We start from the raw sequence: 121896 nt of genomic DNA, 5'->3' as shown, positions 1-121896 counted from the left end.
TATCTATCTATCTATCTATCTATCTATCTATCTATCTATCATATATCTATCGTATATCCAATCTGTCTGTCTATCTATCTCTGTCTGTCTGTCTGTCTATCTATCTATCTATCTATCTATCTATCTATCTATCTATCTATCTATCTACTATCATATATCTATCTGTCTGTCTGTCTATCTATCTCTCTCTGTCTATCTATCTATCTATCTATCTATCTATCTATCTATCTATCTATCTATCTATCTATCATATCTATCATATATCTATCTGTCTGCCTCTCTGTCTATCATCTATCTATCTATCTATCTATCTATCTATCTATCTATCTATCTATCTATCTATCTATCTATCTATCTGAATTGCATCTTGTGCTGAGGATGCTCCCCCCCTCCCCTTCCACCTCCGGTACAGTGAAAGCTGCCCCCTTGGCTAAAAGTCACATTTTGGATGGCTACTAGTTTCGTGTATTTATGGTGCGTGAGTCATCAGGCTCCCTTCCGATTGGCTGCCGACTTAAACACCCCTGGGACTGCCAGTCCGTTACAGCCATTCTCAGCTTCATTCACAGGTTTATTTAGCTTGCACACAGTGAGATCCATTCAGAAAACTTCATTCATAAAAAAGAAGAAGAAGAAGAAGACGAGAAGGAGGAGGAGGAGGAGAATAGGCGACGTTCTTTCTGTAACATTTCAAAGGAATCGTTCAGCCTAATCTGGAGATGGGAAAAAGAGAGAAGAGACGGCTCCAGAGAATGATGGAGAGACCGACTTTTCTGTAATGTTTCCATTGATGATTGTTCTGAAGATCCGAAGTCCTCCTGTGCCAGAATATCAATCTCTGCGGAGTATTTGAGGGTGACTATGCTACTGAGGGGGTCTTTAAGGGCGAGCAACGCTTTACTTTTGCAGACAGAAACTGAGTTGTGTTCGTAGAACACATTAATCTTGACGTTTTCTTCTCCTTCAAGCTGCCTTTGTCGGATTTTATTTTTAATTTCAGAGAAGTGCTTCCCCCCCCACCTCAACTGATCGAGTCCTTGTTAATCAACCCACTTAGGCTACTTACTTTAAAAAATATATCTTGCTGTTGTTTTTCCAAGAAAGAGATTTCTTGTTGGGTCTTTGTCCTAAATACTTAATTTTTTTTTAAAAAGGTAATCGGGTCTTTAACAATTAATCCTACACAGAATCATGGCACGGAGTGTTGGAAAACTAAGAAGAATTTGGAATTTGCCTTGCTTGAAGTTATTCTAGCTGTTGAGATTAAACAGAGGGAATCTGGGCTTCGTATGTGTTTCACTCTGATTTAATTTCAAACAACCGAATGACCGGACAAACTGAAACAGGGTTTATGAAGAGGAAGAAGCATTCCGGAGACGTTTTACGAGCACCCACAGTCACCAGGAATCCTGTTTTCTTATTTTTTCTATTCAAAATTATTTTGATCTGTCTGGTTCCGTATTTTTTTTGGTCATTCATAAAAAGGCAGCTAGGTTAAGGGTGGGGGGACGGACAGACGGACGGACGAGGAGATTGAGTTACAAAACTTTGCAGGCTATGAGAGAACCCGTTCTCTCTTGCTTGAGTGCACAACTACTGGATGTAGAATCCTTAAGACGACCAGGAATGCTCCACAGGACTAAATATAGTCGTTTCAGAAATGAGTCCCTCACCTCGCTGGAGGAAGACACGTCGTCGAGCGATCTCCTTCGCCTGAAGGCCTCGTCCGCTTCTCCTTCCCCTACGTCGAACACGCTCACTGAAGATGTCCCAGTTGGTACCTCGGACAGCTCCATTTCTTTGTGCACCTTGGTACCTCGCATGGCCAACGTCAAACTGGCCAACCCTTCCACCTTACCAAACCTGAAGAACTTCTGCTTACGGGCGAAAGAGGTGCCAAGGTTGAAACTCACAGAATGCGTCCCTGTTCAAAGCGGCCCAACCGTGCCAGAAACCAGCTTCAGCAGCTCCGTGTCTTCTGGTTATTCCCAGGGAGACCCAGGCAAGGTATTCAGGTCCAAGCCAAACGCCCAAGAGAACTGTGTCTTGTTAGCTGTGGGGGACTCTGCCTTCTTGTCTAAACCGAGCAAAGATCTTGGACAAAAGGGTGAATCCAGCTTGGAGACTGGAATATCCTACGCTGCCCGAGTAAGTAGTTTTCCTTAATCTTTTTTTTTTTTAAAACTCATTCAGATTCGATCATCTGAATGAATACATTTCACAAGATTTGTATAAGAAGTTCCTTTGGAATGAATGCAATGTATTACCATGCAGTCCTTAATGCCATCTTAACAGTGGATCAGCTATGCAATACGTACCTCTCCCTCGTCAATGGGAGGAGCTGGTTTTGCTTCACCACCCTGGAGATTTGCTTATAAAAGGGTCATAAAATTGGGCGCAGCTCACTTAGCAACTGTGTCACTTAGTGACCAAAGTTCCGGTCTCGGTTGCGGTCGTAAGTCGAGGACCAACTGTATCTCTGTCTTACAGTTCAGCTCCTAGCCTTCTAAGTAAACAGATATTTAGCCCACTTCATTTTATATGCTGAAGTCTGGTTCCAAAATGAGAATTGGGGGAGGGGGGCTCAAATGACTCTTGTTTCGTTATTTCCCCCACATTTGGCTAAAAATGCCTTCAAATCCTCCCTTCCTTTAAGCTCTGTCAATAAATAGGAGAGCGCTTTCCTTTGTACAGGGCAAAAATTTGACTACACTTGCAGAGTAATTACAGATGTAAATAGAATAGAATAGAATAGAATAGAATTCTTTATTGCCCAAGTGTGATTGGACACACAAGGAATTTCTCTTTGGTGCAGATGCTCTCCATGTACATAAAGAAAATTAAAATAGAATGCATTCATTAAGAATCATAAGGATAGGATAGGATAGAGTAGAGTAGAATTCTTTATTAGCTGAGTGTGATTAGAATAGAATAGAATAAAATAGAATAGAATAGAATTCTTTATTAGCCAAGTGTGATTAGAATAGAATAGAATAGAATTCTTTATTAGCCAAGTGTGATGGGACACACAAGGAATTTGTCTTTGGTGCAGATGCTCTCAGTGTACATAAAGAAAAATAAAATAGAATGCATTTATCAAGAATCATAAGAATAGGATGGGATGGGATAGAATAGAATAGAATAGAAATTCAGAATGAAGTGGAGTGGAATGGAATAGAATAGAATTCTTTATTAGCCAAGTGTGATGGGACACACAAGGAATTTGTCTTTGGTGCATATGCTGTCAGTGTACATAAAAGAAAAGATACATTCGTCACGAATCATAAGGTACAACATTTAATAGTACAAATAAGCAATAATTTAGATGTTCTTTTATTTGGTGTGATACCCTATCTGAACTACCTTGTAAGAAAATTGGCACATGATGTGTGGAAACAGCATGAAGGAAGTACGGTATCTAGCTAATTCTTTAACTATGTTGAGGAAATGATTCTTTTAAAAAAAGCACACCCAAAGACACAGGAAGACTTCTGCAGCCCACCGAATGCAAACCAGTGAATATTAGGTTAGCCTAACTATTATTCAAACGCAGGCCATGTGCTTTCAGTTCATTGAGCAGGGCATAATGCAAACCCGTTAAATTGGGTCAATGAGGAAAAACAATGGTTCGGTTAATCATGGGTAGTAAGCCTTTCATAAAACCTACAGCCCTACCCCTGGCCTATGCAAATCCTGTCAAAAGAAGAAAGCTCTCGCAGCAGCACTGGCTACTGCCCAAGAGTATTCAGAAATTAGCATGGAGCAGAGAAAGCTTCAGGTCTGTTTTAATGGTGTAATGGAAATGCATTCTGGCTTTCAATCCAGGTGGGCAGATTGCAGTGTTTGATGTTGGAAAGGGTTGGATGGGGTGAAGAGAAGGACCAGGGGAGACAGGATAGCAGGGCTGCCACAGAGAGGAGGGGATCAAGCTATTCTCCAAAGCCCCCCAAAAGCCAAACAAGGAATAATGGATGGAAACTGACCAAGAAGAGGTTTAACCTAGAAACAAGGAGGAACTTTCTGACAGTGAGAACAATCAACCAACGGAACAGAAGTTGCCTTTGGAAGTTGTGGGAGCTTCACCACTTGAGATTTTCAAGAAGAGACTGGACTGCCATTTGTCAGAAATGGTGTAGGGTCTCCTGCTTGAGCAGGCGGTTGGACTAGATGACCAACAGGTCCCTTCCAACACTGTTAATCTGCCACTCACAGGTTAAAAAAAAACCATCAAGAAGATTCATTCCAGGATTCAAAAGGGCAACCCGAATGACTAGGATAATATAGAAAGCAAGGCTAAATTTGTATAAACGAGGACACTTTTTTTTTTCCAAAGGGACCCTACATTTCATTTTATTAAAATTATTTTCCGAATGAGAGCCATAGGGTAGGGGAAAGAGAGCCATCCAGATGGGGATGTCACTAGGGTGAATGAAACTGAATGTTTGGGCCTTTTCTTTATTTTTAGCTGTCTATGCAGAAGTTGTAGAAAATAGGTATATGAAAGAAGCTTAACATGCCTATTTTGTTGCTTCTATTGAAAGTAAGTAAGTAAGTAAGTAAGTAAGTAAGTAAGAAAGAAAGAAAGAAAGAAAGAGAGAGAGAGAGAAAAAGAAAGAAAGAGAAAAAAGACAGACAGAAAGAAAGAGAAAAAGAGACAGAAAGAAAGAGAAAAAAGAAAGACAGAAAGAAAGAGAAAAAAGAAAGAAGGAAAAAAGAAAGACAGAAAGAAAGAAAGAGAAAAAAGACAGACAGAAAGAAAAGAAAGACAGAAAGAAAAGAAAGAAAGAAAGAAAGAAAAAGAGTAAAAAGAAAGAAAGAGAAAAAGAAAGAGAAAAAAGAAAGACAGAAAGAAAGAAAGAGAAAAAGAGACAGAAAGAAAGAGAAAAAAGAAAGACAGAAAGAAAGAGAAAAAAGAAAGAAGGAAAAAAGAAAGACAGAAAGAAAGAAAGAAAGAGAAAAAAGACAGACAGAAAGAAAAGAAAGACAGAAAGAAAAGAAAGAAAGAAAGAAAAAGAAAGAAAAGAAAGAAAGAAAGAAAGAAAGAAAAAGAAAGAAAAGAAAGAAAGAAAACCTTACATCTCCCAAGATTACAATGTTGTCCTTAAATGTCAACATTCTCCTTGAGATTCAGTACCGAAGCATAAAAAATGGGCTGGATGTTAAACTGAAGCTAAATTGGTGCTTGCAGGCAGGCTATTAAAAATGCATGTAAAAAGAATTGACAGATAAACAGAGAGCGAAACCCTACTCCCTTCTGGGCAACTGATGATATTACCTAGTTGGGTAATGAAAGGTCTACAAGAAAACAACCCAGCTCAGAGATCACCGAGGACCCCACAGTCCTTCTACATCCTCCTCTACTCTGGAAACCCCACTCCCTTCTGGCACTGATGATGTTACCTAGTTGGGTAATGAAAGGTCTGCAAGAAAAGCTTAGAAATCACCAAGGACCGTAACAGTTCAACACGGAGCTGCAAATATTATCTTCTGCTGTGACTTTGATTGCATCGTTGTGGCTGCTTATCTTGCTATATTTTTTAGTCCCCTGTCAGCAGGATAAAACTGGCTAGTTTTCCTTGAGAGAGAAGCCTTGGAATAATGTGAGTTTATCACTGAACCTTGAACAGTTAAAAGACCTCGGGTAAAAAAAAGCTAACAGTTGTCCCAGCAACCCTGCAGGAGATAGAGCACCAAAGGACGCCTCATATGGAAGAATATCACAGTTAAGCAGATAAATAATGGCTTTGCATTAAAGATGAGGGCATTGCCACCTTGGCAGAGCATAGCCCTATATTTAAAAAAAAAAACCAACAAACTGTTCAGCCAAGTTCAAGAGGCAAAAAGGAACAAGTTGTCCCATAGAAACCTACCCCTGTGTTATAGCCTAACAGCAGGGACATAAACACATCATGATGCTTCTTTGATGCATTCGAATTGCGGTATTGCAAGCTAATTCTGCCCCCTGCCAGCAGTTCAATCCTGACCTGCTCAAGGTTGACTCAACCTTCCATCCTTCCGAGGTCGGTAAAATAAGGACCCAGATTGTTGGGGGCCAATAAGCTGACTCCGTAAACTGCTTAGGGAGGGCTGTAAAGCACTGTGAAGCGGTATATAAGTCTTAAGTGCTATTGCTATTCCTGCTGCAGGGAGATGGTTTGGGATTCGGTGACTTATTTTCTTTGCCTAAATTGGTGTTTGCAATTCTTCCTAAGTTTAAATTAGTTAAATTAGTTAATTTTAACTAATTAAATTAGTTAAAAATGTTTACCCTCTGCCCCCAGAAGCGTAATTTCTAATGTTGGATTTCCCCCTTACCAGAGGGAGCCGCCTTGTCGAGTACTGTGAAGCTGTTACCATGGCAACTCCACTGCACTGTACAGTAGAAGCCATTTTAAGGCACAGCAGGCTGTATCTTAACAGAACACACACCCTGTGGGGTGTTAGGGGTGTCTTACCCCCACAGTATTTACCATGGAAACTCCACTGCACTGTACAGTAGAAGCCATTTTAAGGCACAGCAGGCTGTACCTTAACAGAACACACACCCTGTGGGGTGTTAGGGGTGTCTTACCCCCACAGTATTTTTTTTTCTAGAGTGTAAGTCATCTATTTCCATTTCCATTTATTGAATTTATAGGCCGTCCAATCCCGGAGGACTCCGGGCGGCTTACAGAAATAAGAAATATTAAAAAGGATTAAAACAAATAAGACACAACAAATAAAAAGAAACACAACATGCACCCAGTCTAAGCGGGGCTGGACCTCAATCAAGAGGTCGACAGCCCCAGGCCTGCCAGAAAAGCCAGGTTTTGATAGCTTTACAGAAGGCCATGAGAGTGGGTAGGGTCTGGATCTCTGTGGGTAGCTCATTCCATAGGGCCGGAGCGGCAACAGAGAAGGCCCTACTCCAAGGCGTCGCCAGCCGGCATTGTCCAGCTGATGGCACCTGGAGAAGGCCCGTCCTGTGCGATCTTATCGGTCTTAGGGAGGTATACGGCAGAAGACGGTCTCGTAGATATCCGGGTCCTAGGCCATGTAGGGCTATGTGCCAAGTTTGGTTGAAATTGCTCACGGAGTTCCAGAGTTATGCTGGAACGAACACACACACACACACACACACACACACACACACACACACACACACAGCCATTTTTATGTATATAGATTGCTGGTCCAAAATAGCCTGGATTAGGTAGGAGGTGAGACAGCTTCTTCTAGGCTACATCTGCACAAAACATAAGCCAAAGCTGACCCCATTGTGTTTAATGTGTTGTGAAGCCAACAACTGTCAGCTATTCAGCAAAACCAGTTTTAAGCAAACATGGACTTCTTGCCTGTGCAATGCCATCTCAAGTGTGCAATGTAAAAGATTCCAGATTAGATTTTAATGTGCAGAAGGTGGATTCATGTGGAAATGCAGGATTCCATTCTTACAGCCATTCAGCCTCTGTTTAAACACACAATAATATCCTTTTTTGTACCAAAAAGACCACAGGCTAAGACTTTTTACCTTATTTTATTTTGATTGTGGTAGGTCGTTCAGGGTTATTGGGAATTGGGCAACATACAGGTTTAATAAAGGAAGCTATTACAGGCTTAAAAATTGCAAACCCAATCTATAATTCACCAACCAATTTCGTTGTATGTAAGTACAATGACAATAAAGATTATACTTATACTTATTTCAGCTGATTTTTCTCGGCAAAAAAGTATAATAATATAACCCGCCTTGAATTTCTTATGGTTCTGATCTCTAAATATAAAATATTTTTTTAGCCCGGGGGCAAAATGTTAATTAAATATCATTTCGTTTAATTAAAAGCAAATAGGGAATACGATGGGTTTTTTTTAATGGACATTATTAATACTTTCTTCTTTTTATCATATTACAAAAAGAATTGTGATTTTAAAAACCCCACATACTGTATATAAACAGTGAGAAATTGCTAGTGGAATTCCCCCTTTAAAAAAAAAGAACCACCAGCACCAGGTGAGTTGGCCAAATTTATTTATATGCAAACACTGACTTTCACTTCCTGGTAAAAGAAAGATCTTTGTTGCATGTGGTTTTTATCTCCTTCTCTTGAAAACCACATTTTCCATCCCTTACTGGCGTATTTTACCACTTCCTACTTACTTTGAGCTTTTTCTGTCCTGACCTCCAAAGTCATCCTTCAAGGCTTTTAAAATGGTGTGGATAGTGGTTGATGAAAACATTCAATTATGTGTATTTTTAAAAAAAATAGCAATCTTTTTAGGAATGGAAGAAAAGGGGGACAAAGGCTAAAATCTAACCAGGAACCAGCTCATAATGACTGCATTCCCAAATTATTTACTGCTGCATTCTATGCTAATGTAGTTTTTTCTCTATTGTTTTTCTATAGCAATAGCAATTAGATTTATATACCGCTTCATAGTGCTCTACAGCCCTTTCTAAGTGGTTTACAGAGTCAGCCTCTTGCCCCCAACAAGCCTGGAGTCTCATTTTACCAACCTCGGAAGGATGGGAGGCTGAGTCAACCTTGAGCCAGTCATGGTTGAACTGCTGGCACTGGGCAGAATTAGCTTCTAATTCTGCAGAATGCAGAATACTGCATTCTAACCACTGCTTCATCATGGCTCTTATCGGCTTCATCCTTTGAAGTTGGTGGCTCATCCTAAAACAGCGTGAAAACTCTTAGCATTGCTTGGATAAAAAGCATCAATTCATCCCATCATTTTACAGATTAAGTGACTATAGCAATAGCAATAGCAATAGCAGTTAGACTTATATACCGCTTCATAGGGCTTTCAGCTCTCTCTAAGCGGTTTACAGAGTCAGCATATCGCCCCCACAGTCTGGGTCCTCATTTCACCCACCTCGGAAGGATGGAAGGCTGAGTCAACCTTGAGCCGGTGAGATTAGAACCGCTGAACTGCAGATAACAGTCAGCTGAAGTGGCCTGCAGTACTGCACCCTAACCACTGCGCCACCTCGGCTCTTGACTGACCCTCAAGTTGTTTTTAATTACCCATGTAGATAGATTTTGCTCCATGATGGTGTTTCCCTGATCTGGTCTTTTGGGTTTTCCAACATTGCCATTGTCAACTGAGTCCACCTTCCTTGCATCATGGGTCTCAAGTAGGATAGTTTAGACCTGGTTATTTGTGCTTCAATTGAGAATTCTGGGCTGATTTATTTGATGACTTCTTGGTTTGTTTTGTTAGTTGTCCATATTATTCTCAGGATCTTCTCCAACATCAATGGCAGAAAGCATCAGTCTTCCTATCCTGCTCTTTCAATCTTTCATTCTAGCAGAGCCTCAACTTTGTAAACATACATCATAGATTTTACTATGTACATTTAGGCAAGAAAAACAAAATGCACAGGTACAATATATGTGGTACCTTGCTCAATAGTAGTAACTGTGAGAGGGATCTTGGAGTCCTAGTGGACAACCATTTAAATAGGAGCCAGCCGTGTGCAGCAGCTGCCAAAAAAGCCAACACAGTTCTAGGCTGCATCAACAGAGGGATAGACTCAAGATCATGTGAAGGATTAATACCCCTTTATAATGCCTTGGTAAGGCCACACTTGGAATACTGCATCCAATTTTGGTCACCACAATGTAAAAAAGATGTGGAGACTCTAGAAAGAGTGCAGAGAAGAGCAACAAAGATGATTAGGGGTCTGGAGGCTAAAACATATGAAGAACAGTTGCAGGAACTGGGTAGGTCTAGTTTAATGAAAATAAGGACTAGGGAAGACATGATAGCAATGTTCCGATATCTCAGGGGCTGCAACAAAGAAGAGGGAGTCAAGCTATTCTCCAAAGCACCTGAGGGCAGGACAAGAAGCAATGAGTGGAAACTAATCAAGGAGAGAAGCAACTTAGAACTAAGGAGAAATTTCCTGACAGAACAAATAATCAATGGAACAGCTTCCCTTCAGAAGTTGTGAATACTTCAACAGTGAACATTTTTAAGAAGATGTTGGATAACCATTTGTCTGAAGTGGTGAAGGGTTTCCTGCCTAAGCAGGGGGTTGGACTAGAAGACCTCCAAGGTCCCTTCCAACTCTGCTATTCCAAACTTCTAGAATCTTTTGTGAGGCATTAATGGCTGCCAAGTGCAACTCTTGAGGTGAACTTCTTGATGGCCTCTTCTATAAAATCCCAGATCATTGACTTCCGCTGTCTTCACTCTTGCCCACCCAAATGCCAACACGTGTACAAAATAGGTCCTAATCCAGAGTATCAAGTTGGGCACAACTGCTCTGAAGAATTGTTCCGCGAGCGAATGAGTCAATATGCAAAACTTCCTACAACTGTTTTCCACAACCTTCCCACAAACTTCTAAAAATAAAGGTCAACAACATGTTTCAGCCTCACAAATTTCTGGTGATATCATCACCTCCGTGGGTCTCCTTTTACTCCAGTTCGTGATTCTCGGACTGAAAACAATGTTTTAAAAGGAAAAGTTGGGATCTTGTGGGGGGGGAAAAGGGAGGGGGGGAAAGGTTATTTTAGCATTTTTCAAAAGTCGCAGCTGGAGAATCCTGGTTTGAGGTATCTCGCTCTGTTTGTTTTTTAAAATCTCTATTGTTTCGTTTAGCTCAGCTGGAAAATAGGGTTGGGGAAGGAAAATGTGGATGAGCAAAAGAGTGCATGGACCATTTGGGATTTTGGGGGAAATCTCACAAAACACTCTTGGACCGGAAGACAAAATAATAAGGCTACTGACTGTACCTCCTCTCCCATAAAGATTTCATTCATTATAATAGCAATAGCACTTAGACTTATATACCGCTTCCCAGTGCTTTCCAGCCCTCTCTAAGTGCTTTACAAAGTCAGCATATTGTCCCCCAATCTGGGTCCTCATTTTACTGACCTCGGAAGGATGGAAGGCTGAGGCAACCTTGAGCCGGTGAGATTTGAACCGCCAAACTGCTGGTAGTGGATGAGCAGCAGCCTGCAGTAATGCACTCTAACCACTATTTGCCTAGATGAGGCATATGGGAGGAATATGGGAGGAGGCATACTGCTTCCTTTCTCTGTCTATTGGCTCATCACAAGAGACCATCCAGACAGAAAGCCATTATTTTTACTGTTGCCTTTGTTACATTTGTGTTGCATTTGTGCTGATAAATAAATAAAGGGAGACTAGTATAGATCTATTTCAAGCTATTTAGCTCTCATCAGCTAGCCATACCCTTACTGGGATTTCAACCTGTGCTGTATTACATATTAGGCAGTTGTGTTAGCCACTAAGCCACAGGATCTCCTTCTTATCAGCTAGGCCAGGGAAATAGCTATCCTAGCTGATAAAGGAGGAGAGCCTGTGGCTTAGTGGCTAACACAACTGCCTAATATGTAATACAGCACAGGTTCAAATCCCAGTAAGGGTATGGCTAGCTGATGAGAGCTAAATAGCTTGAAATAGATCTATACTAGTCTCCCTTTATTTATTTATCAGCACAAATGCAACACACACACACACATACACACACACCTCCATGTTTCATATATTTTAACCCCTCTTCCATGGGTTCTTCTGTGCTGTCTTGGCATCTGTTAATAGAGTCAATGGAATTCAAGGTGGGCTGTACTTAACTCTCTTGTAGGCTTGAAGGTACTCAAGACTGCTAATGCATTTGACCCCCCCCCCCTCAGGCTCATTTCGGTCATCTCATACATTTCCACAGAGATACTATTGGCTTGTACTTCCCGCCTCCTGCCCCCTGCCCATTTTACTTCGCTCTAAGAAACAGCATTTCTAAACCCCTGCCCTGGCCGTGTAGAGACGACTGGAGTGCATAAATGCAAAAGTGTTCCTGTCCCATTGATGATCTCTCTTGGGCATCCAGTGAACTCCTATGACTCAGAGCTTCTTGGACTCATCTGCAGGAAGCCAGAAGATGGCTTTTTAGCTTCTCCCCTGTTGTTTTGCTCGCCTGTGCTGGATGCCAACGTTTAATTATAGCAGTGGAGCTGGAGAATTGGGGAGGCATAAGGACCGGACACTAGTGTTTTCCTTGGAGACCTTGGCAGCTCTGAGTCTTATCGGAGGGGAAGAAGGAGGGAGGTTAGCTGCTCCATCCACTTCCTTTGTAATTACTCTCCGTGAGTCATGAGGATTGACCTCTATGCAAAAGGGCTGGCAGTTGTGTTGAGATCCCAGCTCTCTGACTAAGCAACCAGCCTGCTGAACAACTGTGGGAGTTGTGAATAGTTCCCCCGGAGAGATTTTATGGCCCGCAGAAACTCCACATCCTGTGTCGCTCGCAGTGAATCTAGGGATGCGTTTCTCTTTCTCGAAATCTCGTTTTAGGGAGCAGAATAGAAGTCCCGAGGACTCCTCCAAAAAAGAGTTTAATCCCCTACTGGCCTCTCCCAATTATGAGTCCCATGAAGTTGCAGTTAAAATGCAGGCAGTCCTTGACTTAAAACAGTTCATTGAGTGACCGTTCAAAGTTACAACAGCACTGAAAAGAATGACGTATGATCGTTTTTTTCATACCCTCCTAGGTTGGATCTCTTTTTAATCGTCTTCCACACATTAGTTCTTGCTCTGCCCATCTTTTCTGTGGCAGGCCCTCAAGTGCTGGAAAACAGCTCTCATATCACCCCCTACGTCTTCTTTTGGTTAAACTAGATGTTAATTAATTCCTTAGACTTGAAAGTCATTAGACTAGATGCTCCTTTTTTTTTAGAGGGATGTGTGATGGCTCAGTGGTTAAAAGACACCCAGCTTGTCGGCTGGAGAACTTGACAGCTCAGTTTCAAGAGCCACACAATGGGGTGAGCTCTTGTTTCTTGCTCCTGCCCACCTAGAAAGCCTGAAACCAGAGGTGGCATTCAGCCAGTTCTGGCAAACCAGTAGTGGAAATTTTGAGTAGTTCAGAGAACTGGCAAATAACACTTCTGGCTGGCCCCGCCCCCACCTGTTCACTGCCTCCAGAGTCCCAGCTGATTGTCTGGGTCTTCTGTTGCCCCGCACAGGAGAATGGAGCTGGAAAGCAAACTAGTGGGGTGAGGAGGGAATGGGGATTTTACAGTATCCTTCCCCTGGAGTGGAGAGGGAATGGAGATTTTGCAGTATCCTTCCCCTGGAGTGGGGAGGGAATGGAGATTTTGCAGTATCCTTCCCCTGGAGTGGAGAGGGAATGGAGATTTTGCAGTATCCTTCCCCTGGAGTGGGGAGGGAATGGAGATTTTGCAGTATCCTTCCCCTGGAGTGGGGAGGGAATGGAGATTTTGCAGTATCCTTCCCCTGGAGTGGGAAGGGAATGGAGATTTTGCAGTATCCTTCCCCTGGAGTGGGGAGGGAATGGAGATTTTGCAGTATTCTTCCCCTGGAGTGGGGAGGGAATGGAGATTTTGCAGTATTCTTCCCCTGGAGTGGGGAGGGAATGGAGATTTTGCAGTATCCTTCCCTGGAGTGGGGAGGGAATGGAGATTTTGCAGTATCCTTCCCCTGGAGTGGGGAGGGAATGGAGATTTTGCAGTATCCTTCCCCTAGAGTGGGGAGGGAATGGAGATTTTGCAGTATCCTTCCCCTGGAGTGGGGAGGGAATGGAGATTTTGTAGTATCCTTCCCCTGGAGTGGGGAGGGAATGGAGATTTTGCAGTATCCTTCCCCTAGAGTGCGGAGGGAATGGAGATTTTGCAGTATCCTTCCCCTGGAGTGGGGAGGGAATGGAGATTTTGCAGTATCCTTCCCCTGGAGTGGGGAGGGAATGGAGATTTTGCAGTATCCTTCCCCTGGAGTGGGGAGGGAATGGAGATTTTGCAGTATCCTTGCCCTGGAGTGGGGAGGGAATGGAGATTTTGCAGTATCCTTCCCCTGGAGTGGGGAGGGAATGGAGAGTTTGCAGTATCCTTGCCCTGGAGTGGGGAGAGAAAGGGGATTTTGCAGCATCCTTCCCCTATCACACCCACCAAGCCAAGCCACGCCCACAGAACGGGTAGTAAAAAAATTTTAATCCCACCACTGCGTGAAAGATGAGTAGATTCATAGATACCACTTTGGTGGGAAGGTAACAACATTCCGTGCAATTTTGGTATATAGACATGCTGACGGCATAACCCCAGAGAACATCTTCGGACAATGCTGGCTTCCTCGTTCAAGAAATGAAGATCAGCACCGTGCCCTAGAGTTGAGCAGGGGAAACCTTTATTTTATCTTTATCTTTTCATTTCCTAAACCTAGACACTGGTGGCCTTCCCTATACAATTAGGAGTAAACCATGCATGAATAATCAAAGATGCTAATTTTAATCCCTTGACTATCTCTTTCAAAACACCTTGTTCCTACCTTTTCCTTACGCCAGCTTTTATGGCCTTTAAGGAGCGTCTGATAAGATGAACTCCAGTCAGGACCATTGATGGCAATATTGATTTCTCTCCTCTCTCTCTACTTTTCCTCCCCCACCCCCCACAAGGCTTTGCTCAATTGAGCCTCCCACGCATATGTTGAGGGGAGCTTACTCACAGTCATATGATCTCAGCCTGTGACTCACCTACTCCTCCGAATCTTTGCCTTCATCAAGGGTGGCAAAACCGCAGCCAGCCGGTTTGCAAGATTACTGTTCTTGTGAGGGGAAGGGAAGAGGGGGGGGGAAGAAGGCCTGGAAGCCCACAGGCGTTGAAAAAAATACCGCTGCACACCCTCTCTTTTCAGAGCCGTAACTGCTGATTAATGGATATCTAACCTTGAAGGGGATTTTTCAAAGACTTGATTTGCAGCATACATAAACCTTCAGGCCATTATCTTTTCCCCCTCTTGTAATTGACTACTAATGCTTGGACGAGAGACTTACGGTAACTACAGTGTCGATTCATTAAATAATATATATGATCATCTTTCATAGCTTCCCACCCCGCCTCCTCAAATCATTCCTATGCAATTGTCTGCCAAAAATTAGATCTGATTATTCTTATCCCCTCATGCTACCGGAAGTACCAATTACTATTATATGGTAGCCTTTACATTATTATTAGGAAAGAGCTACCACTATCATAATTCCTCAGAGTGGTTACTCAAAGTCCTTCACCCGCAGCCTTGCAGGAGAGAGAGGGTGAAAAGAACCTTAAATGTAATCGCCTAGGACAGACGAAAATATATATTTTTCAATTTGTGTTTTGGTATGTCATGTGGATCTAGTTAGTTCGCAATTTATGACTTATGTGTCAACTCTTTTACCCCAGAAAAAATGCACAGTAGTCGTTCTCAGTAATTCATTTTAGGGGTGTGTGAGGACTTTATGGCACAGTATCGCAACCCGAACAACTAGACACACGAACAGTTTCCCCCCGAAAGCCATCACTCTGCTAAACAAATAATTTCCTCACCACTGTCAAACTATTCACTAAGTCTGCAGTACTGTTAATCTTCTCATCATTCCTACCACCCATCTCCTCCCACTTATGACTGTATGACTGTAACTTGGTGCTTGTATCCTTACGATTTACATTGATTGTTTCTTAATATGATTTGATTGCATATTTCTACCCCATGACTATCATTAAGTGTTGCACCTTATGATTCTTGACGAATGTATCTTTTCTTTTATGTACACTGAGAGCATATGCGCCAAAGACAAATTCCTTCTGTGTCCAATCACACTTGGCCAATAAAGAATTCTACGTTCTATGTTCTAATACGTGTGGACTTCAACTCCCAGCATTCCCCATCTTAAAACTCTCAAAGTTGACAATCGCTTCCCTATGGTTTAAATGAGCACTCGGAGGCAGATTTTTTTTAGATTCATTGGACAAGATTTTATGGGCTGGATCCGCCATCTTTAAATGAAGCTCATTCATTTCTCCTTTTCTATTTTCATTTCGATTTGTATGGTGGAAGTATGCTTTTATTTATGTTACTGTAAGTCACATGGAATCTCAGGTGGTACATTAGTTTGAGTAAGTGAATCGTGTCCAAATTAAACAGCTGGGAGATTGTTTCCGTATTCTATGAATAGTTTAGAGTTTGGACATTCCATCTTAAGAAGAGGTGATACAAATCTTCCCAGTTTCATGATGGAATCAAAATGTGAACTCCAGTTTTCTCAATCTAGGTTGAATCTTATACCCTGTTTCCCCCAAAATAAGACCTCCCTGGATAATAAGCTCAATCGGGCTTTTGAGCGCATGCACTAAAATAAGCCCTACCCTGAAAATAAGCCCTCCCTGAAAATATTGCAACACAGCAGCAGCCATGAGGTGACCACGCTCACAATCTCCTGCACCTCAAAAATAATAAGACCTCCCCGAAAATAAGGCCAAGCACTTATTTCAAGAGTCAAAAGGGTGTTATTTTGGGGGAAACACAGTAAAAAATCAGGAAGTCCTGAAATGCTTGAAGTATCAACTACCATTTTCAACAGTGAGGTCTTCCGATCATTCTCTTTGTTTTTCTACTTTTTCAGCACCTGTGATTCTTTCTGTCTCTCTCGCTCTCTTTCCATATTTAGTATATGGGCTGCATTGAAGTCCTGCAATCAATGAGATCTTTGGATTTTGGCACTCGGACTCAAGTAACCAGGTAAGTTACAACATCTTATTCCAACCTCCTATATTTCTGTATAGGCAGAAATACAGTTTATTTCCTTCTTCTTCTCCCGATTTAAAACATCACATCTTTCTGGCAGCAGGTATATTTTCTTTTTTCTTTTTGTAAAATTATATTCATTATACATATGCTTTTAATTGTTATATCCCTTCTTGAGGATAGAATTGTTAATGAAAAGTTAGGAGTTCTACATGGGGCTGCCCTTGAAGAGTGTTCGAAGACTCCAATTAGTCCAGAATGCAGCCGCGCGAGCGATTGTGGGTGCACCAAGGTACACCCACGTTACACCTATCCTCCGCGAGCTGCACTGGCTGCCTATTGGTCTCCGGATACGCTTCAAGGCGCTAGTCGTCACTTATAAAGCCCTTCATGGTATCGGACCTGGGTACCTGAGAGACCGCCTCCTGCCGATTACCTCTCTCAGACCAATTAGATCGCACAGGTTGGGTCTCCTCCGGATTCCATCTGCCAGCCAATGCCGGCTGGTGACTCCCCGGGGGAGGGCCTTCTCTGTTGCAGCTCCGGCCCTCTGGAACGAGCTCCCTGTTGAGATCCGGACCCTTACTACCCTCCCAGCCTTCCGCAAAGCCACCAAGTCCTGGCTGTTCCAGCAGGCTGGGGGGAGCTGAGAAGCATCTAGCTCCATAGAAATTGTGAATGTTGGTTTTGTTTTTAATATGTTGTCTTTGTCTTGTTCCCCCCTTTCCCTTGTCTTTTGTAAGCCGCCCGGAGTCCTCCGGGAGTGGGCGGCATACAAGACAAATAAATAATAAAATAATAATAATAAAAAAGTTATATGTAGGTACATAAGTAAATAAATATAAATACTTATATGCAGGAATAAAAAATTTTCTTCCAGCTTTCCGCTAAGGAGTATTTTATTTTCTCCCCGGATAACCACATACTGTATTGTAATGCATTTCTGTATTATGAATGAGTCTTACCTTTTTTCAATGTTTTTGTCATTTAAAGATTTCCTTTTTCTTAGGACATTCACAAATTTAGCCCCTGTGTTAGACTAACACATCATAAAAAAAAATTCCCTGTTAAGAATGTAATCCGTTGCTTTCATTTTACATAAAACATGTTGGTTTAATTATAACTGCAGCTCATGTTTTATTAAACTGCTCTTGGGCTGAAAAAGCAGCTTTCGGGAACTAATTTTCAATTTATCAATAGCACGACAGATAATATAAATAAAACAGCATCCCTGTCCTTATCTCAGTTCAGGCTAATAAATAGCCAATAGTTAGCAAAATAAATGATGCATTACCCAGTTATCTGAAGCAGGACTCGAACTGTATATAAAATCCCTACTGAAGGCAGAAGCTCCAATGAACAGCATGTTACACGGGGCAGATTTTAACTGCAGATGTATCCACCTGCCAAAAAAAAATCTAGCTTTAAAGTTGCCCAACAAATTACAAGCAGTTAGTGAAACAGTACTAACAATAGTATTGTTCTAACCTAGGCTTCCCAGGAGCATGAATTTACTGTGAATTCTGCTCATTCACATCCAGCAAAATCTTTCAAGGGAGGATTTATAGTCACAGACCTTATCTGGCTTGGAGAGCTGCCAGGCCGATCTCTGCAAAACTTGGCCAGGAGTCTTGGAGAGTCACGACCCAATTAAGCGAACTAATTGTCTCCTGCAAACTCCACTCCCCTTTCGCTCCTCTTTTATTTCCTCTGGGAGGGGCTATTCATCGCCCACCTGTGGCCTTACTCCCAAGTCGACCCCTGTTCTTTAGTTGTCTCCTTTGTCTGGCCACTCTGTGCATGCACACACTGGGAACAGGCTCCAGCTGTTCATCTGCCTCGCTGATGTCTGACTCTGAAGGCAGCTGATAACTGGCATACAGCTGTGGCCCCCTCTCTGCCTCTGACACAGAGCCCTCAACAGAGCCTTCCCTAGACTCCATCCTGGCCCATGTTCCTCCCCAACCTCCTCACTGTCCGAATCTGCTGCCAGCCCTGCTGGCCACTGATGGCAACAAGTATTCATTCCAGTAGTTGTAAGCCAAGCTCCACATTCTCATCCATAGGATGATGCAGAACCAACATTAGTCTCGATGACAGTTGTAAATCAAGGATTATCTCTCTGTCGCTGGAGCTACTTCAAAGTTTTGAGGAACACCAGGCCACTTGGCTTTTAATGCAAAGAATTCGAAAAATTCTTTGCGTGAGAATTTGAAAATCAGCCTAGCCTGTTCATTTTATCATTCTGGCATGTCCCCTGCTTCATCTCCACACCAGTGTCTGAATTGCTATCACATGGAGACTGGGATTTGATAGTTGGCATTAAGTAAATGTCACATTCTGGTGCCTCCCGGTTTCAGACTTTAACTCAGCAGCCAGCAAAGAGCCCGAGGCTGGAAATTATTTCACTAATATACTGGTCATTGTTAATATCGTGTCTGCCGCATGAATATTTCAAAACCACAGCAGGAAGCACTCAAGACAACTCATAGTTGCCCAAGGCCATTTAAGCAAAAACTATATTGTGTTGAGACCTCATCTGGAGAACTTTCTGAATTTCCTTGAATTATGTACTGGCAAAAGGGGACATTTGACATTTTAGGCTTTACAGAAAGCTGGGTGACTAAGTTGTTTCCTTATTACACTCAGCGTTGCTTGAAGTTGCTCTTGTTTTTCATGGCATGTCTTTAGGGAAGAATCTTCTGCATGATTCAATTGGCTGAGATGCTTCCTCGCTCAACCATAGTGTGTCTTGACCATGATTTGCTGAATAAACCAAGATAGTTAAAACTGTGCGACATTAAACCAGAAAACAGATGTGCAGTGGTCTACCCTTAAAGCTTGAGGGAGTAAGAAAGTAAACAAGACAGAAACTAGCTTGAATAAAAAGGTAAAGGTTGCCCTTGCAGGTATGTGCTAGTCATTCCCGACTCTAGGGGGCAGTGCTCATCTCCGTTTCAAAGCTGAAGAGCCAGCACTGTCTGAAGATGTCTCCGTGGTCATGTGGCCGGCATGACTCAATGCCGAAGGTGCATGGAATGCTGTTATCTTCCCACCAAAGGTGGTTCTATTTTTCTACTTGCATTTTTACATGCTTTCGAACTGCTAGATTAGCAGAAGCTGGGACAAGTAACGGGCACTCACTCCGTTACACGGCGCTAGGGATTCGAATGGCCAAACTGCCAACCTTTCTGATCGACAAGCACAGCATCTTAGCCACTGAGCCACCCTACAGGACATAGATAGGATAGAATAGGATCCTGTATGGATAGGATAGAAACAATAAAAAATAATTAAAGGTGGATTCCTTTCATTTGATTCCGTTAGAGTTCAATACGGTTAGCAGAAGTCATTCTTTGGCTGAATCTTCATTTTCTCCCCTTTGGTCAAGATAATAACAGCTACAATTTGCTAACAGGGCGTTTTATAGAGAACATAGAATAACAGAGTTTCTTGAACCCTACCCATCTTATGGCTTTCAACTGATGGTTTGTGTAGTCCTCATCAAAGGAATATTTCCATCTGTGCTAAATTGCACCATGCATGCGGAATATATACAGCGTTAGAAGCGTTCTAAATTATGGGGAATTAAATCTTAATGCACCAGCAGCAAATTTGTTTTCCCTTCCCAGAATTGCTGGCAGATTTTTAATGCTGCGCAGAAGAATGTGCCGTGTTTATTTAAGAGTTTGATATTTCACTGTTTAAACCAACTTAATGATATGCCCAAGTGAATTGTAGCCACCGAAGGCTTCTATCTCTGAGGCAGATCATTCCATTAAGGGTGAATTAAAAGGTTCCACCACAAATGCGCGAACGGCAAAAGCGCGCCTGACTAAACCACGCCGACAAAACCGCGCCGACAAAACCGCGCCGACGAATGAGCGCTGAAGCGCGCCGACAACAGCGCGCCGACAGAAGCGCGCTGTAACCCTAACTCTAAACCAAACCCTAAACCTAACCCTAAACCTAACCCTAAACCTAACCCTAAACCTTACCTTAACTTAAATCGCGCTTCTGTCGGCGCGCTTTTGTCGGCGCGCTTTTGACATCGCGGTTTTAGCCCCGCGGTTTTGTCGGCGTGCTTTTGATGTTCGCGCATTTGTCGGGTCACCGAATTAAAATGGTGAAAGCAGGAGCTTTAAACAGCACAAGCTTTTAACAATTCCTTTTTAAATATTTTGCTCGAGTTTTCCTACATGTACCCCTTGTTTAACAGGCTATCATAATGTACACTGAGATATATTCTGTCTGGATCTTGGGAAGTGCAGTGGAATAGCTCTTTCATCCAGGCGTCTGAAGACATTGGATCAGATAGAATATTTCATGGGATGGGAGCAGTGGTGGGATTCAAATAATGTAACAACCGGTTCTCTGTCCTAATGACCAGCTGGGTAGGCGTGGCTCGGTAGTCACGTGACTGTGGGCGTGGCCAACTCAACGTCACTCAGGTCGATGGGCGCTTCGCCTGAGCTCTTACAATGTCATAAGGGTTAATCGGAGAGGCAGTTTCTGTAAGCAGGGCAACAAACCAGAATGTTTCCTTCCTGCCTTCCTTACAGGATTAGCCCTGTAAAGTGGGGAAAAACAAAACAAAAGGAGATTTCTTCCAACAACCGGTTCTCTGAACTGCTTAGAAAGTTAACAACCGGTTCTCCCGGATAGGTGCGGACCGGCTGAATCCCACCACTGGATGGTAGGCATTTTAGAGTCTCTAACCTATGCTTGGAACCCATATCCCATTGTCCATCACATAGCCATGCAGGGCAGGCAGAGGCTGCGTTTGTAGCCATCATTCAACTGCATTACAGACAAACCATTTCGTGAATGAATTGGAGGGTTTCACTTATCAGACTCTATCATGTGATTTATGGGCCTAGGATTGGCTGTGTTTGTGTAACCTGTTAGGCTCTAACAGTTATTATAAATCATAGTGGCTAGGTACATGCCGTCTGTTAAAGCATAAGCCACAGTTCCCAATGAATAATGGTTGGGTAGCCAAGCATGATGTATGGAATAAGTTATTATGTGATTGCTGCAGGCCAGTTCACTCCCAGGTATCTAAGGGAGCGACTCTCCCGTCAAGAGTTTTTATAAAAGGAGAAGAAGAATGGAGGACTCACTGCATGTTCCTCAGAGGAACGTGGACTTGTCTTCGTGGAATGAACACCCAAAGGTTCCATATTTCTTAGGAGACATTGATTAAAAGCATCTACAACAGGGGTGTCAAGCTCAAGGCCCAGGGGCCGGACCCGGACTCCGGGGTACTTAGCTGCCCACAGCCCTCCCGAGCTCGGTTTTCGCTGGCAGAAGCATCACGGGCCAATCCTTTGCTGTTCCCAGGGCAGCCTTCCGGGCCAGATCTAAGCATCCCACGGGCTGGATCTGGCTTCCAGGCCTTGAGATTGACATCCCTGCCCTAAACCATGAAGCATAGCTTTCGCACCAAGTGGTGGTGATTCAAATAATTCCAGTGGTGGAATTCCAGTGGTGGAATCCAAGTTCCAGTGGTGAGATTCAAATAATTTAACAACCGCTTCTCTGCCCTAATGACCAGCTGGGTAGGCGTGGCTCGGTGGTTATGTGACCGTGTGGGCGTGACCAACTCAACGTCACTCAGGTTGATGTAACGGCCTTAGCTGTTGCAATGTAATAAGGGTTAACTGGAGAAGCAGTTTCTGTAAGCAGGGCAATCAAGGTTAGGCTAGAAACAACAACAGAATGTTCCCTTCCTGCCTTCCTTACAGGATTAGCCCTGTGAAGTGGGAAAAAAAATCAAAATGAGATTTCTTCCCACAACCGGTCCTCCGAACTGCTTAGAAAGTTAACAACCGGTTCTCCTGAATAGGTGCGAACCGGCTGAATCCCATCACTGCTGCGTTCCGAACACCTGCTAAAACTAGACACATAGGTTGGGTTTACAGATTGCACGTAGAAGATGTTTTAACAAACAGTTGTTGATTAAACCTTTGGTTGTGTTCAAGCCACAGTGCCCAGGTTCGCACAAGCCGAAAACAATCCCTGTGGCAAAAAAAAATATTGCTTGATGAGTGAGACCGAGGTGGCGCAGTGGTTAGGGTGCAGTACTGCAGGCCACTTCAGCTGACTGTTATCTGCAGTTCAGCGGTTCTAATCTCATCGGCTCAAGGTTGACTCAGCCTTCCATTCTTCCGAGGTGGGTGAAATGAGGACCCGGATTGTTGGGGGCGATATGCTGACTCTGTAAACCGCTTAGAGAGGGTTGAAAGCCCTATGAAGCGGTATATAAGTCTAACTGCTATTGCTATTGCTAGACCCCCAATCTTGGCTTAATGTGATGTGTGAACCCAGGTCTAAATCTTGGAAATGGCCCGAGAAGATCCCTTTGAGATAGGAGGAGGCTTCTGAAATGGCACAACCGAGTCGGTCAGAGAGTTTTGTCTCAACGGCTAAACATTCAACTTTGTTATTGCGTACAATCCCTTTCTGTTCTGTGGGTAGAAAGGCAGGACTTCTGAGGCTTAAACGCCCAACTTCAAGGAGATTCTTCTTCCTTGACATCAGCCCACGTTCTTTGCTCTCAAATGAACTTGGCAAAACAATAAACAAAGTAAAGCAGTGTTGTTGCCGCATTGCTTCTCCTCCAGGGAACAACGCTGGACTCTCCCACTGTCTAGAGACACACACAACCGTGGAAGGAAAGGGGTGGGGGGAGAGAGGCAGTGTGGGAACAGAAATTCCTTGACTTCCAAGAGGTAGCCAGTGACTTTTTGGTGTTTTGGGACAACAAGAGAGCCAGTTCCTCAAATGCAGACCAGAATTCTTTTTCCCTGGCTGGTATTGTTCTAAAGCAGGGTCCTTTAAGGCTTGTGGTCTTCAGCTCCCAGAATTCCTCCGGCAGCTATGCTGACTGAGGAATTCTGGGAGCTTGTGGGAAGAAATGTCCTTCTGAGTTCAGTTCCAAGTGGGGAAAAAGACACTGGAAACATGGAGGCTGCTCGGAAAGATGGTTTTAGTGGTGGACAGGATCACAGGGCACGAGGTCCTGAACAGAAAAAGGGGGGATCACATGGTTCCAGGTGTTGGGTGAAGAAGAAAAAAGAAAACAAGATGCGGAAAGTCTCTGGTTTTACACCCTCTCTGGCCTTTGATCTTGATCTTGTATTCTGATTGGTTGTCAGGTTCCCATGGGGTCATGCAGGGTGCGACTCTGTACACTGTCTTGAGCCCAAGTTTGGTTGAGCGTCGCTTCTTCCCAGGTGCCCTGTGGTGAGATGGGTAAAGGGCTAATACTATCGTGCCTTAATCCCATCACCCTGAAGCCGAAGGGGAAACTCTTTGTTATGTAGAATAGACTGGATCAGGCATTTTAATGGCCCATCGACAAAGGTGGGGGCTATTAAGAGTGAGTCTGTTTCCTACCTAAAAAACACGTCTCTCCATTTCTGATCCATGGAAATATAATATTCTGCCTTTTCAATATTTTCCAGGATATTTCATTTTTCTAGGAGGGTGTGTATCTGTAATTTCCTACAAGCTGAAGTCCACAATTATTACAGTTGCCAAGTTTGGAAAACCCTTTTCTAGAGCAGGGTTCTCCAACCTGGGCAATTTTAAGCCTGGTGGAACTTCAACTCCCAGAATTCCCCAGCCAGTTTTGCTCCTTGGACTCCACGGAGATCGAATCAATCAACTCTGAAGGAAATCAACCTTGATTGTTCCTTGGAAGGACAGATCCTGAAGCTGAAGCGCAAATAACTTTGGTCACAAAATGAGAAGGGAGGACTCCCTGGGAAAAGGCACCGACGTTGGGGAAGTTATAAGGCGAAAGGAGAAGGGGACAACAGAAGATGGGATGGTTAGATAATGTTATTGATGCAATTTGGACAAACTCCATGTTGTGACTCAGCAGAAGTTTGCTGTGAGTTGAGTCAAGATGCAAGATTAACAATGTAGCTCGGGCTCGTTAGTGGCGTCTTCTGGTGATAAAAGGACGGATGGTGCCACGCCCTGGTTGCAGGAGTCAACGTTCATCATTCATTGTTCATCGGTCGTAGTTTGTTTGTGAGAGACACTTGGAGAAGTGATTTGCTTTCTGTAACCCGGATTCAAAGAGACACTTGGAGAAGTGCTTTGCTTTCTTTTTGGACACCTGGTTTTGCCGTAAGAGATTTTGTTTTGCATTCTGTTATCTTCTTGTCAGAGACTTTATTTATGTTTATTTTTGGGCTCGCAGCCAGTCTGAGCCGAGGACTGATAAAGTTCTTTCCTTTTTAGTTTGTCTGTCTGCCTGTCGTCTGTTACCAAGCGGAGAAGGGGGGACAGAACACTCCAGGAAACATCGGAGAACAGGGTGACCCACTATGCTCTGGTCCATGGGGGTCACAGAGAGTTGGGCACGGCTTAGCAACTGGACAACATCACAACAGCAACAAAGATCCTTTAGTGTTTAGCAAGCAATGTTCTTATGGAAAAGCAATGTTCTGTTGGCGAGTAGCAAGAACCATTTGGGACCCATGTTTCTTCTTTTAAAACCCTCCACAGAGTGGAAAATTACTATGCGGGATAGATAAATTCTGATATTTTTCTCCCCTCAAGAATGAGAATCCTTGTTATGGAGTTGCTTGGGCCTTACTCATTCTACCCAGTGGGTTTTGGAGGAAGCAACTGAATATCATTCACCCTTTGCCAAATGTTAGTTGGCTCTCCACATTCCTCCTTATTTCATTCAGCCTCTCTGTTCCATTCACTCCTGGGGCTCCTGGATGGGTTTCATGAAGGTTTTTTGCTTTTTTTAAAAAAATCTTAATAAAGGCCAACTTAATGGCTGTGGAATCTGGCGAGGCTTTTCTCTCTCATTAGCTGTTTATGGGATGGATGCGAAGCTGAGCTCCGTTGCAATGAATGCATTTATTTACATCCTGCTATTTTCCTAAGAGCACCCGAGAGATCCGGCAGTGTAATAATAAAATCCATATAATTGCATCAGTTTAAGAAAGAAAAAAAAAAGCAAGGATATAATCCTGTTTTCAAAGCAGTAGGAAAATATATTCAGTGTTTAAACCTATTAGCCTGGTGAGGTCATCCAGATAAGGAGCGCTGGAGTGCTAGCTGTACCCTTATTCGGAGGTTTACATTAATACAATCTTACATTTCTGAAAGCCTCCCTCCTTTCCTTCACTTTTATGTTGCCCAGAAGGAAGGAAGGATCCCTTCGGAGACACTTTTGTCACCTCTTCTCCTTCAGACTCAAATTTCTTTGGTCAGACCATTGTCCATTCTTAGGCCCTTCCTCCTATCTCCCAAGGGCATCCCACATACCATTACAAAGCCAAAGATGGATAGATGGATGGGAATGGGTGGGTGGGTGAGTTGATGGGATTGGATGGATGGATGGATAAGGTAGAGGGATAAAGATGGTTGGATGGGGATGGGAGGGTTGATGGGATTGAATGGATGGATGATGGGTGTGTATGGATAGATGGATGGATGGATGGATGGATGGATGGATGGATGGATGGATGGATAAGGTAGAGGGATAAAGATGGTTGGATGGGGATGGGAGGGTTGATGGGATTGAATGGATGGATGATGGGTGTGTATGGATAGATGGATGGATGGATGGATGGGATAGATGGGTAGAGATGGATGGATGGGGATGGATGGATGAATAGGATAGATGGGTAGAGATGGATGGATGGGATAGATGGGTAGAGATGGATGGATGGGGATGGGTGGATAGGATAGATGGGTAGAGATGGATGGGTGGGTGGAAGGGTTGATGGGATTGGATGGATGGATGGATGGATGGATAAGGTAGAGGGGTAGAGATGGTTGAATGGGGATGGATGGGTGAGTGGGTTGATGGGATTGGATGGATGGATGGATAAGGTAGAGGGGTAGAGATGGTTGAATGGGGATGGATGGGTGAGTGGGTTGATGGGATTGGATGGATGGATGGATGGATGGATAAGGTAGAGGGGTAGAGATGGATGGATGGGGATGGGAGGGTTGGTGGGATTGAATGGATGGATGATGGGTGTGTATGGATGGATGGGATAGATGGGTAGAGATGGATGAATGGGGATGGATAGGATAGATGGGTAGAGATGGATGGATGGGTGGGTGGGTTGATGGGATTGGATGGATGATGGGTGTGTATGTATGTATGGGGATGGATGGATGGATAGGGTAGATGGGTGGATGGATGGATATGGATGGATGAGGCAAATGGGTAAATATGGTTGAATGGGGATGGATGGGTGGGTGGGTTGATGGGATTGAATGGATGGATGGGAATGAATGGATAGATTGCAGATAAATAGATGGCAGATAGATAGTTGATAACTTACCCTGGGCCAGTTACTCTTTCTTTCTCATCCAAACCTACCTTCCAGATGATCCCGAGGGAGGGAGGGGCAGGCAGCAAAACTGGAAGAACGTGTTGTCTCTATTGCTTTCAGCTCTTGGGGAAAAAGATTGTCCAGAGCATCTGGCAGCACCAGCCTGGGGAAGTCCATGCAACATCAATAGTGGACGAAAGGAAACCCCGAATGAAGCAAAACAAGGCACTTGATTAGTGATGGCCTTGTGCCCCCACTGGCTTCAAACCTACAAAGCATTATCCCAAGACCACAAATCATTGAAATCTCAGAAAGAAAGCCGACTCTGAAGTTCTATTCAATGCTGCATGGATCCTTAATTGATAGTTTCTCTCTCTCCCCCGTTTTTGATGTTAATCCTTTTCCATATTTTTTTTTTCCAGGGAAGCAATAAGTCGCCTGTGTGAAGCTGTGCCAGGAATACACGGGATCACAAAGAAACGGAAGGTAAATCTATCTTGGGCCCCCGACTAGCTTCTTTGAAGGAAAAACCTCCCTCTGGGCCTTAAGAGGTTTACCTTCTATTTGAACCATCAACACCAGAGGTGGGTTCCTACCAGTTCGCACCTATTCGGTAGAACCGGTTCGTCAAATCTACCGAACCGGTTAGAAGAGGTTCCACCAGTGGACCCGGAAAGCAGGCCACACTTACAGAAGAGGTTCCAAAATTTTTTGAAACCCACCACTGGTCCTTGGATATGATTATTCTACACTATCATGCTCATATTTGTAAAACTCAGGGCCTCTGTGAAAGGTAAGGATGACTACTGCGTTTGTGGTGCAATCAGAACATTGCGTGTGTTAAAGTTGTTTTAACGCAAATCAAAGATGCCTTTTAAAAAACACAAGTTTACATCACATTCTTATGCATGCCAGTGCTGTGTGAGAGGTAATTTAAGGTGGTTCTGACAAGTGTCGTCGGCATCTTCATATCCGGTCACATGGGGGCAAGCCACACCCACAAAGGAGGCCACACCCACAGAGTAGGTTCAAACAATTTTTGAAACCCACCACTGATCAACACGTATAAAATATATCTGCATGCCTTAGGGACACCTCGTATAATGAATTAATGGAAATTAACGAATATTGTCCCATTAGCATGGAGTAATTTAAACCTTTCCTTCTTGTGCTCCCAGCAGCAAGGTTGCTACCATTGTCAAGCTAATGAAGCACCTTGAAAATAGGAAGGAACCTTCAATCAGAATAGAGCTGGAAGGGACCTTGGAGGTCTTCTAGTCCAACCCCCTGCTCAAGCAGGAGACCCTGTCTCAGACAGGTGGCTGTCTAGTCTTTTCTTAAAAACATCCAGTGATGAAGTACCTACAACTCCTTGACTTCCACTGGTTAATTATCCTCACTGTTTCTCCTTAATTCCAAGTTGCTTCTCTTCTTGATTAGTTTCCACCCGTTGTTTCTTGTCTTGTCTTATGGTGCTTTGGAAAATAAATTGACCCCCTCTTCTTAGTGGCAGCCCCTCCAATACTGAAATACTGCTTTCATGTGCCTCCCCCACCCCCCAGATCTTCTTTTCTCCAGACTGGCCATACCTAATTCCTTCATGTTTTAGTCTCCAGGCCCTTAATCATCTTAGTTGCTCTTCTCTGTGCTTTTCTGCAAAGTCTCAACACCTTTTTCCTAAGCTAAAATGAGGAAAGTGACCGAATGAATTAAGAGGGGGAGCTGCATTGGAAAGCCTCTATGTCTGAATTCTCTAGCATTGTCCACTTAGGGTGTCCCACGGCACTTCTGGCAGAAACCAGAGAGCCGAGGTGGTGCAGTGGTTAGAGTGCAGTACTGCAGGCTACTTTAGCTGACTGCTAGTTCGGCAGTTCGGCGGTTCAAATCTCACCGGCTCAGGGTTGACTCAGCCTTCCATCCTTCCGAGGTGGGTGAAATGAGGACCCGGATTGTTGTTGGGGGCAATATGCTGACTCTGTAAACTGCTTAGAGAGGGCTGAAAGCCCTATGAAGCGGTATATAAGTCTAACTGCTATTGCTATTGCTATTGCTACCTTGAAACAAACCCCTTCAAATGAAACCATTGACTGCTGTTAGGTGAAATATGAAATCAATATTCTGCTTGTCTTTTACAGCCTCCGGCTAAATTTCTTTCTCCTGTGCTTGGCAAAAGCAATCTTCAGTTTTCTGGCACGCATATAAACTTGACCATTTCAACAACCAGTCTTACTTTATTGAACACTGATAGCCAGCAGGTAAGTTGGTCCTTGAGGTTCTGATCCAAGCGGCATCGGCTGCGGATCTAATGTTTTACTATACCTTGTGATGAATTATTTTGCTTTTGAATGCACTCTGTTGCAATACCCTTACAAAGTTAATTTGTTCTTTTCCCCCTATCTTTGAGTCAGTGCTGGCTCCTGGCAACTATCTGCATGGCCCCCTGTAGTTTTGGGACAAGGCTTTTTGGAAGTGATTTGCCATTGTCTGCTTCCCAGGGCTGACAGAAAGTGACTGGCCCAAGGTCAGCCACCTGGCATTGTGCCTCAGGTGGCACTAAAACTCACTTCTCTCAGTTTCTAGTCCGGTGTCTTAACCCAGGGGTCTCCAACCTTGGCAACTTTAAGACTTGTGGCCTTCAACTCCCAGAATTCTCCTCAGCCAGCCATTGTGAAGTTTTCAAAGGATGACCTAATTAATTTACGAGCCTCGAGACAAAGTTCAAAAGAAATCCATTCATTTATTAGGATCAACATTTTGGCACGTTCTTCTGTGGAGCTGAAACTGATTCCCGCTTAATTGCATTTGAACTTTACACCCTGTATCCCCTCCCTTCTGTCTGTGTCATAAATCACATCCACCAACAAGGTGCTAGGCAGGCTATGAACATGTGCATTTCACACAGCAGCTGTAGGAATATGAGACCTGACTCTGGCCAAAGTATGCATGGAATTCTACTCCCTTTCCTCCCCTCTTTTCCTATGTCGACTTGACAGTAGTCATGGAAACACTTTACAAGTTGACATCCATGTTGGCTGGGGAATTCTGGGAACTGGAGGCCACAAGTCTTCAACTTTCTGGCCAGGAATTAGATGCATCTCTGTTCTGACCCCCCTCATCCCACATCAACACACACTCCAAGCCAAAGATAAGTTACAGCATTTAATTAACAGACAGATAGGTCCTTGACAGCAAACCGGCACAGTCAAGCTTGGCAGCAATCCAGCCTGCCAAGCTCACCATAATGTTCTCCGACATTGATTCCTGCGTTGACTTCTGCAAGAGGGGCGTGTGCACAAGCAGTCTTTTTATAGTCTGGAGAGGACCCTAATGACCACCAGCTGAGTGCAATTACCTCCTGTAACTGCGCAACTGTTCCTGACGCCTATTAGCTCTTCGGTGCCATGCATCCAGGAACAACTCACTGCTGGCGTCCGGCTCACTCTCCCTTGTCTCCTCCCCACTGGTCCAAGACTCAGGTGCCTCCTGGTGGCCAATCAGCCTCTCTGTGCCCTGCTCGGAGCCAGAACCCTGTCCAGGGTCCTCCACATCCTCCAGAGCCGACTCATAGGGCCCCTCGCTGTCGGAATCTGGTGGCAGCTCCAACGGCTCCTGCTGGGCCACAACACATCTCTATAGGATCTTTCAGGTGGAGACTTTGGGTTCCATACAATAACCAGAAGCTGGGGATATATGGCTGTTGGAGGAATTTGTCTGTTCTGAGCATTTGGGCTTTCTTCTCTGCCTTTGAGTGCTTCTATCTGACCATCTCTGGTGGTGTGTAAGCAGAATTTATGAATTCTCAATATGGTGAGCTTTGCAGAGATAATTTTCCAATAGTTTCTGGTTAAGCTGTACATGGACTTCACAGATTGCTTCTTTTTCCTTCCCAGATTATTGCTAACCATCACATGCAGTCCATTTCATTTGCCTCTGGAGGGGATCCAGTAAGTATAAAGGTTTCAACTGAAGACTATGCTGGAATTTTTTTAAAAATGTATTTATTTTTTAAAATGTAAATAATACAAACATAGTACATATACATCTAATTACAAAAAAAAGAAAGAAAAAGGAAAAAACAAGCTAATATTACAGTGCACTCCCATCTCCCCCAGAGAGACCTTGTTTCCCACCCCCTTATATTTCTTTACTATAACAACTAAAAGATATACAACATATTCCAATTATTCCCTTTTCCCCTCCCAAACAACATAAATTCTTGAGTAGGTTAACTACCAACACTGATTTCATAAAATCCCCCCATATTTCCATTATAATGGTTTGCTTTGATCATCCCTTTTCAAAATTTAATTTCCGTTGTTCATTTATCATTTGTTGCCATACTCCAAATTTCATTATAACACTCATTTCTTTGAATATCCCCATGTTTAGCCATCCCTAATCTAGCTGCCATGATCAAATTTACAATCAATTCCTATGTTGGAAATGAAACACAATTATGAATGAGGGCTATCACAGAACCAGTGGCAGGGCGGTATCTCATCAAATTTGGAATACAGTCAATGTATTCAGAAGGCAGCATATTATATTCATATTTTCAATTGCACGTCTAGGAATTGCCCACATGGGTATCTTGTCATTTAGTTTATATTGGTATTTTTTCCAGACCCGCAGTAAAGCATTTCTTAAAATATGACTTTTAAAATTCTTATCCAATTTTTTGTTGAATAACAAGTAAGCATGCCAACCATATACCAGATCGTGTCCCTCGATATTCAGTATTCTATCGTTGGTTAAATGAGTCCAATCACTAATTGCAGATAGCGCCACTGCATCATAATATAATTTTAGGTTAGATAATTTCAAGCCTCCTCTCTCGCGTACATCTTGCATTATTTTCATCTTTACCCTCGGCTTCTTTCCTGCCCATACAAATTTGTTGATACCCTTCTGCCATTCTAAAAGATTCGCATCTTTTTTAAGTATAGGTAACATTTGGAAGAGAAATAAAAATTTTGGTAAGATGTTCATTTTCACTGCCGCTATCCTACCCAGCAAAGATAAGTGCAATTTCTCCCATTTTTTCATCTCTATCTGTATACTATGCCAAAGTGGTTCATAATTGTGCTTATATAATTTCCCGTTTGAGGTTAAAATATTAACCCCAAGATATTTGACTTTTTTGACTACCTCACATCCTAGCATCCCTCCTAGTTCTTCCTTTTGTTTAGTATTCATATTTATAGCTAATATTTTTGTTTTTCCTAAATTTATTTTAAAACCAGACACTTGACCATATTGATTAATCGTATTCATTAAAACCATACTAGATTCCTGCAGAAGGCAGCATATTGAGGGAAATGATTAAACAGTGAAAAACACCTGTCACTCGAAAGTGCAATTTGCTCAGTCTTCTTCTTGTTTTAATTTTACATTATCTTTTTTGTAACCTTCCTTTCGTTGACTGTTGAACCCTAGTAGATGCAAATTGGCCATTTAGAAATATAACATCAATCTTAAAAATACGTATTCCTTTTTTTGTTTTGTGTGCATTTTAGGATACTACAGATTACGTCGCCTACGTTGCTAAAGATCCTGTTAATCAAAGAGGTAAACCCAATAATTTCTTGAGGGGGAAAAAAAAATCTGGGGATGAGGGTATCTTTTCATTAGGAAAACATTTTTAAAAAAAATATATATTTAATTTCTTCTCTATCGTTAACTCCCAGGTATGAATTAAGTGGGAAATTTTCTTATTATATATATATGTTATATTTATGCTGATAAATAAATAAAGGGAGACTAGTATAGATCTATTTCAAGCTATTTAGCTCTCATCAGCTAGCCATACCCATGTTGGGAATCGAACCTGTGCTCTATTGCCTCTTAGGCAGATGTGTTAACCATTGAGCTACAGAGCTCGACTCCTTATCAGCCAGCCAGGGTGAGAGGTATATATTTAAAGATGGTCTGGATGATCTCTTGTGACGAGCCGAAGACAGAGAGTGGAAGTGTGACCTTCCTCCCATATTTGGGCATACCAGGGGTTGTGACTTTATATATATAAACGCCTTCGGCGTTTAGTCATGGCGGCCACATGACCACAGAGACATCTTCGGACAGTGCTGGCTCTTCGGCTTTGAAACGGAGATGAGCATCGCCCCCTAGAGTTAGGAACAACTAGCACATATGTGCGAGAGGAGCCTTTACCTTTACATTACAGTAGAAAATCAAAAGGGAAAAGCGAAAGATTTGAGACTGTTGTGTTGTGATTCTAAAAATACAGGTAGTCCCTTGTACTACCTTTATTTTTTTAAAAAAATTAATTGATCTCGGCATTATTATTGTAAGTCATTTAACAACTGTGACAAGAAAAGTGGTAAAATACAGCGAAACTCATTTTTAACAAATGTCTCGTTTAGCGGCAGAAATTTGGGGTGGGGCATTGTGTGGTCGTAAGTCGAAGACTACCTGTGTTTCTTTCACACCCCTTCTCCTTGTGGCTGTTTTTAAATAAAAATTTTTTTCCAGCGTGCCATATTTTGGAATGTCCGTCTGGAATAGCTCAAGAAGTCATCAATACCATCGGACAAGCATTTGAGCTCCGGTTCAAACAATACTTGAAAACTCCTCCTGCTTTGATTGCTTCCAAAGAAAGGTAAGCAAAGGCTTTCAGAAGGCAGCTGGAATGGCACAGAGAGTCCTTGATTTACAACCATTCTGTCCGGCTTGTAAATAAAGTAAATCAGAGTCCAAGACAAAGTATTGCTTAAAATTCCAATTTATGAAGAGAGCCATGTTGGCACATCTGGGAAAACCCGAATCTGAAAGCTTCCAGGTTTTCCCCACCCAGTTGAAAGTTCAAGATCTTGCCCGCACACCCACAAGCCCATCACATGGTCCAATCTCCCACTGCCATGCTGGCAGTTCCACCCATCCAGTTCCGGTCAGGTGCAGAGGTGCAGAGCCAAAGGATGACCTTGGCTTTCTAGAAGGAATTTTGTTTTGGCTACATATCATCTAACTCCATACAATTCCCCCTCCCATTTTCCCACAATAGAAAAAGGCACAGTAGAATAATAGAAAGTGTAGCAGGCCTGAGATCCAAGAAAAATATGGATGCAGGCCTGACACATTCATTTAGCGACCGTTCAAAATGACAATGGCCCTTTAAAAAGCAGCCCAGGATAGTTTTTCACGCTTATGACCGTGACAGCATCCCCGTGGTCATGTGATTAAAATTCAGGTGCATGTATTTATGACGGTGACAGTGGGATCACGTGATCCCTTTTTGCGACCTTCTGACAAGCAAAATCAACGGGGAACCCAGATTCACTTAACAACCATGAAACTTAAGTTAACAACCGCAGTGATTCACTTAACAATTGGGCAAGAAAGGTTGTAAAATGGGGCAAATCTCACCTAACAACTGTCTTGCTTGTAATCCTCAGTTGAGGACTATCTAATGTGGGAATGGCCTTGAAGAAAGGAGGAAGAACAGCAGGCTAGGTTAATAAATACATCAATTCACATTTATTTAACCGCGTTACACTAAATTAGGATGCGGGTGATACCTTGCGATTCGGGAAGGGAAACAAATTACAGATTTCAAATTAAAAAGAATTTCTTGCAATCATACCGTGAAAGGTTTTACATGCTGTGCAGCGTCTTGCTTAATGTTTCGCTGGCCGGATCAGATTTATTTTCCAACTTACGAGTCCAGTTGTGTTGGATTAAAGCATTCCCATGGTCTGAGCAATATAGGTCTTTGGTACATAAAACCTAAGACAATTGGAGGGCACCAGGCTGGAGAAGACAAATAAAACTCACAGTGTACATTCCGCGCTGATGAACAGATGGAAAATGTCTTCTCCAGTTCCTGTGAATCACATAATTAAATTCTTGAGTCATGTTCTCCTAATCAAACTGCACAGCCCCATGTTTCTTTCCTGTTCCTGTCTATTCATCAAATTATGCTCCTATAAATTAAAAAATCAAGACTCAACACAAGTTGTTCTTTTCAGAAGACAAACTATTAGCGGTGGGGGGGTGGGAGAGGCAATTACATCCCTACCCTTATCCTCACCCTTGTTTCCCCCCCGCATCCCCGCTCCAAATTTAACAACAGAATCGCTCCTCCAATATTCTCCCAGCAGCTTTTGAGAAGCAGCTCACAAAATGTTTGTGTCATTGAGAGAAGATGATAAGGGGCCTCCACAGGGATGGGATTAAATTTTTTTAGCAACCTGTTGTCTGCCTGGTTGCTGGGTGGGCGTAGCCATAGGGGTATGTCCTAGTCGGGCCCGTTTCCAGACTTACGGAACTTCTGGTAGGCTCATTTTTCGTGACCCGACAAAAGGGCGAATGAAAAAAACGTGCCCGACTAGGGTTAGGGTTAGGGTTAGGTTAAGGGTTAGGTTTAGGGTTACGTTAAGTGTTAGGGTTAGGTTAAGGGTTAGCGTTAGGTTTAGGGTTAGGTTTAGGGTTAGGTTTAGGGTTAGGTTAAGGGTTAGGTTTAGGGTTAGGTTTAGGGTTAGGTTTGGGGGGGTTAGGTTTAGGTTTACGTGTTAATTTTAGCTTTATCGCTCACAGCGTGCTTTTTTCGTCGTGCTGTGATGATGTCAGGTACGCGGTTTCGTCGAGCGCGCTTTAGTCGACCGCGGTTTTGTGGTGGAACCCACAGAGATAACTAATTCAGCAGGATCCATTAACTTCTTTATAAATGTACAATACCAACAACAGATTCTTCCAACATCGTAGAGAGGAGAGATTGTAAACAGGTTCAAACACAGGCAGGCTATAGAGAGAATGAGTTTCTTTCAGTTTCACTTCAGAGCTAAGCCACACCCAGACTCCAAACTGTTTCAGCACCCATTGGCTGACCTTTTTACTAAGCCTTATTTATTGGCTGACCTTGTTACCATGTCTCTGCCGGTTCATGAATATTCTGACACAGCTGTTGCTTGGGTTTTTTTGTGCAGAAAAGGGGTGAGTCTTGATGGATCCGCCTGGAATAGTCAAGAGAAGGAAGACTGCGGATACTATAATGAAATTCCTGGGAAGGAGCCTCCTGCCGGTGGACTGTCCGATGTCAGGCTGAAGATAATCCCAGAAGAAAGGACCAACCGTCCCATCCCTACTGAGCAGCAACAATGTGGAGTAAGCCTATGTGTGATCAGCTTCATTGAGCATTACACCGGGTTGACATTAGAATGGACTTTATGCCTTCTGAAATCATCACCCTGAACTCTGGGTTCCACCACAAAACCGCGGTCGACTAAAGCGCGCTCGACGAAACCGCGTACCTGACGTCATCACAGCGCGACAAAAAAGCACGCTGTGAGCGGTAAAGCTAAAATTAACGAGTAAACCTAAACCTAAACCCCCGAAACCTAACCCTTAACCTAACCCTAAACCTAACCCTAAACCTAACCCTTAACCTAACCCTAAACCTAACGCTAACCCTTAACCTAACCCTAAACCTAACGCTAACCCTTAACCTAACCCTAACCCTAACGCTTAACCTAACCCTAACCCTAACCCTAACCCTTAACCTAACCCTTACCTTAACGTGAATCGGCTTGCTTTAAAAGCGCTTTTTAAAGCGCCCTTTTTTCTCCGTGGTCGTATTTGTCGCGCTGCTGATGACGTCAGGTACGTGCTTTAATCGGGCGCGCTTTAGTGGACCGCGGTTTTGTCGTGCCACGGAACTCTGAGCTAATCTACCACCACTGTTCAGAATCGGAATCTGCTGAGAATTCCTTGTAGTAATTTTGCTTCTGTTTTTCTTTTTTCCTTTTTTTTAGGATGAAAGTCCCAGTTCTAAGCAGCTTTATGAAAACTGCCCGGATGAGCACAGAGCACTAGGTGGGTTGCCTGTATCTTAAAAGAGAGCTAGTTCTTGTCTTGGTGAAGGAAATGATCATAGAATCCAGTCTCAATCTGTTTGCAATCCAAAACTGTGTCCATCTTGCCCAATGGCTAATATAGGAGGAGACCAACTGAAATGAATTCAGGATGCCTGCTGCTAAATTACAGGCAAAGAGAGAAGTAGCAAAGATGAAGATTAGATGCTATTCTGTTCAACCGACATTATCTTGAGCTGGTTTTATACATCTTCACATTCTAGAACAGAATACCTAGAATAGGTATTGTTCTGACCCAGGATTCCTTAGAAAGAAAAAGCAAAGTCTTAGTCCAGTGGTGGGTTCCGGATCACGTTCCAACCGGTACTGTTGGAACGGGCCCAGCAGCATCCACATGGACGCACGCAGCACGCACATGCGTCTTAGTGCCTCCGTGAGCCTCCGCGATACTCCAGCTGCTCAGCGGAGTGTCGTGCAGGCGCTGTACACGCTGTGCCCATACGCAGAAGCGCCAAAATTTGTCAGTATCTGTAAGGAAGAAGGTAAAAGAGAAGAAGAAGAAATGCTTCCTTCCACCTCCAATCATTATTCTATTAGGGTTTTTGTAGATACTACTATTAGGATACTAGGAATACCAGGAAACCAGACATCCTAATCTTTTCTTGGTGGGATAACTCAAATTAATTTGGTTAACTTGGTAGTATTTTGTGCTGTTCAATAAGCTTTTGAGGGGTTTCTTTTTTTTTTTAATCTAAAGAAAGATCTCCTTGTGGTGATTAATTGCAGATATCAGCAAAGCAACTCAGGCAGCAAATCAAGATGCTCCATTGCTGAAAAGTAGCAGCAAAGTGGATCTTTTTGATGACCCTCGTTATATCAATACTCAAAACTTACAAGCTGCAGCAGGTATGGCCAGAAGAACCCTCCCTATGGAACAGAGTTCCATAAGCCCAGTTCCTCAGTCAAGGTTGCTTCTACTTCTGCAAATCTATCCCCTTGCAGCTTTGAAAAGAAGCACGAATGTTATAAAGGGATTCAGCAACGTTTGAAGCAACGCTAAGCTTTTCGCTCCTCAGGGCAGTGTCAAGATCATGGAATAAGATCATAAAGCTGGAAGAGATTTAGATCTTTGAGTCAAAACCCATGGCTTTTCCAACATTTGAAAGCTGCAGTGATGGAGCGCTCATTGACTTCCGGAGCCCAATGTCCCACTACAGAATAACAACGGATTTGTGTCTCCTTCCATAAAGCTAACAACGGTTCCACCACAAAACCGCGGACAAAATCGCGCTCGACGAAAGCGCGCATTTGATGTCATCACAGCGCGACGAAAACATTGCGCTGTGATCGAAAAATGTAAAAATAAAGCGAAAACCTTACCCTAACCCCCCCAAACCTAACCCTAAACCTAACCCTAAACCTAACCCTTAACCTAACCCTAAATCTAACCCTAAACGTAACCCTTAACCTAACGCTAAACCTAACGCTAACCCTTAACCTAACGCTAAACGTAACCCTAACGCTCTAAACCTAACCCTAACCCTTAACCTAACCCTAACCCTAACCCTAAACCTAACCCTTACCTTTATGTGAATCGGCTTGCTTTAATTTTAATTTCATTTCAATTTTTAATTTTTTTCATCGCGCTGTGATGACGTCAAATGCGCGCTTTCGTCGAGCGCGATTTTGTCCTCCGCGGTTTTGACGGGTCACGGCTAACAACATACATTGGTTCTCATCCTGTCCACAAATCCACATCCAGAAATCCACTCCTCCCTGACAGCCTGTCAAATATTGGAAGACTGCTGTCATGGCAGCTTTACAATGAATAAAAACGACAGCTGAGGGAGGATCTGTACCAATAAAAGGAGAATATTTGTAGCTCAGGGTTGAAATGAAGGGTCCTTGATGTTCTCTGAGTTTTCTTGCCGATGTTTCATGATCCAAACTAGGTAACAACTTCTACCCTCAAAGCGACGCTATAGGGCACTGCACACCAGAACAACTAGACACAAAGACAGTTTTTCCCCGAATGCCATCGCTTTCCTTAACAACGAGTTCCCACAACACTGTCAAACTGTTTAGTAAGGCTGTATTACTATTGATCTTCACATCCTTCCTATTATCTATCTCCTCCCATTCGTGACCATAACCATGTTGCTTGTAACTTTATGATTTATATTGTTTTATTTGTTTCCTGGTATGATTGGATTGCTTATGAGTAACGTACGAACTATCACTAAGGGACGTAGTGGCTCAGTGGCTAAGATGCTGAGCTTGTCGATCAGATAGGTCGGCAGTTCGGTGGTTCAAATCCCTAGTGGCGTGTAACGGAGTGAGCTCCTGTTACTTGTCCCAGCTTCTGCCAACCTAGCATTTCGAAAGCACGTAAAAATGAAAGTAGAAAAATAGGAACCCCCCTTTGGTGGGAAGGGAACAGCGTTCCGTGCTCACTTTGGCATTGAGTCATGCCGGCCACATGACCACAGGGATGTCTTCGGACAGTGCTGGCTCTTCAGCTTTGAAACGGAGATGAGCACTGCCCCCTGGAGTCAGGAATGACTAGCACATATGTGCGAGGGGAACCTTTTACCTTTTACAATGACTATCACTAAGTGTTGTATCATATGATTCTTGATGAATGTATCTTATCTTTTATGTACACTAAGAGCATCTGCACCAAACACAAATTCCTTGTGTGTCCAATCACACTTGGCCAATAAAGAATTCTACTCTATTCTATCATCAGTGTTAGTGGCTGACTGATGGCTGGCTCAGAAATTCTGGGAGCTGAAGTTTTAAAAGTTGGAGACCCCTGAGCTAAAAGATTATGATACTCTGCTCTTTTTAGGTCGGTGGGCACAATCGGTTATGTACATCATGACAGCTGTGGCTTATTCAAGACATAAACCCCACTCACTTAGGATGGGTGAACTCATACACTGGAAATAGGTGGTTTCTATATCTTCTCTTTCGTTTTCAGAAGCCTTGGAAACTGTAGAACCGAAAGGCTCCAATGACGTGGCAGGCCTCACAGATGCAAAGATACCTCTTTGGAATGAAGAATGTTATCACGGGAAGATATCCAGGAGACAAGCTGAGGATCTCTTAAGAAACAACGGAGACTTTCTGGTACGGGAGAGCACTACGTCACCTGGCCAATATGTCTTGAGTGGGCTGCAAGGAGGACAAGTGAAACATCTCTTGCTGGTGGATCCCGAAGGCAAGGTAGGAACAATTGAGACAATAACCCCAATAAAGGAGAATGTTTGTAGCTCAGGGTTGAAATGAAGGGGTCCTTGGTGCTCTCTGAGCTTGGTTGTTTTCTTGCAGATGTTTCATTACCCAAATTATGTAACATCATCAGTGCTAGATTAGACCAGCATCAAGGACTCCTCAAAACTATTATCATAAAGTAAGGTGTGTAAAGTAAAAGTACGAAGTGGTTGGGTCCTATTCAAGTTTTATTTGTTACATAAGTGTTGTGGCCCAGCAGGAGCCATTGGAGCTGCCACCAGACTCCGACACCGAGGGGCCCTCTGAGTCGGCTCTGGAGGATGTGGAGGACCCTGGACAGGGTTCCGACTCCGAGCAGGGCGCAGAGAGGCTGGTTGGCCACCAGGAGGCACCTGAGCCTTGGACCAGTGGGGAGGAGACAAGGGAGAGTGAGCCAGAGGCCAGTAGTAAGTTGTTCCTGGATGCACGCCATCAAAGAGCTACTAGGCGTCAGGAACAATTATGCAATTACAGGATGGTCATTAGGCTCCTCTCCAGACTATAAAAAGGCTACTTGTGCACATGCCCTCTTTGCAGAAGTCAACACAGAATCGAATGTCGGAGAACTTTGTATGAGCTTGGCAAGCTGGATTGCTGCCAAGCCTTATCTGTGTTTATTGCTGCCCAAGCTTGTCTGTGCCGGGTTGCTGCCAAGGACCTGTTTGTCTGTTAATTAAATGCTGTAATTTATCTCTGGCTTAGAGTGTGCTTTGGTGTGGAACGAGGGGGGGGGGTCAGAACACATAGGTATATCAAATACATATTAGTAAGTGGTATATTTGTTTCTTCCTCACCTTAACACCAATGAAATCCTTAACTTCTTTTAGGTAGGATGCACACATTCATTGTATCATTTTCAAAGTGTGTCCATACTGTCTTCTAACAGGTTATTTTTTTTAGGAACCTGATAGAATAGAATAGAATAGAATAGAATAATAGAGTTGGAAGAGACCTTGGAGGTCTTCTAGTCCAAATTTATAGGATCACACAATATTGCACAATTTGAAGACCTCGTACTTACTAAATTCTTGGATGCTCTGTTTTTCCCCCAGGTTAGAACCAAAGACCATACATTTGATAGTGTGGATCACCTTATCCGCTACCATATGGAGAACAAATTGCCAATTGTCTCTTCTGGAAGTGAATTAAGACTCTGCCAGCCTGTAAAGAAAGGTTTAGGGGCAACTGCATTCTAAGGAATAATTTTGTTGACTCACATTTCTTTTCAAGACGATTCTTTTATCCCAGTCTCCTCAACATCCCCTAGTGACTATTCTGAACTCATTTCCTGCGCACGGAATTTGACGGAGAATAGGAGACACCTCTTGATGATGAGGTTGCAGATGGATTGTTTGTGTGTTTGTATATGTCTCTCTCTGTCTAATTTGTCTAATCAGTATTTCTCAACCTCAACAACTTTTAAGTTGTGTGGACTTCAATTCCCAGAATTCCCGAGTCAACATGGCTGACTGGGGAATGCTGGGAGTTGGAGTCCAAACATTCTTGGAGTGGTTTGAGATGGAGAAACATGAACTTAATCACACCGCTATGTTGCATCTGATAAGCGACAACTATTTTACTTTTGCGGAACATATCCCTGGAGAGACCAAGAGGCTGGGGAGAAATCATGAACCAGAGGTACTCACAAAACATTGTGAAGAGATCAGAAAAAGATGTCAAAGCACAAGCTAACCTTCCCGAAGCAAAACTTACTTGAAGATGTGCCTTTTAATGTAAAAGATTTGGGGAAAAGGACTCATATTTTTACCAGAGCTGTGGTTCTTTTTTAAGCTTGATAAATTAATTCGAGTCGTTCCTGGGCTGATTTCAAGGAGCTTGAGAAAGACTGAATTTGATTTGCGTTTGGATGAGAGACCACAAGGAAATATCAGCACTGTAGCTTGGACTGGGAACTCAAAAAAAACATTCTGAAAGGGACCACGGAAAAGCCTCTCTTGCTGCCAAGGAAATGACATTTGTGTGCCCAAGACGTCAACAGGCATCAAAAGCTCAGTTCGTTTTGTAAAATACACTTTGATTAAAGATGTTAAGAATACAAGATAAAGACTAATAGAAACGAATATAGAGTGAGAAAAAGAAGAGCAATTAAAGAACCAGCTAAAAGTGCATGAAAGACAAAAGTACACAGAATAGAACAGAAAGAAAAAAATAGCTTCCGTTGTTTGAAGCGCCTATAAGTACAATTATAAATTTATCTCTTGCTCTATAGTTACGGTATAACTTTTCCTCCCCCTTATAATTTATTCTGTCTAATTATGAAAACCATAAATTGTCATTTTTTGTTTCTATTTCATGCAACAAAGTCTAAGGAATTTGCAGTCAGCAATAAACAGATTATTTTATTATTAAATATCCCCAGCAATTTACCTGATGGAATACTGATGCTAACTATTAATTGAACTAGTTATAACTAGCTATAGTTATAAGTTGCTGGTTTTTAAAATGAGGCAGCAATGCTTACTAAGTTTATATATGGTAATTAACTATCATTTTGAAGCGAACACTAACAATGTTCCAAAGTGGCGCAGTGGTTAAATGCAGCACTGCAGGCTACTTCAGCTGACTGCAGTTCTGCAGTTCGGCTGTTCAAATCTCACTGGCTCAGGGTTGACTCAGCCTTCCATCCTTCCGAGGTGGGTAAAATGAGGACCCGGATTGTTGTTGGGGGCAATATGCTGACTCTGTAAACCGCTTAGAGAGGGCTGAAAGCCCTATGAAGCGGTATATAAGTCCAACTGCTATTGCTATTGCTAATGTGGTAGATTTATCCTTCTTGTGTAATCCTTTCATATATAATGCAGTTCTACCAGGATGCCAAAAAGTTACCCCCAAAAATCTGCAAAACATTTGTCGGCTGGCCTATAAACACACTGGAAACTGAACCAGCAAAAATAAAAATGATAGATGCAAATAGTACAGGGAGTTTGAGATAAAAGAAAGCAACCGTACGTTATATTTCAGGGTTAAGCGAATACATCCTTTTGTTTAGAAGCTATTTTCTTTTTTTATTGCACGCTTTCTATTTTCCTTCATCTGTATTTTTTGGGGGGGAGGGGATTGGGTTTCATTTGTTCCTATTAGTTAAGAAAAGATTTTTTTTTAAAAAAAAATAAACATTCATGCTGCATTATTCCTGTATGTGTTTTCAACTGGAAATATTCTGTAAATCAATATGCCTGGAGTGGTTCTGTTATTTGTATATCTCACGGAGAGAAAGAGATTTCTGCAAATCTATTCCTTGCAGCTTTGAAAAGAAATATGAATGTCATCAACGAATTCAACATTGTTTGAAGCAATGCTAAGCTTTCCCTCTTAAGGGCAGATTAAAAAAAAATCACATAATACAATCAGGAAAGTTGGAAGAGATTTTAGAGTCTTCTAATCCAACCCCACATCAAGAGCAGGTATCCCAGACAAATGTTTGAATTTCTGAAGTGAATACTTAAGCAACCTCACCTTGGCTGGGTATTGCTAATCTCAAGGGCCATTTTTGCATGCCAGTTTATGCCAGGAATCCTGGCTTCATAAATCAAGATGCTAACAAGCGATGGGTTGCTGCCTAGAGCTGATTCATTCTTCGCAGTGTGTAAGCAGATAGGTGTGACGTTGAAAGTTAGAATTAGGGCCAACATCTAGATTTTAAGCCAAGCACAAGCACTTGCATGGACTGGAAAATAATCCTAAATTCAGGCATCATATAAAGATGTCCTTTCTTAGCTTATTTACCTGCTTAAAAGCAAGCAGTTAAATACTAGTACACTGTGGTTCAAGCTATAGCAGGAATGGATTTTACTTTTAAATGCACATCTTTAATATTGCATTGCACGTGATACAGACACAGATAGACACAAAATAGAGTTTTCTCAGGGTATCTTCAAACTTATATGTGTATATACACACAAACACAATGCCATCAAATTCATATTTATATATCTATACCAGTATGCACAATGCCATCAAATTCGTATTTATAAAAGTTGTCCAGGCAATAGACTTGTAACCCTCTCCTTTCAATTCTCATCCCTGGAAATTTGAATGTTATCCATACAGCAACAGTTTCATCTTTACGATCATAATGTTTGCAAATAAATTTTCTCTGTGTGGACCCATTTTCAGAGGCATGGTTTCTGTCCCACCTTCAATGCACGGCTTGCCAAACGAATAACGATCGATTTGTAATAGGTTGAGTGATCAATAATAGCAGCAATCAGGGAGATGTAATAGGGGTGTAGATTAAAAGAGGAAGGATTCAGACAAATGGATACTTTTGTATTAAGCCATCACTTTGCAATTTGGCTTAATGTGTGAGTGTAGTCAACTATTAGATTTTATGAACAATAAATTTTGACTTAAATCTTTTTTTTAACAGTTAGTAAAAAAATCCAACACAACTGCTTGCTGGGGATAATTTGCTTTCTATATCCCTGAAAAAGATCTTATATGGGTGCGAAATGTTTTTGTCATTTTTGCAGAAGAGATCCATTCTTGTTTGGATTAAACAAGGCTGTTGCAGTCTGCGAAGTTATAAGGCAATATTTAGTCCAAAATTCCAAGAAGGGCTTTATAGTTAAAATGTTATTTAGCATATGCAACATCCTTGGAGGACATGCTTTCAAAGTCCATTTAACCAGAAGCAATATTTTTCTGGTTATTTTTCATAGCTACCCTCAGAGGAAAGGGGAGAATTTGGCATATCGGCTAATTGTCAAGGTAACATCTCAAATAAGCCTTGACAGGTAGTCCAGATAGGAATTAAAGGTTTGGTTCTATTACATGCATTTTTATTTTTATGATGGTTCATGACTATAATAAAATATAATTAACTTAAACAGTCGTCCACTCATAAACTACATTCCATTTGGGGAATCTATTAGCATGTTAAAATGGGTGGGCAAGATATTTATTGATAGATGTATGAATAAATTTGCAGGCACTTTAGCAAGAATTTTTAACCCTGGTTGCTCAAAGATAACAAGAAGTTACCTTTATGTATAGTTATTGTTTAAAAATAAAATATGACTTACTGTAATTCAAATGGATTTTTTAATGTATTGAAAACAAAATCCCCCCCCCCCAAATTCTGGAGCTCAAGATAAATGAGCTTGGTATGTATGGTTTTTAAATCTATGCCAATATTTTTCAAATTTGAGGTGGACTTCAATTCCCAAAATTCTGGCTGGGGAATTCTGGGAGTTGAAGACCACTCCTCTTAAAACTGCTAAATTTGGGTGGGGGGAAACAACACTAATTTATGCCTTTAGTCTTATTTTTTTGTTTTGTTTGTGAATCTCAATTTTAAGCACTATTGGGCTCACCCTTGTTAAATAAAAGCATTTAATTTAAAGGACTTAAAGTAATTTAGCCCGCCCCTCACTCCTCCGATTGGCTAAACCTCCCAGCCAATCGCCGATCCGCTTTCTCTTCCCGCCACCGCCCGCGCCAGCTTTCAAAAGCAATAGAGCGGTGCGAGGCAACCGAACTTGCTTTAGGGAGAGGGGAGGGGAGGGGAGCAGACGATGCGAAAGTCCCGCCTTCCACGCTCTCCAACGCAAGACCCGACAGGATGACGTCTCATCTGATTGGGTGGATGCGTCGTCCATAAGCGCAAGACCCCTCCCCCCGAAGGAACAGAGGGGTTCGGTTGTCACACGGAAGGGGAGGTAAAAAACAGGGTCTTCCAGCGGGGATGCGAAGCGCCGAAGAGAAGGTGAGGTGCTCGGGCTGCTCGTCAAGGCGGGGGGCGTGTGGGACGCGGTGTGGGAGTAAGGCCCTGCTCCTGGGTAACGTGGACGGTTAGGCTCCCGTGGAAGGGCCCTCGGGTGACGGTTGCTGCTGGTTGCTATGGAAACGAGGCCTCGACCTCCCCTCTGGAGCGCTTTTCCTTCTCCCGAGGTGCTTCGGGGTTTCCTTGACGACCCATCCTCGGAGAAACTGTTAAAAAAGTTCCACGCAGGCAGTTTTTCTTAAAAAAAAGTTTCCACACACACAGAGAGGCCAGTTCCTCACTGCGGACTAGAACCTTGACTGTCGTGAGAAACAACGGCACGCGCTTTCCGAAATTTGGGGTGGGTGGGTGGGAGGGCGTGGATTCCTTGCTGTAGCTGTTCGCAGAGGTGGCCGCAGTAAAAAAAAGGGGGGGCAGTTATTGATCCAGGAGGATTAGATATTATGGATTAGGTGGTCGTTATCTGGCAGATGTTTCTGCCTGGATTTGGCCTTTTTTATTAGAATTAATTAGAATTCTTTATTGGCCAAGTGTGATTGGTATCCTATCCATTTCATGTATCCATAATCATGTTTATACTTCTATCTGGTTATTTTATACATGCTTGACAAATAATAAATAAATCAAATAAAAATAAATCAAAATCAAACATTTGTCTCAGGTGCATAAGCTACATAAAAGCTACAAAATGATAAATCATGACCCTCGTCGTCCTAAAAATGCATTCATCATAAATCGTAAGATGTTAACACTTGGTGATAGCCATAGCATACTAAATAAGCAATCAAGATAAATCATACTGAGAAATTAAATAAAACAATATAAATCGTAAAGATACAAGCAACAAACTTATTACGGTCATAAGTAGAAAAAGGAGATAGATAATAGGAAAGATGAGAAGAAGAGTAATACAGCCTTACTATACAATTTGACAGTTTGGCTGGTTCCTCACTGTGAACTAGAACCTTGATAAGTCGTGAGAAACACGTGCTTTCCTAAATTGGGGTGGGTGTGTGTTGGGAGGGCGTGGATTCTCTTTTGTAGATGCTCGCAGAGGTGGCCGTAGTTAAAAAAAAAAGCAGTGATCTGGGAGGATTAGATATTATGGGTTAGGTTGTTATCAGGCAGAGAATTAATTCAAATTCTTCATTGGCTAAGTGTGATTGGACACACAAGGAATTGGTCTCAGGCGCATAAGCTCTCATTGTACATAAAAAGCTATCAGTGATAAAACATGACCATCGTTGTCATAAAAATACATTCATTATAAATCATAAGATGTAATACTTAGTGATAGCCATAGGATACTAAATAAGCAGGTTCCACCACAAAACCGCGGTAGACTAAAGCGCGCTCGACGAAAGCGCGTACGTGACGTCATCACAGTGCGATGAAAACAGCACGTTGTGAGCGGTAAACTTAAAATTAACGCGTAAATCTAAACCTAACCCCCCCAAACCTAAACCTAACCCTAAACCTAACCCTTAACCTAACGCTAAACCTAACGCTAAACCTAACGCTAACCCTTAACCTAACCCTAAACCTAACCCTAATGCTTAACGTAACCCTAACCCTTAACCTAACCCTAACCCTAAACCTAACCCATACCTTTATGTGAATCGGCTTGCTTAAAAGCGCTTTTTAAAGCGCCCTTTTTTCTCCGCGGTCGTATTTGTCGCACTGCTGATGACGTCAGGTACGCGCTTTAATCGGGCGCGCTTTAGTGGACCGCGGTTTTGTCGTATCACGAAATAAGCAATCAACATTTAGGAAACTAAATAAAGCATTATAAATCGTAAAGATACAAGTAACAAAGTTACATACAGAAGTAGAAAAAGAAGGTAGGTAATAGGAAAGATGAGATGAGAAGAAGAATGGTAATACAGCCTTACTAAACAGCTTGACAGTTTGGCCGGTTCCTCGCTGAGGACTAGAACCTTGACAAGATTCTATTTTTTTTTAACCTGTTCTGTGCATTCTGAGTAAATCAGAAGGATTCGGTTAACCACATGTACCTTGATGCAAGGTACTTTTTATTTTATTTTTTTCTTTATTTTATTTTTTATTTTATTTTATTTCACAAGTAAGGTAATAACATATGCCACATATGTTACTTGTATCTTTACGATTTATATTGCTTTATTTAGTTTCCTAAATGTTGATTGCTTATTTAGTATCCTACGGCTATCACTGAGTGTTACATCTTATGATTTATGATTTAATCCACTAAAACTGGTTATTGATATATAGATAAGGGATACATGAATTGGGAAGGGGTCATCTTATAAATAGCTCCTATTTTTGAACCCAGGTGGCAACACCTGTATCTGCCTCCACAAATTTCCTTGAAAATCAAGAGCTCAGTGATTAAAAGTTGTAGTAAACAAAATAAGAGTTACAGAATAATTGTGTTACATTGGATTTGGCATTCTTTTACCAAAGCCTTACAGGGTTAATTAATTGCACATGGAATTTTAAAATAGCTATTTTTTCCCAGGTGGCCCAAGAAACAAGTTGGGAAGGATGTCGCTGGATTTTGACAGTGCCGCTTTACAGATGCAACATGAAGAGGACGAATATGACCAAGAGGATTATGCTAGGGAGCAAGAGGTAAGAGTTACCTGTTGGCAAAACTTGTCGGAAGTATTAGCAAGCCTGTCTGCTCTCAAATCTTTGCCTGCCATAATTTCACTTGCATTTCAACTTAAGAGAGGTTTTAGACGTCCCTTATTTCTGGAAGTTGTCACCAGCTACTTTTTCATTGAAGCTAATGTTGCATTGGAAAGATGACGTTTCTGTGACATCATAATCTGCTTGAATTTACTCTTTGGTTTCTCATGATGTCAGCCTTATTGGAGCTGCTCCTTTACAATCTGAATAAAAGTCCCTTGCTCATTTCTTCTGACTAAAGCTTCTGTACATCTCCAGGTTATCTGCTGTTGCAACAAACTGAGATATGCCTCTTGTCTGGAGTATTTAGTGATGTGGGTAGATGGAGAACATATATGCTGTTTTATGCACTAGTTCAATATGCGTATCTTATAAGTTTTAGTTTTATTCTCTGAAAACTAGGGCTTGTGAGGAAACGTCTCTTGTTAAGCATTTTTCTGCATCTCGGGGATTCCTCTTAGAATTTTATATTTTTGCTGCAGGACATTAGAAAGATTAATATATCACAGAAAGGCCTGTAGATACAATTGTTTTATTTTAGCAAAGCTGTTTGAAATAGATTTGGTCTCGGAGAATTATGGAGTGGTACATTAGTTGACGTAGTTGTTACAAAATTGATTTTTTTTTCTTCTTACTTCATTATAATGGGCATATAAATAAAAGTAAAGGCTAATGCAGATAGGGTAGGACTTTATTTTAGATGTTTCCCTCATTGTGCTGAGTTTAATTGTGTTAGTGTGAAATAAGATTTATTTGAAAGTAATTAGAAAAGTCAGCTAACTTCTGTGCCAGGAATTATCCAGATTTTGATAACGGAGGAACTTTAAAGTTTATTACTCTAGTTTGTCCTCTCATATTTCTAGGCTGATTCTCTCCCCCCGCCCCCCCCCCCAAGTTAATAAACACATTAAAGGCTCCATCGGAAAGGAACATGGTAGATTATGATCTGATAACCGCTTATATTATTATATACAGTTTTCTAGTAATGTTGTGAGAAAAAGAAAATGTACTGCACAGATGTATTAGTTGAAATCCATTCTATGTACCAAAATCTCACAGAAGGTTTAGAAGAACAGGTCTATTCTATTCAGGACTCTTTGCGCCAAGTAAGTTCAGAAGGTTTTTTTGAAAATGTATTTAATTTTCTCAAAACTGAAGAGCGAATAGCTGAAATGGAGGGAACTGCGGTGGAAATATACTATAGACAGCCCTTGACTTACTGCTACAATTGAGCTCAACATTTCTGTTGCTAAGCAAGACTGTTAAGTGAATTTTGCCCCATTTTGTGCCACAGTTGTTAAGTGAATCACTTCAACGGTTAAGTTAGTAACACAGTGGTTAAATGAATCTTGTTTCCCCCTTGATTTTGCTTTTAAGAAGGTTGCAAAAGGGGATTCCATGACCCCGGGACACTGCAACCGTCATAAATATGAGTCAGTTGCCACGGGTCTGAAGTTTGATCACATGACAAGGTAGATGTTGCAATGGTCATGGGAAAAACGGTCATAAGTCACTTTTTTCAGTGCCGTTGTAACTTTGGATGGTCACTAAATGAATTGTTGTAAGTTGAGGACATTGTACATGAAACTATCTGTTGCCTTTTCTCCCAAAAAACTAATCCTGCACAGATTTGGTACCATTTCCATTCTACCATCTGCTTAAAAAATATAAGTTAAATATTAGCATCTACTCCAAATTTGAGAGAAAGGCAGTCTCTCACAACAATACCATGATTTTAATACATGCTACGATATTACTCACAAACTGAACGGCTCGTTATTTGAAGTTTGAAGTTTATTTTCAGTCAAAAGATCAGTAGTTAAAAATACACTGAAGTGCATTAATTGCAGTGGTCTCACAATGCCTGAGGTAAGCCGTGTTTGGGTAAGTGAGACAGATAGCTGCTATGTGATTGAGAAGGAGGATCAGCACCATTGGGGAAGAGAAAGCTCATGCGGAAGAATTACGATAGGCTCACCCTAGTCTTAATTGTTTCTGAGAATGAAATAGATAATCAGAGGTACTTTAATTGCATATCCTGGCTCATAGCAATAGCACTTAGACTTATATACTGCTTCCCAGTGATTTACAGCCCTCTCTAAGCGGTTTACAGAGTCAGCATCTTGCCCCCAACAATCTGGGTCCTCATTTTACCAACCTCAGAAGGATGGAAGGCAGTGAACAGAGGTAGCCTGCAATACTGCATTCTAACCACTGTGCCACCACGGCTCTTTGAAATATCTCTGATAGCAGTATGTCCTATTGACCAAGTTGATCAAAATATAGTTCTTGAAGCTGAATCTCCTGGCAAGCCATAGCAAACTAAAAATGGATCCACTTTTTTATAATTATTGTTTAAAACACAGTTCTCAAAGCTGCAGGTGTGCTAATCAAGTGGCAAGCTTTCATAAATTTATTTGTATAATGGCTCTTTAAGTTCCCTAATTTCCTTCCTTACCTGACCTATTTGTGCTCTCTAAGAAACATTTGGGGCAGAACAGGCAAATAGCAAACCATTAGACTGACTTTGTAACTACATCCTTAAGGTAGTTCTTTTAATGCAAACTCCTCTGGTATTAAAGTCTAGAGAGTAGGCGAGATATGTTTTAGTGTGAGATATTTGTCCCGTATTCCCATACGTATGTTTCCCTTTCAGCTACAACAGCTACTGACAGATCTTCCTCATGACATGCTAGAAGACAGCGGAGATCAGCTTTCTGACTTCAGTGCAGCTGAAGAACATGAGCAGTAAGAAAGTGGTCACTTGACACCCCCACCCCTTGCTCTGAAAAATGTTGTAACTACAAAATTGCATTCAAATGGCATGTACACATTATCTTCTGAAATCTATCAGGAAAAATGTTGTACTGTTTGTGTGTGTGTGTGTGTGTGATTGAAATCACAATAAGACTATACAAACAAATGGGTTTCTAAACCTCCTTTTTTTCTGTATAGAGTGCATGAACCCTGGGATCAGGATGCCACCAAATGGAATGATCGCCCAGTTGCAACAAACCCTCCGAGTGTGAGTTTTATTTGAACTGCTTTTCTGCAAGCTTAAAACATCTCCCGGCTCATTCAAAATGAACATTAAAATATTGTTCTGTCTGATTTGTTAGAAGCTGAATATGGTGCTTTATCATCTGTCTATCTGTCCGTCCGTCCATCCATCCATCCATCCATCCATCCATCCAATCTAATTCTCTCTACCTTATCTACCTACCTATCTACCTACCTACCTACCTACCATGCCATCATCATCTATCAGTCATCTATCATTTATCCATATCTATCTGTGTTTCTAACTATCTGAATCTGTCATCATCTATCAATATCTCTATATCTATCTCCTGCCCTTTCCTGTTTGTCTTATGTAACCTTTAACAGGGTGAAATAGTTTGCGGGGCATCACATTTTGAACCAAGGAACCACAAATGGGCTAACTTACACAATGCGTCCCAAATCCGGGACCCATTACTCTCGTAGAATTGAAATTTGGCCAATTTTGTAAAATATTTCCTGCGCTATATAGCCCAACACTGGCTATTCTCAAGGAAATACATCTCTGAATATAGCACCAATTTCTGCAGTAACGGCAGTATATTAGAAGCTCTGTCACTTCTGAAGGCATGGATGAATCTGTTAAGTTTCTGAAATAATAGTTAATACTGGTGGTTCTTCCTGATGTTGCACCTGAGAGCTTTTATGCTGGTTGCTATCCTAGCAATTACAGAACTGGAAGGAGCTTTGGAGGTCTTCTAGTCCAACCCTCTGCTCAGTTACGCTCGGAGTCATCTTCAATTGAAGGATCATTGAATAAACGAGTGAATTTAACATTTTATTAGTTCTTATTCCCTAACCTCAGTTTGTTCCCTCTTTTACTCACACGAGTATGTTAATACTAGTCACATTATCCAACTGAGATAGTGTCCGCTATATTCACTTAAACTGTTTATTCTCAGGATTATGGGCAGGACCAGAATGTGTTTGCCAACCGCTTTGTGTACGACCAAGGACACACTCCAAGTGAAATGCATGCGAGTGACTGGCCTGTCCATCATAACGAGGCAGAAGATAAAAGCATGTTTGAGATCTCTGGCAGGGCCAGTGAAAACGGATCTGAAGATGTCTATCTTGGAGATGATTTCAAAGCCCCCAGCCATTACCCACAAAACGGGGTGTATGCTGTGCCGCCCAATTTTCGAGCCTTCACAAATGGCCACCAGCAAGACTTCAGTAACCAGCATGGCGTTGTACCAAACTTTGTTGATTCTCCACAGGAACCCTTGAAGGTAGGTCTGTGTGGATGGCCCTTTATTATTTGCTTGTGTCCCAGTTTTCATATATTAGCAGTTACTAACGTTCTGGAATGAAACTAAAAAGGAATTATAATTTCTGCATTGCTCATTCATGATTTTTGGATACAAAATTAGAGCTTGTCTGAGAAAGAACGCAGCCTGATGTAACTTGGATAGGGCTTGAGATCCTGGCTTTTGTGCCCGTTGATACATCATCTGTTAATTACCAGGTTGTTCGCCTCAGATTCCCGCCCCCCCTTTATTTTATATATAAATTTTAAAAATAGGAAACTGACATGCTGCAACTTCTGGCGTCATGCTTATCTCCAAGAATGATTGTAGGTCCCAGTGGGCTTCATAAACTTCGTTAAATAAAAATCTCTGATTTTAGTAGCTTGCCTTGCTACGCAGAAAAAGATTTTCATTTTCTGCAGAATGATTAATGAGCCGCTTGGGCGTCCTATTTGAAGTCAGCTATACTTCTATTTATCTGTTTTTACTATCGGCATTGTGGACAAAAATGTATGTGGTCCCTAAAAAAATGATACGGAGTCATTTGACACGAGATAGGCAGCAAGTAAACTTCATAATAAATAAATGGCACCGAATCTATCGGCACTTTTTAATTAAAACTAAACAGGTACGTAGCACTTACAAATTGTATTGTTAAAGTTGCAGTATGGTGGTTCAGAAACCAACAGCCAATCTTTGGAGCCTTACAAAGTTGTGTATAAACCCTACCAGAAGAATGTTCAAAAAACAGCCCCTATTTCATCAGAGGCAGAAGCATTTGAAGACCTGCAACAAGAATTTCTGGGTACTGGTGAAAGTAAGTATGTGCTTTTGATTATACGTGTTGAGCTAGAATCCTAGTTTTTTTTTCATTGAATCGGGTAATTGTTTGTGAAGGTTTTCATCTCTTCTTTTGTGAGTCTGATAAAAAGGCTTCTCACCTTTCTGCTACCTAAGTAAACCACAGTACATAATTTAAAAGAAGTATCTAGTAAAGTCTGTCCAACAAAACGTATGTACTTCTGTCAAGAAGAAATTCTTGTTCTCGGGGATTTTATTGAATTGTGCATTTGGTTGAGAAAACCCTGTATACTGTATGCCTGACGTGCGGGAAACTTAATGTGAGTTGCAGGTTCTTCAGACAACAGGCAGATTCTTCAGCTGCAGGTTCTGAATAAAGCAAAAGAAAGAACTTTAGGAGAACTTACTAACCAGCTGGAAGAAAGAGCACAGCAAATTAGGTACCTTTCCCATCAGCTTGCAATTATGAAAGGTAAATATGTCCAAAAGATAAGACTGCAGACGTATACTTGGGCCATGTCAAGTTTTGTTATATGATGTATTCACAGAACAACAGTTGAAAAGGAGGTTGGAGGTTTCTAGTTCATCCCCCTGTTCAAGTAGGGGACCCTAACCCAGAACTGATGGAGGACACTTCCTGTTTCCTTCACTTATTTGGTTAAAATTAAACCCATGTTAACTTTTATTAATTTAAACCCATTTAAGTTTTATGATTGTTGATTGATGAGAAACAATGTTTGAAATGTAGCAAATCTTGAGAGAAATAAGTAAGCCTTCCTTCCTGCTTATGCTAAATTTAAGACAAGCGGTTACACAGTTGGTATTTTTTCCAAAAACAGCCCGTCCCAATGATTGAATGTGCTACTTTGTATGATCCACAGGGCAATAACCTCTGGTGATTTGGGGGAATGGCCTCCTAAATTGGGTGACTAAGTCTTGGGAGTGCTTGCATGCTTAAGTGTTGATATTTTCTCGATTAAAGATGCTTGCTTATTTGTCATATGTAGAACATTTCTTCAAACTTCATTCACCAACTATTTTGGGTAGTAAATAACGTTTTCTAAAATGCCATAAATTTGAGATGAAAACCTCAGAATTCTGAAATAGGTGCTATTTCGTTGTGTCCTCCACCACATAAAGTCTTCTATTTTAGGGTCCATTCCGCCCCCACTCCCCAAAAGAGTATGTTGCAAACCTTAAAAAGTAACTAAATAGTCATGTAAATGTTTTTTTTTCTTTTTTAAAGATGAAAAGGATGGCATGTTTCTTAGCCTCCAAGAAAGTCAAAAGCTCTACCAAAATAGCAAGGAAAGGGAAGTTCAACTGGAAGGCCAAATAAAAGCTCTCGAAAGCCAAATTCAGACTCTGACAGCTAACGAGGAGCAGGTAAGACAATACATTTGATCGTGCAAGGGCTTTGAAACTGCTTGCTAAATAATTCATTTGGTAGGGTACATGAAACAATAAAAGCTCAAAAATGCAGAGCATCATTCCTCAAGCAAACCATAGAGCACATTCTGTCTTCTGGAAAGCTGAATGTGGAGATGAAATTATGGGAAAACCAACATGTATTGAGTTAAGGTAACGTGGCTTGTTGGTCTTACGTTGATTTTGGCTCAGCATATTGTAAGAACATAGCTATTATGGTTAGTAAACTATTATTTATAGCTTGGAACGTTGCCTGGACAGTAAACCATGCTTAAGCCATGACATACATGATAGGGGGAATTAATCATATTCAAACTAAGGTTGCGGCAATATAGTTGAGTACATTTCTCCCCCAACAATTCTTGACCTACAGCCAAATTGGAGTAAAGACAATACAGATATCCCTCTCTTACTGACTCTTTTGTTTAACAACCATTCAAAATTACCACTATATATAAAAAAAATATTGCTGTGTGAGGCCTTGTTGTTAGACATTGTTTTTCAATTGCATCATGTTTCTCAGTGTGCTGGAAAAGAGATTTGTCGCTAATGTATTTATCCTAGTGTAGTTCTACTAATATCTTTATATTGATTGAGAGTTTGCTTACAACATATTAAAGGGAGCTGGGTTACCATTTTGAATTAAACCCCATATCTCTATGACCCATCGTGGCGCAGTGGTTAGAATGCAGTGTTGCAGGCCAACTCTGCCGACTGTCAGCAGTTTGATTTGCAACAGCTCAAAGTTGACTCAGCCTTCCATCCTTCCGAGGTTGGTTAAATGAGGACCCAGATTGTTGGGGGCAATACGCTGACTCTGTTAACCGCTTAGAGAGGGCTGTAAAAGCACCGTGAAATGCTTTAAGTCTTGAGTGCTATTGCCGTTGCATTATTTTGTTTGCAGTTGATCAAACAATCCAAAGTGACAGAAGTTGCCATGGAAAGTATGCAACAGCAGCTCTTGGAACTTCGCCGTTCTGACACTCTTCAGCGTGCAAGGGAGCAACACGAGGCTATCGTTGCCGCACTCAAGCAGAAACTGGAAGAGCAGACTTCATCTTTGCAACAGAAACTCGATGTGAAGAATGCATCCCTCCAGGAGCAGGTCAGATCCTTCCTCACAATACGAAAATACTCTCACAAGGCATTCACATTACGAAACGTAGTTTTCTCTGCTCAATAAGCTTCATAGCCCCAAATCTTCATTTGCTAATTCAGGTAGTCCTCAACTTACAACAGTTCACTCAATGATGGCACAACGGCACTGGAAAGAGTGACTTCTGGCTGTTTTTCACCCTTAACAGCCATTACAGCATTCCCACGGACTGCTGGATCAGAATTCAGACACTTGGCAAGTGGTTCATATTTATGACAGTTGCAGTGTTCCGGGGTCTTGTGATCCCCTTTTGTGACCTTCTGACAAACCAAGTCAATAGGGAAGGCAGAGTCACTTAACAACTGGATTACTAACTTAACATCTGCAGTGATTCACTTAACAGCTGTGGCAAGAAAAGCCGTAAACTGGAGCAAAACTCACTTAACGTCTCACTTAGCAACATAAATTTTGGGCTCAATTGTTGTAAGTCAAGGACAACCTGTCTTATGCTTTATTTCAGTATGAGCAGGAGTAAAATAAGAGCAAATATCAGAATGAATGTCTTTGCCTGTCTTATTTTAAAGACTGAAAGAAGTCCTCCAAAATATCTTTAGCTCCCTGTAGTAGTACTAATTTAAACATATTTTATAATATAGACAATAAATTAATGCTTTTATTTCTAGATATACCCTATTATTTGTCACTTGGGATCTGAATGTTTTCTCCAGGGCTATGAAGCTTTTTTAAGCAGAGCTCAGAAAAATACAGAAGCAGAAAAATAGACATCAATGGAACAATTTTTTTTGCTAGTAATATATAAACATTATGGAAGTAAAGATGAATAACAAAGTTTATTGGATGAATATGTCGGTGAAATTTATGAAGGCTTATAAGTTGTGCTCCATTTTTATCAGATAGAAATTTGTTGCCATCTAAAGGAGCATGTGAAACAGCTTGAAAGAACTCTTGAAGGAAGTAAATTAGAAAAAAATGAAATAATAAACCGCCTCTCAAGAAGTCTAGAAGAAAGCCAGAACCAGTGTGCAAATTTATTACAAACAGGTGTGTTATTTTTGCTTTTTTTTAAAAAAAAAACCCATCCTCAACTATATTTAAATAGTCACCTTTGAAGTAGTTGTCATAGCAAGATTAGTTTAGTCTTATTAGTTTAATCTCACCTCTCAAATTTTCTTACATGACTAATGTCTGAAACACAGCATTTTGTGTGTGTTTGCTTAAAACAGGAGTGGAAAACTATGGCCCTTTTATGACTTGTGGACTTCAACTCTCATAATTCCTGAGCCAGCCATGCTCTGGTTAAAAGTCATAAAAGGGCCATAGTTTTCTCCCTCTGGCAGCTGAAAATCTGCCGCCAGAGGGAAGGGAAAAATGAAAAATTATTATGCAAGACGAATTTTCTTCTGAAATTTGTCTTGCATAATAAAGTGAATAAGCAGTGGCAAATTTCATAGAATGGTACTCAAGTACCATTCCCTAACCAATCCAGGCTTTTAAAAAAAATCCTGCTGGCTAAGAAGTAGCATGCCATGCTTCTCCGGAGGATATTTAAAGTGGATTATTTAGACATCATCTTCTTTTATTTTTAATCCTCCACTCTATCAAGGCAGCCTTGCCTAGCAGCTTCACAGTTTCCTTTGGCTTCGGGTGTGCTAAAGCAGGGCTCCCCAATCTTTTGGACCTCAGGGACCACTAAATCCATAATTTTAAATCCCACAGACTACTAATATGATCTGTCTAATGACTGGCTAGGTAGTCATGTGACTGGATGGGCGTGGGCATCTTGATGTCACTCATGTCGAGGGACGCCTCTCTGGCCTCTACTCGCCCCTCCCCTCCCAGCCACTCCTCACCTGCTAGGCTCCTTAGGATCCCAATAGGAAGCAGTTGCTGGAGCTAAGCAGCCACCAGGAGAAAGAGTTGGCAAAATAGCTGGCTCAGTTCAAATTGGATCTGACCAAGAAGGAGGCTCAGCAGAAGCACCTCACTGAGGACTACGAGCATAGGCTTTCCAAGCAGAGGGAAGACCTGCGGGAGTGCAAGGCCAGGTACCGGCGCCTGGACGCTCAGTGGGCTGAGATGGTCAGCCAGTTCCAGGCCATGATGCAGTCCCACTGGAACGAGGCCCTCCGGCTCTTTGCCACGAGCGGCGCTTCCCTCCAGCCTTCGCCCAAAGCCCCCCACCAGGAGGCTGAAGCAGACCCCAAGTTGGAATTTCTGCCCCCCTCTGTCCTGCACAAAAAGACCCCGAAGGGGGAGACTGCAGACATTCATTGCATGTATCTGGCCCAGGGGCCGTAGTTTGAGGACCCCTAATTTAGTGCAATATGAAAAATGCAAATAATTTTTCTGCAGACCACCAAAATTTTCTCGTGGACCACCAGTTGGTGACCCCTGTGCTAAAGAAAAGCAAATATCCTTGACCTACTTCTCTGTCATTATTTTAATTTTAATATAGGAGATAAGCTAAAGCGAAATTACACAGTTCCAAAAGCTAGGAACAAAACAGTTCCGACTCTTTCCACCATATGACTACAATATCCCTGTACTTTCCTTGAACCTAGAGCATGGTTTAAATTAGTGAAAATGCGCTGTTTCGGTTGACCTTGTATCTTTTTCTCTTAAATATTTTTAGCTTATATTCATAAATTCATTCTTATTCCTTCCAGGCTTAGTAACGGAGACAAATCAATTACGTCTGCAACTTCAACAAGCTCACTCTGCACAGTTGTTAGGCAATGAGATGAACAAAGCTCTTCAGGTTCATAGTTTTTTCTTTTCTTAAATATTGTAGGAATGAATTGATGTGGATCAGTATAAAATTAAAAGTGCCATAGAAGAAATGCCTCCACTGTATAGCTTAATGGAAAGTGGATGATTGTTTTATTCTATAGTGCTCAAAATGAGATTGAGTTTATTTCCCATTTACCTGACTCTAACTGAATATCCCCATTTATAGGAAGAGATTAAGGACCTAAAAGAAGAAATTGTTCTATATGAATCAGCCGCAAAACATGGTGTGTTTCTCAGTGAACCAGCTGGAAATCTAAATGTGGAATTAACAGATTCATACGTAGATTTGGGCATTAAGCAAATCAGCAAGAAGACCAGATTACAGAGGTAATTACAGATTAATGCCCTTGTCATTTAAAACAAAATACATATTAAAGAACTTTCACAGAGGATATCTCTCCACTTTCTCAGCTTCTTCCAATTGCTGCATTTGCAAATAATGTAAAATCCCCCTCTCCCTCAGGCTAAAATAATTTTACATGAGAACTTTCACTGAGTCTCCTTCAAGAAACAAAATGGGAGACATTTTGGTATGCATATTCTCTTTATAGCATAGCTTTGGTATGTTGTATTCTCTCAAGCCCTTAGCATCCAGTAACATGCCACTTCGTGTGTGTGTGTGTGTGTGTATGTATGTATGTATATATATATATATATATATATATATATATATATATATATATATATATATATATATATATATATATATATACACATACATACACATACACATACACATACACATACACATACACATACACACATACATACATACATATATACATATATATACACACACACAAATATATAAATATATATATCAAAGCTACCTTTTGAAACTTTCTCCAAGCACCATGGAATGAATTAACACAATAAGACTCGAGTTCCGCGCAACGAGATGAGTTCCTGTTCCTTGCTCCAGCTCCTGCCACCTAGCAGTTCGATAGCATGCAAATGCAAGTAGATAAATAGGTATCACTTTGGTGGGAAGGTAACAACATTCCGTGCGCCTTTGGCATATAGCCATGCACGGAAAACATCTTCAGACAATGCTGGCTTCCTCAGCCAAGAATCAGAGATGAGCACCGTCTCCTAGAGTCAGACATGATTGACAGGAAAACCTTTACCTTTTCATTTAAGACTAGTGCTAGATCAAAATAAGACATAACTGCCTCCATCTCCATGCTTAATCGTGGTTTGTTCAGCCATAATTGTTTGGGTTCACACAAATGAAAATTAAATAAGCCTGTTATGACCTGGTTCACATATCATGTTAAGACATTGCTGCTTCTACTTTGTTTTTAAAAAATTAACTACAATAGCTAAGATTCACACAGCAGATGAAACAATCATTGGTATCCGAAAGCACTGTAATTTTTCTGCAGTGGATGAGTGCATTGTCTAAATAAATTAGATTTCAGTGTGGCTGAAAAGCAAATTATAACAATAAATTTTTTAATTCGGGATAGTTTATGCGCAACCTTAGGTAGTCATTTTATACAGTTCAGAATTTCTAATATAATCTATATGATTTCACTTCTCACCTCTCTCATCTTTAATATTTGACAGTTGTTCATTGAATAAAGAAACAGATAAAGGACTTTCTAAAGATGAAATAATTTTAGAGCTGAAGGTAGAAATGGAGCGGTTACTGAGCAGTAACAAAGCAAAGAGGAGCCGGATTTCTCGACTGCAAAACGACCTTGAAGATTGTCACAAGTCCATACAAGAACTGAAGCAGCAGCTGGTAAAACCCAATGTAAGCAAGAGGTGTTACTTGTTTTGCATGTCAATAAGGAATATAATTTTCTATTTTATGAAAGTGCTTTAGTACAGCGGATTGCAGGTTGGTGACCTGTTATCAAAAGACCCCAATAAAGGAAATAGGAGACAGCAAATAGAATACAAATTCTTATTTTAAGATTCAGAGGTATATTTCATGAGCAATTCGAGAGCTGAGGTGGTGCAGTGGTTAGGGTGCAGTACTGCAGCCACTTCAGCTGACTGTTATCTGCAGTTCGGCGGTTCAAATCTCACCGGCTCAGGGTTGACTCAGCCTTCCATCCTTCCGAGGTGGGTAAAATGAGGACCCAGACTGTGGGGGCAATATGCTGACTCTGTAAACCGCTTAGAGAGGGCTGAAAACCCTATGAAGCGGTATATAAGTCAAACTGCTATTGCTATTGCAATTTGGAACATGAATAGCCATAATAGCATTACTTACATCAATAACCCATTGCAATGAGGTCCAGAGACGATAGCTGGGTCCTCCAAGGAACAGCTATGCCAGTGGCCTCGAACACATCCCAAGACACTTTTTATACTTTTCTGTGCACATTTTACAATTTCCTTTTACTGACCGTCAGTTTGCACATCAGTTAGCACATTCTTGTGTGCGCATGTGAAATCTCCTTCCATCTGCTTGCTTTCGGTTCTCTATTTCTCAATATCTTAATGTCCTGTATCCAAAATAGCTTCTGAAACTGCTTCCTTTGCAAATACATGTTATAAGTTGCTTTAGTACAGCAGATTGCAAAGATTGCTTTATTCTTGAGTAAATCATTTTAGCTAAGCTTGTTAATATATATATGGCAATTTGTTTGAGGCCTAACTTTATTTTGCACCTTTACAATCAAACTTTTAATTTTATTCCACTTACAGACCGTAAGGAAGGCTACCTGTTCTCTCTCTTTCATATAGACATTAAAAAGTTAGCACTTTAGCTCTGGGTTTTTTAATTTATTGGACAAAATGCAGTGATTGTGGTGAATTGGAGTTGCTAGAATTTTTTCTTACTTGGCCAGATTGGGGGATATTTCCAATTTATCCAACCTAATCATTTTTTCTCGTTGTACTTGCATAGCTCAGTTATGACTGACTTTGTCTCAGTTTCCCCCAGGGGTAGCTTTGATGAAAATACAAGTTTCACCACAACTTCGGAATGCATTGGGTGGACAACTTGTTTTGATAAGGAATACGCAAGAAATATTGCAGTGAATTGTGAATTAATATTTGGAAGACAGGATGTTGGCTGTTAGCAGAATAAGCTGCTGCTTGCAGAAATCCCTCAAGAAAAGATTACTGTAGACAACCTGAAATCTTCCAGATGTTGCTGACTTTCAAACTCCAGAAAGCTCCCATTGGCTTTGCTGAATGAGACTGCTGAGAATTTCAGTTAAGCCACAGGTTTCTAACATCTGAGTGAAAAAACCCCAGAAACATTAGTGATGAAACAAAATTGCTGCTTTCTTTGCTGACAAAAAAGTGAATTTGTAAGTAATTGTTTGTTTTATACGTGCTCCCTGCCAAAAATCTGATGGAGGGAGACAGTGTCTACTCAGAGCTTAGAAAGCTCACGGAGAGAAAGCAGCCTTGTAGTAGAGAATTTGGAAAGCTGTAGGAAGAAAAAGAACGATGACAAGGGATTAGACAGATATAATTGAAGTAGCTAACACTCAACGATCATGTAAGCAATAAACGTTCATTTTTTTTCTTGAGAAATGTGCTTTCAAAGCTAGAGCACGCTTCAGACATCCCGTTAAAACATTCTATGTTTTTCCTTGTGATTCTTCATTCTTCACAAAGATGCCTTCTTGGGTAGCTATGATCTATACGTGATACTAATACATCCATGTGGGAAGCACCAAGGTGCTTCTGTGGTGAAAGGATTTGCTGGTTAACATCACCATTGCTGGGGGGGAATGCCCAGTTGGAGGCTCCTTCTGCGTCCCTGTGAAGTTGCACCCATTTATCTACTCGCAGTCGCCTGATTTCAAAGTCAGCAGGAACTGGAGCCTGTGACGGGCGCTCACCCACGCTGTGGCAGCAACGGGTCTCCAACACAAGCCTGCCGATCATCAGCCCAGCATTTTAACCTGCACTCCCCTATCTGTATGTGATATCCTTACAGATTTATTTAGTGCTATAGTTATTTAGTGCTGTGGTTTAGCTAGTGTATGATATGGCTGACTACACTTGAATGCCCACTGCGGTTCAAACTCTACCCATGATGTAAAGGCATATTGACCTAGAGGTGAAACAACTCAGCTTTAGAGACCCTTATTTGTCTGTTGTACCATTGGAGCATTTTTGAATGCTACCCATTCCTGAGTGGGGCGGAATTTATTTAACCAACAAATTTGCCCTTTGGGGTTTCACATAGGATCAGCCATTCAATAAAATGGGATTTTTTTTGACACGGATTTATCTCCAGGTGCTTGGAGTGGCACAGTGGGCTAGAGGTGGAGCTCTCGCCTCACAATCAGGAGGCTGTGAGTTCAATCCTAGGTAGAGGCAGATATTTCTCTCTCTCTCTCTCTGGGCACAATGAGAATACATCTACTGAACAAAACTCTGCATTGGCGACAAGAAGGGCGTCTGGTCAATAAAACTCAGCTCCATTCAGTTACCCAGACTCCACACTGATGCAGGGAAGTACAGGATCATTAAAAGACAAAAAAAAAAAAAGTTGTCTACCCATTCCTATCCTCCTTGCTGTGTTTTTATTGCGCCTTTCCCTGTTGCAGCAGAGATAGGACAGAACACTTGAGTAGATTATTCTCAGATAGCAAGACATGCAATTGCACTGTCATATTGCCCAGTCCTTCATTATCCTTGCCTTGTTCCATTGAACACCAACTTTCTTCTATACCAGATAGTTAAAGAAACACAGCCCAATGATAGCTTGAGATCAACCCTGACTGCTCTTTAGAAGGCTTTAGAAGATGAAACTCAGATACTTTGGCCACCTAATGAGAAGGAAGAACTCCCTGGAGAAGAGCCTCATGCTGGGAACAATTGAGGGCAAAAGAAGAAGGGGACGGCAGAGAAGCAGGTGGCTGGATGGAGTCACCGAAGCAGTAGGCGTTAGCTTAAATGGACTCCACAGGATGTTAGAGGATAGGAAGGCCTGGAGGAACGTCCATGGGGTCGCGATGGATCGAACATGACTTAGCAACTAACAACAACAAATGCTTTCTTATCTTTAGCATCTCCTATAAATTGGAGGGGGACGGTATACATTTTTACAATAGATTCTTGGTTGTATAAAATGCCTTCTGATGAGGGAGCGACTTCAGCTAAGAAGTAACAAGTATTCTCCGGACTTCTATTTTATATTAGGCCAAAGGGAAAAACATGGAGAGTCCATCTGATTCCACTGATTGTCGTTCCTCCGATGAAATGCTGAGGCTCAGAAAGGAAAACCAGGAATTGCAACAGGAGATTGAGGTACTTTTTTCATGTCTCAGGGTGAAGTATCATTAGTGTCTGATTGGATAAGATACTCCCATGCTGTGATCCTATTTGGGAGGGAAGATAAAGCGAGAGGATTTGTCTTTATAAAAATCAGACAAATCTGTTTAAGATTAATTAGTTTTCTGTAAGCTAAAGAGCAGCAAGTGGACCATTAAACATGCGACATCTTCAGAGGGAATGAAAACCGAGAATAAGCCACAATTCACAAAGATAGACCTCAAGTGTCCCTCTCACGAAAATCGTAGCATCCTCTACTCCAGGGGCGTCAAACTCACGTCGCCACGGCTGCCTCATGTGACATATCGGGACTTGTTAAACCAGATAGGGGCATAGCCAGCACGTGATGCAGCTTGCCGGGAGTTTGACAGCCCTGTTCTACGCACAGAAATGCCTGTTTGTAGAAAGGCATTCATAACAGTCTTTGGAAAACCAATAGAATAACAGAATTGGTGGGGACCTTGGAGGTCTTTTAGTCCAACACCCTGCTTAGGCAGGAAATCCTATACCAAATGTTTGTCCAACCTCTTCTTAAAACCTTCCAGTGTTGGGGCATTCACAACTTCTGGAGGCAAGTTGTTTCACTGGTTAATTGTTCTCACTGTTAGGAAATTTCTCCTTAGTTCTAGGTTGGATCTCTCCTTGATTAGTTTCCACCCATTGCTTCTTGTCCTGCCCTCAGGTGCTTTGGAGAGTCCTTAACCAAGCTGAAGTTCCACCAAATGTTAGATAGATATGTGGCTAGAAACCCATGAAATTAACTCTCCGATTCATTACGGGCCACAACTTGGAAAATGTTGATTTGCCTTATGTTGTATGCAGAGAACTATGTTAGTAATAAAAATCAGGAGTCTGAAGCATCTTTTCTTTCTAACACATTTTTAAAAACATGAGCTATCTCTGATGTTGAGGGCCATTTTTATGCAACACACATAGAATGAATAATGACTTGTTTTAAGAGGCATGTTACGCACTCCCCAAAGAGAAATGCATTTTCTAAAAATTTTTTTTTTACCACTGCTTGCTTTCTTCATTGTCATTCTTTTTTGTTTTGTTTTTGCATCTATGACCTAGATAGGAATCTTACGAATTTTTCTGTCCCGTCTCAAGGGTCTGATAATGTTGTTTATAAAACGTAATTCTTAAAAAGCCAGAAAGATTAATAGTTGGAGTGCAGTGCCATATTGACACAACCTGCGTGCTGCCAAAAACGATTGCAGCAGCCTGGGAATATGTTTCAAAGAAATAAAATATGAGGTCATGTTTAATACTCTCTCTTGCGTCAGAGCCATAATGCACGTATTCAGGAACTTCTGGAAGGCAAGGAGCATCTGAAAAATGCCAATCAAGACCTGTGCAATCAAATGAGGCAAATGATCCAAGACTCCGATCGGGATAAACAAGAAGCCCTCGACAGGTGACTTGGGAGGGGAAGTAAATGTGGAGTGGCCTTTATTGGCCCTAAATTACCTTCTGTTTTTCTGTTTGGAGGAAATAATGTAAGTAATTATGCTCTTTGACCAGAGGTGGCATTCAGCCAGTTCTGAACAGTTCTGGCAAACTGAGAGTGGAAATTTTGAGTAGTTTGGAGAACCGGCAAATGCCACCTCTGGCTGGTAAAACAGAAACTCTTCTGGAGAGCTTTCGGTGGTTGACTGGACGACAGTGTCTTTATCATAATACACTTAACTTTTATCTACCGTGTTCTTCAGATTTGGATGCATGTGGCTTGTGAAGCTTCATTTATACTATACTATAAGCCCTGGCCGGGGATGCGATGGCTCAGTGGCTGAGCTTGTCGATCAGAAAGGTCGGCAGTTCAGCGGTTCGAATCCCTAGCGCCGCATAGGAGTGACCAGTGGTGGGATTCATTTTTTAAAAAACACTTGTTCTGTGTGCGTGGCTTGGTGGACGTGGCAGGGAAAGAATACTGTAAAATCTCCATTCCTACCCCACTCCAGAGGAAGGATGCTGCAAAATTCCCCATTCCCTCCCGATCAGCTGGGACTGGGGAGGCAGAGAATAGATGGAGGTGGGGCCAGTCAGAGGTGGTATTTACAGGTTCTCGGAATTACTCAAAATTTCCGCTACCGGTTCTCCAGAAGTGATCAGAACCTGCTGAATGCCACCTCTGACGGAGACGTCTTTGGACAGTGCTGGCTCTTTGGCTTTGAAACGGAGATGAGTACCGCCCCTAAAGTTGGGAATGATTAGCGCATATGTGTGAGGGGAACTTTAACCTATAAGCCGTGAACTTTTCCACGCAATGAATTAAGTGTTTCCATTTCCTCCTCCAGGTGTGAAAGAACCTACCGCCAACATTACGAAGACACAAAGAAAAAGCTCCTTGAGGAGACTGCAGGAAAACATGCTGCGGAGAAAGAAAAGCTTGTCCACGCTTATGAAGAGAACATTGCTCAGTTAAAGTATGAATGTATTGGAATAGTTAAAATGGAAACATCTGAAATAGGTTTATCCTCCATGGAGGTTTCTTGTCCTGACGGACGTCGTCTTCCATTTCATATTTTCTTCTTCTTCTCCAGGTTGGATATCGATGACCTGAACAAAGAGATGATTGTAGTGAAAGAATGTTACCTCGCCATCTGCAAGGAGAAAGACGAGCAGGTCGCCCTTCTGAAAGCAGCATTTGAACAAGAGCAGCAGCAGAGGGAGGGAAAGGTAGAGAGCTCCAAACGACCTTAGTTTATGGCAGACAGAACGGTTGCAAAATAGCAGGATTAAAAGACGGTCCCGGGAATCTTTACCTCTTCCTAATTAGCGGGATCTATGATTACACTTGGTAGCCCTGGGGGCGCAGTAGTTACAATGCAGTATTGGCAGAAAACTCTGCCCACAGCTTGGAGTTCGATCATGACCGACTCAAGGTTGATCCAGCCTTCCATCCTTCCCAGCTCGGTAAAATGAGGACCCAGATTGTTGGGGACGATAGGCTGACTCTGTAAACTGCCCAGAGAATGCTGTAAAACACTATGGGGCAGTATATAAGTCTTAAGTGCTATTGCTATTATTCACTTTGGAAGGATGGAAGGTGGAGTCAACCTTGAGCCAGTCTGAATTGAACACTGTTGTGATCTGCCAGCAAAGCTAGCAGCAGATTCAGACAGTGAGGAGGTTGGGGAGGAACATGGGACAGTCCTGGAGTCTGGGGAAGGCTCTGATGATGGCTCTGTGTCGAAGTTAGAGAGGAGGACAGAGCCATATGCCAGTTATCAGCTGCCTTCAGAATCAGACAACAGTGAGGCAGACGAACAGCTGGAGCCTGTTCCCAGTGTGCGCATGCACAGAGTTGCCAGACGAAGGGAAGAGCTAAAGAACGGGGGTCAACTTGGGAGTAAGGCCACAGGTGGACGATGAATGGCCCCTCCCAGAGGAAATAAAAGAGGAGCGAAAGGGGAGTGGAGTTTGCAGGGGACAATTAGTTTGCTTAATTGGCTCGTGACTCTCTGAGACTCCTTGCCAAGTTTTGCAGATATTGGCAAGTCAGCTCTCCAAGCCAGATAAGGTCTGTGACTGTAAATCCTCCCTTGAAAGACTTTGCTGGATGTGAGTGAGCAGAATTCACAGCCAATTAATAAAAGGGGTTTTTGTCGGGACAAGGAGTCTGCTTCATGCTCTTGGGAAGCCAGGCTGTAGGTAGCCTGCAATATTGCATTCTAACCACTGCACCACCAGATCTAGTATAATCAATACATCTCACTTCAATAGGATAAAGAAATGTTTTTGAGTAAGATATAGTACCTTAACATACACAATAAGAAATTTGTGCAATGAGGGGAACTGCAAGAGGTTGTTACTTTTTACCTCTTTAATCAACACAACCTCTTCTCTGAATGACGCCCTAACATCTACTCTTAATGTTAATAGTTTCTGGTGGAAAAGGAAGATTCTTTGAACAGACTAAAGAACGAACTAGAAGAAACGTACAAGAATTCCATGGAACTCGCGAAGAATCAGTGGCAGAAGGAAAAAGAGACTGAAGTAAAGCAGCGTATTGACAGTGAAGTGGAACTTGCCAAAAACATTTGGGAGAAAAAACAGAAAGAGGTGTGCTGGGGTTTCTACTTCTACCTTCAATGAGAGCCTCCAGTGTAGTTTCACAGAGACTGGGTGGGTGGGGTTGTGTAGAAATTCCCCTGGATCTTGAAGAGCTTATTCATCATCTTTTAATAATCCCTTGCGGGGTGGAATCTGGGCAACTGAATGGAGCTGAGTTATTACTGGCCGGATGCCCTTCCTGTCACCAATGCGGAGTTATATTCAGCAGATATATTCTCATTGTGCCCAGAGGCAGAAATATCTGCCCTCTACCTAGGATCGAACTGACAACCTCCTGATTGTGAGGTGAGAGCTCCACCTTATAGGCCAGTGCACCACTCCTCTTGAAGAGCTTACTCCTGGGTTTTAAAAGCATAGCTTTTTCAGTGGCACAGATAATTCAGCTTCTACTAGTATAAAATGCGTATCCTTCTGATTTCAAGGAAGCTCGGGGATATTTTTGTACTAGCACTGATGATGTTGCCTAGTTAGCGTAATGAAACGTCTGCTAGAAAACAAGCAAGCTCAGAGAGCACCAAGGACCCCTCACTTAATTTTTGCAAGTATTCTCTGAAAACATCTCGATCCTTTCTCTGTGCAAGTTCAACATTCAGCTCCTATTCCTTCTGCTTACTAGGAAAAAACAACAACAAGCCTCCTTGTTTTATTTAGGTTTTTTTTTCTCCCCGCCGCAAAGATTTTCCCTAAGAAATTTATCTTTGGTTTAGCGCAGTCTTCTGTTCCCTACAGAGCCAAGAGCAGGCTTGTCATGAAGTTGAAAAAGAATGGCAACAACGACTGGCCAAGGCTTTGGAGGAGACCAAGAGAGCAGCAGTCGAACTCAAAGATCATGGTAGCCAAACGGAGGAAACCCTGAGCCAGCTAATTGCAGAAGCAGTAGAGGAGAAAACGGTGTCGTTTCGGGAGGCTCTGAAAGCAAAGGAAAAGTCGTTGAGGGAACACGAAGCGAACTATCACGAGAGCATTGCCACTCAGGTGACAGGCGGACGTGCGGCTTTATTTTTACGGGGTTCCCGATAAAACCAAAACATGCATAAGTTGAATCAGTGACATATGAAGTAAATAGGAATAGCACTTAGATTTCCATACCGCTTTACGGTGCTTTACAGCACTCTAAGCGGTTTACAGCAGGGATGTCAAACTCAAATTCATTGAGGGCTGCATCGGGGTTGTGTTTAACCTTGGGGGGCCAGGATGGACGTGGCCAGCTCAACGTCACTCGTGTCTGGGGTGATAGTGGTGGCCTGAGCGCCCTGCCTCCCAAAACGGGCTCCTGAGCTCCATTTTTGGCTACAATGGCCTCCTGAATACTCTGCCAGCGAAAACGGAGCACAGAAGGGTTGCCCAGGGCCCTCACAAGTTCCGTTTTCGGCTGCGACAGCATCCTGCAACCCTCTGCCAGCAGAGCCCCATTTTTTGTCAGCGTCCAAATATCATCCAAAATTAAATTAGAGTCCAAGGCAAAGTATTCCTCCAAGTTCCAATTTATTAAGAGAGACATGTTGGCACATCTGTGGATACCCGAATCTGAAAGCTTCCCGGTTTTCCCACCCAGTTGAAAGTTCAAGATCTTGCCCCCACCCCCCCATACACACATAAGTCCATCCCATGGTCCAATCTCCCACTGCCATACTGGCAGTTTCCACCCATCCAGTTCCGGTCAGGCTCAGAAGCGTAGAGACAAAAGATGAACCTTGGGCTTCTACAAAGGAATTATTTATTTTGACAACAACACATTCTACTCCTTACTATTCCCCCTCCCAATTCCCCACTAATGAAACAGCATAGTAGAAAAAAATATTAGTGTGGCAGGCCTGACATTTTTGCTCACATGGGCCATTCCTTTGCTGTTTCCAAGGTGGCCCCACAGGCCAGATCTAAGCATCCCATGGGCTGGATCTAGCCCCCAAGCGTTGAGTTTGACACCCCTGGTTTACAATGTCAACATAACGCCCCCAACGATCTGGGTCTTCATTTTACAGTCCCGGAAGGATGAATCAACCTTGACCCGGTCAGAATCGAACTGCTGACAGCCGGCAGTCAGCAGAAGTAGCCTGCAGTACTAATTGCTTTAGGACTAAATCTAAAAAAAACCTAAGTTCATCCTTGACTTAACAGAGCAACAAAACTATGTGTGTTGCAAGTAATCCTCAAGTTACGACAGTTCATTTAGTGAGCACTTGAAATTACAACAGTCCTGAAAAAGGTGACTTAGGACTGTTTTTCACACTTACGACCATTTGCAACATCCCATTGTCATTGGGAAGTTTGCCCACTGATTCATATTTATGATGGTTGCAATGGATCTCCTTTCCAACCTACTGACGAGCAGAGTCAATGTGGAAGCCAGGTTCACTTAACAACCGTATCCCTAACTTAACAAAACCACAGTGACTCGCTTAACAAATGTGGTAAGATATGTCGTAAAATGCGGCAAAACTCACGTAGCAAACATCTCATTAAGCAACAGAAATTTTGGGCTCAAATTAGGAGTTGGGGGTACCTTTAATTGAAACCGACCTGAAACTTGATTTTGCTTTTTTTTTTTGCTTTTTTCTTGTGGGAATGGCTTCTTCTTGACCTTGGTTTACTCATTGTAGGTGGAATTGGCTCTGACGAAAGCTCGTGCGTTGTGGCTGCAAGAACTTACGGATCTTGAGGAGTACAGAAATCACTTGAAGCTAGCCAAAGCAAAGTGGGAAAAGGAATCTGAAATCAGCACAGCAGAAAAGGTAGTGGAGAACGATTTCATCGTGACTTAAGCGGCCAAATGTGGACAAGATGACAGTTTTGTATTTTACTGCCTTAGATTAGAAAAAAACTATGAAATTCAGTTGATGGGATCGGACAAATGCCTGGGTATCCGTTTAAATTTCCCAAAGAGATGGATATTGAAGACTATAACACCACAGCAAGATTGTGTGTGCATGTATCTGTCTGTCATCTTCTGAATTAAATAGTTTTAAAGTGAGTTTGAGCAAGTTCAGCTTGCAGTATCTAATTTCAGAGCTTTTAAGATGCCCTTGGAAATGGTATTTATCAAATAACCTTAACCAGTGTAAAGCTTTCCAGCTTGTTGATAATAGCTACTTGATTTAAAGAGTCCTTTATTCTTGTCTTCAACAGTGCAGCCATATCCTTTCCCTCCACCTCTATTAAAGTACCAATTTCAGATTTGTTTCCAACTAGTTAAGTGTGGTAATACCAGGACTAACCACGATGATCGCAAATGAAATAGACTGGAGGATAAAAGAGAGGAGTCTGGCTCTCTTGGACAGCCACCCTCCTACGTTAATTTCAAACTTGAGTTAGGCCGCCCGTATGAAAGCATTCAGAGAAAGCTTTAGGCATTACGCTGTGGAGGTGGAGTGGGGTGTTGTCCTCCAAATTTGGCAACTTCAACTCCCAGAGTGGCTGGCTGCAGAATTCTGGGAGTTGAAGTCCACAAGTCTTATTGGAGAACCTTGCATTTAAGGCATTACTAAATAATAATAATAATAATAATAAACATCTATCCATCGTCTCTTGCCTGCTTCAATACTTTAATTGCTATGCTTTTTTTCCCTGATTTGTCTTCCATGTTCCTCTCTTAGATCTTTATCTCTGTCTACGTTTGTTTCTTGAATGTTTAATCTAGATATTCTTGAATGTTCAATCTAGATATTCTTGAATGTACAATCTAGATATTCTTGAATGTTCAATCTAGATATTCTTGAATGTTCAATCTAGATATCCCTCCCACCTCTCCTCTCTTCCACTGTCTAGTTGCTAAGATTTCTGTCCAGATCCCTCCCTCCCTTTCTAACACATCTCCCAATTCTTTTAATATATTTTCCCCCAATTTAATTAATCACTATTATTTTCATTGTTGTCTCCTCTTTGTCTTCTTCCTCTGCCTTCATTTCTTCTGTTGACTCCTCCCTTTCCTTGGTCTTTGCACATCATCCCTCGTATGGTATTTTCCATTTTTTCCCCATAAACTCCTTAAATCCTTTCTCCATGGCACCTTTTGCATTTTGCAGAAGTAATTCCATCTCCTTCGAACTTCCACAGTCCAAGAGCTGCTTATTCAGTCCTTTGGCTACCCTTCAAGGAGTGCACTAGTCCAATTCTTATGTCCCATAAGTAAACAATTGTTCCATATAGATAAGGCATTACTGACCGACTTCTGTGCGGCCTCTTTAGGTATCTGCTGTTGAAGAGAAATGGAAGAAGCAGCTTGAGAACAACGAGAAAGCCCAGAGAAGAATCCAAGAGCTTGAAGAGAAGACACTGTCCCTTCGAAGGGAGCTGGAGCTGAAGAAAGATGAGACCTCGTCGCTGATTAAAGCGGAGCTCGCCAAAGCTCATTCCCAGTGGATTAAAGAAAAGCAGGAGGAGATTCTCAACATGCAAGACCAAAACGAAAAAGAGTGCCACGCCCTTCTACAAGACCAGAAAGTTAAACTCGGTGAGATGTTTGCAAAGGCCAAAGAAGACCTTGAAAATCGAAAGGAAGAATTGCTGGGCCAAAAGGAGGCCGAGCTGAAGGCGTGCCTTGTCAGGAAGCAACAGGAATGGGCTGTTCAGGAAGCCAAGAGGCTTCAAAATGAGATCCATCAGTACGAGGACAGGATTCTCGTTCAGGTAGAACTGCTCGTAGACGACCTTCACAAGGATTTGGTCCAGTGGGCAAGCTGTGAGCGCCCTTGGGAAACTAAGTGGGACACGTCTCCTCCTCTCCAGATCAATCTCCAGTTCAAAGACAAACTGACATTTTGCTTGCAGAAAGCCTACCGAAGCACGGTCAATGCCATCCTTGAAAAAGCCATGGAAAAATGGAACCAGGTAACTTTAACATGGCCTTAGAAAATGATTGGTATTTTCATTTTATGGTCCTTTGTTTTTCATTTTTTAGCAGTACATTGCTAGAGGAAATGGAATGGCTTGTGAAAGTAAAAAAACAACACTGATATCTTACCATATCAATATAATATAAAAATTTCTTTAAAGCAGAAGAATCTGTATATTTGCACATTTTTTAAATAGTAGTTGTTAGATGCGAAGTTGTGTCCAACCCATCGCGACCCCATGCACAACGTTCCTCCAGGCTTTCCTGTCCTCTACCATCCTCTGGAGTCTATTTAAGCTCCCACCAACTGCTTCAGTGACTCCACCCAGCCACCTCATTCTCTGCCGTCCCTTTCTTCTTTTGCCCTCAATCTTTCCCAGGATTAGGCTCTTCTCCAGGGAATCCTTCCTTCTCATTAGGTGGCCAAAGGATTTGAGTTTCATCTTCAGGATCTGGCCTTCTAAAGAGCAGGCAGGGTTGATCTCCTCTAGGACTGACCGGTTTGATCGCCTTGCAGTCCAAGGGACTTGCAGGAGTCTTCCCCGGCCCCAGAGTTCAAAGGCCTCCATTCTTTGGCGTTCAGCCTTCCTTATGGTCCAACTTTCACAGCCATTCATTGCAACTGGGAAAACCATAACCTTGACTATGCATACTTTGGTTGGCAGGGTGATGTCTCTGCTTTTTTTTTTTTTTTGCTTTTTAATAGTACTTTTAATTAATTTCCAAAGTCAAACAATTGCAAACTGACTTAGAAAGGGAATAACAAAGCAAAGTAAAAGTGTCCAAAATATAGATAACCAATTTTTAACCAAGAGCACACCAGTTGATGAACTTGCAATAAATCTAAGGTTCTAGATTCTCTGCTGAGAGATGAATGCTCCCGATGTCACTGGGTTCCATGCATTGTTCTTGCATTCCACTTTCCCACTCCCCCACTTTTTATTGAGAGGAAAGTTTCACTCCTGACATGTTACACTTGAATATATTCTCATCTTGAGCTGTTCTTTGCCCCAGAAAGAGAACTGAAGTGTAGTTATTCAGTTTTGCTGTGTCAGATGTATATATAGTTAATCTTTCTTTGCTGGGAAGAAAACTAGATTCTTCTCTACTCCGAATGGGGTAAGCAAGTAGGATTTGGTAAAAACCAGGAGAGATCAACTTGACAGCCTCTCTCAGATTTTTCTAGGAACGAGGAATACATTGGCTGATCCTTCATTGTAGGAGGGCTAGCATTTTAAGAGTGAAATGTGCTGAACCTTAATTTCCATTGTTGTCTTTTACTTTCTCAGCAGTTAGTGGTTTATTTGAACTTCTGACTTTCTCTCCGTAAAGGGAGGTGTATTTTGGAGAGCTGTTAAAACGGAAGTGGTGTGAAATAGGCCGCAGCGTAGCATCACTAAAATTTAGGCAAATAACTAAAGACACTCATTGCATCTAGAATAAATATCAATTAATCTACAGAAACCATCATGGCAGAAAAAGTGGTAAAATCAGGCAGTATTTACTTAACAACCAAATTGCATAGTGACAGAAGCTCTGTCTCCAATTGCGGTTGTAAGTCAAGGACTACCAATAATTAGTAGTAGTAGTTGTCGGTATTAAGATAAAGCTGTCCTGGTTTTTTTTTTAAATATAAGATTAATTTGAAAGTTGGTTCTGAATTGCTGTCTATTCTTGTAAAACTTTTACGTGTTCCTTTCTAGAAACATGAAGATCTGGGCTCCAATTTCAAAGATTTGGATGACTCTTGCATGCAGAACGGAGAAGGGGAGGCTGGAGACAAATTCAGGCGTCCCACATATAACATTGGGCAGCAAGTAGAAATCCAGCGGATACTAAGAAAACATCCTCCTTTGCAGGAGGCTGAAATAGATTTTGGTATTACATTGCATCTGTTTCCTCGCTTTAATTTGAGCCTTGCTGATTCTATTTTACCTAATTCATAAATTCAGTTTTTCCTGGTCACAATTGACTGTACTAGCCAACAGAGAGGCTGTTTAGAGCAGAGGTATCCAACCTTGGCATCTTTAAGACCTGTGGACTTCAACTCCCAGAATTCTGGGAGTTGAGTTCACATGCACGAGTTGCCAAGGTTGGACGCCCCTGGTTTAGAGAAAATAATTGCACAGATATTAAATAATACTTTGGAAATAATGTTACTGTGTAGAGTTAAAGCTGGGGAAGCCCACGAATATTATTCAGTTTATTAGGCACTGGATGACATCTTTGTAAAGTAAAATCTAGAGAGCTCCTTTATTAAGTACTAAGCTGGTAGTCCTGGCCAATTTTCTGGTGGGTGTCAATGAATGCTGAACTTCAGAATATTCAGAATATTCTTTGGTTTTCAAAAGCCTTTATGCGAGTATGGAAAACTGAGGCTTTGTACACTGTAAACCTAGAATTACAGACCTGTAACTGGAACTCAAGAGTGCTAGTTCAAATTCACTAATTCTTCATTGTTAAAAAGGTGTACAGGATGAAACGATGCAGCTTCCAGAAAAGTTTCTTTTAAAACAACCGCTAAAGATCTCCATAATAACCACAATCTGGTGGTAGGACCATCTTGTCTCTTCAGTTGTTTGGTCAGCCCAAAAAATGACCACTTGCTTTTTCATATTTTGTCGGTGCAGGTTGTAAATGTAAAAAAAGAAACATGTCGCAAGCCGAGGTTTGTTTTGAGCATTATCAACAGCAGCTGGAAAAAAAGGAAAAAGAATGTGAGGACTTGAAAAGGAAACTCGACAAAGCTTGCAAGCATCTCCAGCTGGCGGTGAAGGAACAAAAATCGAAGTCTGAACAAGCCCACGGTCTGTACCGTTTCCATGCTGATGTTGAATAGGAAGTGCTGGTTCACTTGTCCCTCCGTTTAATTTGATCCTTTGTTTGATGACAATTTAGTGCATAATAGAAGGATGAGGTGGCTCAGTGGCTAAGGCACTGAGCTTGTCGATCAGAAAGTTCGGCAGTTTGAATCCCTAGCTCCGTGTAATGGAGTGAGCTCCCGTTACTTGTCCCAGTTTCTGCCAACCTAGCAGTTTGAAAGCACGTAAAGAATGCAAGTAGCAAAATAGGGACCACCTTTGATGGGAAGGGAACAGCGTTCCGTGTGCCTTCAGCTTTGAGTCATGACAGCCACATGACCACTGAGACGTCTTTGGACAACCCTGGCTCTTCGGCTTTGAAACGGAGATGAGCACCACCCCCTAGAGTCAGGAATGACTAGCACATAAAGGGGAAACTTTACCTTTACTTTTAAGTGCATAATAATAGAAAATGGTCATTCTAATGTAGTTTAATGTTTCGGAATGTGTGTGTGTGTGTGTGTGTGTGTCCCTTATTCTTACAAGCACAATATAATAACTTGCTTTTTCTATGATCTAATAATATATTGACATATAAAATAAACTTCTATTGCACTTGTTTAAAGTTTTTTCTAATTAGCTTAATGCTTTATCGTAGAACATAATCATGTCATTTGCAGTTAGGTTCTCAATGGTTCTCTTGTTAAATGGCTTTTATAAAAATAACTACCTACCATTCTCCCAGGAGTTCAATTACTCTTTCCAGAATAGGAACGTTTGCAATTGGCCAATTCAGAGTCGTGTTATTAGTAATTTTGATGTGAAGTTCTGTATCATTTCCCCCATTTATCCTATTACGCCCCTTCTTTCAGATGTAGTAGTTTTAGTCAGTAGAGATGGTTTTGGCCTGTATTTGTTATGAACCTTGGAATGACTTACACTATTTTGATACCAGTGAGTTTGATGAGACCCTGACAAAGAGTAACGACCTTTTGGGTAACGACCCAAAAGGTTACTAGTAGAAGAACAATCCATTGGAATTCTAAATCATACTAAAAACAAACTATTATGCAGCACCAGGTGAAATGTAATGACTAAAAGAGGTTTTTTTTCCTGTCTTTTTTTTTTTTAGAGAACGAAAAAATTATGAAAGCCCTCATGGAAGAAAATTCGGCCATGAAGAACCAACTTGATCTGAAATGTGTCAATATTCCTCCCAGGTAGCCCACACATTATAAACTTTATTCTAATATAACTTAATAAACTTTCTGGGCAGTTGTAACTTCATTCTCGGTTTGGGCATTCTGTTTCCTGCACTGCCAGGTCGTCCTCAGAAGGCTGCATTTCAAAGCCTGGTTGTTTGTGTGATGGAAAAGCTTTGGAAGAGATGCGTTCCCAGTATCTTAAAACAGTGAGCAAAATTAAGAGTAAGTAGTAAAAAAGATGATGATGATGATGATGATGATGCCACTATCAATTCACCCTTGTTCTTAAGCTTACAACAGGGAAAATTCTAATATCTTCTTCTCTTCTTTAATTCCTCTTTTACCACTTCTGGCGCCGAGGAGACACAGAGTCCTGGTTCTTGCTCTGGTTCTGGTGGTGTCAACCATTGTTGTAGTGTGTCTTTGATGCTATCTCTCCATCTTCTGGGTCTGCCTCACGTTCTTTGATCTTCCTGTTTAGCATTTGCCATGGGATGGAATCCTCTAATATGTTACCTACTGTAGTGTATTTTGGAGGTTGTGACTCTTTGAGAGCTGTATGCAATGAAATTCATTTTAATGTGTGCCAATTAGCGTACATGCAATAGCAATAGAACTTATATACTGCTTTACAGCCCTCTAAGCGGTTTACAGAGTCAGCCTCTTGCCCCCAACAATCTGACTCCTCATTTGACCCACCTCGGAAGGATGGAAGACTGAGTCAACCTTGAGCCCTGTGAGATTCGATCTGCCAAATTGCAGGCAGCCGGCAGGCAGCAGAAGTAGCCTGCAGTACTGCACTCTAACCACTGCACCCCCATGACAAAGTGACAATAAAAGTTACTCTAAGTTCCACTACCCGTCTTCATATTTTAAGTCTTGTTGAGTATCTACTGGTGAAACTTGTAAACAGTTGTGTTTGTAGTGGTACTAAGGGTGCGCAACTTAGAAGAAAGAGGAATAAAAATAGATTTCTGATCCTGTCTACACACAAGGAATACTCGTTCTCTGTCCTTTGTCTTCTCACCGAAACAATTCGGTACAATTCCCAATTCTATGCATAAATCCACACTATACGGACGCCGTGAAAGTTGTCCATTGCAATTCTATGTTTTATATGCATCACCAAATATAAATTGGTGTTATTTGTTCATAGGTGACATGCTTCGTTACATCCACGAAAGTAAGGAGAGAGCAGCAGAAATTATAAAAGCTGAGGTTTTACGGGAACGGCAGGAGACCGCCCGAAAAATGCGCAAATATTATCTTATCTGTCTTCAACAGCTTCTGGTTGATAACGGCAAGCATGAAGGGTGAGGCATTTCAAATCATGCTAGATGTGAAGAGAACTCTCAGCAAACTCAAGGTGTTTTTGTGGATTGATTTTTTAAAAAGTGATTTAAAATTATATTGCTCTGGTTGTATAGTGCATGCAACAATTTCAGGTGAACTGCAGAGACCGAGAAAAAAAAAGATCTGTTATCTGTTTCATAGAAAATAGCAGATACATCTTATATTCATGTATTCCTTCATTCCCTCTCTGCCTTATACAGAAATGCAGGTTCATTCAGCATGTCACAAATTCCATAGAATTGAATTGAATTCTTTATTGGCCAAGTGTGATTGGACACACAAGGAATTTGTCTTTGGTGCAGATGCTCTCAGTGTACATAAGGAGAATAAAATACATTCCTCAAGAATAAAAAGATACAACATTTAGTGATAGTCAAGGTTACTAATAAGCTATCAAATGGTACTAGTAAACAAATAAAACACTATAAATTGAAAGATACAAGCAACATGGTTATAGTCATAAGTGGGAGGAGATAGATACTAGGAAGGAAGAAAAGAATAATAGTAATACAGAGTAAATTATTTGACAATGTTGCGGGAATTAGTTGTTTAGCAGAGTGATGGCATTCGGTCCTTGTGTCTAAGTTGTTCTGGTGTGCAGTGCCCTATAGTGTCGTTTTGAGGGTAGAAATTGAAACAATTTATGTCCAGGATGAGAGGAGTCTGTAGATATTTTCACAGCCCTCTTTTTGACTCGTGCAAAATGGAAGGCAGGCTGGTAGCAATTGTTTTTTCCTGCAGTTCTAATTATCCGTTGAAGTCTCTGCCTGTCTTGTTGGGTTGCAGAGCCAAACCAGACAATTATAGAGGGGAAGATTATTGTCAATGCACCACATGTGGTACAATGAAATTGAACATAAATGAATGGATATAATACTAAAGGGGATCCCTGTAGCAAGAATAAATCTTTCTTTCTTCAACACTTTAAGAAAGTTCAAAAATGTTTTTTTTGGGGGGTTTGGATTCTTAGTTGACTGAAAAAGCTTTTTAAAGACTGGATTATTATTTTTAAAAAAATATATCAAAATCTTGTTATTTTTGCAGGGCTGAAAAGAAAATAATATGTGCTGCTGGCAAAATTGCTACAATGGCTAAAATATTAGAAACCCCTGTCCGGAACTCAGCACCAAATAAAACTCCATACTCAGGTATACTACTAATTTTCACACGTTTCACATCTTTTTTTTTGTTTTAATAGAGAAGGTAATATTTACCACTTAGAGCAGTGTTTCTCAACCTTGGCAACTTGAAGATGTCCGGACTTCAACTCCCAGAATTCCCCAGCCAGCGAATGCTGGCTGGGGGATTCTGGGAGTTGAAGTCCGGACATCTTCAAGTTGCCAAGGTTGGGAAACACTGACTTAGAGGCTGTTGAGTTTATTTGTGGGAAATTTGGCTTGTTTTAATTCCTTTTTGCTTTCCATGTCGCCTGACAGCCCTTCCCCAAAACTCCAAAGCGGAAGAACCTCAAACGTGTTACACTCAACATTCCAAGTCCACCCCAAAAGAAAGTCAAACGCGCGATGAAAGCACTGGCAAAAGACACGCGCCGCGTAGCTTGCAACCGCAGCTTGATGCCGAAAGCGAATCATGCCTAGTTTCTCAAACCCAGATGACCAGAAGAGCTTTTAAGCAGGCGGACGAGACTTCAGTTGGTGCTGCACCTGGGGGAGCTTTCGGCGAGGAAGAACCTGGGAACAAATTTCTACCGGGTAGAGTTGGAACATTCCAGGATACTTCCCCTTACGGGTCTCAAGGAAAGCTACCCAGTACCCATCCCGTTGTAGTGGATGGTTTCGACTTTGGAGCGCCTGGCGAAAAGTATAAGCGCCTAAACGAAACAAAGGTTGGATGCAGCCAGTTGGCTAGACAATGGAAGGCGGCAAAATCTGGGAAAACCTCAAGCTTTGAAGTCCAAGAAACTCCCGTAAGAGATGAAGGCTCTTCGGATGAGTGGAGCTTATTAAGCGAGACTCTTCATGTGAACCACAGTGGTGGCCTCCAGCATCCAAAAATATACTCCAGCGGGCCTCGAGACTGCCATTCGGCGCTTCCCATGACCAACACCCGTTCCCAGGTCAAGGATGAGACTTCTGGTTTTTCACCCCGTCTCGGTGGACACCACGAGAAGGAACTTATCAAGAATCAAAATTGCACCGATGGCCATCTGGCCGCAAACTCAAGTTGCACACCGTTCACAGGCTTGGGCACCGTACGTCCCGCCGGCGTCCCTCCGAACCACGCTGTGCTCTGTTCCACAGCCGGGAAAAACTATAATTTGCTACAATCCAGGAAACACATCCACAGGGTTATGGATTGCCAACAAGACAGCGGCTTTGAGAGCCCGCAGATTAACTTTGATTAATTCCCCAACATTGGAAAACTCGGACAAAAGAGATGCTTAAATATATTTAAACGAAAGGGTGTGGAGAACGCGTGTGGTGATGGCCTTATGAGTGTTTTTGTTTGTTTCTTTTATATTTCGACCGTTGTGTGTGGGCTCAACATCCTAGGTACCTGATGTTGTTGTTACAGATTGCCTCTCTGTGTGTATGCGTGGGTTGGTGTGTTGTGTTTTTCTTTATACGGCGGGGGTAATACTGAATTGTGTCGCGGGAAATTATCTATTTTTGCACTTGAGATTAGTGTGCAGTCCAATGCAAATTTTTTTTTACATTTTATTTATATAAAAATAAAGCAAATACTTTGTGGGCCTAACGTATCAACCCTCAATCCCCCCCCCCACTACCAAAAAAAAGCTGACAGCCTCTTTTTGTTGGTGACTTAATACTTCCTTTTTTTTCTATAGGCATTAATAAATATGGCAAGAGAAGTCGTAAAATGGGGTAAAACCAATGGTGGGTTGCAGGCGGTACGCCCCGGTACGCAGCACCGTATACTGTTCCAGTACGGTGCTCCGGAGGGCCCATCCGCCCGCCCGAGCTCCTTAACTGTATTTGAGCTCTTCTGTGCATGTGCACGGAGCGCCTGGCGTCTGCGTGGCACTCCACCGAGCAGTTGGAGCGTCGCGGAGGCGTCGCAAGAGGTAAGGACACATGCGCGCACGTTCATGTGGTGGACGCCGAGCCCCATTGTAACCGTATCGGTTGCAACGCGATCCGGAACCCACCACTGGGCAAAACTCAACCAATTTCTCACTTAACCACATAAATTCTGGGCTCAATGGTCATAAGTTGAGGATTATCTATATTTAGCAAAAGCGGATAGATTTCAAGGAAGCATCCAGTCAAAAAAAAAAACCTCCAGATTCATGGGGTTCTACAATTATTATTTCATCTATAGAAATGAATGAGTAGACATGGGTGGTTCCCAGTTGCTCCAATTTAATGTAGATTTCCCACAGTGGAGGGATTTTTCTCATGATTATTGTAAAAGTTATGAATTTGAGAGCAACACTATCATTATCCAATCAGGATTTTGGTTTGTCTTAGAAAGTAACTGCAGGTTCTTCCTTATTTCTTTAGCATAACCTTTAATTAGTTTGCGGGCATGGAAGGGTTTGGGGTTTTTTTTTCAGTTGACCTAAACTTTGTGAATTTTCAACAAATATAGTGGGTTTTTTTATGGGTCTCTATCACCGCCTAGTGGTTGGCAAGGCCATCTCAAAGAAAATAACATAACAATATTTCACCTTAGCAGCATTAATTTTTCATGTCAGTGTAAAAAGAAAATTATTCACAGATTTCGTATCTTATTACTGTTGGAGTTTTCCTATTCTTCATGAAGATGATCTTCAGGGATGTATTTTGAGTGATGTTTTCATAATAATCCAAATTGTGAAAGTGCCGTGTCATATGTCTGATGTGTCAAAACAACATATCGAAGAACCAGGTTGGCAAAAGCTTCTTAAGTCACCTTTCTGGCATGGTCACTTGTGATGGAGAAGTAAACCAGTGTGCTTTCTCCAAATCTGGGTTTACACATTATCTGAATAGTGGCTTCCTGGTTTTTTTTCTAGGTCCTTCTCATGGTTCTAATCGATCCATGGAAGTCTCAAAAGAAAAACCAAGAGATGCCAAAAATAATAATAATAATTGAAAAACGCGTGTAACTTTGCCTAGTTGCATGTTTAATAAGCCAGGATTTTTTAAAAAAATGGCCTGTGAATAAAGTCTCTTGGGTTGAAGGCCAACAAAAGAATAAGCATCCCTTTAATTTTCCACCCTACAAATTTAAATTTTCTCATTGCCACTTTGCCTCTGTGTGACAGATTTGCGCCTGTTTTCCTTTAAACAGGCAGTTCTTCCACTGACAATGGTTGAAATGAGGGGTGTCCAGCCTAAGACTTATGGACTCCCAGAACTCCCCCCAGCCAGCATAACGGAGTTGGAAGGGACATTGTCGGTCTTCTAGCCCAAGTCCCTGCTCAAGCAGAAGACCCTATACCATTTCAAACAAGTGGATGTCCAATCTCTTCTTGAAAACCTCCAGTGATGGAGCACCCACAGCCTGTGAAGGCAAGCCATTCCACTGATTAATTGTTCTCACTGTCAGGAAATTTCTTCTTATTTCTAGGTTGGTCCTCTCCTTAGCAATAGCAATAGCAGTTAGACTTATATACCGTTTCATAGGGCTTTCAGCCCTCTCTAAGCGGTTTACAGAGTCAGCATATTGCCCCCAACAACAATCTGGGTCCTCATTTTACCCCCCTTGGAAGGATGGAAGGCTGAGTCAACCCTGAGCCGGTGAGATTTGAACAGCCGAACTGCAGAACTGTAGTCAGCTGAAGTAGCCTGCAGTGCTGCATTTAACCACTGCGCCACCTCAGCTCTTGAATAGTTTCTATCCATTGCTTCTTGTTCTGCCTCTCAGGTGCTTTGGGGAATAGGTTGCCTCTTTTATGGCAGCCCCTCAAATATTGGAAGACTGCTATCATGTCACCCCTAGTCCTTCTTTTCATTAAACTTCTTGTGCCATATCCGTCATCGGACATTGGCGGTTGTGTTGGCAATCCTATTTTTGTCAAAAGCACAAGAAAGTGCTGAGTTTTGTCTAAACCAGTCCCTTAGGTTTTGAAGCCGTGATGTTCTTCTGCCTGGACCTCGTTTGCCTTCCATTTTTCCCTGGAGGATTAAGTGAAGTATGCTATATTTTTCCAGGTGTTGCATCACATGTCCAAAATATTCTGTAAAATTTCATTCAACTAGACATGCCCAATTCCTGCCACCGTTCTTTGTATGTTTTTATCTTCCAGTCCCCTGATCCTCTTTGTTGCTCTTCTCTGCACTCTTTCTAGAGTGTCTGCATCATTTTTATATCGTAGTAACCAAAACTGGATGCAATATTCTTCGGTGTGACGTTGACCAAGGCATTATAAAGTGGCACGAACGCTTCTAAACTGGCAGGAAATTGCTGTGGGTAGGCAAAAAGTTCTGATCAAAATTAATGGTGTGTCTAGTACCGGAAGAAGAGCATTCAAAATATTTGCAAACCGAGTGAGATGAACGTGGAAATGTGTGTTGTTCCCACAGTAAGGTGGGTTCATTGTAATCCCTCTTCTCCGATACCATGGATGTTAGTTGAGCTACATCAGTGGGACACTCCCGTGGAGATGAATCATCTCATTAGCAAGGGACTGATTGGGGTAGAGGCTAGAGACAGTAACGCCTATTCCCACAACTGACATGTTGTTTTAAGGAATGTGAGGCCTGATTCTGCAGCTGCAACTCTTCGGGTCAAGTAGGAGTTTGAAAGGGATGAAACTGGGGGAAACTCCTAATTCATTGTTCCAATTTGGCTGACCCACATTTTGTTTGTACAGTAACAACACCCACCGAGGGGGGGGGGGGAGGAAGAGACAGTTTTAAATTCTCCAAGCCACAAAGCTTACATCTAAACCATCCACAAGCAAATTATATCCGACGCACAGAAGAATTGTAGGTGCTAACAATTTGTACATATTAAGAAAGGAGAATTGAATAGAATAGAATATAGAATAGAATAGAATTCTTTATTGGCCAGGTGTGATTGGACACACAAGGAATTTGTCTTTGGTGCAGATACTCTCAGTGTATATAAAAAGAAAAGATACATTCGTCACAAATCATACAGTACAACACTTAATGATAATTTAGGGTACAAATAAGCAATCAAATCATACTAGGAAACATAAATTGTAAGGATGCAATCAACAAAGTTACAGTCATAAGTGGGAGGAGATGGGCAATAGGAAAGATGAGAAGATTAATAGTAATAATGCAGTGAAGAGTTTGACAGTGTTGAGGCAAGTATTTGTTTAGCAGAGTGATGGCATTCGGGGAAAAACTTCTTGTGTCTAGTTGTTCGGGTGCGCAGTGCTTTATAGTGTCGTTTTGAAGGTAGGAGTGAAACAATTTATGTCCAGGATGTGAGGGGTCTGTAAATATTTTCAAAAACCTCTTTTTGACTTGTGCAGTGTACAAGTGCTCAATGGAAGGAATGAAAATAATTGTCTTGAAGTTTACGTACTTTTATTGTAGAGTTCTCTGACCCAAAAGCCTCATAAAAGTTTTGATTTGATCTGAACTCGCATTTTCTATTTCCTAAGCTTATGGGATGGAGATTCAAAGCAAGGAAGTAGAATGGTTTCACCAGCCTATATAATAAAAGTCTGTTTCAAGAGATAAAAATGATTTGGGTAGTTAGTTACACAGATTTGTCTTTTTTTCTTTCTTGAAATATGCCACAGGCAGCCAAACCCACAGAAGCTTATGGCAGCTTAAAGAGTAAGAGTTTTCCCATATTTTATCTCTTGGTCCTTTATAGTAACCAAATTTCCAGTGTTCTTTTTCATCAGGAAATCCCAAGGCTACAAACTAATCTGAGAAGGCAAAAAACTACCCCAGAAGACAATATTAAACCAAACTATTCCCAAGTCGACTTATTTGGACATGCCTGCCAACTCATTAGAAGTAAAGGATGACTTGTAGATCTTTATTTTTATTTTTTTAAATTCTGCATATTTGGGCATTCTGCCACTTCTCTATTTGTGTCACAAGAAGGAGGGTAGCCTTTGCCCCACTTCTCCAAATATATATATTATAAACTTTTGAGTTTATAATATATTCCAAAAAAGATGTGGAGACTCTAGAAAGAGTGCAGAGAAGAGCAACAAAGATGATTAGGGGACTGGAGGTTAAAATATATGAAGAACGGTTGCAGGAACTGGGTATGTCTAGTTTAATGAAAAGAAGGACTAGGGGAGACATGATAGCAGTGTTCCAATATCTCAGGGGCTGCCACAAAGAAGAGGAAGTCAAGCTATTCTCCAAGGCACCTGAGGGGAGGACAAGAAGCAATGGGTGGAAACTAATCAAGGAGAGAAGCAACTTAGAACTGAGGAGAAATTTCCTGACAGAACAATTAATCAGTGGAACAGCTTCCCTCCAGAAGTTGTGAATGCTCCAACACTGGACGTTTTTTAGAAGATGTTGGATATCCATTTGTCTGAAGTGGTGTGAGGTTTCCTACTTAAGCAGGGGGTTGGACTAGAAGACCTTTAAGGTCCCTTCCAACTCTGTTATTCTAATTCCAATTGAGTTTGGAATTAAAATATAATCTGGTTTAATTTTAGCCTTTGTTATATTCTGCACCATGGAGAAACTTGGAAAGTTACTAAATCTAATCTCCATCTGCCATGAAAACCTGAGAATTTAACACAGGCTTTCAGAGAATTAATCCACTTCCATGGTTTTTTTTAAAGCCCAGGTGAGACATATATACACATAATTTAAGCTTTCCTTTAGGCTTTGAGGGCACACATATCTCTTCAGGTGAAGCTTTTCAACTCTTGATGAAAGCTTGTTCTCAGTTCAGTTCCAGTCTAGTCAAGATTTGGCCTATGTTGAATACCAATATTGCTCAGGTAGATATTTCAGTCATACAAGGTTTCTTTTTTAAAAAAATCATTGATTTTACAAGCCTATTATGCAACATTTCTTTGTTTCCCTGTTAAATGTCTGTACCTCGTAAGCAAAAATATTTGAGAGGAAACAAGAATATTTTGAACTCTGAAGCAAGGCTGTTTCAGATTTCTCTTCCAAATAGCCAATCTTCCTTCGTGAGAGTCAAAATTCAAGTTTTTATGGCGAATCGACGAAAGCCTCCTTTCTGTCTCTTTCTAGTTGGATATTTTAAGAACTGCACCATCTTGGCTTTGGTGCTGAAGGAGATGAGTCACCAATGGTGAAGATCTGTGCAACTTTTTGATCCAGAGTCTTGATTCAACAATTGTTGTTGTTTTTTTCTGGTTAAGATGCTCATGTTTCAGCAGTTCTGCAGAAGATGGCGTTGGGTAAGTGCACCTTACTATGTAGAGTGAGATAAATTGTATTTGCTGAAAATGCTGAAATCCCTGCTTCAAATGTCTCTTGGAAATAAGACACATGCATGCATTTCCATTCCCCATGATATCTGGTTGCGATAATTTTGAAACCAATCATTTTCAGAATATGTTCTCCAGTAGAACATGGTGGTTGAAGCCAGAATGTAATTAACTAGCTGTAGAATATATTCATGTGTGTGTCATAAGGTCCCACAGAGGATTCCTAATGTTTTTATTTTAAAAAGGCAGAATTTAATAGCGGGGACCTCTTAGTATTTTATCAGATGTATTTCTCACCTGCTATTTAGGAGCTCAGGAGGGCAAAAATCATGTTTCCTTTCTCTTATTTCCCCCACAACATCAGTTTCAGGATTGGGTTGATGTTATGTGATCTCTTCATCACAGTTCCAGATTATCAGGACTAGTGATCTGGTGTGCAATAATGTAAATAGCAATTATTATTCAGAATTTATCATAAGGAGTGGTCTCTAAGTAATATGAGATAATTAGAATTTGCCTAGCCCCAGACAATGTGTTCTGTCATTGCTGGAAACAGCCAAAATTCTTCATAAAACTTTTCAGTGTTTTAAAGTCCTATGTTTTTGAATTTTCTTTTCATACTACCTTCTATAACTAACTGGACTTTGGGAGGTGGTATATATGTATGTATGTATATGTGTGTATGTGTATGTATGTATATGTATGTGTGTGTGTGTGTGTGTGTATGTGTATGTATGTATGTGTATATATATATATATGTTGTATTTGTGCTGATAAATAAATAAAGGGAGACTAGTATAGATCTATTTCAAGCTATTTAGCTCTCATCAGCTAGCCATACCCTTACTGGGAATCGAACCTGTGCTGTATTGCATCTTAGGCAGATGTGTTAACCACTAAGCCACAGAGCTCAACTCCTTATCAGCCAAGCCAGGGTGAAAGGTATCTATTTAGATTTAGTAGGAAGTAGTGATCTCCCTCCCATATTTGGGCATACTGGGGGTTGTAAAATCTATATCTGTGTGTGTGTGTGTGTGTGTGTGTGTGTGTGTGTGTGTGTGTGTGTATCAGAGGTTCTACCAGTTCGCACCTATTCGGTAGAACCGGTTCATCAAATAGACCCAGAAAGCAGGCCACTCCTACAGAAGAGATTCCAAAAATTTTTGAAACCCATTTCTGCCTGGATGGCTCCCTGAGTGAGCCAATAGACAGAAAAGGGAAGCAGTATGCTCCCTCCCATATTTGGGCATACCAGGGGTTGTGATACAATATATATATGTGTTTGTGTGTGTGTGTGTGTGTAAGATGCTGAGCTTGTTGATCAGAAAGGTCAGTGGTCCAAATCCCTAGTGCTGCGTAACGGAGTGAGCCCCCGTTACTTGTCCCAGCTTCTGCCAACCTAACAGTTTGAAAGCATGCAAAAATACAAGTAGAAAAATAGGGACCATCTTTGGTGGGAAGGTCACAGCATTCCGCGCACCTTCAGCATTTAGTCATGCCGGCCACATGACCACGGAGACGTCTTCGGACAGCGCTGGCTCTTCGGCATTGAAACGGAGACGAATGATTAGCACATACGTGCGAGGGGAACCTTTACCTTTACCTTCACCCAGTGGTGGGATTCAAGCCAGTTCGCACCACTTCAGGAGAACCAGTTGTTAACGTTCTGAACAGTTTGGTGAACTGGTTGTTGGAAGAAATCATTAGGGCAGAGACGGGCTGTTAAATTATTTGAATCCCACCACTGCCTTTACTTTATTACCATGTAGCTCCATAGTTACTACTCTGGATTAACTAAAGGTAGAAAAAAAAGGAGGCACTGGATTCTACAACAGATACAAAGGGGAGACCCCAAGGACGCATGTTTTGGCATCACATGTCCCAAATACTCTTAACTTTCACTTTTTTACGGTTTTGATGATTTCCCTTGGCTTTCCCAGGCGCCTTAGCCTGTCACTATATCTTAGCCTACATCAAAATATCTGAAGTTGAGATTTTTACCATGCACCACTGAGCATCTCAGTAGCCTTGGTGGCGCAGTGGTTAGAGTGCGGTACTGCAAGCTACTTCTGCTGACTGCCAGCTGCCTGCAATTTGGCAGTTTGAAGCTCACCAGGCTCAAAGTTGACTCAGCCTTCCGTCCTTCCGAGGTGGGTCAAACGAGGACCCAGATTATTGGGGGCAAGAGGCTGACTCTGTAAACCGCTTAGAGAGGGCTGTAAAAGCACCGTGAAGTGGTATATAAGTGCTATTGCTATTGCTGTCTCTCCTTAGAAACCAAAACCATCAATCTACCAAACCTAAACTGAATTTTTCTTCTTATCTGAGTTTGTCTATTAAGGTTGCTAACTCTGCTTCCAGATCAATCCGTTCTCTTTTCTAAAACGAAGCCCCAGGACCAAAACTACATACATTTTCCCCTCCGCTGTCATTCTGCTTCAGCTAAATAACTTGTTTGTGTTGACCTTTGCAGAAATAAGGACTTTTGGATAGTTTTCCTTCCTCGTTTGGGATAATGCTGAGGATATTTTGCACTGGAAGGAATCCAAAAAACCGAGGCCAAGAACAGACAATTTCTTCAGCGCTAAGAACCCGGTATTCCCTTCTGGCAAATTCACCAGTGACACTTGAAACAGTAAAATAAAATAACACCCCCCCCACCCCCCCACCAAGCAATGGATGAGCTCTCGCCCAAAATGCCATGTTAATTGATAGGTGGTCTGCATATTTCGTGCTATTATCTCATATACTGTCATCCGCATTGTTTTAGCAGCAGGGCAAGGCAACAGCAAAATACATCACCACAGCCGTCCCAATGGACCCAGAGAAAAAAAAATCATGAAACTCTTTAATTGACTTCTTATGTGGGCTGAATAACTCTGAGAGCAGCTGAAGACAGATTCTGAGAAATTCGAGCTGCTATTAAGATAAGCCAGTTTTCTTTTCCTTCCTTGGGGATGGTTCTCTAGGATCCTAGGCAGGGCTTCGTGTCAAAATGCGGCGGGTGTAATTCGGGCTTAGCCTGTGGAAGGAACCGAACCACAGGGGTGGGCAAGCCATCTTTTATGATTATGCTTGACGTGTGAACGGAGCCATAGCAGTGAGTGGGATTCAACATTTCTTACTGCTGGTTCTGTGGGCGTGGCTTGGTGGGTGTGGCAGGAGAAGGATACTGCAAAATCCCTATTCCCTCCCCACTCCAGGGGAAGGATACTGTAAAATCTCCATTCCCTCCCCACTCCAGGGGAAGGATACTGTAAAATCACCATTCCCTCCCCACTCCAGAGGAAGGATACTGTAAAATCACCATTCCCTCCCCACTCCAGAGGAAGGATACTGTAAAATCTCCATTCCCTCCCCACTCCAGGGAAAGGATACTACAAAATCCCCATTCCCTCCCCACTCCAGGGGAAGGATACTGTAAAATCACCATTCCCTCCCCACTCCAGGGGAAGGATACTGTAAAATCTCCATTCCCTCCCCACTCCAGGGGAAGGATACTATAAAATCTCCATTCCCTCCCCACTCCAGGGGAAGGATACTGTAAAATCACCATTCCCTCCCCACTCCAGAGGAAGGTTACTGCAACATCTCCATTCCCTCCCCACTCCAGGGAAAGGATACTATAAAATCCCCATTCCCTCCCCACTCCAGGGAAAGGATACTGTAAAATCACCATTCCCTCCCCACTCCAGGGGAAGGATACTGTAAAATCTCCATTCCCTCCCCACTCCAGGGAAAGGATACTATAAAATCCCCATTCCCTCCCCACTCCAGGGAAAGGATACTGTAAAATCTCCATTCCCTCCCCACTCCAGGGGAAGGATACTGCAAAATCCCCATTTCCTCCCCACTCCAGGGGAAGGATACTGCAAAATCCCCATTTTCTCCCAATCAGCTGGGACTCGGGAGGCAGAGAATAGATGGGGGTGGGGCCAGTCAGGGATGGTATTTACCAGTTCTCCGAACTACTCAAAATTTCCGCTAACGGTTCTGCAGAACTGGTCAGAACCTGCTGAATACCACCTGTGAGCCATAAGGTCTTTTTTTCAATAAGGTAAATGTAAAGCATGTATGTGCTAGTCGTTCCTGACTCTAGGGGGCGGTGCTCATCTCCCTTTCAAAGAGCCAGCACTGTCCGAAGTCGTCTCCGTGGTCATGTGGCCAGCATGACTAAACGCCAAAGGCACATGGAACGCTGTTACCTTCCCACCAAAGGTGGTTCCTATTTTTCTACTTGTATTCTTACCTCCTTTTGAACTGCTAGGTTAGCAGAGGCTTGGACAAGTAACGGGAGCTCACTTCATTACCCGGCACTAGGGATTCGAACCGCTGAACTGCCAACCTTTTAGATCGACAAGCTCAGCGTCTTAGCCACTGAGCCACCTCATCCTTTTTTTCAATAAACCAGGTTTAATAAAAACAAACATAAAGGATGAACCCATGCAATCTGTTCTTCTTTTTTTGTCCAATATTGTCTGTTTCCATTTTTAAAGATAACGTCCTTGTATAAGTTTTATCGATAATTACAACGATAAATTATAAATGATTTCCAGATTTGTTTTGCTATCAATCTTCAGCCCCAGGGGGGAAGAATATGTTTTATCTCTAATGAGATTGACCGAAAGTGGCTTTTTACAGCTTTATTCAGTCAAATGCAAGACAGATAAACGTTGCTGTTTTCTTTTAATGCCAGATTGGATGGTTTTACTTAATACCTCATTGTTTCCTAAGAAAAATATCCTAAAAGAGAAAACTAATTGTGTTGGGTTATATGTGGTTAAGTTGGTTGTTTGCAGGCTGTCTGAAGATCTGGGCATTTCTGTAACCGCATGATTTGCTTGCTCTGAAATTCTGAAGAATGAAATTCAGACTGTGAAGCGGGTTTATATAATTATTTATTAATATCGTTTGACAGTTTCGTTGCTTGCTGATCCAACCTTGGCTCTCGAATCAATATGTGAATTCCCAAAGGATGGCATTTCAGTTAACCCTGAATATTGGTCTGCGTTTGGACGGCATGCCACATGCAACCCCCCACTTTTGTCCATTTGCTACTATTTTACTCCTAATTGTGACCGTCTGTTTAATTAGAACCTTACAGACATTTGTTTTGTCTGAACTAGGATGGCCTTTGTTTCAGTTTACAGAAATTGGAACTGAAACTTGTATCAGGCCCCAAGAGTATTGCAAATTCAAAATGGGAATTTCTCCAGGTACAGGAATGCAGAAATGGATTAATAAGATGGATCTCATTTGCCTGTGAACCTCATCCACATAGCATGTGTGAATAATGGCACGGTTTTAAGGAGGTGTGTTTTTAAGTGCGTCCTTCCACTGTCCTTTTCACAGCTCTGTGTTCTGACCTAGGCTTCCTGAGACAGTGGAAAGCACACGCTTAGTCCTTAAAACCCTCTTTTTATTTCAACAGCAGTGAATTAATGTTCATTCACAGCCCGTAATGAGTCACAAACAGTTTGTAAAGAGTCTGACAGAAGTCTGCCAAAGTCTTTCGGGATAAAGCTGATAAGCACCCACCTTTATCTCCCTTGAAACGCTGCCAAAGACCTAATTGGCAATTAGCTTTGCGGAACACAGAGTCAAAACCGCATGTCAGCGTTCCAAGTATGCTCTGCGCACGCACACACTGGGAACAGGCTCCCCCTGTTCCTCTGCCTCACTGATGTCTGACTCCAGAGGCAGCACATAACTCCCAGATGGCCTTCGCCCCTCTCTGCCTCCAGCACAGAGCCCTCGTCCAAGCCTTTCCCAGACTCTAGGACTGGCCTATGTTCCTACCCAACTTCCTCACTGTCTGACTCTGCTGCCAGCTCCGCAGACCACCGACGGACCACAACACCATCTACCTATCTAGGTACATGCTGGAAGATTTAAAATTTGATGATCTGATTGTAGCATCCTTGATGCTCTCTGAGCTTGGTTGTTTTCTTGCAGACGTTTCATGACCCAACTAGGTAGTATCATCAGTGCCGGAAGGGAGTGGGGTTTGCTTTCTGTTAATATACAAGTGTTTTGCCCTGTCAGTGTTTTTGATGGTTTCTTGATTAGGCTGTTGTTTACTGTTTGCCTGTATTGGCAATTCCTCAATTGAGATGTTGTTTACTGCTTGACTATTGGCCTAGTATTAATCTTGGTGTCTATATCTGCCTATGAGCCACAGAGGCGCAGTGGTTAGAATGCAGTACTGCAGGCTACTTCTGCTGCCTGCCGGCTGCCTGCAATTTCGCAGTTCAAATCTGACCAGGCTCATGGTTGACTCAGCCTTCCATCCTTCCAACCAGAGGTGGCATTCGGCAGGTTCTGACCAGTTCTGGAGAACCGGTAGCGGAAATTTTGAGTTGTTTGGAGAACCAGTGAATACCACCTTTGACTGGCCCTGCACTCATCTATTCTCTGCCTCCGAAGTCCCAGCTGATCGGGAGGAAATGGGGATTTTGCAGTATCCTTCCCCTGGAGTGAGGAGGGAATGGAGATTTTACAGTATCCTTCCCCTGCCATGCCCCAAAGCCATGCCCACAGAACTGGTAGTAAAAAAAATTGAATCCCACCACTGCTTCCAACGTAAGTAAAACGAGGACCCAAATTTGGGGGGGCAACATGCTGACTCTGAAAACCCCTTTAGAGAGGGCTGTAAAACACTGTAAAACGGTATATAAGTCCAAGTGCTATTGCTATCTGGGTTTTAAATGTTTTATTATGGGTTTTTTTTCCCCTAAAAAAAACTTCTGGGCATTCCATTGAATTAATAATAAATAAGAGAGAGCCGAGGTGGCGCAGTGGTTAAATGCAGCACTGCAGGCTACTTCAGCTGACTGCAGTTCTGCAGTTCGGCTGTTCAAATCTCACCGGCTCAAGGTTGACTCAGCCTTCCATCCTTCCGAGGTGGGTAAAATGAGGACCCGGATTGTTGTTGGGGCCAATATGCTGACTCTGTAAACCGCTTAGAGAGGGCTGAAAGCCCTATGAAGCGGTATATAAGTCTAACTGCTATTGCTAAGATGGATCTTACTTTTAATGAATTTCCTTTCAGCCTGTGCCCTAATAGTAATTGTCATTCCTCACATCCTCGAGAGCTTAATACATTACATTTTGTAATAAAAAAAGGAATGGAATGAGTTCATGTCTCATGGGTAGGTGTCACTATTAATCTCTTGCGACTTGTCACACGGAACAATTGTGGACTCGTTTTAATTAAAATGATATTTTCCAAAGTGGGCATTATGTTACCTGTGGGTATTTTGGACATAGAGAAGAGGCTTGGACTATGTTTTTCCTTGAAGACATTTGAATGTTGAATGTTGAATGTTGATTTTATTTATATGCTGCCCTTTTCCCCCGAAGGGGACTCAGGGCGGCTCACAACTCAACCAGGGAAGGGGGATACAAACAAGAATTTAAAACATAAAAAAAACCAATGCATGATTAAAACACAACAGTCATATCAATTCGAGACGGGGGCAACAGCTTTTTAGCCCCAGGCCTGTCGGAACAGCCAGGTTTTAAGGGCTTTGTGGAAGGCCTGGAAGGTGGTGAGGGTTTGAATCTCCACGGGGAGTTCGTTCCAGAGGGTCGGAGCAGCCACAGAGAAGGCTCTCCTCCGGGTAGTCGCCAGTCGGCATTGGCTGGCGGATGGAATTCGGAGGAGGCCTAATCTGTGGGATCTAATCGGTCTAGTGGAGGTAATTGGCAGCAGGCGGTCTCTCAAGTACCCAGGTCCAATACCATGAAGGGCTTTTATTTCACTTCTCACTCAAGAAGCTTCTTCAGTTCGGACTGAAGGAGGGTGGAAGGATTTATTCCATCCTCCCTAACTAACCACCAAATGACTGCAAGGAATATAAATCCTTCCATCCTTCAGTCAGAACTGAAGAAGCCTCTTGGATGAGAAGCGAAACGCCTTCAAGGAAAAGGATCATTAGGACAACCATGATCTGGATGACTGAGATTCTGCCTAGATATCTCGAGAAGGAATATTACAATGCAATGAATAAACTATTAAGGTAAAGGTTCCCCTCATACATATGTGCTAGTCGTTCCCGATTCTAGGGGGCGGTGCTCATCTCCATTTCAAAGCCAAAGAGCCAGCGCTGTCCGAAGACGTCTCCGTGGTCATGTGGCTGGCATGACTAAACGCTGAAGGCGCATGGAAGGCTGTTACCTTCCCACCAAAAGTGGTTCCTATATTTTTCTACTTGCATTTTTTACGTGCTTTCAAACTGCCAGGTTGGCAGAAGCTGGGACAAGTCACGGGAGCTCACTCCGTTATGCGGCACTAGGGATTTGAACCACCGAACTGCTGACCTTTCTGATCGACAGGTTTAGCGTCTTAGCCAGTGAGCCACCACGTCCCTATTCAATAAAATATTAAGCAACACACACAAAAAAGAAAAATGCAACTCCTCTTACACAGTGACCAGTGGAGGAAATTTCATTACATTTTGGAGGAATCGAAAAGAGCTTCTTTTGGAATTCAATGCCACTCCGAATTCACAAGATCCCCTTTCACCCCAAATAATGAGCCGGCTGGGGTATTTGAGGTGACTTTCACATCCGCATAATTGTGGTTCCTTTCCCATCGATGATTTTTAAGGCCAAGAGGCTGCTGAGAATCCCAAAGGAGCTCTTAGCTTTCCCTAAAGTGACCGTTAATGTAAAAATTGGCCGGGGATGTTGCAACTTGACAAACTCCCTGGTTTTTTTGTCATCTCAGGCCGGCGGGAATTTAAAAAAAAGAAAAAGGAAAGGGAAAAAAAAACGGGGAAAGAAATGTAGACAAACTTCGGAACCCATGCCAAAAGGTGTGGGCTTTTTTTTGTGCGTGTGTGCAGATTGCATGATATGCAGGCCTAGGTTGTGTTGTGTGTGTGTTTCTGTATATATATGCATGCGCACACACACACAAACATGCACACACACAATTCTGCCTACTTGCAGCCAAGAATTTTGGCAAATGGCACCGTGCGATTGTTGCTCCTTGCCTTCTGAACAACGGAAGTCAACTTGGAATGTCACATTTTGCAATCGGGCGTCTATTTTTAATTTCACCAGAATCCGTGGCCTGCAGGCACTCGTTCCACGGGATAGGGACCGTGGTTCTCTTCTCCCGCACACTCGCTCCAAAGGGCTTTCCCACCCCAGCCTACACCCAGAGGAGACGGCCTCCTCACGAGTGCGATGGTTTTGAACGTAAGCGCCCGGGGGTGGGTGGGGTGGGGGTGGGGGGGAGAAACGCTCCATTGGCAAAGGGTCATTTTGCTTTCTTGGCAGCCCGTGCCTTTATAAAGCAGAACAAAGGGCCTTCCTGTGAGCCTGACACTGGCTTTGTGGCTAGTGAAGATGTGGCATGGAACAGACGTGCACATCTGGTGCCGTTTAACCGGCTGCAGGAAAAAGAAGGGGATTGACTATGTTGCTCGGTGCTGAGAAGGGAGCAGCGGCGCAGATGCCTTTCATCTGTGTGTCAGGGCGGGAGACCCAGACCCTGTTGAAGGATCGTTTCATCCAGAGTGACCAGGAGACTGGGAGGTGTAACTGCTCAACATCTGGAGAAGGCGAGGGGTTCGCCATTCTGGATTCATAACGCGGGTCCCTGGATGAGCAATAGGCCGCCAAGAGGTGTGGTACACAACTGCAACTCCCACCCATCCCCAATGGGGAAAAGTATGAGTGAGGTTGGGTCCAGATGTTGCATTAAGGCATGAATGGAGTTGGCTCGGTGCGCTCTATGCAGCCAGCAATTTTTCTGCTTTGTCAAGAAACCTTGATGAAAACAAACCCTCAAGTTGCCACCATATATTTTAGCGGATGTTTGAACTTGCAGCAGCAATGAAAAAAAAGAGACTTTAACGACCGGGTCCTTGCACTTACGACTGCTGTACCATCCCCATAGTCACTTGATCAAAATTCGGGTGCTTGGCAACCAGCATGAATTTACATCCCGGACAGTGGTGGGATTCAAATAATTTAACAATCGGTTCTCTGCCCTAATGACCAGCTGGGTAGGTGTGGCTCAGTGACCCTGTGACTGTGTGGGTGTGGCCTGTGGCATGACAAAACCACGCTCGACTAAGCCGCGCCAGATTAAACCGCGTCGCTGACGTCATCAACAGGGCGACAACAGCGAGCACGGAGAAAGAAGGGCGCTTTAAATAGCGCTTTGAAAGCAAGCCGATTCAACTTAAGGTAAGGGTTAGCTTTAGGGTTAGCTTTAGGGTTAGCTTTAGGGTTAGGGTTAGCTTTAGGGTTAGGTTAAGGGTTAGGGTTAGGATTAGGTTTAGGGTTACGTTAAGGGTTAGGTTTAGGGTTAGGTTTAGGGTTAGGTTAAGGGTTAGGGTTAGGTTTAGGATTAGATTTAGGGGGGTTAGGTTTAGGTTTAGGGGTTAATTTTAGGTTTAGCGTTTACAGCGTGCTTCTGTCTCCGCGCTGTTGTCGCCCTGTTGATGACATCAGCTACGCGGTTTCGTTGAGCGTGGTTTAGTCGAACGCGGTTTTGTGGTGGAACCGGCATGGCCAACTCAACATCACTCAGGTCGATGGGCACTTTGCCTTAGCTGTTACAATGTAATAACGGTTAACCGAAGAGGCAGTTTCTGTAAGCAGGGCAATCAAGATGAGGCTAGAAACAACACCAGAATGTTGCCTTCCTGCCCTCCTTACAGGATTAGCCCTGCAAAGTGGGGGGGACGGGACCCAAAAGGAGATTTCTTCCAACAACCGGTTCTCTAAACTGCTTAGAAAGTTAACAACCCGTTCTCCCGGATAGGTGTGAACCGGCTGAATCCCACTACTGATCCCGGGGTGCTGGGATTAACCGCCTGCAACCTTTCCAGCTGGTTTCTGACAAGCAAAGTCAAAGAGAAGAGCTGGATTTGCTGCATAACCCCCCAGCCACGCCAAGGCAGGGTTGGGCCAGTGTCTTGGGGTGGAGAGCAGGTCGCACATCTCCCCGAGGGACCAAGATGCGCCCAGCACCAACAAGGTCCGGAAGTAGTGCCCATGAGACTCAGCAAGAGAAGAGGCACTGGAGAATCGGTTCCACCACAAAACCGCGTTCGACTAAAGCGCGCTCGACGAAACCGTGTAGCTGACGTCATCACAGTGCGACGAAAAAAGCACGCTGCAAACGCTAACGCTAAAATTAACCCCTAAACCTAAACCTAACCCCCCTAAACCTAATCCTAAACCTAACCCTAAACCTAACCCTAAACCTAACCCTTAACCTAACCCTAAACCTAATCCTAACCCTTAACCTAACCCTAAACCTTAACCTAAACCTAACCCTTACCTTAACTTGAATCGGCTTGCTTTCAAAGTGCTATTTTTTTTCCGCGGTCGCTGTTGTCGCCCTGCTGATGACGTCAGCGACGCGGTTTAATCGGGCGCGCTTTAGTGGAGCGCGGTTTTGTCGTGCCACAGGAGAATCAGCCCTGGCCGCTTCTCTCCGCAGTGGACAGATGAAAGGAGGGAGCCACAGCAGAAGGATGAAAGAGCCACAGGTTGCTGACCCCCTGGCTTTAGGGGCCAGATAATATGACGCAAAAGCCACTCTTCCTCCGATGAAAGCCAAGACTGTCATTTCTTCAAAAAGGCAGCGTGAACTCTGCCCAAGCTTCTAAGAAATGCTTAGTGCCTCCTCTGGTCCCACCAAGTCAAAGATTCTGGGAACACAGCAACGCGGAGATCTGAGGTTCTTGAGGAGGAAATCAAGTTATCCGAAACACGCTGCTAAGGCTAAGACCCTGGGAACAGAGTTCACCATATGTCGGGTCTCCTAAAGGAGGAGGGTGGGAAGAGCTCGTGTGTCATGTTGTTTGGTAAACATCTCCAGAACATGAAGACTGCAAGGCTTTGCAAGTGACATAGGAGAGGCTTATTGTGGTTTTCCAAAATGCAAGCAATTTCTCCACGGGGACCAATTTTTTACATATGTGAGGACACGGCATAAAAACAACACGCTCCACAGTCTCTGGTGCCAAAGCTTATAAGTTCTTCCATAAAGAGGCATGTATGCTGATGTATCTATCAGTCTTTAAAAACTTTATAGGCATGTATAACAGGCACCACCTCGCCAAAACGAAGCACTTCCAAGTCTTACAGAGTTAATAAATAATATTCTCTTTTAAGTTCCAACTTAAACTGGGGGGAACCTGGTGAGATTCCAGCTGTAGCTGGATCGACTTTGATGAAAAATGTAGTTTGGAATCCTTTGCTCAAATCCAGCCCTTTGAGGAAGGTTGAAATCCATGCGGATTTCAGTTACTCTTGAATAAACACCCAGTGTTATCTTATAGATTTATTGTCTTTTTTTTTTCTGTGGGCACATTAAAAATGAATTTCTGTTATGGGGGAGGTAGGTGGAATGAAAATTTATTATATAGATAGATGGAGGGAGGGAGAAAGAGATGATGGATGGATGGATGGATGGATGGATAGATAGATAGATAGATAGATAGATAGATAGATACATACATACATACATACATACATACATACATACATACATACATACAAGAGGGACGCGGTGGCTCAGTGGTTAAGATGCTGAGCTTCTTGATCAGAAAGATCAGCAGTTTCGGCGGTTCGAATCCCTAGCGTCACGTAACCGAGTGAGCTCCCGTTACTTGTCCCAGCTTCTACCAACCTAGCAGTTTGAAAGCACATAAAAATGCAAGTAGAAAAATAGGAACCGCCTTTGGTGAGAAGGTAACAGCGCTCCATGTGCCTTCAGCATTTAATCATGCTGGCCACATGACCATGGAGACGTCTTCGGACAGCGCTGGCTCTCCGGCTTTGAAACAGAGATGAGCACCGCCCCCTAGAGTTGGGAACGACTAGCACATATGTGCAAGGGGAACCTTTACCTATAGATAGATGATAGAGGGAGGGAGGGAGGGAGAGAAAGAGAGATAAACACGCAAACAAACATGGATAGATACCATCTGGTTGTAACACTACCTCCAGTTCTCCATTTATTTAGCAACAATGGGACTTTAAAACCTTACCTGTTGGTAACAGGTATGGTGGTAGCTCAGGTACCAAACTTAGCAATCTTTGATCCTAGGATGCAAATCTAAAAAAAGTCAAATGTGACCATCCCTAGTTTAGGTAAATACACACCAGATTTTCCTTTGGTGTTGTGTCCCTAAGCTGTCTCTATGGTCATTCAGTGGAGATGCTTTTTGGGGGAAGGGGGGGTTGAACCTGCGGGACAGTTTTGGACAGAAGAGGTTCTGTGCCCCACAGGTGTGTGTGTGTAATGTATTAATGCACATACACACCTCCAATTCCACTTGGTTTGAACTTGGGGTTTTCAGTCGCTTTGGCTGCAAGTAGCAGGGGTGGGTTTCAACTGGTTCGCGGCGGTCCCTGCGAACCGGTTGGTCAGCGAACGCGGAAGTAAGTAACTTCCGGGAACGGCGAAGGCCCACCCGCGCGCCCGCACTCCTTACCCGGTTTTGACGAGTTCTGCGCTTCCACACATGCGCAGGACGCATACAGCGCCTGCGCAATCCTCCAGGAGCAGCTGTAGCATCGCACAGACGCTAGTACGCATGCGTGCGCTGCGTGTGTGCATGCGTGTGCACGTGCGCACCGCATGCGTGCGCGAGGATGCCGCCGGCCCCGTTCCAACCGAACCCCCTGATGGCGGGGCTATTCTCGCTGGTCTTCTAGGTCAGCCTCTAAGGCTCCACAGATACATCAACCAGCCGTCCAGACTGGGACTATCTGCCCATCCGAGTCTTCCGAAGAGGACTAGCAAGCATTACTAAGTCCGAAAGGTTAGGGGGAGCTGCAGGCTGTGGCGCTCATTGAACCCGGCAGCTTGTCCAGTCCCCCCCGCATCCATCTCTCTCCCCCTCCCTAAGAGCAGGGGCAATGGTGAAATGCAACATTTTCTCACTACCGGTTCTGTGGGTGTGGCTTGGTGGGTGTGGCAGGGGAAGGACACTGCAAAATCCCCATTCCCTCCCGGTCAGCTGGGACTCGAGAGGCAGAGAATAGATAGGGGGGCGGGGCCAGCCAGAGATGGCATTTGCCGCTTCTCCGAACTACTCCAAATTTCCGCTACCGGTTCTCCAGAACCTGCTGAATTTCATCCCTGAGCAGGCGGTGCTCTGTTATTGGATGTTTTTAAAGAAAAAAAAGACTGGACAGTCACTTCTCTGAAACAGGATAGGTTTCTCCTTGCCTGAGCAGGGGGCTGGACTAGAAGACCTCTAAGGTCCCTCCCAGCTCTATTCTATTCTAAGCTGGGCAACTTTAAACCTGGGGGGACTTCAGCCCCCATTCTGTGAGTTGAAGTCCCCCAGGCTTAAAAGTTGCCAAAGTTGGAGAGACCCCTGCTTTGGCGGGTCCTTGCTGGGGTAAGAGGGAGAGAGGGAGAGTACCCGCGGCAGAAGGAAGAGCCTGGTGGGCGGAGGCTTTTCTTTTCTCCCCCACCTTCTTCTTCTTCTTCTCTCTCTCTCCCCCTCCCATTTTTGGGGAGACTAGCTCTTCCTTCTCCTCCTTCTTCTCCTCTTTTTTTCTCTCTGCTCTTGTTCTGGTCCTCCTCCTCTCTCGCGAGAGAAAAGGGCTACGATACTTGAAGAGTTGTGGGGGGGTTAGTTGAGGGGTGGGGGGAGCCCGAGAGAGAGAGAGAGAAAGAGGGAGGGGGCAGAGAGAGAGAGAGAGCAGAGGGGAGGGGACAAGGAGGTGGAGGTGGCGGAGGGAAAAGCGGGCGAAGGCAGAGCGAGCGAGCCTGGAAGGCGGACGGGCGAGCGGAGCGCTGGATGCGGTGGCTGCGAGCGTTTGCAAGAGGCGGAGAAGCGGCGGCAGCGTCTCCCGTGGGTACAAGCTCCTTCCCGGGACGGGGCTTGGGAGGCTTTGCGGTGGGGCAAAAGAAGAAGGAGAAGGAGAAGGAAAAGAAGGAGAAGGAGGGAGGGAAAAGCGCTTCTCCTCTTCCCGAGGCGGCTGTCAGCGCGCGCGGGCATCCTTTCTTTTTTTTGCAGCGGGCGCCCGCTTGGGGAAGGGGCGTTGCTCGCGCGTGGGGGAGGACGGGGCTCGCTTGCCAAGACTGGAACTGCCGGCCGTCTAACGGGGCTCTCTCGTCCTTCTTTTCCCCCTCACTCAGGTCCGGTAGGGAAGAGCCTCTGCTGAGCGCCCCGGGTTAGCCAAGGAAGGAAAGAAAGGAAGGAAGGAGGGAAGGAAAGAAGGAAAGAAAGAAGGAAGGAGCCGGGCGAGGAGCGAGCCCTTTGCAGCGGCGCGGGCGCGATCCCAGGGCGAGGGGCAGCCGTGCAAGGCAGGACCAGAAGAGGAGGAGGAGGAGGAGGAGGAGAAGGGAGACAGCCGCGCCACCGGGCATCCTCGCCACCGCCGAGATGCGGCTGGGCAGATTGCTCGTGACCATCGCCTGGGGCTTCTCCGGGCTGCTGCTCGCCTCGCCTTCCCCGGGCGAGGGGATCGCCGCCGCCGCCGAAGGCAGCCTGAGAGCCGCGGAGGGCCCAGCCGCCGCCGCCTCTTCCCCCTTCGCCGCCAAGGAGACCAACAGCCGGGCCAGCAGAGCCAAGAGAAGAGGGCAAGCGGGGGTTGCCGCCGGGCACGACGCGCTGAAAGGGTAAGTGCCGGGGATGGAGGGGGGGACGGGGGGGGAAAGTCCACAGGGGAAGGGCAGGACCAACCGTCGGGACCCTCCCCAGCTCTCCACCCTGCTCCCCAATCCCGCAGCTGGGTCTCTCTCAACTGGCTAGCCAGCAGCCTCCAGATGTGGAGCTGTCAAAGAGGTCTTCTGCGCCCCCCCGTCCTGCACACCTGGAGGGTTGAAGCTGGCTGGAATCGGGACCCGCTGATCCTCGGGACCCAACTTTCCAGAAATGGGACAAATCCCCCCCCCGCTTTGCTTCTTAAGGGCTGGGGGAATCTTTCTGCCCCACCTGACTTGCCAAGGGATGGGAGAGACGCCCAATGGGCTCCCTTGCTTCTGAAGGATGCAGGGGGTTGTCTGGGAGATAGCATCCCCCCCTGGCTGTCTCCCCGGCAACGGGGCTAGAAAAAGGATGCAGAGGTGGAAAGAGAGACTCTGTACACAGCTGGAGTCCCAGGAAACTGTAGCTTGCTTCCAACGGGGCTCAGTCAGCTGGCCCGAATTAGTGCAAAAAAAAAACCTGACTTTCCTTTCCACGCCAAAAAAATAATAATAATAAAAAAAATCCCGCAGCATCTTAAGAGAATGCGCCTTTTATTGCAACGGCCCTTTATTTATCAAACTCATTTGCTGCCCCGTCTGGCGGTTCAGTTTGTCACCAGTTTCTCTTCCTGGTTTTGACAGTTAAGACTGTGGGATAGGCTGATTCAGGGAAGGGTTAAAGCTCAACTTGGAAATAGTTTAAGGGGTAGAGAAGTGGCGAAACCTCTCCAGACTGGGAAAAGTCAGCATTTGCTGTAAACTGCTGTGAAATTGCACTATTCCCCTTTTTCCTCTCCCAAGATGGGGGATACAATCCCAAGATACATCCCAAGAAATGTATTGTTTGTAAGGAGAATATTTCACTTGCTACCATTCTTGCCAAAAAAATATATGTTGCCCTGGTTAAGTGTGTGTGTGTGTGTGTGTGTGTGTGAGAGAGAGAGAGAGAGAGAGAGAGAGAGAGAGAGAGAGAGAGGAGAGAGAGAGAATCTTAAATTCCTGGAAAACAGTTGCCAGAAGTGGGATTTCTATATGTATTGAACACGGAGAAGAGAGAAATGAATAGTCTGAGCAGTTGGTGAGGTTTTGGGGTGCCCTTCAGAGTTAAGTTGCTTTAAATTCCGACGAACAGAATGGCTGCTAAGCTCCTGATAACTTCTAGCATTACCTTTTGGTACTTAGGGAGGTGTAGAGAAACATTTAAAACAGGTGCATATCTTCCTATCTTGTGCTTGTTTCCATAATTGCATTTGGATGCAGACGATCTGATTTCAACCCCAGCTATGTTACTCTATATCAGTGGTTCTCAACCTGTGGGTCGGGACCCCTTTGGGGGGGGTAGAACGACCTTTTCACAGGGGTCGCCTAAGACCATCGGAAAACACATATTTCCGATGGTCTTAGGAACCGAGACACCAATTTTATGGTTGGGGGTCACCACAACATGAGGAACTGTATTAAAGGGTCGCGGCATTGGGAAGGTTGAGAACCACTGCTCTCTATAAATATGGAGGGGTGTACAGCCGCAAACTGTTGTCTCACTAAAGTTGGTGTTCCATTCGCGAGAGATGTTGTTTTAAAGTTCTAAAGATTGTCAGGTCATTCATTCATTGTCCCTGGTTTTTGATGTGCAGTGAGCATCCTACTATGCTATTGCAGATTGTGCATATTTAGAACAGAATAAGAGGGTTGGAAGGGACCTTGGAGGCCTTCTAGTCCAACCCCCTGCCTAAGCAGGGGACCCTGTACCAATGGATATCCAGTCTCTTCTTGAGAACAATACCAATATTTAGGCTCGGCAAGTCTTCTCTGTGATAATTCAGTTAATAAACTTGGGATATCTGTAGAACTGAGTGTGTTTGCTTTCACTAAGTGGATTCATTTGGAGTTTATAATGTTGCATCTTGTTTTCTGTTTGTGCTGTGGTCTTGTGTATTATGGTTAAACTACAAAGCTGCTAAGACTTAATAAATCAGGGTAAGTCCTGTGGAATTTTGGGGAATGTTCTTTTCAAGAACACATGCATACAATTTGGCTTTTAAGTGGCTGACATACGAAACATTCTCTTTTGGCCATGCATTGGGAGTGACAAATTTGGGCTCCCTTCAGGATTTTGCATTTGAATATGGGACCGGAAAGGTCCAAGGTCCAGGAGTTTTACTGTCAATTGAAAAGTGGGGGGGGGGAACGCCTTTTTACGAAGCATCTAGAGATTCTGGTGAGCCTTTCTTGAAGATTTTAAGAGCTTACTTACAAATGGTGCCGGTTGTTGCCTTTTTTCACATTGGCCCTTCTTGTGATTTGGTGAAGAGTGACCAAGTGTGTGCATGAATATTGGGTTGGACTAGAAGACCTCCAAGGTCCCTTCCAGCTCTGTTATTCTGAATATCTGTAATGTAATGTAATGTAATGTAATGTAATGTAATGTAATGTAATGTAATGTAATGTAATGTAATGTATGTATGTATATGGTGGCTCAGTGGCTAAGACACTGAAGTCGATCAGAGAGGTCAGCAGTTCGCCGGTTTAAATCCCCAGCACCGCGTATCCGAGTGAGCTCCCGTTGCTTGTCCCAGCTTCTGCCAACCTAGCAGTTCAAAAGCACGTTAAAAATGCAAGTAGAAAAATAGGAACCACCTTTGGTGGGAAGGTAACAGCGTTCCGTGCGCCTTCGGCGTTTAGGCATGCCGGCCACATGACCATGGAGACGTCTTCGGACAGCGCTGACTCTTCGGCTTTGAAATGGAGATAAGCACCGCCCCTAGAGTCGGGAACAACTAGCACATATGTGCAAGGGGAACCTTTAACTTGTGTGTGTGTATGTGTGTGTGTACAGAATAACATATATTCAGAATAACAGAGTTGGAAGGGACCTTGGAGGTCTTCTAGTCCAATCATCTGCTTAAGCAGGAGACCCTGTATTATTTTGGATGCATGGTTGTTTAATGTCTTCTTAAAAAGCTCCTTCTGAAGTTGTGTGTGTGTGTGTGTCTTGTGTGTTTGTGCGCACATGGGGTGTGTGCACAATGTGAAAAAGAAAGGGAGATTTCACAAGGCATGCAACCCATACAATTGTTGACTAGCAGGATGACTATGAAAGCAGACATTTTAGTTTAATTAGAATTGCAATATCTGGATTTTTGTACGTTGGTAAGATATTATTGTTGGGAAGATGCACTCATTCTGTGTCCATCCGTATATAAATGGTAATGGAAAGAGGGGGAAAAATAAGGCTGTGATTTCTTTTTGGCATCATTTTAATATATTCTAGAACATTCATTTGGGAAGTACACTAACCTCCTGATGATGGACTACAAGAATTACATACTTTTACTTCCTTTTGTTTTTGGATTGTGGACAGATCAAATGGGTCACTGATCCATTTTGTGACATTTCACACACCGGTATTTTGACTACTTTCTCCTTCCCAATCCTTCAGGCTCCAGAAAGTTCAAAACTTTTCCAAGACCAAAACCATTTTCAGAGAAGTGGAAGGGAAAAAAATATCTTTCCAGCCTCTTTTGACTGTATCTAAGAGGAAGCAAAAGCAGAACTTTTTTTTTTAAAAAAAAATCTTTATTGTGGTTGTTTACTTTGCAAAGAATAAACTCGGCTGTCCTAGACTGGAATAAGCTCTTGTGTAGATTAATTCAAGTCTGTCTTAATTTTTTTTTTTGAAAAGTACATTGAATGATTAAATGAAACGTTTAAAGATGAATTATAGTCTATGCATCGTTTTGAAATGACATTGCTATGTCTTCCTTGTTTGGGGGAGGATTTGCTTATTTGCGTATTTGCATAGTTTATACTCTTCTGGGCACATGACTTAGGAGTTCTTAAGAGTCTCGTATTGATTATCCCAGAAAAAGACCCCAGGCGCCCTAAGTCTATAGTTCTAGCCATCGTCTTTCCTTCCTTCCTTCCTTCCTTCCTTCCTTCCTTCCTTCCTTCCTTCCTTCCTTCCTTCCTTCCTTCCTTCCTTCCTTCCTTCCTTCCCTCCCTCCCTCCCTCCCTCCCTCCCTCCCTCCCTCCCTCCCTCCCTCATAAGTGGTATTCAGCAGGTTCTGACCAGTTCTGGAGAACCGGTAGTGGAACTTTTGAGTAATTCAGAGAACCGGTAAATACCACTCTGACTGGCCCCGCCCCCATCTATTCTCTGCCTCCTGAGTCTCAGCTGATTGCGAGAAAATTGGGATTTTGCAGTATCCTTCCCCTGGAGTGGGGAGGGAATGGGGATTTTGCAGTATCCTTCCCCTGGAGTGGGGAGGGAATGGGGATTTTGCAGTATCCTTCCCCTGGAGTGGGGAGGGAATGGAGATTTTGCAGTATCCTTCCCCTGGAGTGGAGAGGTAATGGGGATTTTGCAGTATCCTTCCCCTGGAGTGGGGAGGGAATGGGGATTTTGCAGTATCCTTCCCCTGGAGTGGGGAGGGAATGGGGATTTTACAGCATCCTTCCCCTGGAGAGGGGAAGGAATGGGGATTTTGCAGTATCCTTCCCTTGGAGTGGGGAGGGAATGAAGTTTTTGTAGTATTCTTCTCCTGGAGTGGGGAGGGAATGGAGATTTTGCAGTAATCTTCCCCTGCCACGCCCACCAAGCCACACCACACCCACCAAACCACGCCCACAGAATGGTAGTAAAAATGTTTGAATCCCACCACTGCCTTTCTTTCTTTCTTTCTTTCTTTCTTTCTTTCTTTCTTTCTTTCTTTCTTTCTTTCTTTCTTTCCTTCCTTCCTTCCTTCCTTCCTTCCTTCCTTCCTTCCTTCCTTCCTTCCTTCCTTCCTTCCTTCCTTCTTTCTTTCTTTCTTTCTTTCTTTCTTTCTTTCTTTCTTTCTTTCTTTCTTTCCTAGACTAGTCCAAGGCTGTTTAGGATATTCAAAGTGTACATCAAATGAACTATATTTTATAGTATCTTAGAAGCCTAGGATTTAGGGTTGTGCAATGCTTTGGATCTAATTCCAAAAAGAGTTATGAATGGGAGCCCTTATCTACAGTCTTAAAAAAAACAGCCGCTCCCTTTTTCTGGCATCGTGTAGTGGGACTGCAGAGGGCAACTGCGCAGCCCAAGAAAAAGACATAGCCGCCTTCAAGAGCTGTAGGTGGACATTACATTGGCCTTTTACATCTTTTTTTGAGAGGGAACTAAGCTTTTTTCCCCTGAATGCTAAGAAGAAAGGATGCTATTTCACTATTTAGAACATTGTTTCCCCAACCTTGCTACCTTTATGATATGTGGACTTCAACCCCCAGAATTCCCCAGCTGATTAAAGATGAGAAACAAGGGCTCAGATATAACAGAATAAGAGAGTTGGAAGGGACCTTGGAGGTCTTCTAGTCCAACTCCTTGCTCAAACAGGACACCCTGTACCATTACAGACAAATGGTTGCCCAGTTTCTTCTTAAAGAGCCGAGGTGGCGCAGTGGTTAAATGCAGCACTGCAGGCTACTTCAGCTGACTGCAGTTCTGCAGTTCGGCTGTTCAAATCTCACCAGCTCAGGGTTGACTCAGCCTTCCATCCTTCCGAGGTGGGTAAAATGAGGACCCGGATTGTTGTTGGAGGCAATATGCTGACTCTGTAAACCGCTTAGAGAGGGCTGAAAGCCCTATGAAGCGGTATATAAGTCTAACTGCTATTGCTATTACTGCTATTAAAAAGCCACCAGTGATGGAGGACCACGTACTACTTGTTGAGTCAAGCTGTTCCACTGATTAATTATTCTCTCAGGAAATTTCTTAATTCTAGGTTGGTTCTCTCCTTGATTAGTTTCTATCTGCTCCTCCTTGTTTTGCCTTCAGGCGCTTGGAAGAAGAGGCTGACCCTCCTCCCTCTTCTTTGTGGCAGCCCCTGAGATATTGGAACACTGCTATCATGTCACTTCTAGTCCTTCTTTTAGTTAAACTAGACCTACCCAATTCCTGCAACTGTTCTTCATGTGTTTTAGCCTCCGGCCTCATACAGTATAGCAATAGCACTTAGACTTATATACTTTACAGTCCTCTCTAAGCGGTTTACAGAGTCAGCATATTGTCCCCAACAATCTGGCTCCTCATTTTACCAAGCTTGGAAGCATGGAATTTCACCGGCTCAAGGTTGACTCAGCCTTCCATCCTTCCGAGGTGGGTGAAATGAGGACCCAGACTGTGGGGGCGATATGCTGACTCTGTAAACCGCTTAGAGAGGGCTGAAAGCCCTATGAAGCGGTATATACGTCTAACTGCTATTGCTATTGCTATTGGAAGGCTGAGTCAACCTTAAGCCAATGAGAATCAAACTGCTGGCAGTCGGCAGAATTAGCCTGCAATAGTGCATTCCAGGCAATGCACCACCTGGATAGTGTATGCAATATATACGGTAATATATTGGACACTTTCTCTCTGTCCCTCCCTCCCCCCTAGACACAAAAAATCATCTTTTAATCTATGTTCCTGCTCCTGAAAACACTGAACAAAGGTTTGGGGTTTGTTCTGGGATAGCTTGAGAATTTGGCGCTCGTGTTCAGAGGTGAATTAGCACTTGCAGGCGAAATGGAGTCTTGTGACACATCAAAATGAGCACTTTTGTGATTCCATAACAATGTTTTCAACTTTGGGTTTCAATTAGTTACTTGTTCAGGCCCAGCAGGAGCTGTGGGAGCTGCCACCTCCAACAGCAAGGGGCCCTATGAGTCGGCCCTGGAGGATGTGGAGGACCCTGGACAGGGTTCCAATTTCGAACAGGGCACAGAGAGACTGGTTGGCCACCAGGAGGCACCTGAGCCTTGGATCAGTGTGGAGGAGACAAGGGAAAGTGATCCAGAAGCCAGCAGGGAGTTGTTTCTGGATGCACGCCATCGAAGAGCTACTAGGCGTCAGGAACAATTACGCAATTACAGGAGGTAATTGCACTCAGCTGATGGTCATTAGGCTCCTCTCCAGACTATAAAAAGGCTACTTGTGCACACACCCTCTTTGCAGAAGTCAACACAGAATCGAATGTCGGAGAACTTTGTATGAGCTTGGCAGGCTGGATTGCTGCCAAGCCTTATCTGTGTTTATTGCTGCCCAAGCTTGTCTGTGCTGGGTTGCTGCCAAGGACCTGTTTGTCTGTTAATTAAATGCCGTAATTTATCTCTGGCTCGGAGTGTGCTTTGGTGTGGAACGAGGGGGGGTGTCAAAACACATAGGTATATCAAATACATATTGAAGAACTACTCAGCGTCAAGAACAACTACGTAATTACAGGAGGTAATTACGCTCAGCTGATAGTCATTAGGCTGTTGCCAAGATCCTTATCTGTTTGTGTACTTGGCTTTCAGCCACTGAGATTCTGGTCTTGTTATTAAAGGACATTCTCATTAAGCGTGTCTTGGCTTTCGTTACTAGACAGAGGAGGGGGTCAGAACAGTTACTATTGCAGTTTTCTGACATTTTGGAGTGTATTGGAATTCTGAGCTTAGTATTCTTCAAAGTCAATACTTAACACCAATAAATGAATATGATTAACCTCAGTGGTGGGATTCAGCCAGTTTGCACCTATTCGGGAGAATCGGTTGTTAACCTTTTAAGCAGTTTGGAGAACTGGTTGTTGGAAGAAATCTCATTTTGTTTTTTCCCACTTTACAGGGCTAATCCTGTAAGGAAGGCAAGAAGGAAACATTTTGGTGTTGTTTCTAGCCTCATCTTTATTGCCCTGCTTACAGAAACTGCCTCTCCGGTTAACCCTTATGACAGCTAAGGCGAAGTGCCCATCGAACTGAGTGATGTTGAGTTGGCCACGCCCATCCAGTCACATGACCACTGAGCCACGCCTACCCAGCTGGTCATTAGGGCAGAGAACCGGTTTTTAAATTATTTGAATCTCACCACTGATTAACCCCCATTTCTAAGACAATAAATAATGTTTTTATGGGACATGAAGGCAGAGAATAACTTTTGCTAGATCAAAGTGACACTGTTGTCTGGTGTTTTTTTTTAAAAAAAGATCAGCATTTGAATGATTTAAGCAACTTTTGTCCTCCATAGAAAAATGTCCAGAAAATATTGCAACTAAATATTGAGAATGCAGCATGTTGGATAAATTTAACCAAGATGGGAGAACACATGATACAATTCAACCAAACAAACATAGTTTTTCTAACATCCCATCTATTTAGGTGAAGGAATTCTTTACATATCTGCTTAACTCTCCGCTCAACTGGGGGAAAATAATATTGATTGTGACATTCTCAAATTCTGTAAGAAGATACATATTCTTTCTCCTTTTTCTCAGAGTTCATTCTTCTCCAAATATATTCGGAGACCTAAGCATTATTGTATAAATCATTAGCAGATGCTCTGTGACTTTTTTCCCTTGTAACTGTAGTTTTGAGAGGAAGAATGGCTGGTGGGTAGTGGTGGAAGAGAAGAATCTTTCCATCTGGTTTTAGAAAAATATCTGACTTGATTCTTACATGTGTGATGGATGTTTATTGAGAATTTTCAGAGGAGTTAAGTGGTCTTAAACTTCTGATTCTCCAACTGTTCTTTTAACCCCTCCTGGAGGATAGAATAACTGAATTCTTTGTTCAAATATAGGAATGTCCAACCTCTTTTCTGGACCAGGGTCAAACACATTGATGAGATTCACACATTGCATTAAACTATAACGGGAATTTCCAAACTTGGCCACTTTAAGACCTGTGGACTTCAACTCCCAGAATTCCTCAGCCAGCCATGGGAAATTCTGGGAGTTGAAGTCCACAAGTCTTAAAGTGGCCAAGTTTGGAGACCCCTGAGTTATAATTTAGTTTCTTGGCTTGTTTGGACATACAGTATTTTGTGAATCCAGCCATTGGGGTTTTTAAGTCTGATATTTTAACACATACATTCAGGACTCTGTAATTCAGCCTTTAATTCTGATTGTGAGAGGTTATGGCAGAGATATCATGAAAAGTACTGAGTAATTCTTCAGTTTTTGTTTGTTTACTATACAAGCAGAAAAATTGCAGTTATGGACTGGGCAGGAGAGACCAATACCTAGTCGATCGCTGTAACTTTAAAGTTTTATCGATCAAGAGGTTATAATTCAGTAGTGGAACACATAGTTTATAGGCAGAGAATTTTAGGTCCAACTCCGATGTCTCTGGTTAAAATCAGATCACATAACCAGGGATGGAATGAATCCCGCGATAAGGCTTTCGTATTATGAAGACCGCACATTAACATGATCCGAAATTAGGAACAACCAATCAAAAAGCTGATCGAGAGACATGAATCAAAACAGTGACATGAACATTAACTACTGGAAATTGGTGGTTAGATTTGCCTAAAGTAGCACCCCATTGCTTAGACTTAGTATAACAGAGCTGGAAGGGACCTTGGTGGTCTTCTAGTCTAACCCCCTGCTTAGGCAGGAAACCCTACAGCACATCAAATAAATGGTTACCCAACATCTTTTTAAAAACTTCCAGTGTTGGAGCATTCACAACTTCTGGAGGCAAGTTGTTCCACTGATTAATTGTTCTAATTGTCAGGAAATTTCTCCCTAGTTCTAAGTTGCTTCTCTCCTTGATTAGTTTCCACCTTCTTCTTTGTGGCAGCCTGAGATATTGGAAGACTGATATTATATCACCCAAGTCCTTCTTTTCATCAGACTAGACATACCCAGTTCCTGCAACCGTTCTTCATATGTTTTAGTCTCCAGTCTCCTAATTATCTTTGTTGCTCTTCTTTGCACTCTTTCTAGAGTCTCAATATCTTTTCTACATCGTGGAGACCAAACTGGATGCAGTATTCCAAGTGTGGCCTTACCAAGGCCTTATAAATTGGTATTAACACTTCACGTGATCTTGATTCTATCCCTCTGTTTATGCAGCCTAGAACTGTGTTGGCTTCTTTGGCAGTTGCTGTACACGGCTGGCTCATATTTAAATGGTTGTCCACTAGGACTCCAAGATCCCTCTTAAGATTGCCTCTTAACTCTAACAACATCAACCACAACAATTAAACAATGCATGGAAATTTTGATCCTGTAAGCAACGTGTGATGAAAATTCAGGAGTGAAAGATAGAAATTCTAAAAATTAGATAACTTTCTCAGATTTGGACTAGATGACCTACAAGATCCCTTCCAATTCTGTTATTTTCTTAACTATTAGATTAGCTCTCCCTTTAAGCAGTTTTCATAATTTGGGCCTCTGATTCGCACATTTATCAATCCCTTGTACTCAAAATAGGCCTACCTATTGATTACATCAGTGCTGAAAAGAACCAAGTGCTGAATGGGTGCAGCTGCTGGCATTTTTCTAAAACTTTCAAATATTTATATACCACCCACCAAAATATTTATCCCAAGATAGTTCACAGTATAATTAAAGCAAAGCAAAAATATATTGTTTAAACAATGAGCTGCCTAGGAATATAGCGTAGTGTAAATGAAACATATACTAGTTAGGCAGTTTAAAATATCCACATGCTCAGCTAGCATATTTTGTAATTTTTTTTAAGGTAAAGGTAAAGGTTCCCCTCGCACATATGTGCTAGTCGTTCCTGACTCTAGGAGGTGCTCATTTCCATTTCAAAGCCGAGGAGCTGTCTGAAGATGTCTGACTCTGTTACTCACTCCTTTACGTGGTGCTAGGGATTCGAACCGCCAAACCGCTGACCTTTCTGATCGACAAGCTCAGCGTCTTAGTCTCTGAGCCACTGTGTCCCTAATTTTTTAAAGATCTGAGCAATAAACACCCGAGTAAATAAAATAGGTTAATTTGAGGTCAATACAGATACTCTTTGACTTATGATCCTAATTGAACCTGGAATTATGGTCGTAAGTCACAGCGGTTGTTAAGTGGATCACATGGTGACCGTGCCTGGTTTTTCAGTCTTTTGTACTGGTCGTTAAGTGAAGACAATGGTCGTTCAATGTACTCATTTTAGCCAAAGGATGTTTTTGGCCAGAAACGGATGCAAACATCAATTTTGGGACAAAAATGCCAACAATTTTAGTGACATGATCAGGGAATGCTGCAGACAGCCATAAATATGTACCAGTTGCCCAGTGCCCAAAAGAGGATCACGCAATCACGGGAGATATTGGAACTTTGAAACCAGGTCCTACCGTAAGTAGCTCTAGGGAGATCCATTGTAACTTTGAACATTTGCTAAGCAGTTGGTCATAAATTGAGGACTGCCCGTAACTCCTTGAGGAAGGCTTTTGCAATCAAGGGATTATATCAGTGGTGGGTTTCAAAAAAAATTTGGAACCTCTCCTGTAGGTGTGGCCTGCTTTACGGGTCCACTGGTGGAACCTCTTCTAACCGGTTCGGTAGATTTGACGAAACGGTTCTACCGAATAGGTGCGAACTGGTAGGAACCCACCTCTGGATTATATGGAAAAAAGACCCCACTGCTGGAGATAACTTGTTCGTGAGTGTGGAGAAGGGCTGGCAGTTGAACTAACGCCACCCAAATCCTAAATGAATAAGAACAGTGCGGTTTAGTGGTTAGAGTGTTCAAGGTGGAGCAAGGCTCCAGATTCAAGTCTAACCTCAGGCATGGAATTTTTGGAAACTTCAGTCGAGGCCAGCCATCCTGTTTTGGCTCCAGCTACCTCACAGAGTTGATGGGAAAGCAATTGCAGAGAAGGGGTTTACCTATTCATTACCTTCCACTGAAAAGACAGGATATCCGTTTAACCAGCGGAGATGTTGGACATCTCCAGACAAAGCAGCCAGGGTGTTTTCGGTATTCAAGTTATTCCTGGCGAATGTAGCTTCTTGCCTTTACGATTAGTCGAAGTAGGAGAAGCTTGTTCTGACCCAGGCTTCCTTGGAAAGCAAGAAGCAGAGTCTTGGTCCTGGCGAAACCTCTTTTATTTACACAACTGTGAATTCCTTTCAAATCACAGTCCGCCAGGCTTGGCAAACAGTCTTTCAGAGGCATATTTATCAACACGAACCTTATCTCGCTTGGAGAGCAGCCAGATAACTAGTTTCCAAATGCAGGGCAAGGCAGCACTTGGCACAGAGTCTCTTATAGTTAAAAAAGAGAACTGTCCACTCTTGAAACGACCGAATGAATTGTTTCCTGCAAAAGCCCCCTCCTCGTTCGCTCCTCTTTTGTTTCCTATGGGAGGAGCCAATCACCTCCAAGGTGTGGCTTCACTCCCAAGTCGATCCTGCTTTCTTAGTTGTTCTTGTCTTCCGGCAGCTCTGCGCATGCGCACACTGGGAACAGGTTCCAGCTGCTCATCTGCCTCACTGCTGTCGATCTCCCTCTTTGCTTCTGATGCAGAGCCCTCATCTGAGCTTTCCTCCGCCCTCAGGACTGGCCCGTGTTCCTCCCCAACCTCCTCACTGTCCGACTTTGCTGCCAGCTCCGTTGGCTGCCAGTGGGCCACAACAAAACTATGCTCATTTTAAGAGGTCGTAATTGATATAGAGCAGAATTCAGTTTGTCCTACCATTGCCTGTGACATATAGTTAAAAGCTTCCTCTGCCTTTGCCTTCTGCGGTCCAAATCTCACTTTCTTTGGTGAAAGTTGGTCTCTGGAATACTTCAGCGGTAACTTTAATATTCCAATTTATAATTGAGGCTTATGGTTTTTTTCGATTTCCAACCCCTTAACTTACCACTAAATGGCTGCTGTCGAAAATCAGACTTACCATACTGGTAAATATTGGTTTAGGCTGGGAGAAACCTCAAATGTTATTCTTTGCCCCGCTTGCTACTTCTGGCTGGTGCACCTGACTGGAAGCTTTCATCGTACTTAGTGCCATGCTGTGTGCCCACGTAGAACAAGATGGCAAGCTGCTTTTTGGCTGGGACACAACGACCACAATATAAACAGAAGTCTGGAGAAAAGATGGGGAAATGTTCCGTCTTTAGCTCAACAGCTAAACAGTTTGGGGTCATCCCATATCCTTAGAGATACTTCAAAGGATTTCAACCCCACCTGCGCAATATAAATAAATCCAAATGTTAAAAGTTTAGGTTTTTTTTTTTAAGATGCTCTCCTAAACTGGATAGTTAATAATCACATATCTATATAAGACATTCATGTTGTTTTTGTGAATTTGCGAATTGCTCAGACTTCGTTGGAGGGACACGGTGGCTCAGTGGCTAAGACGCTGAGCTTGTCGATCCGAAAGGTCGGCAGTTCGGCGGTTCGAATCCCTAGCGTCGCGTAACGGAGTGAGCTCCTGTTACTTGTCCCAGCTTCTGCCAACCTAGCAGTTCGAAAGCATGTAACAAATGCAAGTAGAAAAATAGGGACCGCCTTTGGTGAGAAGGTAACAGCGCTCCATGTGCCCTCGGCGTTTAGTCATGCCGGCGACATGACCATGGAGACGTCGTTGGACAGCGCTGGGTCTCCGGCTTTGAAATGGAGATGAGCACCGCCCCCTAGAGTCGGGAATGACTAGCACATATGTGCGAGGGGAACCTTTACCTATAGATAGATGATAGAGAGAGGGAGGGAGGGAGGGAGAGAAAGAGAGATAAACACGCAAACAAACATGGATAGATACCACCTGATTGTAACACTACCTCCAGTTCTCCATTTATTTAGCAAAAATGGAACTTTAAAACCTTACCTGTTGGTAACAGGTATGGTGGTAGCTCAGGTATCAAACTTAGCAATCTTTGATCCTAGGATGCAAATCTAAAAAAAGTCAAATGTGACCATCCCTAGTTTAGGTAAATACACGCCTGATTTTCCTTTGGTATTGTGTCCATAAGCTGTCTCTATGGTCATTCAGTGGAGATGCTTTTTTGGGGGAAGGGGGGGGGGTTGAACCTGCAGGACAGTTTTGGATAGAAGAGGTTCTGCGTCCCACAGGTGATGAGCACCGCCCCCTAGATTCGGGAATGACTAGCATATATGTGCGAGGGGAACCTTTACTTTTATAAGACATTCATGTTGTTTTTGGATAAGTAGAATTTGTGAAGCGTTTCGTTAGAAACAAAGCTGATTTTTATACCAAAAAGGGAAAACTGCCATTAAGAACAAGTTGCCTGTTTCCCTGACAGTGTGAATGGCACCCCTCTGTCAGATTGAGTGAAATCTTCACATTCCAGCATTGCTAGGAAGTTTTTGTGACAGGTCGAGGTCCCTCGTGTTGAGTAATATCAGTTACCGTATTTGGCTATTCTCGGCGTGAAGGAAACCAAAGCATTTGGACAGCAAAGCATTTCGCCATGCCGGCTGTCATTCCGAATTCCTGATTTCATCCAGGCCTTAAAGCTGGAGGGGAAAAAAAAAACCCTCCTATTTGACTTTGCTTAGCTCTGCTGCTCCTGAATGGAATCCTTTCACAACTTCATTAATGACTAAGTGTTTCCTTTGGGACCTGTTAATAACGCAGCAAGAGAGGGATGAAGGGAGGTTAAAAAAATAATGATGGCGGGATGATGGAATGGGAGGTGTGTATGAAAGGATTTGCAAGAAGCAATGGAATAAGGAAGATGCCTTTGAGCCTCGCTGATAAATGAAGGAAGGGCACAATGATATTCTTTTTTTTAAAATAAAAAGTTTTTATTTTTAGACAGACATAGACAAAGAAGACATGAAACATAAAACCATCTTCCATTACAATACAGTGTGTTGATTGGTTACAAGGTTTTTGTGCATCCTTTCCATAGTCATCACTAGCAATTTATATGAAATCACATATCATCAAATCTAATGTTTATATACATTATCATTATACCTCATTTGTTTGACTACCATTATTTATTCCATTTTCAATGAGATATACTAAATATTGGGATCATTTATATTATAACAGTCCATTACATCATCTTCAATCTATCCAATAATAATATATATTTATGTTATATTCAGTATTATTTTATTATTCTTGTATTGATAACATTCTCTAGTATCTTTCATTTCCATGTTTTTTTTATCTAACCATTGATAAAATAAATCCCATGTCTTATAAAATTGTTTATCGTCTTGTTCTCTAATTTCAAATGTCAATTTACTCATTTCTGCACATTCCATTATTTTGTGAATAACTTCCTCCTGCATTGGTATTTTCTCATTTTTCCCATTTTTAGCAAATACAATTCTAGCTGCCGTTAACACATTTACAATCAAATATTTCAATTCTCTATTGTATGTTTCCGGTATAATTCTCAATAAAAAGATTTCTGGTTTAAAGTCTATATGTTTTTGTATCATTTTTTCCAACCAGGTGTGGATTTTAGTCCAATATCTTTTAGCTTCTATGCAAGTCCACCACATATGGTAATATGAACCCAGTATCTGATGACATTTCCAACACTTTTATGATTTATTCTTGAACATTCCTGCTATTCTCGTCGGGGAATTGCCACCGGCACAATGATATTCTATCCTCTAGTACAGATATTCCTCGGCTTACAATAATTCATTTAGTGACTGCTCAAAGCAGGGGTGGGTTCCTGACAGTTCTAACCTCTTCTACAGAAGAGGTTCCACAAATCTACAGTGCCATTTAGAACCGGTTCCAGCTCCCTCCCTCCACCCGTCCGCACATCATCAAGATGAAGAGCAAGAGGAGGAATTCTGGGAGTTGAAGTCCACAAGTCTTAAAGCTGTCAAGTTTGAACACCCCTGGGGTTTTTTTTTTCTAAAGGGTTAGGGGTGCAAGGGTCTTGTAACTTGACAGCTTTAAGACTTGCACACTTCAATGCCAGAGTTCCTGAGCCAACATTTTGGTTGCTAAGCAAGAGCGATGTTAAGTGAGTTTCACCACATTTTACAAGTCGGCCACGCCCACCCAGTCACATGACTGCCAAGCCACTCCCACCCGGTCACATGGCCAGCAAGACACTCCCACCCAGTCATATGGCTGGCAAGCCACTCCCACAAAGCAGGCCACACCTACAGAAGAGGTTCTAAAAATTTTTGAAACCCACCACTGGACTCACTTTAAAAGTTTGGCTTAATGTTATAGGTAAATTAGGCCATTGCATCGTGGTCAACAAACTCTAGTTAAATACCAATGCACTAAGGTAAATGTAAAGGTTCCCCTTGCACATATGTGCTAGTCATTCCTGACTCCAGGGGGCGGTGCTCATCTCCGTTTCAAAGCCGAAGAGCCAGCGCTGTCCGAAGACGTCTCCGTGGTCATGTGGCCAGCATGATTAAACACCCAAGGCGCACGGAACACTGTTACCTTCCCACCAAAGGTGGCTCCTATTTTTCTACTTGCACTTTTTACGTGCTTTCGAACTGCTAGGTTGGCAGAAGCTGGGCGAAGTCACGGGAGCTCACTCTGTTAACTAGGGATTCGAACTGCCGAACTGCTGACCTTTCTGATCGACAAGCTCAGCATCTTAGCCACTGAGCCACGGCGTCCCTGATATACTAATAACATGTGGCAAATCACAAAAACCCATTGAGTACTAGCTCTGGATTCATGGTTAGTTTAGGTCCTAGATCGATACACTGAAAGAAATTTTCTGTGGCCAGAAATTTCAAACTAATTTGCAGAGGCCAAGCAGGGCCTTCTCTGTAGCTGCTCCGACCCTATGGAACGATCTACCCCCAGAGATCCGGACCCTTCCCACTCTTTCGGCCTTCCGAAAAGCTACTAAAACCTGGCTATTCCGGCAGGTCTGGCGCTGTTGACCTCATGAATGAGGTCCAGTCCCGCCCAGATTGATTGCATGAAGTGATTTTTTTAATCTGCTCTTCTTTCTCTATTTTTTAATTTTTATCCTTTTAGCAATGTGTTCTGTAAGCCTTTGGGATTGGGCGGCATATAAATTCATTAAATTTGAATCTGCAGATACAAGGGAATGATAAAGTAGGAAAAGTCCGTTTCACACAATAAATGCTTTGTGTTTAAAAACATGTCAAGATTTAGGAGACTTAGAAGCAATCACCATGTTTTTTTCTGAGGTAAATATTTGTTCTATTGTGGCCAGGCACTTCAGCTTGTCCAGAGGATCAATGCTATCTCAAATGTAGGTTGTTGTTGTTGGTTTGGGTTGTCATGTTGTGCAATCCAGTGGTTCTCAGACCCTCTAGAATAGCATTTCTCCAAGAGATGGTGATCTGAGAGCCAGATTTGATCGCGTAATGACAGTGAAATTAGTGTAATTATAAAAAAACAACTGGTTTCAGTTGTTGCAGTCTACAGACAGAAGATGACAGGGAGACAAATTGTTTTGATTAAAAGTATAGTTTGCTTTTCCTCAAATGTAACCAAGAAAAGGGGGGGGGGAAGATCACAGCTGTAGACATGGTGCAGTTTTGATGTCTTGGTAGGGAATAACTTGATCCACTGAAATCTTCGGCAGCAAAGCCAGATCCACACGTCCAGTGAGAAATGCTGATTGCCCACCGAGTAGGAAAAAAAATGTCTATGTTTGTTAATTAATTTGAACCCAAACCTAAAGTCGAATGGGAGGAGATTCTATCCATTTGTGGGAGTCCACAGGCACCAATTGCCCTATTCGTGGGGTAACACGAAGGGTTCAAGGTTGACTCAGCCTTCCATCTTTCCGAGGTCGTTAAAATGAGGACCCAGATTGTTGGGGGCAATATGCTGACTCTGTAAACCACCTAGATAGGGCTGTAAAGCTCTGTAAAGTGATATATAAGTCTAAGTGCTATTGCTGTTTCCTTCCTTTCTTTCCCTTCCCTTCCTTCATCCCTCCCTCTCTCCCTCTCAGTGGTTAGAATGCAGTATTGCAGACGAACTCTGCCCACAGCCAGGAGTTCAATCCTGACCTGCTCAAGGTTGACTCAGCCTTCCATCTTTCCGAGGTCGTTAAAATGAGGACCCATATTGTTGGGGGCAAGAGACTGACTCTGTAAACCGCTTAGAGAGGCTTGTAAAGCATGGTGAAATGGTATATAAATATAATGCTATTGCTATTTCCTTCCTTCCTTCCTCCCTTCCTTTCCCTTCTCTTCCCTTCCCTTCCCTTCCCTCCCTCCCTCCCTCCCTCCCTCCCTCCCTCCCTCCCAGGGGTTAGAATGCAGTATTGCAGGCGAACTCTGCCCACAAGTCAGGAGTTCAATCCTGACCTGCTAAAAGTTGACTCAGCCTTCCATCTTTCCGAGGTCATTAAAATGAGGACCCAGAATGTTGTGGGCAAGAGGCTGACTCTGTAAACCGCTTAGAGAGGCCTGCAAAGCATGGTGAAATGGTATATAAGTATAATGCTATTGCTATTTCCTTCCTTCCTTCCTTCCTTCCTTCCTTCCTTCCTCCCTCCCTCCCTCCCTCCCTCCCTCCCTCCCTCCCTTTCCCTTCCCTTCCCTTCCCTCCCTCCCTCCCTGCCTCCCTCCCTCCCAGGGGTTAGAATGCAGTATTGCAGGCGAACTCTGCCCACAAGTCAGGAGTTCAATCCTGACCTGCTCAAGGTTGACTCAGCCTTCCATCTTTCCGAGGTCATTAAAATGAGGACCCAGAATGTTGTGGGCAAGAGGCTGACTCTGTAAACCACTTAGAGAGGCCTGCAAAGCACGGCGAAGCGGTATATAAGTCTAAGTGCTATTGCTATTTTCCATTACGTGGAATTGGGGAGAGGGGCTTGCAAACTTGATGGCTTATTTTCCAGGGATTCTTCGTTTTTCAGTCATTCGGACTGTTAAAAGCAACACCAGGGCAAGAAAGGAAGGTTTGCAAGTGTTTGATGGTCTACGACCCTGATGGCAAACCTATGGCACCCATCCCAGAGGTGGCACACAGACCCTCTCTGTCCGTCGGCAGCTGCTCTTCCAGGTTTGCATGCACGCCGGATAGCTGGCCCGGCACGCGTGTGTGGGGCAGCCAGCTGCTCTTCCAGATTCCTGCAAGAGAGCAGCTGCCTAGCGTGAATGTGCACAACAGAACCCGAAGGAGCAGCTGGCGACTGTGCGCCAGACAGAACCCAGACAGCTGGTCTCTTCCAGGTTCTGGTGCACGCATGCATGCTCCAGTTTCGGTACTCAGTGCCAAAAAGATTAGCCATCACTGGTCTAAGAAAACGGATACCCTTTTGGAAAGATAGCAGGCACAAATCAGCATCGCTGTTTGTTTATTCTTCCTTCACCTTGAGATGTGACGTTAAGGCCTATTCCCTGTTTATTTTTTCCTTTCCCCTCTCCATAAGCATTCTGCCTGCTGTAACAGCTGTTGTAAGTAGTAAGCTTCAGCTCTGGCTCGTGTTAACTCCTCTAGACTAGAGCAATTAGCTGCAGAGCAGACACCCGTGTTTAGAATTGGCAGAATTTTCCTTGCACACTGAAGGGTGAAAAGGCCAGGTCCTAAAAACGCAAGCAGGCTGAAGTTATTAACCGGTGCGGCTGGCAGAAATTTGCTGCCAAGTCTCGAAAATACGATTTACGTAGTAGCAATAAAAAGCTATCTGCTTAGTAATAGTTCATCCTATGCCTGCCTACCTGCCTGCCTGCCTGCCTGCCTGCCTGCCTGCCTGCCTGCCTGCTGTCTGTCTGTCTGTCTGTCTGTCTCTCCCTCCCTCCCTCCCTCCCTCCCTCCCTCCCTCTCTCTCTCTCTCTCTCTCTCTCTCGAAGCTGTCAAGCAAAGTCTCTTACTCAGAATTTGGATTTTGCTGGGTTCAATAGATTGTAGTTGTAGAATAGATGACCCTTTG

The 121896-nt window shown here is 42.9% G+C and overlaps 3 protein-coding genes across 6 annotated transcripts in view; all 3 read left to right on the top strand.

The window, feature by feature from the left end:
- The first annotated feature begins 359 nt into the window (after positions 1-359).
- Positions 360-44083, top strand: SHC4 (SHC adaptor protein 4). Of its 2 annotated transcripts, XM_087704213.1 has the most exons (12): positions 360-2148; positions 16454-16524; positions 27275-27338; positions 28988-29107; positions 30743-30796; positions 32369-32420; positions 33342-33468; positions 35792-35969; positions 36617-36677; positions 37463-37582; positions 39660-39904; positions 41005-44083. In XM_087704213.1, exons 1-12 carry the CDS (start codon positions 1558-1560, stop codon positions 41146-41148), a joined length of 1827 nt encoding a protein of 608 aa, XP_087560339.1. In that variant the 5' UTR covers positions 360-1557; the 3' UTR covers positions 41149-44083. The 2 variants fall into 2 exon arrangements, with proteins under 2 accessions (XP_087560339.1, XP_087560340.1); XM_087704214.1 differs by lacking the exon at positions 37463-37582 and having other exon boundaries at positions 363-2148.
- A 1414-nt stretch (positions 44084-45497) lies between these two features.
- CEP152 (centrosomal protein 152) lies at positions 45498-81048 on the top strand. 3 transcript variants are annotated; one of them, XM_087704208.1, is made up of 28 exons: positions 45505-45680; positions 48196-48308; positions 51025-51116; positions 51324-51393; positions 52331-52660; positions 53339-53495; positions 53811-53951; positions 54726-54865; positions 55812-56012; positions 56918-57065; positions 58691-58782; positions 58981-59141; positions 60384-60573; positions 63936-64043; positions 65354-65484; positions 66365-66493; positions 66611-66746; positions 67953-68132; positions 68874-69119; positions 70745-70876; positions 72330-72971; positions 74679-74853; positions 75606-75782; positions 76909-76996; positions 77100-77203; positions 78138-78294; positions 79379-79482; positions 79771-81048. In XM_087704208.1, the coding sequence occupies exons 2-28, from the start codon at positions 48222-48224 to the stop codon at positions 80697-80699; spliced, it is 5247 nt and encodes a 1748-aa protein (XP_087560334.1). In that variant the 5' UTR covers positions 45505-45680; positions 48196-48221; the 3' UTR covers positions 80700-81048. The 3 variants fall into 3 exon arrangements, with proteins under 3 accessions (XP_087560336.1, XP_087560334.1, XP_087560335.1); XM_087704210.1 differs by lacking the exon at positions 79771-81048 and having other exon boundaries at positions 45498-45680; positions 78138-78347; XM_087704209.1 differs by lacking the exons at positions 45505-45680; positions 48196-48308; positions 51025-51116; ... (1 more) ...; positions 52331-52660; positions 53339-53495 and having other exon boundaries at positions 53805-53919.
- Positions 81049-101379: 20331 nt separating this feature from the next.
- The window catches only part of FBN1 (fibrillin 1), a 217169-nt gene continuing 196652 nt past the window's right edge, over positions 101380-121896 (top strand). The window contains exons 1-2 of the mRNA XM_087704207.1: positions 101380-101500; positions 101788-102270. Of these exons, the coding sequence (XP_087560333.1) occupies positions 102035-102270 (236 nt within the window). The 5' untranslated portion in view covers positions 101380-101500; positions 101788-102034. The remainder of the gene's footprint in view (positions 101501-101787; positions 102271-121896) is intronic.

Source organism: Thamnophis sirtalis, unplaced genomic scaffold (assembly GCF_051295495.1).
Source record: "Thamnophis sirtalis isolate CommonGarterSnake01/CBP01778 unplaced genomic scaffold, rThaSir2_p1.2 scaffold_2, whole genome shotgun sequence".
In the NCBI taxonomy this organism is placed as follows: domain Eukaryota; kingdom Metazoa; phylum Chordata; class Lepidosauria; order Squamata; family Natricidae; genus Thamnophis; species Thamnophis sirtalis.
Note: the sequence above shows the minus strand (reverse complement) of the source record. Positions and strands in the feature narration are given on the sequence as shown.

What these genes read in the sequence shown, in the direction of transcription:
- SHC4 (XM_087704213.1), top strand. Translation starts at nt 1,558, where the DNA reads ATGAGAGAACCCGTTCTCTCTTGCTTGAGTGCACAACTACTGGATGTA. An exon ending in GGATCACAAAGAAACGGAAG is followed by an intron (nt 27,339 to 28,987) that starts GTAAATCTATCT and finishes TGTCTTTTACAG; the next exon opens with CCTCCGGCTAAATTTCTTTC. An exon ending in TGGTGGATCCCGAAGGCAAG is followed by an intron (nt 39,905 to 41,004) that starts GTAGGAACAATT and finishes TTTTTCCCCCAG; the next exon opens with GTTAGAACCAAAGACCATAC.
- CEP152 (XM_087704208.1), top strand. Translation starts at nt 48,222, where the DNA reads ATGTCGCTGGATTTTGACAGTGCCGCTTTACAGATGCAACATGAAGAG. An exon ending in GGAGGCTGAAATAGATTTTG is followed by an intron (nt 74,854 to 75,605) that starts GTATTACATTGC and finishes TTGTCGGTGCAG; the next exon opens with GTTGTAAATGTAAAAAAAGA. An exon ending in TGTGTCAATATTCCTCCCAG is followed by an intron (nt 76,997 to 77,099) that starts GTAGCCCACACA and finishes CTGCACTGCCAG; the next exon opens with GTCGTCCTCAGAAGGCTGCA.